General features: G+C 39.9%; 7 protein-coding genes across 9 annotated transcripts; 3 read left to right on the top strand and 4 right to left on the bottom strand.

Moving 5' to 3' along the window:
* The first annotated feature begins 1,708 nt into the window (after positions 1-1,708).
* Positions 1,709-9,531, top strand: hopx (HOP homeobox). The gene is made up of 2 exons (XM_030396802.1): positions 1,709-2,057; positions 9,259-9,531. The coding sequence occupies exons 1-2, from the start codon at positions 1,908-1,910 to the stop codon at positions 9,334-9,336; spliced, it is 228 nt and encodes a 75-aa protein (XP_030252662.1). The 5' UTR covers positions 1,709-1,907; the 3' UTR covers positions 9,337-9,531.
* spmap2l (sperm microtubule associated protein 2 like) lies at positions 3,059-25,850 on the bottom strand. Of its 2 annotated transcripts, none has more exons than XM_030396799.1 (8): positions 25,522-25,850; positions 25,400-25,430; positions 23,859-23,915; positions 23,257-23,391; positions 21,239-21,364; positions 18,976-19,117; positions 18,427-18,561; positions 3,059-3,626 (listed from the first exon to the last, which is right to left on the bottom strand). In XM_030396799.1, the coding sequence occupies exons 1-8, from the start codon at positions 25,538-25,540 to the stop codon at positions 3,471-3,473; spliced, it is 801 nt and encodes a 266-aa protein (XP_030252659.1). In that variant the 5' UTR covers positions 25,541-25,850; the 3' UTR covers positions 3,059-3,470. The 2 variants fall into 2 exon arrangements, with proteins under 2 accessions (XP_030252659.1, XP_030252660.1); XM_030396800.1 differs by lacking the exon at positions 3,059-3,626 and adding an exon at positions 17,190-18,042.
* A 134-nt stretch (positions 25,851-25,984) lies between these two features.
* arl9 (ADP-ribosylation factor-like 9) lies at positions 25,985-31,726 on the bottom strand. The gene is made up of 4 exons (XM_030396801.1): positions 31,284-31,726; positions 28,814-28,991; positions 28,546-28,721; positions 25,985-27,610 (listed from the first exon to the last, which is right to left on the bottom strand). Exons 1-4 carry the CDS (start codon positions 31,521-31,523, stop codon positions 27,434-27,436), a joined length of 771 nt encoding a protein of 256 aa, XP_030252661.1. The 5' UTR covers positions 31,524-31,726; the 3' UTR covers positions 25,985-27,433.
* A 1,199-nt stretch (positions 31,727-32,925) lies between these two features.
* On the bottom strand, positions 32,926-35,394 carry LOC115568474 (snRNA-activating protein complex subunit 1-like). The gene has a single exon (XM_030395781.1). The coding sequence runs from the start codon at positions 34,535-34,537 to the stop codon at positions 33,455-33,457; it is 1,083 nt and encodes a 360-aa protein (XP_030251641.1). The 5' UTR covers positions 34,538-35,394; the 3' UTR covers positions 32,926-33,454.
* A 141-nt stretch (positions 35,395-35,535) lies between these two features.
* On the bottom strand, positions 35,536-46,151 carry srp72 (signal recognition particle 72). The gene is made up of 19 exons (XM_030395780.1): positions 46,021-46,151; positions 45,392-45,512; positions 44,538-44,658; positions 44,221-44,364; positions 43,859-43,970; positions 43,734-43,765; positions 43,044-43,168; positions 42,800-42,857; positions 42,521-42,652; positions 42,282-42,410; positions 41,867-41,939; positions 41,410-41,474; positions 41,154-41,249; positions 40,647-40,750; positions 39,865-39,942; positions 39,192-39,329; positions 39,013-39,050; positions 38,106-38,265; positions 35,536-36,648 (listed from the first exon to the last, which is right to left on the bottom strand). The coding sequence occupies exons 1-19, from the start codon at positions 46,118-46,120 to the stop codon at positions 36,468-36,470; spliced, it is 2,007 nt and encodes a 668-aa protein (XP_030251640.1). The 5' UTR covers positions 46,121-46,151; the 3' UTR covers positions 35,536-36,467.
* Positions 46,152-47,006: 855 nt separating this feature from the next.
* Positions 47,007-56,419, top strand: leprotl1 (leptin receptor overlapping transcript like 1). The gene is made up of 4 exons (XM_030395785.1): positions 47,007-47,136; positions 47,819-47,894; positions 51,265-51,451; positions 53,061-56,419. The coding sequence occupies exons 1-4, from the start codon at positions 47,121-47,123 to the stop codon at positions 53,175-53,177; spliced, it is 396 nt and encodes a 131-aa protein (XP_030251645.1). The 5' UTR covers positions 47,007-47,120; the 3' UTR covers positions 53,178-56,419.
* Positions 56,420-56,553: 134 nt separating this feature from the next.
* Positions 56,554-72,434, top strand: LOC115568475 (centrosomal protein of 55 kDa). Of its 2 annotated transcripts, none has more exons than XM_030395783.1 (8): positions 56,554-59,046; positions 61,084-61,241; positions 63,364-63,620; positions 64,646-64,733; positions 65,904-66,016; positions 66,636-66,788; positions 67,001-67,091; positions 72,152-72,434. In XM_030395783.1, exons 1-8 carry the CDS (start codon positions 58,956-58,958, stop codon positions 72,188-72,190), a joined length of 990 nt encoding a protein of 329 aa, XP_030251643.1. In that variant the 5' UTR covers positions 56,554-58,955; the 3' UTR covers positions 72,191-72,434. The 2 variants fall into 2 exon arrangements, with proteins under 2 accessions (XP_030251643.1, XP_030251644.1); XM_030395784.1 differs by having other exon boundaries at positions 67,004-67,091.
* Positions 72,435-144,179: the final 71,745 nt, after the last annotated feature.

Genomic DNA, 144,179 nt, shown 5'->3' on the forward strand with positions numbered 1-144,179 from the left:
AATCAAACTTCAGGATAAAAACCCACCAGAATGTGAAGAAATGGTTCCAAACGCACCTGAAAAGACTGAGCACGCACGGTAAAGCTTACATCCTAAACAATAGTGCAAATACGACTGCATTAAAGGATATTAATCAATCTGAAAAAGCTTGTCCAAGCGTGCAGTCTGTGTCACTGGTGGGATTTCTGTGAGGGTTTGTGTGGGCAAGATCTTATTTGCCACCAAAATCCAGGCGGTAGGAATCACCCAGCAAGCTTTGCAGTCGATTAAGTCAAGCTTTCAGTGAGAGTACCACATAATTATGGGTCTAATCAAATCCAAAGATAGCATCAAAAGGAACTTTGAGCGTGTGTTGAGGCTGTGGGAGCGTTATCAGACCAGTATTTACTGTTTCCACCCTGTGAAATTCAACATGCTTGTTCAGGATCTGTCCTTTGCAGCGGACTCCCCGCGGCAGTCGGCATCTCTCCGATCAAAGTGAGTCCAGTGAGGGTTGTAAACAATCCACTTATTATTGTGTAGACAGCATAATACCATTCACCAGAGAGAAGAACATTTCAAGGGTGCGTGTATATACCAGATTGAGGAGGGTTATGATTTAAGTAATCGTGCTTGAATAGGTGCCTCACAAATTACCGAGCTCTCTTGGAGTCAGTCGACATGTTCAGCGAGTGGATAAAGTTTATAAACATAAACTCTCCCTGCTGCGTAAGAGCATCAGCCTAATAAGACAACTTTTAGTTGTATATAGCACAAAGCACACAACCCCTGAGCTGAGGACAGACCTGTGGCAGCAGCCTTCTTCAGAGGCTAACATTAGCACGAAGCACACAGCCCATGAGCCAAACTGAATCAGACCCGACAACCAACTGCCTTGGTCCAGAATATTATGCAGTGTTGCTTCAAATTTAGTTGAATCCAATCTCAAAAATATGGAAGCTCATTTCTGCCAGTTAAAGAACAACAACAAAAAAAAAAACGATCAAAAATGACTTATGATAGAAAAAAAAAAATCCTATTGTATGTGTCGTCATAATTATGAGCCAAAAATTCTAAATGATGAGAAGAATCTTTTTTTAAAAGCTCATAATTAAAAAAATGTTTTCCTGAATTTTGACTTTTTCTCTCATAAATATGACTTTTTTTAATGTGTACTGTTTTTATAGCACAACTGGAACTTTTATCTCTCATGGCATTTATTTTCATAATTATGACTTTTTTTTGTCATTATGACTTTTTTTTATATATATCTCAGCAACTACGTCTTCCTTGTCATGACTTACCATATACTTTTTTTTTCTTAATTATATGTTGCTTTTTATTCCAGGTTTTTTTTTAACTGGTGGAAAAAGTATTACTCTACAGCTTGAACAGTTCCAGTTATAACCCTGAGACAGATCATATTAATTACAATTTGAAAGACTTCATAAAAACTCCTACAGTTTTGCTGTTTTGCTTTACTTCCTCGTATGGAATGTAATGTATTTGTTTAAGTAGTTGGCCTACATCACTTTATCAACTGATTTGATTTATTCCTGATCATTTTCCAGTGACTGTCAGTAGTTTGATGTTTGTGATCATCCTCCAGAATGTTCCTTTAATGCTCCGGTGTTCGGAGCTGTGTTTGGGGGAGGGCCCGGCTGGTGGGAACGGCCTAATGACGTACCTCTGTTGACAGTAGTAAAACCTCCACACACACACACACACACACACACCCGCGCACACACACACCGCACACACACAGGCTCTCCGAGTTGCCAGTGAGCCGCAGCCGCTCCACGCGTTTCCATCCCCGCGTCCTCTGCGCACCGCTGTGCCTCTCCGCTCTGTGCGTCCAGCTGTGCGCACATCACCGGACCTGAAACTGAACTGTTAAAAACCCCGGACTGACTCAAGAAAACGGGAATATGGCTACTAAAGCGCTGGAGTGTCTGAATCTGTCGGAGGAGCAGACTAAAATTCTGGAGGAGAGTTTCTGTAAATGCAGCAGGCATCCGGACGGGACGACGCTCATGCTGATCGCTGCGGAGTGCGGACTGTCAGAGCAGGAAACACTAGTGAGTACAAACCCGATGCCATTATAATTAAAAGTGAGACAGCGTTTTGATTTATTGTTATTCCCTTTGGAACCACTTTAAACTTTAAGATGATTTAACGTATTGTCATGTATTTTCATTGGGAATTCAGGTCATGCCAGTGATGGGAGTGTTGTAAAATGAAAAGGTACTTTATACCTTTACGTCCACTACATGTATTGGATCACTTTAGTTACAAGATACTGATTTCTTTGATTTGCAATCCGACTTTTAAACAGAATCAGAAAAATGCTGAATGATGCATCTGATAATCAGTCGAGCCATAGTGCACAGTACAGCCCAGAGGTGGAGGAAGTCCTCACATCTGTACTGAGGCTGAAATATGCCTCTCCGCAGTATGAGTCATTTTACTTTGGGTACTTTATTTTGATGCTGATACTTTTGTGCTTTTGCTTAAGTTTAAGTCTAAATGCATAACTTTGACTTGAAACAGAGTATTTAATGTGTTGATCTCTTTTGATATCGAAGTTGGTAAAGATGGTTCAACATCTGATCTGGGATCAGAAAAGTTGTATCTTTGCTATTACTTAATGGTGTAGTAGTTAATGCAATTGTGGGATACTAAACCAAATCTACAAAGTTACTAGTAACTTAAGTCGGACAAGAAAAGTAGTGGAGTAAGAAGTACAATATTAGAAATAATCAAGTATCTTGAAATTGTAATTAGGAACAGTACTCGAGTAAATACACTCAGTTACTTTTCCTCACTGTCCCCTACATATACATATGTATTTTGTCTACAATTTACTTTTACTTGTACTTGGTATTTCACTATATTTATTGCCAGAGAAACACTTTTGATACTGTACTTAGTACATTTAACTTCAGATACTTTCAGACTTTTTCACCCAGGTACTATTTCTATTGGACGACTTTCACTCCGAGGGAAACTCATGTTTTAAGATGAAAACCTAACTTGCAATGGAACATATTTTATTTGTGAAGCTGCGAGCAGAGGAGTAAAAAGTAGTGTTTTGCTCTGAAATAAAGCGATGTACAAGTTTAATGTCCAAGAGTACTCGAGTAAACTACTTACAAGCTTTTGTGAACTACAGTAAATGTAATCAGTCACTTCTGTCCATCTCAATTTTTGAACGAGTTCACCAGCACTGACAAAAACAATGTCAGTGCAGTTTTTTTTATTTTTTTTTTACCACTGATACCTCCCAGAAATAACCATACACTTATAAGAAGAAAAAACAAAAGTATATCTGTTTATCTAAAGGTAAAAAAAAGAGTGATGTGAAACTGCTGCTGCACTGACAGAGAATCCAGGTTGTTTTTCCTGATGAAGTCACAGTCGAGTTTCCTGATGGACGTCCGTTCAGCACTGATTCATCTGCGCAGGGAGACTTAAAGTGTATAGAGGGGACCTTAGGGGAAGATCATCAGTCGGTCAAACAGTGAGGGTGTGACTGTGACGTCACTCGTGCTGTTGAAGTTTGTGTAGCTGGTGATGAGGTCGCCGTCCCTGCTCATTGTTTCTGCTGCTGTCATATTTGGTCGGATGTGGGAAACGTTTTTACTGAGCTGTGAGGAGAAAAGACAAAGGCAAAATGTTGGAGCTTGGGAACAGCCCTTTCACAAAATAATCTTAACTCTGAGTCCGCTAGTGAGCTTTTTTCCAGAGATTTCAACCGCATATTCGTCAGCAAGAGTTTGCTCTGACTCCAAAACTTAAAAATGTCTTTTGCCAAAGTTTGAAAGTGAGAAAAAATCAGGAGCCATTTGCATTCAAAGGCCCAATTTATAAAACTTCCCCACTCAGCAAATACTGACGCTTAGGGACGGCAATCAGCCCAACCTACAGTCCTAAAGTGTTAATATCTGAAACTCAAATTTGTTTGTCTGTTTGTTGGTTGGTTGGTTCGTCAGCAGGATTTCTCAAAAACTACAAAACTACAACAAATTTGCACAAAACTTGGATGGATCATGGGTCTCCAGATGGGTCTCAACATAGACCCCATTGACTTTTAGTGTAGATCCAGATAAAGGGACGGATCCGTGAATTTCTTCTCACTTTCTTTAACATTGCGAGACAGTTCAATTCACAACATTTTGGTTAATTTTCAGGGAATCATGCATGAATCTTGATGGAAATGATCAGGTTTAAGGACCGTTCTAGTTCTCTCGATTAACCAATTCATCATTTTGTTTATGAAATAGTGCAAAAAGTCCATCTCAGTATCTCAAAATCCAAGGTGATGTCTTTTAAATGTCTTGCTTATGAGTCCAAAACCAAAAGATATTCAATTTGATATGATATAAAACTGAGAAAACAATGAATTCTCACTATTTTAGAGGCTAAAAAGCAGCTGCAGCCTTTTATTTGCCATTTTTGCATGAAAAATGACTCTTCACGATTAATTTATCCGTTATTTTTCTGTTGATAAGTTGACACGTTGTTGCAGCTCTACAAGGAAAAGCAGCAACTTTCCCCAAATGAGAAACAGGTTGATCATCGCAGCTCCAGAGCTAATCAATAAACACGTTACTATTAAAATCAAACCAGGAACACATCTGCTCCGGCAGCAAAAAGAGCCACTACAGAGCGATTTGTAAAGTTAGTCGTTACAGTCATGAAGTGAGTTGAAACAAATGCCAATTATACAAAACATCCCATTATCACTTCTATGTAAGGTATGTAATCCCTCCCACGTGTAAACACTCCCACCTCCTCCTCTATCTGAGGAATGTCTTGGACCTACTGTAAAGTCTGTCCAACTGTCACATCAGGAGCCAGATGTGAAGCTTCAGAGGGCAGATAACCACCAGCATGTTGAGAGGGAACTGAAGTTACACAGATGCCTCCAGCGGCATTCCTATGAGTGTCTCATCATTGTGAAAACACTCTGAGAATTTCAATTTGTCGTGCTTTAAATTAAAAAAAATGGTGTTTGTCACTCAGGTGGTTTTCCTCTTCAAGACTATTTGTTTAGCTGTACTCCGCAGGAGGTAAAACCCTACATGCAAATTCTGTCCTTTGGGTTGATGCAGCCCTGGGCTCGTTTTCGTTGGCAAATTTCTGCTCGTGCTTTCGTTCGTGAGGCTGACAGACGGGTTAACAGAGCGATCACATGGTCGAGAACGTGTCTTTTTCATGAGCTCATTCAAGTACATTTAATCAATAGATAACTCACTGTCACACTCAGGCTTGTCACTGGTTTTTCCACTTTGACCGCACCAACCAGTTTCTCCAGATTTCCCAGGGCACTGAAACAGTGTGCAGTTCCTCTGATCACATGTCAACGGGTACATCAGCTGAAGTGTTTTGTAGCAGTGCAGGTGTCACCTATGAACACTGGCTGTTTAGCAAAATCACAGAACTCAGAGGCAGAAGCCTAAAAATATGCTGTTGCCGATTTACAGCTTCTTCAGATGTGAGGCTGCTGACGATCATTTAAACTCATTTGCGGGTTATTTTCTATAGTCTATAAAAGTCTATAAAAACATCAGAAAAAGTCGAAAAAATGTTTATGTTTATCAAATTGTGTCTTTTGTCCAACCAACCAACAAAACCCTAACACTCTTCATTCACCCGCATAAATAACAAAGTAAAGCAGCAAAACGTCACATTTAAGAAGCTGGAACCAGTAACGGTTCAAGTTTTACCTCATGCAGCAAAAACTACAGGATGTTAAAGCTCACCGTCTTGTGTAATATTGCTGAATCATTCTGATATTCACTTATCTGAGTATCATATTAGTAAAGATTGAAAGTGTTATTGGTGTAAGCACTACTGTCGCCCCCCCCCCCCCGCTAACATGACAAGATCCAGCCCGTGAAAATTCTGCTAGCCGAAGCTAACTAGCTAACAAGGCTTTAGCAGCTAGAGTTAGCTAAACTGAGTGCAGCAGCACACCTGTATTAAACACAGGTGGAAACACAAGGAGGTGGTCGTATAAGAAAGGATTGTGACTTTGATAGACACCCGCTTTATTGAATAACTACTATTTCAGCCAAGCTCCGTCGTTAGCCTGTCATTGCTACAACAGCAGACGCGCTTAATGATCTGACCGGCTCCACTGAGTTTCATAAATCAGCCTTTTCTGCCTCCAGAGAGGCCGTGATAGCTGCACGCTGCTGCTTCCTAATTCCTCCCCCAGTGTTAGTGACTGTTTCCATTCAGAGTGTACAAAGGTGGGAGAAGCCGGGCCGACCTGACAGGGGAAGCCTGGTCCAGGGTGAGGTGAAGGTCTGGCCCCTCATCAAAAGACCTGACTTCATTTCCAGCTGATGTGTGGCTTTTCTTTTCTCCCCCCGGCGATTGTTAACAAAGCTCTCATTGGAGAAGGTTTAGCTGAAGAAACACGCCCCGGCTGCCACTCCCCGTTTCACATTAACACCATTTACAACGTGTTCCAGTCTCTGTGCGGCATCTTTGAGCTCCTTTCACGGACCGTTTTATTTGTTTTTCTGTCAATGACTCTAAAGGTAGAGCCTAGTTTGAAAGATCTCATTATGTAACCCAGAACTAGTCAAGAGGGGGAAAAAAACGACACAAGCGGCATTGTATGGGTCAGCAGGATAATAAATTTCACCATTAATGTCCTGAAGTGGCATGTGCACTTTTGTAAGACACTCATGGTCTTTTGCACTTTGAAAACAGAGCAGAAACAAGACAAAGTTCAAAAACAACTGCCTTTACAGACTGGCTCCTCTTAGAAATATCTGACGATGAGCTAAGCATGAACAGCCAATTCTTGAATTGATTTAGTCTCAAACCCAGATGGCTGCAAATGAGAATCTCATGTGTTCTCGGTACAAAATGTGGAAACCTTCCCTCCTGCCAGGCATGTCTCACACGGCCAGCCAGGGTCTCGTGTCTTAAGGCCGCTGATCTGAATCCCTCCCTTTCCCCTCTGCGTTATCGAGATGATGTAAGCATTGTTGTGAATCCCCTGACAACACATACCGCAAAACAGCAATGCGCCGGGTCATGGGTGTGTGTCGAGGCACTCGGCACAGTCATCATCTGGTCAGAGGCTCAGTGATGCAGTGTTTGGTGTGGCCATCAGAGATCAGTCGTCTTTCGCAGGGAACTGGATCAGACCCAGTCAGTCCAACATTCTCTTATTTAATAAAATGGAAACATTCCTCTTTTGCGGTTTCTCTGATAGGACTTAGCCTCAGGGTCACTGCTGTGTCGGAATGAGTCAGCGACCACATTTACATGCACCAAGAAATGTGACTGTGTCCTCGTGGAGGTAATGAGAGGAACATAGCTACATTTAATGACCCTTTTAATCATAGATTTTATATTTGGGATTTTTGTGTGTTGATGAATGACTGCACTGCAAACACAGAAATAACAAACAAAAACAGAAAAACTAAAAACAGCTGGTGTGAAGATCGATGATGCTAACAGACCATCAACTCAGACTGGAAAAAACCTCAAACCTTCTCATTATCTAACCTGAACAAAACTTAATTCTAGGTAAAGTCAGTAGTTTAGATGCCTAAACAGAGGTTTCAGCTATCCAGTAAATGTTTTTCTAACATCTCTTAAGCATCCTTTGTATGATATCCTACAAATAGCTTATTGTTACATGCTAAGCATTAGCATGCTAATGTGTCCACTGTAGTCACACTAATTTTAACTACACATTAGTAGCTACATTTTAGGCTACTGATTGTATTGTAAAAATGTTAACTAGCTAATGGCAGCATGCATATTTGCTAAAGGTTACAAGCTAAAATGTTACATTCAATAGCTGCTTGCATGTTGTAGTTAACATGCTTACATTGGAATGTAAAAGTACTCAATGTTACATGCTAAATGTCAGCGAATGTCAAATTTAAATGTTACATTTCTCTGTAGCCTACTGATGCACAGACATTAACATGCTAACATGCAAAATGTATGTTAGATGTTAGCATATTTAAAATGAAATCACGTTAGCATCTGTTAAATGAAGTAGCTTGTTTCAAGGCTAAAATGTTACATGCTCAACCTTACCATATTTAAAGTAAAATAGCTTGTTTCCATGCTAACATGTCACATGCTAAGTTTTTGTATATTATGATGAAATAGCTTGTTTCCATGCTAACATGTCACATGCTGAATCCTAGCATATGCTAACTTCAGTAGCTGTGTGTGGATGTTAACGTGCTAATGTTGGAATGCAAAAGATATGTTAAATGCTAAATGTTAGTAAATTTTAAATTCAGTAGTCACTTGTTTCATGGATGTCAACATGTTAATGTTAGATCGATGTTATCATGCTAATGCTGGAATGCTAAATGTTACATGCAAAATGTCAACATATTAAATTCAATAGCAATTAACATGGATTTTTGATGCACTAATGTACTCAAGCTAAACCACAACATAGCTTATATGGTTGTTAACATCTAATGCTAGATTTGCAAGCTGGAAAACATAGTAGGCTTCATCGTAAATGTCTAATTTAATAGCTGCTCGCATGCTAACTTTAGCCATGTTAACATACTCGCGGTATAGAAGGCCTACGTTATTTAGTGACTAACACACTGTTCGTGACATTGTTAGTTTGCTAACACACTAAGGCCAAGTAGCCTCTTAGCGGCTGGAAGTGTGCAGGTTCTCTGTTAATGTTATGAAAATTTTGGGCTATTTTTGGGCTTTGGGGATTTTGGCTATCATGTTCTGACTACAGCATCGTATTGCAGAGATATTAGACTGATATAGTTCCTCTACTTCCTAAACTATTCCTTTCTCCAAGCATGTCATGGCAGCTCCATATAGGCATTGATGTAACATCAAGGCTGGTGGCCACAATGGTCAAGTGACCTCAAAACAAACTATCACAGACGGTTGAAACATTTCACAGGTCTTCAAGTTCCACATGAGCAGTACTGCAGTTGTTGTAGTGTATCATGTGTCAAGCTTAAATACTCTCAATAACAGCGCATGTAAACAAAAATATTAGGTTGCCTTCAAATAATTGCTCCGTATGTAAATATAACTTGTCGCCTGAGGATGAGGAAAGTATAACAATTAATCTGGAGAGCCCGGTATTTTGTTCAAATCATTCAACTCCACCTGTGTAACTTCTCAGGAGTATTCATGTCCGCCGGACCAGTTACCTCATTGCTCTCGTGTTTCAGGCGACCAAAAAAAAAACTGCTGTTCACTGTTTTTTCACACCTCCCTCCACTCTGTCTTTCTTGTTTTCTCCAGGAATGGTTCAAGCATCGCAACGAACAGTGGAGGAAGGCGGAGGGTCTTCCAGCTAAACACGGATCAGTGTTGGACTGAAGACTCTGCTGGAAGCCTGAAGCTCTGAGCTGACCCTGTTTCTCCTGGACAAACTGAACCCACCACCCGTCGATCTCTCTTTTTGTATCTATGAAGCTATTTGAACTTTCTGTACGTTATGTGAAGGTGTTTGTGTTGCTGCCAATATAACCGCCATGTTTACAGAAATAAACATATTGTTATTATGAGTTGAAACGACTCGAGTGTGCTTTGAGGCCGCCGTACTGTACGCCTGCGGTTCGAAATTCACTGAGGAAGCGGGGTTATACAATGGTGGGATGGAGTTCAGAGAGGGTGGGGGGGTTTTGGGGACAGTGTGCTTTTGTTTTCAGGCTTTGTTTACATCTGTGTCTGTCAGCAGGGAGCGGGGCTGGACGCCGGGTATATAAAAGTTGTAAGGAAACGCTGCGATCACAATAGACGCTGCTGGAATCAGCGGCGACTGTCCAGGAACTTTCAGGGACAAATCTGGAAGAAGTCCAGTAGCACAGGAGGGAGGGAGGGAGGGAGGGAGGGAGGGAGGGAGGGAGGGAGAGGGTGGACTTGTGAGCCGGCTGAGCATCACGGGCTAAACAAATGACAGGTGATGTCACTTCATTGTCCTCTTTTTCTCCGTGACCGCTCTCATTTAAAAAAAGGATGTGATCTCAGCTGCCAGTGGGAGAGAGCTCAACGCCTGTAACAGATTTTCTGTGGGTTTTTTTTTGTTGTTTTTTTTTTAACAGCAGAGAAATTTGACGTCAAAAATAAAAAATAATAATAAAAAATAAGATAAAAATAAGATTTTAAACGAAAAGAAAGTTGTTTACCGTGTTCATACTAACAGTACACTGAAAAATCCAAGTGTTTTTTATTTTTGATATTCTTTTACTTCATCTTTTGGCTGAGATCCACTTATGAAAGGTATGATTTAATAGATTAAAAAGTGAAATACACATACATAACAAGTAGCCTAACAGTGTAGCAGTACTAGTATAAAAACTAGTAGTGTACTCAAAGTTTGCCACTCTTCTGAGTTTACTTTCATTAACTAAAAAGCGATGCTGATCAGGATCTGGCATTTACTTAAGAAACGTTGGTAAAATGTAGAGAATGTGATGTCATTTAGATATATATTTGGTTGATATAAAAAAGGTCAGGTTTTGCTGTCAGCCCTTTGGAAAAAAAAACAGATGAGGGCTTCTTTCTTAAGCTGCCAGAAATGAGTCAAATAAAGGAATGAGAGGTCAGTTTGGAGACTACCAGGAGCACGACAGAGGTGAGAGACATGTTTAGTTTAGTGAATTATGTAACATGAAGGAAGTTGGTATTTACAACAGAAACAAGTGAGGTAAGTTTGCAGGCAATTGGGAAGAAAAGTCTGAAGCAGTTTGACCAAATACTGTGAGAATGAACCAGTAATAGATGTTTATTGGACGATTAAGTTAGGTCAAATTTGTCCTGGAATAAGAACACCCAGGTTGAAGCGAGTGACGCGGGAGGGTTTACAGCTGCTCATCTCACAGGACAGAAAATAAATCCTGACCTGTGCATGTGTGTGTGTTTGTGTGTGAGAGGAGACTGAAGAAGGTGGGAGGGAGAGAGAGAGAGAGAGAGAGAGAGGATGATGTGTCCTGCCAAAGAGCCTGGAGTGAAAACACTCTGTGGGGCTGTGGGAACCCATCTGCACGGCCAGTTTGACAGAAACCAACACAGAGCCAACAGGTAGTTCAACTGCTCATAAAACACACACACTCTGCCTTTTAACGGGGGTGTTTACACTGGCAGCTCATGCACTCACACACTCACACACACACACACACACACACACACACACACACACACACAGTGGTGTCTGTTTCCTGAGCCGGTGGCTGTTTTCCTCTGTTCATCTGAAAAACAAGCATATTTGTTTGCAGTGTGTGCACACACAGTTGCTCAAGCTCAAAACACATTTGATGCCACACCCTGCCCCTCTACTTGCTCATACATCATCATTTTTGATTTCTTAACACTGTACATAGGTTAACTGTGACATCAATATATGGCAGGTTGTTAGGGCCTCCTATAGTGTTAGCATGATCGTGATGTTGTGCGTCTTCCTGCAGCTCATTAGGCAGATTATGGTTCAGTACACATGACTGAACAGTTTCTCCCCCAGCTGGTGTTTGGCCCTGCACTGTTTTGAAACAAAAATTAACAAAGTAGAGATGAACGACTGACATTTTTTATTTGATATCTGATGTGCTGATATACTCAAACTCATTTTATTTTGATAACCCTATATGCACAAATGTATTTCCACCTAGATGATGAGAACGTTCAGACTCTCTTGTCGTGAACAGTCTTATCATGGAGGCCCAACAGCACATGCAGACACAAGATTATTTTTGAAATGTACACATTTGAAGGGCAAAATACGAAAAAATACAAATGTTGGGTGGACATTATCGTGTGTCTTCTTATCAGCAGAAATATTAATTTCATTGCTGATGTCAATATTTTATTTCAAAGACTTTATTGGTCACTCACTACAGATGGCAAGTTGATAGTGTTGTGGAACTTCAGTAAAAGTTTCTGAAAATCTTCAGACATTTGATTTTTGTACTCCAGATCTGTATAGACCTCCGCCTTCAACTCAAATCAATCAACACATTCTCAGCTTGTCACACACGGCAGCTTTGGTCAAGTTACCAATAATAAACGTGTAACGTCCAGTTAGACTTTCACAATAGATCTTGAGGTTATGAAGACAAAAGTTCCTGCTTTCCTGATCTGATCACATATGACAGAAAATGTTCCTCAGCTCTCTCCGTCTTCGATTCACTCTTGTTAAAGGATGAATTGAGTGTCTGATGTTTTGCCATAAGAGCTGATGAGAGTGTGCGCAGACTTTGAATGGAGTCTGGTTTTGTGTGTTGCTAAGAGCACTCTGCAAGAGCTGCGAGGAATCTGCCATTTAGAAACTGCCAGGCTCAGTCTGCATCACTTTGTGCAACCTGACTGTTTGTTCCACTTAATGTGACACTGAACTGATCATTTCATCATTATTTCCTGATTTCTCGCTGAGCCTTCCCCTATGGTTGGCTGACTTTTTATTGCACTGTCTTTCAACAGTTTTTATTTGTCTTTACAGTAAAAAAAAGTTTCCTTTTTCCCCCCAAGTGTGAAATAGAGAGAAAAGAAGTGTTTTCAGGGGAAAAAAATTGCAGAACATAAGAAACATTTCTGTCAGGATAAGATTTTTCTCACGTGTGAAACAGAATGAAAGAAAAGTTGGTCTTTTGTTGATTTTCAGAGAAAAAAAAAATCTGAGCAAAATAAAAAAAAATCAGAGAAAAATATTTTTTTATGGAGAAAAATTCATTTTAAGAAAATAAAAAAACATTTTTTTTGTAAAGAAAACAGAGAAATTCAGACTTTGTGTGAAACTCAGAAAAAAAACCTATTAGCAGATTAGGGTCCATTATAACCAATTCCTTGCCAAAAGAAAGACATTATGTTACATAACCTGCCAACACACAAGCGATGTATCTTGTTAAGTGGGCTTGTGGAAATTAAAACTCCCCTAGACAAAAACATGAATGACTTCAGTCCTATTTAGAACCTCTTGTGGTCAAAATGTGTATTACAATAACACTTCACTCGATTTCACACATGACCGCCCCCCCACATTTTTCACAGATGGGAAAATAATGAAGTAACTTATAAAGATTATTTTGGCAAAACTTTTCTTCTCCCACCAGCTCTCAAGTCATAAACAAAAGAGAGAAAACTATTTAGATAAGACTAAATAGGGGGCTCGGGCTTCGACAAACATCTGCTATTAATGACATAAAATACCTCAAACAGTACCCTCCTTGATTTTGTTTTAGCATCACGCACTACTCCCATAAAAAAATCCCTGGTGATGTTTTGAAAGTCAACACAGTTCAAAGTTGACTTTGGAAACATCAACACTGAGAGGATATGTGAGGGCCTGGGAAGTGCTACACTGACTCTGTAAATTAAAATACAACCAGAACAGATCCATCCACACCTACATGTACATAGTAAGTTTTGATTTTTGAAAAGTCCTCTTCATGAACATACTGAACCCTGATCTGCTCGCAACTTCTTCAGAATCTGTTCCCAAAGCCTCGAATGTCTTGTTTTGTCCACAACCCAAAGATATTCAGTTAGGGTTAGGCCTCTAGGCCATAGAGGAGGAGAGAAACCAGAAAATATTCACATTTAAGAAGCTGGAATCATAAAATATTGACTACCACGTACTCAAATAAATCAATGGAGTATCAAAATAGTCTGCATCTCATTTATTAGTCAACAACTCAGTGCTTTCAAACTGAAATTCGACCTCCCTGGAAGCCTTTCAGACAACCCTCTGCATAAACTCCGACATGCTTGCCGTCCCTTTAATTACATTTCTTTCCTCCTGAAAAGTCGACACGTTGTAGATTCTCATTTTTCACTCGTCTGTTCATCCAGTCTTGGGTCATTTCCTCAAACGAATAAACCAAAGTAAAACCATATGTCTGTTCTGGTTAAACCTCATCTCACACAGCAAAAATGGCGGTTAATTAAGTAAATACTGAGTTTGGAGAGTGAAGTCCAGCAGATGCACCGGTTCTAGTTCCAAACCACAGCAGCATCGAGCACAGCGCTGCTTCAGCTTCCAGGTCCTCTCAGCTCAGGAAATGTTTAGCAAAAGGGGTTTGTGTGTTTGGAGAGAGTTCCTGCAGCTCCACCCTGACCCGGCTGTTTGCAGAGTTCCACCATGCAAACAAAAAATTCAACCAGAGATAATTCTGTTGAATATTTTTTTTTTATATCACTCAGGTGTAAAGCGGGAAGGTATCAAAACTAGAACAGCCTTTAAAAACACCTGTACGTCATGCTGAATATCATAAACTAAGGCTAAGTGACTGTATTTATCTGACAGAGCAGGAGGATGATGAGAACTGGGTTTTTTTTTTTTACCACTTCCTGTGTTTAACAGAAGGTGTGGACTGACTGCACAACATCCTGTGCGAAGCCGCTGGCACAGAACGCGTTTGTCACATGTTCTGTGCCAGCACGAGTGTGAAGAAAACACGGACTGTAAGACAGTGAACTAACAGTGCTGAGTGCAAAGAAGGAGGTGAAACTGAGCCGCTGATTATCTGTACTGCAACTAGTAACAGTCATTTGCATATACAGTATGTGGGTGTGGACGGAGTGAAAGAAACATCCTGATACCAAAATGCAAATCAGCATTCTTAACAATACCAATTTGTCCCAAGGCGATATTCATATTGGCAGATGTTCAATGTACAGCACTATAAAGGAGAGAAAAGCAGAAATGACATTCCAGATGTTATAACTAGAGAGTGTTTGACATTTACTGTCGAGTAGTTATTTTGAAGGCAGCACAGTGGTGCAGTGGTTGGCGCTGTTGCCCCAATGCAAGAAGGTTGTGGGTTTGAAACCTAGCTCGCGCAGGGCCTTTCTGCGCAGGGTTTACATGTTCTCTCTCCCTGTCTTAGTGTTGCTTCCTCCCACAATTCAAAGACATGCAAAAGAAAAAATGTTAGGTTAGGTACAATGGTTACTCCAAATTGTCCATGAGCATCAGTGGTGTACTGGTGTACCCTGCTGTCAGCTCCAGCCCCTCGTGACACTGAAAAGGATTAGCAGTTTCAGATGATGGATTGATAGTTATTTGAATTATTATCAAAATGTTGTGGACTCATGCTCAGTTGATTGACTTAAAGCGAAACTCTCGCCAAAAAGCAACCGAGGCTTTATTTGGGATTGAATATGAGTCAAACCTTAGTGTAAAAGCATAATTACGATGAAAGAGGCACTTTAAAGATTTACCGTAGTTTGGTTTTGGGCACGTCAATTTTGAACGGGAGAGCTAGGGGCATGATACGCTAGCATCAAAATCGCTATTTTTAGAACACCAAGAAGGCTCGACACAACATGAAACTTTGCTTGTAGCATCACTAGGGTCTCTACTCATGAACAAGAGCATTGAGAACATTGTTTGTGTACACAGAGTTTATGAAAAAGAAGGTTTTTGAACTACTCACGTTAGCTGCTGCACCTCCTGCGCGTCGCCGTCATGGCAGGCAAAAAGTGTCGATCCCCGAGTGCGACCTGACAGGCAGGAGAGTAATGGTGAACCGCTCCTCAAGCGTGCCTGTCAGGTCGCACTTGGGGATCGACCCTGGTGATGCTACGAGCAAAGTTTCATGTTGTGTCGAGCCTTCTTAGTGTTCTAAAAATAGCGATTTTGATGCTAGCGTATCATGCCCCTAGCACTCCCGTTCAAAATTAACGTGCCCAAAACCGAAACTACGGTAAATCTTAAAAGTGCCTCTTTCGTCGTAATTATGCTTTTACACGAAGGTTGGACTCATATTCAATCCCAAATAAAGCCTCGGTTGCTTTTTGGTGAGAGTTTCGCTTTAAAGAAAACGATTATTATTCAAAACTATACAAACTATTGTTCAAACTACTTTATATGTTATTATTCATAGATACTTCTCACCTACTTAATTCTGTAAACCAACATCCCTGCAATAAATCTTGATTTCATAAAGCTGAAGCATTTTATCAAAGGTTTAAGCACGAGGACTGATGATTGTTTAAGGTGAGAGTAAGAATACCAGATTAAACCCATCATAGGTAGGGCAGGACATGCCATCCTAGGAAATAAGAATCACTTCCCTCACATAAATAGGTGGACAAAAACAGCACATAAGAACAGCTTGTGTGACTCTTTCTCACCACAGAAATGATGCGTCTATGTTTTGGAAAAGACAAAACTGCACTTTAAAGCAACATTATTTAGAAATTGTGCAACAGCACTGTCGTGAATAGAAAATGCTAGGTGTGTAACAGTTTGTCAGATGTACTGTGTGGAAACAAGTGATGGGGGGGCGGAGTGGCTACTTAGGTTAAAAAGTTACATAATATTGATTAAATATAGCCAACCGCTAGTCGTGCTATAGAGCAATGTGTTGATGATTGGGTCCTGATTTAATTTGTATCTCGCAGCTGTTTGATGACAAGGGAACAGTGGACCAAAAAACCCTTTTTCACTGGCCCAAAAAAATTGAAAATAAACAACACCAACCCACATCTGGCTTGTGTCTTAAATGGGAAAGGGTACAATCAAGACTCATTCCCAGGTAAAATGGCTCTACAGTAATCACGGGTGTTTATCGACTCCATCTTTGGTCTGAAATGGTAAATGATAATAAAGATTCTTTTGTCTCTGTCATTTGACAGTAAGTCACACTCAGCCAAATCTCTGCCTTTAAGAAATGTTTGTTTGTCCTGTTTGACTCAGCTTTCTCCCCTCCACCTCCTCCTCACTTCCTTGCAGTCCGGACCCAGGACACTATCGGAGCAGGCTAATCCCAGATTACCCTCCCAGCAGGACGTGGGTTCAATCTCCTTTCACGTCTAGCCGGACCGGGTCGGGCCACAAACCTGCACTGGTCTAAAGCGAACACTGGCTGCCACTGACTAATCAAATCACAGTACAGAGCCTCACTTACAGGCAGCAGCAGTGTAAATGGGATTACAGTGGATTTCCAAACTGAGGCCCCGACACCCTTTGTGAACTAAACTGTGGCCAGATTGTAATTATTATTTTTTTTTTTAACCAATCGTGACCTCTAACAGGAGAAGGTTGAGCTTCTGAAAGGCTTTGGTTCATTATCTCACACTCTCCCTGCACATGTATGCACACTGTATGGTGGTAAATCTGTATGGTGAGAAAACGCTCAGGGCACAAACTCACATCTGTCCTCAAACCAGAAACTGGTTGGATTGCTTCAGAGAGACACAGTGAAACTGACAAAGAAGAAGACATGTCGCCGCAATGGAGAAGTAACTCGTTTAATACGTTCAACCCACTGAACAAAAACCTGTGAATTGACGCCGTCTTGTGTGTAAGGATCTGCAAAGTAAAAACCCTGTCGATCATCACATCATAACTCAGACAGCGGCTCCGGATCTGAAACGTTATTCCTGACATTATTCATTGGTATTTATATCAGCCAACAACCAGAATGACAGAACTGCTAAGAAACAGATGGAACAATTGGAGTTACTCACATTTCTCCCCCAGATGTCTCAAATGGACTTTTATAGTCTTTTAGCGTTGTTTTCTAAAAATGTAGGAATTCTTATCATTCTTACAATTTACAATGATCTGTTTTTAGTTTATTTCCATGCTGTCATTTAGATCCTGTCACCAAATTCTGCTGTCTTTGCTTATCTGGATTTGTCTTTCGTTGGTTTGGCGTTTGCAGCTAGATGAAGGTCTTTCCCCGTTTCCCGTGTTTTATTTCATTGCTGAAACTCGACAAACTACTCTACCATCTTTTTTCCTCAGCAAACAAAAGCTTTATCGTGACCGTCACCTCAAAAGAACTTTAAACATTGTGCGTTTACATGTGTTGTAGTTTCCTGGTTACGAGTCAGAATGTAAACATCATATCCCAGTTTAGAGAAACCTGGACATAGTGCGGCGAGCACTCCGACAGAAACCGCGAAACTGGCATGTAAACAAACAGCGGTTGAGACGTTGACGGATGCAGTTCAGATGGACTGGACGTTTCCTCGGCTCCACTCTGGCTCTTTGGGAGGGATGTAGTCCTTGGAGAGCTGTTTGGGTGTCGCCAGCGTTTCAATACGAGCGCTTGTCGTGGCTCTCGCCGCTGCCCTCGGAACCTGATTTCACAGATTCAGATATTTGGGATATATTTATAGAACCGACACAGCCAAACTCTTGAAAGATCTTAATCATTTTGCTGCCATTCAAGCAAATGATCTTTCGTCAACATACTTGTTTCCGTCTGTTTGTGTTTGATCCATCAAACGACTATAAATCCATTGAGTAGCTATTTCGACTACAGAGATCGCAAAATTCCTCTGATAATTGAAAGAACTATTTGACATGTGAAAAGTCTGTGATGTTAGTGCACAGCCAGATGTTTGTTTCATCAAAGAAAGTTCTCCACAAGTAGAATTCAGGAATTCTGAGTCCTTATTTCATTCGTTCAAACTAAATTGGAGCAATAAATAATAAAGTGAGCTACTTGTAGGTGCACTTACGGTCCAGATGGTTTCCTCTGGGCGTCCGAGGTCGCTGCAGATGTTGCTCTGCTTCAGTCTGGGCAGTGACAGCTGGACCAGTTGCTGAGAGATCTGAGCTGACTTATGAGCAAAGGAGGCGATGGATTCAACACTCTGTGGAGCACAAACAGACGGAAGGAAATCCAGACTCTGAATGCGTTCCTTGAAACATGAGGACATGAAGTTAATGTTATTTATAGAGATCAATATCAAAAATCACAATCTGTACAGCAGAGCTCGTCACTCTGCAGATTGCAAGCTGCATCAGAGCCAAAGCAGCACATTTTGCTAAATGGTCAGTTTTTTTTCTTGCGGCTGGGTTGAAACTGTGGAGGATTTTGACATCGCAATCACATTAAAGAAGCTGAAAGCTTCTTTTAACAATGACACAAACTGACAAGGTCAACAATCCACTCTATTTAGGTCCATTCCAAATCCTGTTTAATCAGTGGAACAACACTGATGCGTGCCATCAGCTGACATTACCGATTAGCATGGCCAGCTGGTTTTCTCTCTCTAGGATGGTACCTGTCTGTTGCTCTGGAAGTCTGGGTGGTTTAGTTTGGGGTTGGAGAGCTGCAGCAGTCGCAGTGTGACCACAGCAGTTTTCAGTTTGGGGTCAACGTGCCAGATGGGACAGTTCCTCTCACACTGAGTTGTGTGAGGAGGCCTGTGGGAGCCAAAGAAAGACCTTTAAATGTACTGCTGGAAATAAACGTGTAAAGATTCAAGTGGTTTGTGTGTGATTGAGCTGTCTTTGTCTTCGCAAATGACTTTTCTTGTAAAGTTACGTGTTTACTCCGAAGAGATCCTCAAAACCTCCACTGACATCACTCTGTGGTACAGCTCCATGCAACATTTTGTGTCTAGACACTGTGATGGAAGTACATTTGAATCACATCTGCAGTGAATATACTTGACAGAAGGCCACTTATCCTTCGAAAACAGTCAAACGTACATTAGTGGGCTTGAGGTTTAGAATATGTACCAGAGATGGGAAGTCCTTGTGTCACTGTGGTTAAGATGGACACCATGAAAATGCAATACTCCAGCTACCCAATAAAGGAAAAAAGGCCAAGAAAGTAACAAGAGTTTAACAGCCTAGAACAAGATGAGTCCAAACTATAAGCCTCTCTTCGAAGATTTCTCAACATGGCAAGTTTTTCCTCACTTGAATCGAGTGCCTAAGGACAGAGGATGGCGTTCACTGAACAGTCTGTAAAGCCCACTAAGGAAATGTGATTGTGATTTTTGGCGATATAAATAAAACTGATTTGATGTGATTTATTAAAAAAAGACAAAAAAACCCCAAAAAACCCACAGTGTTGTGACAAGAGAGAAATAGAAATAAACCTAAAGAAACATTCAGTTTCAATTGATCTGTGATTTTGTGGAAATGTTGGGCTGTTAACGGAGTCATTGACTGGTTCATAGTTGAACTACAACACAATTGGCTGTTGCTTCAGTATTTGAGTATATTATTTTACTTCCCTTTACAGCAAATGTCTCATTTTGCAAGGACGCGTTTTATAGATAAAGAGATTTGCAACACGAAAGGGTAAAAGGGTAAAAAACAAAACCTTCATTTTGTCAAGGTAGACACTTCTATTCCCCTGTGAGGGCCCATGTGTCTAATTTGAGAAGAAAAAGAATTTGCCTTTCGTCTGCCACATGGCTCATGCCGTCTTGTCTTTTGTCTGCTTCATTTATTTATTTTGCTTTTTTGTGTTGTTTTTCGGAGCGACTTGATGGGAGGATTAAGTTTCGACTGCTGATGACTGTTAGTTTTTGTGCGTGGTATTAAAACAGCAATCGTGCAGTGACTTCTATTCAAATCCCCAAAACAAATATTCATTTTGTGTATTGACTTCAGTAAAGCCTGTATAAATCTGTCTCTGTGCCCAACATGTTCTGCTGCTGCGTTCAGGATTTATAAAAAGACTTCCGCGGCTGTCTGTGAGCGTCCCAGGGGTCCTGAACTTTGGACAATAAGCTCTATTGTCTCGACTCCTCGCTCTCCCACAGTCTGACACTGAAATAACAGATGTCCAAACGTTGGCTTCCTCATGCAGCGGGGAGACATTAGCGTTGGACCGCAGCCTTCTCATATTTAACTCTATGATATGCTACATTCTGCTGTGATTAAATTCTAGACTTTGGTTTGTGCAGGGACTCACTGAGGGAGAATAAAAAGCGTTGGAGTTTGAGTCACAAATCTGTCAAGATCTACTGACATGGAGGTCTACTGGAGGGTAATCTCTAAAACAGAAACTTCACTCGTGACGCTGGTGGAGATACTGTGCACATGTCTTATGTTTAAAGCAACACTTGTAATGATTTGTAATTATGTTTCTAAAAAAAAAAGATGTTTGATGACTCGAACTATATGCTGGGACCCTATTTGTACTGTTGCTGAAGTTTGGTGCTGTTCTGAGCATTACTTGTGGCTATGAGTGGCTTTTTGATGGCGGTTTCTTGCTGGAGGCATAGCTAAATGTAAACTTTACTAAGTAGAGCCAGTGTTTATCACTTGAAGATGAGGAAATATTTACAGTAATTCAGTAATTGTCTTTTCAATTTAACCTATCAACTGATTTGACGTGTCAAATTAAACAACTTATGTAACGATGTTGAGTATTTACACCAGCACCAGAAAAAGCTCTTACACCGGTTTCAGCTTACTGAGACTCCAAACTTCTGCTCACATAGTGGACATCCAAACACCCATTTAACCTGTGTTTGCGTGGTTCTCACTTTATTTTCTGTGTTTGATGTCTAATGAGGCTTTTACCCTGCTTCCTGGGAGCTGCGGCTCCTGGTTCTGGGCGTTGAAAGGCGGACAATGTGCTCGTACTGGGACGCCCTGGAGGAAGGACGCTGGGTCTTCCTGAAGAAGCTCGCCGCCTCCTCCTCCATCCTGCAGGAAAATGGAAGCTATTACCACGTCCATTATATGTTGTGTTGTGTGACGAGGACAAAAGAATGTCTTCAGCCAGACTGGGAGAAGGAGGAGGAGGGGGTGCAGAACAATGGATACGTTTTGTGCGTGGCTGATGACGGAGGTATGAGAGGAAAATCCTCTGGAATCACAAAACATTTCAATTTGTTAAACGTTCAGTTGAGACATAGAGAGGACACGCAGCAAAAAGGTCAAATGCTCCCTGCTGACAAAGTCATTTGTGACTCATTGTTTTGATCTTTAATAGTCAAAATGAGGAAAATGCTTGAGGAATGTCGCATCTCTGCAAAATCCTTCCTGAGTGATTCAAGTTCCGAGACTGGTGATAATCTATATTTGGCTTATTGTCAACAAATCTGAGACCAAATCAACTATGAAAGTAAGGGCTAACGAGCATTGTTGTCGCGTTCAGTTTTGGCTCACTCTTGCTGAAAATACCTCCATTGTCTGTCTGGAGATGCACATAAAACCACAGTGTGCAACAGTTTGAGATAAAGGTTCAGCTTTTTTTTTTTTTAAATTGAAAGTTTATTTTTGAGATCTATTCAAGATTTACACTGTCAGTAAGAAGCAAAAGGCTTCGGGCTGATAACTGATATGTTCACATTTCACAACAAAAATGTTCCTAACCTGTAGTTTATAAGGTTTTGATGAGTGAAGATGGATGATTGTTAAAACACGTAGACCTTTTCCTCTATGTACTATGAAGTAATTTACTCAAGTTCGTATAGACCATCTGTAAAAACAGGATGTGCATTCTTGTTTTATTTCCTATTTTTTGTTTTTGTTTACAACAGTTATTGTGTACGTTAAGATATGCAGAATAGTATATGACTGATAAAGCTTTAGCTCTTGGTGTTAAAAGATTTAAATAAAAACACTGTGTAAAATGTAATAATTATACTGAACTATTTATATAGCTTTGCACGGTTCTGAGTACATTTACCGTGCACATTTTGCTGCTACATCTTGAAGAGCTTTAGTCTGTGTGTGTGTGAATGTAAATGTGTTCTCAAGGCATTTATCCTTCAAATAAATGTCTCAAATAACAAGCCCCCACCTAGCATACCCTCTTTTTATCCACACATATTCGCCACTGAGGCATAGCACCAGCCATATTGGGATATTTGTTTTCACGTTACGCTAGCGGAGCAGAACCAGACAGTCAGTAACGTAATCAGATTAGAAATTAACCCAATGGACAAGACCTCTTGACTGCAGGGTGATGTGATTAGATGTGGAACATAAGTGTAATCATCAGGCCTCAGACATACATTTACCACAAATTTAACTCAGTATTCAACCTTACCAATACAAAACAAGCCAACATACACATGCTGTATGTATTCAATAGCCTATATTGTGAATCTCTTATGAACCAAACCTGCAGGTGACAAGTGTCATCTTCGGTTACAGTAAATGACTGTCATTGGTTCTGGGAGGTGCACTTCCTGCGTGGGCTTCTGATTGAATTTCACTGCATGATACTGTGCTTTTAATCTGACAGCTGACGTGGGTAAACAACAAACACTCTCACAATGAAAGCCCCTGCAGCTGTAACTACCGTCACAGCCTCTCATGCACTAGCCTGACGGCTCTCAGGGGGCGATCGCCTCTAATCGGTATGCAACTGGCATCAGTCCTGAACATCACTTTGCAGTTTCCTGAATCAACTCCGTGCCAAAGAGCATCAAATCATTACCCCTCAGCTTTGCAAACATGTCCTCGAATATGTCGATGAAGCACAACATAAAAAGCTTGTGTACACAAACAGCCCCCCCCCCCCCCCCCCCATCTCTTTTGCAATGGAGTCATCAATAATGTTCGGGGTGCAGACAGGTTACAGTTACCTCCGGTGGTCCTCCCTTGCTGAGAAGTCTCTTTTGTGCCTGGATAGGTATTGGATTCTTGGGCTTGGAACAGCTCCGAGCGCTGAAGCAGAGACGGGCCATATTGGCTGCTGGTTGCCCCAGCTCAGCTTCACACTGATCAATGAAAAGATTCAAAGTTTCCAATAAGGAGACGTGATGAAAATGTTGGTGTAGAAGCACAATAAACATTTCCAACTTTTCAATATTTACCAAATGGAAGAAAGACACTTTTAATCAAAAGAGACCTCTGTTCATTCCTCCATTGTTTTGTCCTTTTGACCAAACAGCCAAAGCGTGCCAGACGTCTGTATTTAATTACGTAGTTTAGAAAATTGCACTCAGGGAAGGAAACACCGACCACAGAGGCTCCTGAATTCTTGAGGCAATTTCACACTAGATCAATGAACAAACATGCAATTTCATATGATGTAACATCTGGACTGTGAAAACTGAACATATAATGAGCCGAGGTCACTGCGATGCTTTGTGTGGTATCAGGAATGCTGTGTTTGTTTTACATATGCAAGAAAGAAAATCTGATTTTAATCAAAAAGAAAACTTTGTATGACTCAGCTACTCACCAAGGAGTTGTGGCCCAAACTGTTTTTGAAGTTTTGTGCTGCGCCAGCTCCAGGATTCTGCCAAATAACATTCCCGACCCCCAAAAAAAACAAAAAACTGAAATCAGCGTTACTGAGTGTAATTCAGAGACTGTAGGCCCAGGGGGAACATGCAATCACTCAGCGGGTTTCCTGTCTCTGTTGAGGAGTTTCTTCTTTGTTGGCAGCACTGTGACGTTCTAAAACTGGTCTTACTCGTCAGCTGAAATGTTGGCTTCAGATTCTAAACCTCACTGTGACCACCAATCAAATGTAAAGTCACAACTGTCAAAGTTTATCTGTGTGCTGGAGATTTTCATGAAATAGGGTTTTCATTTGGCAGAACTGTCCAAAAGAGAACATTTGAGATTTTTGCCTTGAGCTTTTAGACTTTTTTTTGTATTTTTCATTGTGGCCCATCAAGGAGATGCTAATAAAATACACTTCACACATCCTCTATTTATCATTAAGAGGCAACAGCCTGTATAAACATATCATGTTTTGTTCATTACACATTGTAATGCGTCAGCTAAGCAGCTAGCCTTTCAGCTGTTTGCTGGATGTTTCAACTGTCACTTTGAGCTATATCAAATGCTAATCAAATACTTTTAGCTAACTATTTCAACTGATAATTCATCACTCAGCTAACTAGCCTATTCTAATTGTTAATCCACCACTTTTAGCCATTTCCAATGTTAGCTAACTATTTCAACTGTCACTTTTAGCAATTTCAACTAATGATTAAATACTTTTAGTTAACTAGTTCAACTGTTAGCCAATATGATACTTTTAGCTAGCCATGTCAACTATTATGATACCTTTAACAAATTATTTCAATTATCTGACTATTTCAACTGTCACTTTAAGATATTTCAACTATTAGCAAATCTGTTACTTTAATCTATTTCAATTTTGAGGAAATTGTTTTTAGTGTCTCTTTTAGCTACTTCAACCGTTAATCTGATGCTTTCAACTATTTTAATTGATTATTCGTCACTTAGCAAATCAGCCTATTTCAACTGTTAATTCATCACTTTTAGCTATTCTGTTTCAGTTAAGCATTATAACTGTTCAGCTGATTTGTGAATTTTATTTATTCATTTATTTTTATTTATTATTATTATCATTATCAACCCTATTTTAGAATATGTACCTGTTTCAAAACATTTGTTACTTTGAGATCACCATTTCAAATATGCTGATGACTTTTAAATATCCGTTCCAACCATTTATCCATAACATCCGTTTCAAACTGTTTCTTTAAACTATTTAATTCTTTATCAAGGGACTAACAGTAACGTTTCTACTTTATCACCTTTAGCTAATCATAAATGTATAATGTGACACATAGTAGACAGTAAAAACATTACTATGAAATGTATACAAAGGACAAATAACATAAAGACATAAACAAGTACACTGGAAAATATTAAGTAGTGACTCAAAAGTAGCCATTATGATTTTATATCACTCATCTGGATTGGACTGTAAGAAATTCATGTAAATGATGTTAGATACTTCACCTGTTTGTTGGACCAAATCGGGGCTGAATCCCTGTAAGAATAAACAACTTAACAAATTAGACTGAATATAACAAATAGCACTCTTTTGAAGACTGTGTTGCACATTAAGGTTGCAGGTTTACCTTGTTTTCCAGACACCATCTCGGCAGTTGCAGCAGCAGCAGACTGGATGTGTCGCCTCGCTGCCTGTTGATGGCGTCACACTAATCTCCTGCTGTTGCTATGGAGCCAGGAGTCCTTGGCAACCAACTCCACACCTGAGGACTCCTTGAAACTGGAGTATGCACACTCAACCCTTCCATCTTGCTGTCTCGAGATTTCCGTTGCAGGATGTTAAAAGGAAAAGTGATACGTCGAGGTCAGTGTTGAGGGCGGCTGCTGCTGCATTATTGCTGGAGAGCTGCTGTGTGTTTGGATCAGATTACAGAAATAAACGCGCTTTGACGAGTAAATGTCAGGTGCTAAGTTAGGACACATCTTTTGTGTCAGTCAGTCCACCCATAAATTTGGCACCGCAGGGTGTCCTGAAGGGTTAAGCGACTACATGTGGACGGTCGTGTGCTCAATTCTCAAGACCACAATCAATTTAGAGAAAACAATTTATTCAATGTGAAACATCTGTATACAAGAGTGCATCCAACTGGGATGGATCTGTCCACACAATACTGTGTGTTTCACGCTGAAAATGTGTTGAAAACATGTGCTCTCTCAAAAATGGTAAACGTAAAGGCCTTGCACACGACAACATAGTTCACAGAGGTCACAGACAGTGAATTCAAATAATACAGTATAAAGACAAAATAACAAGTAGGTATGTGTGCAGACATCTCTCTGAGCAGCAAGAACACTTTTTTAAGATGAAGTAAATTCCCTTTTTAAGATTAAGACAATGCACTCGTCAAAGAAGACGGCAATTAACTTGTGTCATAAAAGCAACGATATGTTTAAAGCTTTAATCCAAAAATGACACACCCCTGCAGTAGGAAATTATTTGGTAGTGTTACCGTTTGGTGACAAGTTCTGATCATGTAACAACATAATGACAATATAACAGATAATTGTTAAAGCCAACCGCCCTCAATATCTACTCTGCCTGCCTCGCTCAACAACTGTTTTACTTAGAAGTTAAATAGTTGTGGTCTCCTGTTGTTATTTAACGGCACATGAGAAAGCTTGTCAACAGGTCTCACAAGTTTGATGTCTTCTTCTTCTTCTTAAAGCTGTGGCAGTTGGCGGCCCCAGATGGCAGAAAGAGGCACTGTTTAAAAGGTTTCATATTTTTAATATCCAGAAATCGTGTCAAGCACCTTCACTGACCTGAATGCAGCAGATACTACTTCAATTTTGTGTTTTAAATTTGAGATTGTGAGGCCAATGAGCTCTTTGTACTCTTATGTTGATATGTTGAATCTATTTTTTCACGAAGATCTTACCATGTTTAGCTCTGTCTGTTGAGGTATTAAATATCCTATTGATCCTGACACACAAAGAACACCGTAATGCAGTTTAAGTAACTCGAAAAAACCAACAGTTGTTTACATTTATGCTTGTGAAGGCAACAAAACTATGTAAATGATGATAACAAACTGTTGGACAGATGGGCCTACACAATCTAGAGCCTGAAATAAATCCACTGTGATTCTGTACCGTCTGACAATCAGCATTAAAACCTTAAAAAGAGAAACATTTCCAGTTCTATTGGTTGCTGAATTGAGCCGCTAAGATGGAAAGAATATAAATCTTTGGTTCTGAGTGTCCAGTAGGCAGCCAGCTTAAGTAGAGATCAAGATCTGGTCATTTGTTAACCGTGAAACAAGGAAATGTTTCTCAAAGTCAGTGGAGTTTTTTCATTGTCACATAACTATAACACACCACAACAAGAAGAGCGTTTTAATTTTCTCCAAAAATAAATAAAAAGACTTCCAGCCAACCTGGTGTAGTGGGAACAGTAACGTGAAAAGGTAAAGGGTAAATAAACAACCTATTAGAGGTTCTAAAGAAACCACAGGATTAAGTGATCCCCAACAGATCATTTTATCTGCCAACAGAAACCATCTGGGTAATCAGGTCTCGAGCGTCTTGAACACCTGAGCTGAGCTCAGCCTCTCCTTTCCTCATATATGTGCCAATGAGGAACAATTTGCGGTCTCCAACCTCGGACAGAGACAGACCGTCGTGGAGGTCAGTGATGCTGCAGGCTCCTGGAAGGTCCTGGAAACATGAGACAAACACAAGGAAACATCAGGGATCATGGTTCTCAAAGATGATCCCCTTACTTTATAACAAAAATATATCTGAAGATACTCAGTGTGGTATTAAACTTGCTGAGCTTCCTCTTGTCTTTTCTTTCAGACATTAGCTTCAAGGTATTGTAGGCATTCCCACAAACCAAAATCCAAGGATGTAAAAGACAGAATCATTTTCAATGTTAAATGTAATTCATGTTAAAAATCTGTAGCTATAAAACGTATGTTTTTGAGCAGATCATTTCCCACTGACACAGTTAAAGCTCTGATAGCACACAGGGCGTGCATGTTTTCTTACTAAATATTTGGTTTATTTTGATAGGTAACATCCTTTCCAATTTCCTGATGATATTAGAAAAATAAAACACATCAAGAATCTCAAATAATCACATTTTATGAACATTTTGTGCTAGAACAGCCTGTTCAAATATGAAGTCCTTAGCTTTTAGAAATACCCTGTCACTCTCCTGTGAATTCTTGTGCTCAATGCGAAACTTTATCCATTTTCAATCTGAGCAACTATTTTGATAACCAATGTAAGAACAAAATAAATGAAAATGTTCTTGCTACATCTTCTGCTCTGGCACCAAATGTGATTCCATGCTCGCTTTCTTCATCTTTTTTAATAACAAACTGAATAAATTTGGGTTATAGAATTTGAATGGAACAAAACAAGACATTTAAGAAACTCTGACGGGCACTTCTCAACATGTTTTGCACATTTTTTTGTATTCAAGCACTTAATTATTTAATCAAGAAATATTCTATACATTAATCAATATCAAAAATGTTAGTTACAGCCAATCTCAACATACTCTGACAGTGCAAGGCAATTTAAGGACAATAGGTCAGCAGGCTGTTGTTGGTAACAATCTGGAGTGTGTTTTCTGTCACACTCACCTGTTTGTTGGCCAGAACCATTAAAGGCAGGCAGGGGTCAGAGACCAGCAGCTCGTGTAAATGTCTCTTAGCGACGGGGAAAAGCTGTGGGTTGGAGGAGTCGACCACAAACACCAGCAGAAGAGCCTTGGACATGTACTTCTGCCAGTACGGCCGCAGCTCCTCTTTACCTCCAACTGACACACAGACAGACGGACAGATGACTGTGACACCTACTCACTACCACTTCTTTTGTTTCCTTCAGATGTGAATAAGTGGTCAGACTCACTCTCTAGGAACTCGATGTGCAGGTCGTCTCGGTTGATGGAGACAGCGTGGAAGCCCTGCGTCGGCTGCATGTCATCCTCCAGGCTGCCGGTGGCCAGACAGTTAAGCAGGCTGGTCTTGCCGGCTCCATCCAGACCCAGAACCAGAACCTGGGTCCCAGCTGACTGTACAGGCCCGGACTGCAGCACACACAGACCAGTGCACATTAGATTAGCTTTAGATACTTATAGTTTTTGATACATTATTTTTCGACACCGATACCACAGGGAATTATTTGATACCCACTGTTGATTAATGTAGGCATGTTTTTCTATGAAAGCTCCATTTTCTATTTAGCTAAAGAAGCCTGATTTTAAAGATGAAAAAAAAAAATATTTTGACAAAATGCAGTTGAACACACACACACACACACACACAAACAGACACGTACCCTAAAACATAGTCTATATTAAGGATGCACCGATACTGATATCGGGCCAATACTGTGCTCATATACTTGTGCTCGCAAAAGTTCACCGATACCTCTTTATTGCATTCGGCTGATGAGTGAGCCGGAGACAGAGATAAATTACTCTATGTGGCGTCTCTAAGAGCTAATGATTGTTCCCCAGAGTCACTTGGGTTTTTGGTCAATACAAAAAGCCATTTACTGATGGAGGGCCTGTCCAGCAGTGCATGAGTGCAGTAGCTGAAACCTTACTTAAGGAGAAACAGAAAGAGAAATTTTATTTTTCAAAAATTAAATATTCTATTTTCAGATGCAGAATTTTTTTAAAGCCATTTTATTCATTTTCACTATTTTACTTTTAAATGCCTTATTGTCCTTATAGAGAGAAGAAAATAATCTATATGTACAGTATTATGTATCTGTATAAATGTTAAGTGACAATAAATATCGTCGAAATGTTCTTTCTTTATTTGATTTGACAGTCAGCTCTTGATTACATGCAGACGTTGAAACAACTACTAGGCTAATTCAATATGTATAACACTGATTCAAATGTGGAGACTGTGCAATAGTTTAATTGAGATATTAAGTTGACTGTGTAATAAGTTTCACTGATACTTTGTCAAGTTTCATTTGGTCAAATGTAAGGACAGTGCCAATGTGGAGGCTTTTTGTTGACACAGGAAATTATTACATTTATATTTATTTTTATTTAATTTGATTTAATTATTATTTGTTGTAACAAGCAGAGAAGAAAATAAATCATGTCTTCCAATTCAGTGCATCTGTAACGTTATAGTTTATTTTTGTAGTAGAGATATCAGTATCAGTACTACTATCAGTATTGGCAACTACACATATGAAACTACTCGTAATTGTACTTGGTTTGAAAAAAATGGTATCGGTGCAACCCTAGTCCAAATGATCAAAATTACTAGTACATTCTTATAGCGGCAGCAGTTTTAACAATCGACTGCTTTAAAGGTCCAGTGTGTAAGATCTAGCGGTGTGGTTGCAGACAGCAATCCTCCTCAACCTCCCATGCAGTGGTTGCTAAAAAACCCAAAACATGTCAGAGGCTGTCGCTGGAGCCAGTGGTTGGTTTGTCCGTGCAGGGCTAATGTAGATGCACGACGGGAGATCAGGCCTTTTATATCTTCCTCTGTAGTCATAAAAGGCCCGAACAACAAAAACGCAATGATTCTTAATTTCAGGTGATCTACGCTAATGAAAACATAATTATGAATATCGTATTCATTTCTGCCTCTAAATCCTAGTCAGGATAAGTCAAGGATAACGCAAAAATGGTCCGATCTTCTCAAACGTGATATAATAGTTTTAGCCTATTTCACGGTGTCTTGTTGAATGTAACGTCTCACTACTATTTATGCTGTCATGATGCCTATGTCCGTTGTTTTTTTTATTCCTATTGTATCATTGATGAATAATAAATAAAGCTTTGAAAAAAAACCACCCTTCTCAAACATGATAATTCACATTCGACATTCAAAGACACTACCTTGGTCTCGACTGTACTGAATTTTAATGGGCACTTCTTTACTATTTTGGTTTATCTGATACATCAATACAATTAACTATTCATCAAGAAAAGTATGTGCAGAATATTCAGAAATTAAAATGGTCGGTATTGTATTGAAATGTATTGTAGTAAGTGATAAATCAGCATTTATAGCATTTTTAGCTTGACATCTAATATATTTCAGTCACTGAGCTCCTACATTTCCCTGCATGCCCCACGGGAACCTCCAGGGAACTCGCTTCGACTTGTTGCCGTTTTTAAACATACAAAAAGCAGGAGCATTTAGCTGCTTGTAGTAAATACTCTATACACTCTGGACGATGTCTATAATTAATTACAAGCTTAAAGCATTAAATATGTTCTGCTGAGTCGCTTTAATCTGGTCAAACATTTAAAATGCGTTTCTTCTTCAACGGTTATTTTAGATGCACACACTCCATCACGGTTTTCACGAAGGTGTGTCCGATAAACTTAATGTTTTACCTCTGATGCTTTCTGAGCTGCAGCAGCTACAACCGGCGCAGCAGCGACCACGACACTTTCTTCTTCTGCTGTCTCTCTTCTCTCCTCTCCGTCCTCTCTCGCACTTGTACCGTCTTGAGACGGCGGTACTTCGAGCTTCTTCTCCCCGGAGGAGGACGCGTAGTTCCAGATAAGGTATGCGACCCCCGCCGCCAGAGCGACGGAGGCACCGAGGACACCGGCTTCCCTCACACCGAACATGGCGCTCAGCCGTCGGGTTCTGTTGTTCTAACTGCGCTTGTTTTATCCGTCCGTTTCCGCCATTGCTCGAGTTTTTTGGTAAAGGTTCAAGTTTCCAACGTCTTCGTCGTTCTCCTCTGCTCATCAACAAGTGGATTAACTGACAGGAAGCTCAGGAGGAACTTCTTCAAACGATATTTCCGGGCTGCTCTCTGTTGATGCAGTGTTACAGACTCACCGCATGATGGCGTCCTTTCCCCAATATGAATTTAAATATCTTCAGAAGTCTCATCCTTATTATTATTATTATTGCAATACATAATTATTATAACAGTTCACTTACTACATAATACTGTATAGGAAAGGATATTAACTAACTATTAAATTAAATAAATTCCAAAAGACTCATATGTCTAAATACTTTTACAGGAAATAAATGAAAAGGTGTTGGCGTTAAGGATTTTCCCACTGAAAATAATAAAAACATTTTAAGATATTTAGGGAAAATAAACTCTCGGCTTCTCTGTGGTTCTTACTATATACACTTTATATGTATTCAAACATTATGTTCTTACAGTAAGTGAATAACAGTGGGGCTTAATTAGGTTTAAAATTACTTAATTTTCCCTTTTAGTTATGGTTATAATTAGGGCTGGGCGGTATGTTGATTCGTGTGTTTTGTAATAAGGGCATCATTGGAAAAGAGAGCTCGCTCTCAATCGACCTTCCCCGAATAAATAAAGGATTCCATCAATGTCCTTAAAAGAATATCTATTATTATATATCACGTTACACAAAATATATTTTGAAATGTCCTCAAAAGCACTTAATAAATGTCAGGATAGAGTAACAAAATCAATCATCACGATATTTGAAACAATATCTCAATATTGTAAGGACAACTACTTTCACAAAACATTAGCACAATGAGATTTATCATAAATAATCATCAGTAATGTTGACATAATGACTAGGTGGGTAAAGGTAAGTATTATAACATGTAGAAGAGTCTGGTAAGTTCAAAAAATGACATCACACTGATGCCATATCATGATAAAACGATATTCAAAATCTCAGACGATACAGTGTCTCATATCACGATAACGATTTATATCGTATATATGGGCCACCCTAGTCATAATATTCTCCCTGTTGGGATTTTTTAGATGAATTCTGGACTTAAAACTCACTCATGGTGCCTCTGGTAATATATTATTGAATCAATAGCTGCCGTTCTTTATTGTATACGTTTCCTCCAATCAATACTCAATGCAATACTCTTTATATTCCAACAGGGTCTTATACTTTTTTTTTTTGACATCCCACAAAAGGAAGAGGAACTAGATGTTAATTATTTCTAACTTTTTCTCCTTTTATGTTCTCTTTTCTTTATTTTGTGAAAGTAAAACATCATTGAGAGGAATTTGTTCAAACAAAAAGGCATTTATTAATTATGTCTTTCAAAAGAATAGTGCAACAACATCATGACTCCAAAAATATCTGCAAAACCTCTACTTTACATTACTCTTAATATTACAGTATATTCTAATTATATATATTACACATGTTTGAGCTGCACATGTGAAGCTTTGGACAGGTTTTCTAGTTTTGTTTTGGAAGGGTTTCACAATTTTCTGTTTCACTCAACTGGATTCTGAAATTGCACGCCATGAGTTTAAATAAGTCAAAATACTAATTTAAAAAAAAAGCACTTAAAGAATAAACCTGGTATTCATGGTGTAGCTAATTTTTGGAGTGGCATTTTGTTTTACTAATGTACAGGAGTGAAAACAGGTGGGATAATTATGAAATAATTGTATTAACAATTAAAAGGATTTTAATAACCAACTCAAATTTAACTGTTTCTCCAAAATGAACTTGCTTTAACCTGGAAGAGCAAAAACCAACGACAGAACTTCTCTGTGGAGCTGATGGTCCTCCCTCCTCACCTCCTATGCTGGTTTGAGAGGGGCGACCTGGTTCATCCTTTTTAGTAGAGACCTGTGTCCCTGCTCAGGAGCACTCAGGAGCCAGGACTGGAGCGTGCTCTCCTCCTTCATCCTCCCCAGACTCTCCCAGGTCCGAGCCCGCAGCGAGGGAGGCTTCTTCTTCTGTGGTGCTGCCTCCTGGACCTGCTCCGGCCCCGAGCTGGACGACTCCACCACCTGGGCCTGTCGGTGCCTTCTGGACTTGGAAGCCTCCGGGCAGCCTCTGTAGCTCTTCTGCTTGATGGAGGCCAGGAGCTGGGCCCTGCTGCTGGACTCTTTCTCAGCTCGCTCCTCCTCATCATCTTCATCACTGGAGTTCCTGCCTTTGTTCTCCTGTGAGAAAATCTTCTGCTGCCAGGTGATGAACTCTGACACGCACGTCTCCAGGCTGGTGGTTAAGTCTCGATGGGTCATGGTGACCTTGGAGCCGACCTCCACCGTAGCCTCCTTCATCTTCTCGTAGCAGCTCTGGATGTTACTCACCTCCTCCAGGGTGTCCGCAGTCAAGAGCTCTTGGACAGCTGTGGTCCTCCCAAGAAACTCTGCGCACACAGTCTCTCTCTTTGGTTTCCTCTGCTTCTGGAAGGTGAGGAAATGTGGCATGGCGGTGTAGTGTATGGCTTTGTTTGCGACAAGCTTCTGATATATGTAAACAACATCCTGATGTCCAGCATCCACAGAGTCCTTTAGAAACTTCTGAACCTGATCCCAGTCCCTCAGAGCGAGTCTGATATTCACAGGTGGAACAGTAGGTTGGATGTGGTAAAAACCAAACATCAGATACAAGCCTCCCACTCTGATCTGGTAGCTGTATGGAGGCAGGAAGTACTTTACAGCTGTGGCCAATGCTATTCTGACGAATCTCTTCATTTCAGCCACACGGATGATTCCTAAAAACACATCCGAGAGGCCCATCTCCCTCCAAATGGCGGAAAACTGCTCATACCTGACTGAGTCAGTCTGCTGGAAACGAGCCAGTAGCTCCTCCACATCTTCCGTCAGAGGACTGTAGAAGAATTCAGAGTAAACAGGCGCCAAACGAGGCATCTCCTCCACAAAATAAACACCTCAGATATCAGTGAAAGTGGCAGTTGTCTGAAGGAGCTATGAAAGCTTTCAAGGCAGGTGAAGCGCGTCATTGGCTGATTGGATAATAACCACGCCCCACAAAAGGTGGAAGGAGCAATTAACCGATCAAACTCTGCAGAGGTCAAAAGAAAAAACATTAAAATATGCAATTAAGATGAGTTCATTAATTGCACTAGAGCAGGAGTTGTATTACACATCAACTGTGTGTTCAAACAGCTGCTTTATGTGTACAGGTAAGAAGCAGACAAGCTGGTGCAGCCATGCTGGGATATAACTGACCATTTTTACAAGGAAAAAACTAATGTGTTGTATTTAATCCGAATTTACAATAAGGCACAAAAGATGTGTAATAGACAGCATTTTATAATGTTCATAAAGTACGTCCTAACTCAGCAACTCTCAAAATTGAGTGATTTGTAAGGGACTCTGGTGAATTTGTCCACGTCAGCAAACACACACAATACTTGCATTTAACAATTGTTGAATGAACAAGATTTATTGAAAATAGTGTTTGACAAGGTTGCTAAGTTTCTCTTAACTGAAAAACGTACAAAACTAAGCGATTTCTTAAGCGAGTCTGGGGATTTCACAGGCGACAAAGCAGTTGCCCATAGGCCTGTTTACTACATTTGATATTAATAAAATGTTGTCTTCATTCATGAATTGTGTGTCAATAGTGAAAGCAGTTTAAACGGTGTTTGAGCAGCTGCTAAATGTGTAAAGATAAGACACACTTTAGGCACAGAAGCAGACAGACTGGACAGCATTGCCAAGGAGGCCCATTTGGTTAAAATGTGTCATAGACAGCGTTTGGCAAAATTGTAATGTTTCTCCCTCAACTCCTAACTTAAAAAACTGAGTGATTTCTTAAGGGAGTCTGGGAATTTTCTCCACAAAAACAGAAGCTATTTTATCCATTTAGATTAAAATGTTATAGGAAACACAGGGGTCACATGTCGCTGTAAAGACTTTTTATTAAGACTTAACAAAATGGGACACCTGTTTGGTCTATCACTTCCTGAAACATGCAGCTGACACAACTTAATTCAAGAATAAAATCCTTTTGCTTGAATTTAAACCAAAACAGGGACTGAAAAATAAATAATTATCTAGCATTGCATCTTTGCAGCTGATTGAACGTAAAGGGACGTTTAGGATGTACGAATGACGTGCGACATCCTACTACGCAGACACAAGAAACATTAAGGACAGTTATCCAAAAATTCATCTTCAAGTTACTTTGCAAAAGCAGTGTGTTTTCTAAACTACTATCGTTAGACCTAATCTGTGGTTGTATCTAAATGAAAATGAAAGGTCTCACAAAATGGCTTTTATGTCAAGAGGGTCATGATTTCAAGGACTCAATTAAAACTTTATTGAACAGAAATGTCCTGAATCAAAAATCTATGATCGCATTTTATTACAGAACTGTACAGATGTAAACTTGGCATATAATGATAAAACCATACAGCCAATAACACCATGTAACAGTACAGAAAAGGCATATTTCCATTCTCTGGACCTTCCATTAAAAAACATTAAGTGGCCATATCTTCAGTTTTCTCCTTTTAACTGTGGTCTTAAAAGGTCGCAAGTCAAAATGAAGTAAAAAAACTATTGGAGATACCTTCTTTTGCAGAGCAACAAAAAGTTAATTTGAGCATATCTGTCCTTTAAATATTCTGTCCTCTGTACTTCAAAACACAAATTAATGACAGAGGACCAGAGGGGAACTTTTGGTTTCATGTTAAAATGAAAGGCCAGACCGAAAAATAGGTGAAACTAAACATAAAAATGTGAAAAGCTTATGATTTCTCGGCGACGTCTCAACCACAAAGACATCAGTGTATCCTCGTCCCCGCCGCTTGCGAGCCGCTTCCCCCCCTGACTACCAGCCTCCTTTCCCTCCTTTCTTCTTCTTCTGTGGCGCCTTCTTCCGCGTGGCCCCCGAGGCTGCAGGTTTCTGCTGTCGAGGCGGGACTACGTTGCTGGCGGTAGCTGTAGATGAGCCAGAGGCAGAGCCTGGTCTGGGGGAGGTAGGGGGGCTGCTGGCCGTCTTACTGGCATCACTGGAACAGAGGAAGAGCCAAAAATCAGACATGAGAGATCAACCACAAGGAAATGTCTCTTCATTCTAGAAACATTAAGCACTGTTATGCTTTTAAAAACAAGTTGAAATGCGAAGTTTGGAAAACTTGCATCATGTGTCTATCAGTGCCCTGCAAGTGATTAAAAAGGAATTAGGGCTGTAACTAATGATTATATTCATTGCCGACTAATCTGTTGATTATTTTCTCGATTAATTTATTAGTTGTTTGGTTCATAGAATGTCAGAAAAATGTGGATCAATGTTTCCCAAAGCACAAGAGGATGTCCTCTAATGTCTTGTTTTGTCCACAACCCAAAGACATTTAGTGTCATAGAGGAGAAGCGAAACCAGAAAATATTCACATTTAAGAAGCTGGAATCAGAATGTTGACTTCGTTTTCAGGAATGACTCATCAAACTGATTAGCAAAATACTTGACCAATAATTTAATTGTTTACAGCTAAGTGATTAATCATTGTAGCTCTAAAAGGAATAGTTTGACATTTAAAAAAAAATATGTTTATTTTTTTCACTTGTAGAGAGTTAGATGAGAGAAGCTAATTCCCCTTGATCCCACTATCCAACTCTGAGCAAAATAGCTAATTTTTTTTAATACTGTTCCCTTAATAATAATAATGCAAATCAATAAACATCAATTCATGGGGGGAAATACTGCATGTTTTGCATATACATACATTTCATTTTCATTTTGCAGGTAATATGTGTCGTATCAAAATGATAGAATCATCAGTACAGGCTAGGGGTGACATGATGTTTCCAGCACATATGGCTACGCAATTGTTGTATGATCACATCTGGATTTGTAAACATCAGATCAGATCATTGGTTTTATGCCCTGACAACTATCATTTACAAATACTTCATTAAAAAGAAAAGGGTCTTTCATAACAGCTTGAATTTGGTGGCCTTTTGCAAGCTAGAGTCAGACAAGTAAAAATAACTATTCACCAAAAATAAAGATTCCAGAGGTCAACAAAGATACCACCAGTATGCAACAGTGATGCAACAATAAAAGATAGAAGGCCAGTTTCTTAAAGCTGTCCCAAGTAAGCCCTCTTTTTTAAATCAATAAAGAAAAAAGTAAAAAGAAGATAAACCAAAAATCTCTGCCAACCCACATAAAGGCAATCCCTCTTTCCCAAATGCAGAAGCATTCAGATAGTCCTAACATGTGGGTTTAAACTTTGGCTGAGATTGAGCATTTTTTATTTTGGCCTAAATAACACAGAAGCTGTTTCTCCTGCACAGCAGCTGGACAGTTCCACTGAGGATTCACTGGCAGGGAAAACAAAAGGACAATCTACGGGTGCTTTTCCTCCATTAGTGGAGAAAATTACTATGGTTCAATTACAGGAAATTGCACCCAGACAGCTCTACTCGCAGGTGACGAGCATATGTGCCCCCAGAGTTTACTCACAGCTCGGCGGAAGCTCCTGCCGTCGCTCCCTGTGTGCCCTTTCCGATCTGCTCCTTCTTCTTGCCCTTCTTCTTGCCTCTGTAGTAGGAACGCTCCCTCATGGGCAGCCACCGCTCAGGGTCAGGGGTCGCTTTGGGGTCACAGTTTTTGGGCAGTTTGCCTGAAAAGGAGATCAAAAGGCAACATGAAGAGACTACTCAACTCAGCAAAGTAAGCTTATTGCTTAAATAAAGACATGCGGTGAATCTGTGGTCAGAACTTCAGTATCTACAGAGCCTATACAGATATTAACCCCCTTAGATGTTTTCCCCCTTTATTACTTTTTCATAATTTGTTTTTTTGACAAGAGATCAAGTGAAAACAGATTTCTACAAAGTAATGTTAATTAAGAATATATTATATAAAATAATTGACTGCATAAGTATTCACTCCCTTCAAGTCGGTATTTAGTAGATGCATCTCTGGCCACAATCACAGCACACACTGAGGCTCTTTCTCGCAAAACTGCCCAAGTCAGGTTGCACGATAAGCATGGCAGCTCTTTTCAAGTCCGGCAACAAATTCTGTTTTAGATCGTGGTCTGGGCTTTGACTCTGCCACTACAGAACATTCACCTTGTTATCCTTAAAACATTTACGTGCAGCTCTCGCCATTTGCTTCGGCTCATTGTCTTGCTGCAAAAGAAATCGTCTCCCAAGTCGTAGTTCTCTTGCAGACTGAAGCAGATTGTCCTCCGGGAGTTCACTATATTTTGCTGCATTATTTACCCTCTACCTTTAAAAGCCCGCCAGGGCCTAATGCAGAGCAGCATCCCCACATCATGATGCTGCCAGCACCATGCTTCATGGTGGGGATGTGCAGTGTTTGGTGTCTGCCAACAAACAAGATTTTATCGTGAATGGCTTACCTTTCTTCTTCTTCCTCTTCTTTTTGATCTCGCCTTGGCTGTGAAGACACATTTTTGCATTAATAAGGTGATGATGTACCCTACCATATTATACTCTCAAAATAAAATCCACGTTGTTACATTAAGAAAAAGTTGTGATCATCATAAAGCTGATATGGAAGACAGTGCTGAGGGTTTACCCTTGTTCTTTGGGAAGGTTTTCTCCTGTGACCTTTGCAGCTTTTTTCCTGACATAGGTCGCTCCGTGAGAGTTCTCCAGCTCGTCCACGTCCACGTTGAAGGCCATTGTGTCTGCAGACGGTAGGTGTTTGCTGAGGCTGGAGAGGAACGCTAAGGAAGTAGCGCATTTAAAATGTGCACCTTCATAAAATCATCAAGAGTCCTAGCCTCGCCCTTCTGCCTGTACGTTTTTCGTTCATTGCAGCCTGAATATTTTTTGTTACATTCGTCTTAAAGTCAGTATGGATAATCCAAGCATACAGATATATTTGTATGTATGACAGAGGATATATTTGGTCATATCTGTGGAATCCGCAGGTTTCACTCGCTACCCTGTGCCTGATCACTGGTTAGTCAGGTTAGTCAACGAGGGGCATATAACTCTAGAAGTGCATGTACAAAGTGGCCTTGATAGACTATATTAGTCAGAACACTTCACATCCTAATTAAGTTGTCACTATATTTCCATACTCATCCATCAATCAGGAAAAAAAAACATGTTCATATATCACATAAAAAGGAGAGAAAATTCTCCGTTTTAGCTTTCATTTTTAGTTTTGCCTAAAAACGGTAAACTGAGTATCAAAATACTAATAATTTCTGCTCTATTCAATTCAATATATGAAAGGATACGATTTGGCTTTATCCGTGTCCACCAGAGAGTAAGCAGAGATAAGTTGTGCCAGTGTGTGGATGTCGTTGGTGTTTTGCCTGTTTAAAGAAAAGAATAAAACAGTAATTGTTGTGAAAGGAGGAAGGTTAAAGGTTGAGCATGCACTTATAGATGCGCTGTATAAACAGGGTTCGTACACATTTTTCAAGGTCAAATTCAAGCACTTTTCAAGCACTTTTAAGGGTCATTTTCAAGATTTTCCAGCACCTTATTGCTGGGGTAAAATACGTATCGACAGGAATATATATATACTCGTGATTTTTTTTCTTCACTTTTTATCACAATTATGTACATTGTATTATGCTGTAAACATCTAAAATTAAGTTTCATAATAGCAAAAACTTCAGAAATTAATTATCCAGTCTGATCCCAATTTTGTGAAAGACACAAATTATAATGTCAAGCACTTTCAAGCACTTAAACTAAAATCCAAGCACTTTTCAGACCTTGAAAACACAACATTGAAATTCAAGCACTTTCAAGGATTTCAAGCACCCGTACGAACCCTGTATAAGTGAGTTGCCTTCAAAATGATTTTTCTCCTTCTACTCTATAAGTCCCTCGTTATGATGTCTATCAAGCTTTTTAAGAACTTGAAAAACATTTGAGCAACTTGACTTCATGCAGATGAGAAAACAGAAACAGCAGCTGTTAGAAAAACCTCTATGGAGCACACTGTGTGTTTTTATGCTCAGACTCTCCACACGCTAAACCTGAGCGTGGTTTCAGGGCTGTAACTCACTTCCACAGCTGCTCCAGGTCACTAATGGCTTCTTTTTTCCGTCCGTACTTCAGTTTGTAATTGGCTGCTTCTCGTACGAGTGCCAAGTGTGCAGCAGATCCGGGCTGAGAAGAAGGACAGACTGATTACACATTTAGATATCACTAACTACTCCATGTGTTGGCTTGTCCTGTCAGATGAAAGTGTAACCGGCGATTAACTCGACTGCATCTTTTTTTTTCTTTTTTAAAAGCAGTCAAAGCTGTAATGCTTCTGTATTGCACTTCCTGCAGATTAACAACCAATTGGAGAGTGTTGTAGTTACAGAGTGAGTGCTCTGTTGGTACATTTGAATGTCTGTAGGTGTCTATAGCTGGCTGTTAGCTACCAAGCTCTTTTTCAGTTTTTTTTTTTTGCATCACCAGAGTATTTCCCATTAAAAAGGGACATAAAATGTTAGAAAGCTTTCATTGATTAAACATGGGAAGAAGCAGATGTTCGTGAGACCAAAACTAAATAGACACAAACCTGTTCAGACTGATAGTGCTCAATAGCTTGTTTGAAAATGTCGATAGCGCTGTCAATGTCTTCTTCATGGGAGTACATCGTGACCAGAGCTGAAATCTGAGGAGGCAGTGACACACTTCAGATGAATCGTTTGACAGAACTAAGAGTTCACACAGTTCTCCAACAATTATTGAAATAATCAACTTTAGAAAACAGTTCAGTTCAGTATCAGTTGTGGAAAACTCCAAGCACAACACTGATTTCATTTCAGACTCACCATCCCTGATTTGTGCCTGAACTCTTCAATGGACCTCAGGACATCACAAGCTTTTGTCACGTGACCTGAAAAAAAAGAAAAGAAAAGAAAAAGCTCTTTATCATTCAAGCCCCTCAAAAGTAAGTATTATGACACAGATACAGCACATGTGTGACCCTGCAAAAATGCATTCTGTTATTTTTATCAGTTAAAATTTCCAGGAATTAATATTTGACGTATCAAAATGTCATTCTTTCACTGCAAGTTGTACTTTATATTTTAAAAAGGTTTAAGCTCTTCAAAGATTACATTTTAAAAAATGACAAAAACTGAAGAAACTACTGAGACAGTCAAAATGATTTAATTTGACATAATCATGTGCTTACTACACGAAACATTTTTAACCGATAATACACAAATGTGCCTGTTCCTTGTAAATGAACCCTGTACCTTGCATTATGTAAAAACAGACCAGTACCTTGCACTAAATAGAGTTGTGCCATTGTTAATTTGATGCTGGATGCACTCTCTGGATGTTGGTCTGAGAATTGCTGGAAAACAAAAGAAAATGCACATCACACACTACTATAATACACCATCAGTTTTCACTATAGAAGAACAATATCATTTTGTAGAGTTACACTTAACAGATCAAATAAGCTGAAATACGTCTTAGATTTCATCCTTCTTTTTAAGAGGTACAGACAGTCAGCACAGCGGTAAAATCAGCTCTAATTCATGAATAGAGTGAACAATTAAAATATGTGAAATGAGTCTTTGTTCCTGAGCAAAGTTGTGACTTTAACACAATCAGAAAGAAGCAGAGAGACATTTTGTCTGTTTTTTGGATATGAGTCAGATTGAAAACAAGCAGCAGTGTCGGTGATGTCTACCTGCAGCAGCTCTATGGCCCTGCTGTGCTGCTTCTCCCGGCACAACTGAGCAACCTGGATGAGGACCGGCCGCGGGTGGCCCGGATTCTGGGACTGAAGACTGGATGACAGTTTCCTGCACTGGTCAGCCTGTTAGCAGCAAACAATAATGTATCAATAAATCATGATTAGTAATGAAGTCAGCAGCCATGACGGGATGTTTTTCATCATTCATAACAGCTTTTTAGCTAACACTTTACCTGGTTAGTGTACATGGCCAGCAAGGCTTTGTTAAGGTCAATGGCCTGCAGCTGCTTCTTCGCCAGCTTGTATTCAACACCTTCAGCGTTTGTCAATTTCACCTTTTTCTTCGAGTCAAACACATTTTGGTCCTGTGAACACAGATAGAGCATTAATGAAAACATCTGATGCAGTTGGACTTTTGAATTTGACATCTTTTAGGCAGTATTTTGGACATGATGGGGCTCAGTTAGAAGCACAATGATTTTGACTTTTATGATGAGATTTCAAATGCCTACCCTGTTTATTGTGATGATATTGTTGGCAGTCACAGCAAGCAGGCCCACATCTGATGGCCTGAATTAGGAGCACATTATGGAATATATATTTAACAATGCTGTTGGCACAATAAAACGGTACAATTTCTATAAAGCCTTTGGATTGCCTGAAAGACTGTTACAAAGTAAACTCACAACAGAATACAAAAACATCATCTCAAGCTGCTTTCGGGAGTGACTATAATGTGATGAACCCTGCACTCACTTGAGCTTGATGACCTGGTTGTAGAGTTGCAGCGCCTCGTCGGTCCGGCCTTGTAATTGCATGATGTACGCCATCTGAGAATGGATGACTGCCAGCTCTGACTCGATGTCCTCTTCAGTGACATCCTGAAAAGGGATAAACCAGCAATTATAGTGATTATACTAGGAAAATGGAAATGCAACAGCTGGGGGACACAGGGGAGTTAAAGTAAAAAAAGAAGAACTTTTGCATATTTACTCAAATTAAAAACACCGTAATAATGGCTACTAGGTGAATCTGTAGTTTCTTCTAATGTTAATATTTTTCATTTTTCACCTACTGATCAAATTTAAAACCTCTACCTTTGTGACTATTTCTAGGAATTTAAACTTTTGAATGCTGTTCATTAAGATTTACCAACAAAACTTTGACTTAAACACAGTCCAGACAATATTGACAACAAGATTAATGCTTTCCATAATTGTAACCAAACAAATTAAGTTGTTAAATTGGCAAATTGTCAAAAGCCATACTCTTTCATTGTTTCAGAATCTATAAAGATCGATTGACATTAATATAATGTTCAACAAAGTGCATCGAATCATCACAGAAGCATCGTGCACTGTCTTGAGGATAAAAATGGTCCTTAAAGATATATGACACTTGATCAAAGATGCTTAAATGTTATAGCAAAAACAAAGTAACACTTACAGAATCATCAGCCAAAGAGACTCTGCAGAGCTCTGTGAAAGAAAACAACCAGTTAGTGTCATATAAGGAATGAATATAGTGTGAATAAACATTTTGATAGAAGGGTAGAACAGAACAGAACTGACCCTCTGCTTGTCGTAGTTTATTGAGGGCCTCTGTAAACTGCCCTTGGCCAATCAGAGCGCAGGCAGCATTGTAACACAGCTCATACGTGGACTCGGGAAGACCGAGATCTTCCTGCAAAAGAAAATACAATACAACACAACACCTTAAGAAACAGAAAACAGAAGTACAGCAATTGGCCTTGTGACAATCCCTGGGTATAATAAGACAAACATATCCAGCATGAGCGTGGCTTCTTTCCAAATCATACTAGTTAAAAACATACAAAAAAGTAGGTAAACATAAAAAGCATAAAGGACAAATTACAGTCAACATTAGAGGCATCAAAAAACCTAACATGTTAATGTTGTAGAGGAGTGCTTACCAATGGAGCGTTCTCCCACTGACTCATAGAAGCCACCACAGCAGCAAGGTTGGTTTTCCTCTCCTCTTCGTACTCATCCTGGGAGTTCCTGATCAGATCTGTGTAGACGGACTTGCAGTCATCGTAGCGCTCCAGCCTGTACAACTAGATGATGCAAAGACAAGACGGCTCCAATCAGCAGAAGAATAACGTCAAACATTGCAATATCACAGATGTTATGGACAAAGTGTGTTTTTGTGAGACGCTCTTGAAAACATCTTCACAAATCAAAATCATGCAGTAATAATACAATTTCCCTCATGGTCAGACGGCCTTACCACTTGGCCGTAGAGCTCCTTCAGCTTGTCTGTCTGTTCAGTGGCACCTTCAATGGTCTTCAGGGCACTTTCCACTCTGTTCAGCCGGTACTCGCAGTACGCCTTCTCAAACACAACCTCACTGAGAAATCAAAATAATTTAATTATTTTAGCGGCAACTGCGAGATGACTAAAAGTTATTTGTTACTTGCGTATGTAGAGCATGAAACTAACTAAAAATAACTATTTTAATAGTTATATCAGCATCATACATATGCCATTATTTCATATAAAACAATCATGGAACTACTGTTTATTCTCATTGACAATGTTGATTGATAACCGTTCCAATTTGATAATATCAGATAAAACTTCACTGCTTATCCTCCTATGGTAACAGACTATCAGCTGATTTGAAGTTCACACACTTTGTTGTTTCAAAATAAAATTCAAGCCATTTTTGTTTTGTTTATTTTGAGTTTGCATCCAAGTATCCATACCATCTACTTGTATCTTTGTGTGGCTTATGTTATCTAGTGCTTCACACTATAAAGCACTTTGAAATGCTTTTGTAGAAGACTGTGCTCTAAAAATAAACTTGCATTTCAGTAATCAATAAAACATTTAGTCTGCAGCATAAATTGTCAAGATAGGCTGATGTTTTGTTTTGTCCGCCCAGCAGTCCAAACACAGATAGTAAACTGATATTTGAGAGGCATTTTTCTATTAATTGATTATTCAAAACCTTTGCCAGTTAGATTCCAGTATACCTACTGGTTATTCAGATGATTGTTCCAGAACGCACATTTGCAATCACTGATCAACACATTTAAGAGTTATAAACAAGAAAATAACCAAGACAAGTAGCTGATTACCTGCCGAGCACTTTCGAGTGGGTGTTCATGACATTCAGCGCCTCTTTGAAGGTGCCATTCTGAATAAGGCAAACAATTTTACAGTGAAGGGCCGTCACATCATCCCTGTTTTCGTGCAAAACTGCAACAGAAGAGGAGACGCACACATACTTATTAGTAACGCAGATTACAGTCGAACACAGTATTGATTGGAAAAAGAGGATTATTATCAGGTGAATGAAGCGTTTTCAGACGAGGTGACAGCTGACTGAAAGCTTATTAGCTGCCCACCATGATAAGTTAGCTGTAATGCTAGGGACACGTCACTCATCAGGGCGCATTTTTGGGGGAATGATAATATTTTAACTCTCTCCATAAAACTTACATAAACCAGCTAGCTTTGTAGCTGCATCACTTCAGTATACTTTTTTGAGCGAATGTTTGGTGAACGAAGCTAAGTCGATGTTTGTGAGACCTGAGAGGTAGGCTTTAACTGCGGTTAGCATAGCCACATGCTAACAGCTGGTCATGCAGCTGGCCCTAGCTTAGCTAGTGAACTCCGCTAACTGGAGACACGAGAAACGGGCCGGTCTGTCTACTGTCTGACCGGTTCCATCTGAGGGTAACGGATGGAAGATATGAATTCCTACTTTTAGTCAATGCTTTCAGCGCTCTTGTGAAGTCTCCATTCTGTCCGCAACGGTTCACTTCGGTCCATAGCGAAGGCACCGAGACCCCCGCATTCGCCATCTTCGCTGAATGGGCTCTGACGGGACCGCGGAAGCAGAATGTGAACACATCCGGGTTAACAAAATATTTATTGATTTATTTATTTTAAAATTAAATAAATACACAAAATGACGATCAGCGATACGCTACGATGTGTTTTCAGTGTTAAATTAAAAAAAGGTATCAAAGATAAACGCTAACTTTAGGATTTCTTACTTTGCAGTGACGCAGCAAATGATGCCTTCAGGGCCGAAAAGCAGTCGTAAAAGGCACAACTATTGAGCTGCAGCAGTCAGTGTTGTTACTAGGGAAGTTTTCTACACATAAATGCAAATCCCTCAAGACCAAATCCAATTTCAGACATTTGAAAAACATTTGAGAACCCTTGACTACGTCACTGAAACTTGATAATGATATGTTCATGAATATTTTAATTTTTTTTATTTATTTAAGGTCAGTAAAATCATATCTATTTCATTACAAGTATTTATTTTATTATTTCTGTTATTCCTGTAAATCGTTGTGTTCTTACTCGACATTAAGGAAGAAGATTTTTATTGGTATGATATGAAGACGTGTAATGCATGTTTGTATTTGACAAATGACAGTGACATTGCAAACACTTTCCTCCACTACATTTTGTTAATTACGATCTTACAAATTATAGACAAAGGTTTGAAATGTGCGCTTTAATAATAAATACAATAAACTACCAAAGAGTATGGAAAGTAGAGGAAATTATTTCAACCCAGATTATCTACAAATTGAAAATTCTATGCACTATTATCGATAACGCAATAATAGTATACTACTGTGCATAATACCTGATAGCTGATCATATTTCTATATTTATAGTAAGCTACGATTTCTTTGTGTAATCAGGTTGTAATTCTAATATTTCCGATAGCCCATGAAGGCAGCTGTACAAGCAGGGTTGGAGGTTCGGTCGGACTCGACGGCCGAGGAGGGGGGCAGTGTTGTCATTCGTTAGGGCTGTGTGTCGAGCTTTTGTCCAGGAGAAATGGCTGGGATTAAAGGTAAGACATTTACACTTTGTATTTAATTTATAAGGCCTCTGAAATCCGGCTCATTTCATATAACTGTGTATGAATATCCTGAAGAGAGATGGATGCGTTTGTGATGTCCAGCTAGCTAACGGTAAAGTGAGAGTAGCTAGCCGCAGGGCCAGTATACTCGTTAGCATGTAGCTGAGTAGCCTGCATTCACTGGGCTAGAAGGAGGCGCTACTTAGTCAACACAGTTAAGCGCACATTTGCTTCAGCTAAATTGAGACTAGAGCCCTGCTATCTTGCCTTATAATACATTATTTATTGCAATTCCCTTTAAGTAGTATAACAACGTAGTAGTTAACGTTGTAATGCTAATGCTAGCCGCACCTGACTTCAGTAATTACTCAGCCGCTGACTGTGATGCTGTGCTTGTTCCAGTGAGCTGCCGGGATTAATTGCTGTTAACAAGCACTCACATTGAATGAATTACAACCAGAGTACAAACATGAGCTCCTGGTGGCATGGCTTAGCTCGCTAATGTAGCTGTTACACGTGAAATCAGCTGATTCATCACATGATAGCTTCAGTAGCCAGGGGCCCTGCTGATGCTAAAATGTGATTGAGGGTCTCTGGATAGACACGCACGGATTGAGAAAGAAGCGATGTGACTTTATCCATGCTGAAATCCTCCCTTCTGTCTGTGTTGTAGCTCTCATCAGCCTGTCCTTTGGAGGGGCCATTGGGCTCATGTTCCTCATGCTAGGATGTGCCCTCCCTGTGTACGAGTAAGTACCACCAGAACACCATGTGAGCCCGCTAATGTGTATGGTTGAAGGACACTGTTCATACTTGGCACTCAAACACACCTTGGGTGATCCCAGATCAGGTTAACAGCTTTAAATGCATGGCTGGATTATCCTGCACGGGGGCTCCAGGTCAAACATTAACTGCTGGGTCCTTAATATATACTGCCACATGAGAGGGAGATTGTTTTCCATCTTTGTGAACAATAGGCCCAGTTCCTTCCTGTTCCTGTTGTTTAGTACTTGTGTTGTGGAGTATGATGTGGTCCCCAGCTTGATTGTGTGATTGTGTGCTTGATAGTTGGTGATGGATTTTCAGTGTGATAGGCTGCATAGGTGGTTGTTAAAGAAGCACTTCACTGATGGAAAGATGGCTCCCTCATAACACGAGTTCTTCTAAGCAGCAGAAAAGCCTGACTATTTTTGAGATAGGTGCTACATCACCAGATAAAACAGAGAAAAAGGTTGGTTGATTTCCCTCTGGCTCAAAAGGCAGAAAGTGTACAGCAACTACAATGCACTGGAACACTCCTGCGGTTGGGTGAAGTTCTATTTGGTTTTTGCTAAGAGTTCTCTCTAAAGCCATGTCCACGCGTAACAAAACGATCTTTTTTCCCCCGTCTTCCTTGGCATCGGTTCAAGAATATTTGCGTCCAAATGAATCCATTGTAAACGACTCAACGACTTCAAATTCGCCAAAAACGGAGAAGAAGTGACAGAGCTTGCGCATAAAGCTTGTGCGCTGTATACAAGCAGACAGTAGAAGGAGAAACCGAACACAACAAGAGGAAGATGAAAATGGCTAGTGCAATGGCTTTTTTGCTCAGCGTAATGGCAGAGGAGCATAATATTTTGCCCTGCTAACCCTAATAGGCTCAATATCTTCTGCAGCACGAACACGAGCATGTAGTCCGCCATTGTTGTTGTTGTTTTTATGAGATGTCGCGGGGTTAAGAGGTCGAAGGCTAGAGGTCGAGGGGTGGGGCGATGGTGTCATCGATATGCAAAGTATGCAGATTCGCTGTCCACACAAGAACGCAAGGGTGGCGTTTTCAAATGTTTCCACCCTGAGATCAGGTTTCAAAGAAATGCATAGAAATGCATTTACAGGATCCATTTGGACGATCGGCCAAAACGATGCAAAACATGTGCATTTACACAAAAAAGCGTTTCCATGTGGATGGCCCCAAGAGCAAGGCAGTAACAAACAACATCGTATTGCATCCAAACAGTCACCTAAAATATGTTTTTAAAGGTGAGCTGTAGGCAATGAAAAAGACCATGGCTATTTTTTGGTCCCCAGAGTCATCAGAGTTCTTTTCAGCCTCCATTCACAGTACATAAAATGTATGGTGTCCATTTCCAGTTCATGGTCTTTTGCTAAAATGTGTTTCTGAAAACATTTTGGGGATTTCTATAAACCAAGAAATAAATGAATCTTGGTTTATAGTTTATCAGCATTGTCTAGTTTTGAAAGGTTGCTCAGAGCTTGGTGAGACACCCCTCACTGGATTCAAAGCCCTTTTCACACAGAGTCGCCACATTATCTCACACAGAACCAGGCAGCTCCGGCGTAAAGCCGCACCAGTGGGTAATTCACACAGCAAGCCGGCACTGCGGATCCAAAAGAGTCATGGCGGTACAGGACGCTGTCTGACTTGTCTGGGGAGGGATGCTGTTTTCTGGGGGAAAGTTCACTAAGTCTCGGCTGAGAGGGCTGACCGTCACAGTGATTTTTTTTCAAGACAGTAACTACAACAACAAAATAGTGGAAGGAGACAAACACTTGGTTCTTTGCTGGGGGCAGATGCTGTTTTGCTGTGCAGAAATGTGACGCATAGTCAGTGGGACAGATAGGATGACAGACTTTTTTCCTCATATAAGTTGCCAAAGACACTACCAGTTACTACTTTACTGTTGTTTGGTCATTTAATGTTGCTTTGTGGGACATTTCTCTTTATTTTGTTGAGTGAAGGATCTGTGTAGTTATCAGATTGTAAACACCATCAGATCGACACGCCCCCTCTCCGCGCCGCTGGCTTTTCCATTCACATGCGGACGGTTTGCCAATGCTGCACCTTTTGATACTACCTCCAGAGGCGCATCAGAGCCACAGTGAAATTTCACCCCTCGCCACCTCTGAAACTTTCCCTCAAAGGGCAGTGTGAATGGAGCTCAAGAGAGAGAAGTTGGAGTGGCTCTTGATCTTGACATCCTACAGGAGCACAGTTTTTGATTATAAAGCAGGGTGCCCACCTTCGTCAAGTTTTGTGGACCCTCATTTGCATCATATTCCTTTAACACTCTTAAGTTTCTATAACTTCCAAAGACCAGATGACAATACAACAGATGATACATTGAACAAGCTAGCAAGTTACTCTGTTGTATAGATAGACAGATAGATAGATAGACAGATAGATTCGAGTACAAATGCAATCAAATATAAATATATCAATAGGAAACAATAAAGTACTAAATACAATACACAAAAAGCAATAAAGTACTATATGCAATAAAAGGCCTCAATTGTTATAAATGTCTCAAACATGTAGTGTATGAAATTACCACCAACCTATAGTCAAACAGAAAAACTTGGGCATTTACGTCAGTGGTGACTTTGTATGTGCATGAATGTCCAAAAACATCAAGGATCAATTCAGGTTGGAATATAAGTATATCTCTGAGATCATGTCAGATAAGAGCCACAACTCTCCACTGCAGTTGGGTACAGTTGGTTTTGCCTATTCAAAACAAGTCTGACCAGGTTTTTACAGTCACTGCATGAGATGCATGGAGATGCTGCCTCAGAGCAGGCTGTTGTAATCCAGGCTCATTTCCATTTCAGCCATTGTCATTATCCGAAATGACAGCCTCATCTCTCCAGAATGTATGAGAAGAGGGTAGCTAGAACATCTATTAGTGGTAATTATTAGCAGAACTTGACTGATATTATTAGCTTATTTTATCTTATCACTGGTAAATCACAATTTGTATAACTGCCAGCCAATTAACAAAAGAAATGAAGACTGAAGCAAATGTAATTATAGGTTTAATGTTGTTTTATATCCTGTTGCTGTTAGCTGTAAAATGTCTCCTATCCTGGCCACTACTCCATGATAACCAATTGTAAGATATAAAATAATAATATTGGTGGATATCTGGTCAGATTTTTATTGGTTTGCCAGTGTTGGTAAGGCTGCATCAAAAGATAGTTCATAGGTTGTAGAAATGTGGCTCCTTCCTCTTTAAACACACCAGGGAAGTTAGATAAAGTGCTGAGTGCTGAACAGTCTTGGATCCTTTGTTCTTCATTTCACTTGACTACATTTTACTCTCTTTTCTCTCTCTGCAGCAAATACTGGCCTTTGTTCCTCCTCTTCTTCTACATCCTCTCTCCCATTCCTTACTGCATCTCGCGGAGGGTGGTCGACGACACAGACTCGGCCAGTAACGCCTGCAAAGAGCTGGCCATCTTCCTCACGACGGGCATCGTCATTTCAGCCTTCGGCCTGCCCATTGTCTTCGCAAGAGCAGAAGTGGTGAGTAACCTTCATATTACTTTCACTTCCTGGAAAACTGTTAATAGAAAGCATATATAGAGTGAACCACAACACATTTTGAAATAGTCTAATAACAATAATAATAATAATAATAGTCTATCTATAATCTCCCATCTTTAACCTCAAACATTACCTCTTAATCTGTCAGTGTTTGTAAAACACTGTGACCCTGTTCAGACATAGTCTTATTATCTGTCCTAAGTGATCTGATCACAAGTAGATAGACCCCAAGAAGCATTGAGGATGCATTTGAGCTCCGACGAGTCAGACCACATTCGAAGTCTGGGCTATGTGACCATATTCTTTAAGCAGTGTGTGGACACGTGTCCTAGCCACACTGAAGGATGTCCTATGCAGCTGCATCCTCAGTGAAACAAGAAGGAACAGGAAGGATTACACACTGTCTGATTTTGTTTGGGCTAGGGTTAGGGTTAGGGTTTGGGAACACATTGTTACAACTGATCCCACCATTTAACTAGAAACTGCAATATCTCTAGATTCCCTTGAAAAATAGCGCAATTTAAAAGTTGACTGGGAAGAAACAAACAAAAAACTTTTATGAAATGGCCATGGCAAATTATGAATCCATTGTGCCATCTTGTAAATTCGACATTAAATGCAATACATTACGCTGTTTGTTTTAATGTAAAAAGTGTCAGTTTGTCTTCACTGGACCATCCTGTCTACTTTTATTGCATTTTACCTGCGAACATGTGGCAGCTGTTAACTGATTTACACTATATTCATGAAAGAAGACAACATTTTATGGATGGTAAACATGTCAGATTTTACAGATACAGTAAGAAGTAACCTATGTAGTTGGCGTCTTTGTTGACCATAGAGAAACACCCAAGTCTTCCTTAAAAAATGTGTAATTTTGTGAGTTTTTGAGGTAGGATGAACCTTATAGACTTTTCTAAATACCTCTTTGACAAATTCTGAACTTGGCAAAGGTTATATATCAAGAAATGTCTTTCTCTGTGTGAAAAACATCGTGTCTGTTTGTCCTAGTGATGTAGATGTTTATTTGCATATAGAGTGGGCAATGAATCAAATCACTCAGGATGGCTGTTAATACCAGGTCTGAACAGGCTCTCTGTTTATTCTGGTTTCAGTAGCATAGCATTGGACAAAAACTATAGTGACCAGATGCTATTTGGTCTTTTTAAAAATGATATATTTCTCACCTTTGTTAGTATAAATGTCTTCATTAGGATCCTGTGGGTGTCAGCCTTAAAGACGTGGACAGGGAAGAGATTTGTGTTACCAAAAGATTTTCAGTATTTCTGTTTTTAAGGTTTATCTCTGCCTCTCCACCAGGTTTGGTTTTGGCAGCTGATATAGAAGCAGACATACTAATTTGACAAGGAAGAATATTAAAATAAATAAGTTGGCATTTAGCTCCTGGCTGCTGTAAACGTCCCTTTTTGCTGTGTGTCTGAATAAACAACTGAGGAGCAACGTGTGGAAATGATTCTGTAAACTGTTGCTGTTGACACCCTCTTGATTTTGGCCTAAATATGCTGTGCAGTCTGGCAGCATGCAGGCAGCATTTGTTAACCTGAATTATTGATGCGTTGGTTTACAGATCGCCTGGGGGGCGTGTGCACTTGTGCTAACGGGTAACGTAGTCATCTTCGGGACCATCCTGGGCTTCTTCCTGGTCTTTGGATCCAATGACGACTTCAGTTGGCAGCAGTGGTAAAACAGCAGAGAGGGGGACCTTAGTCTGAACTGTTTTTATTAGCGTTACAACTTATTATTATTATGGTATTACTGTTTGGTTCTTGTTGTTGTTATTTATATGATGACCACCCATCCATAGACTCACACCAAACCAGTGCAATACTTTCTTTTTTTTTTACCGCCTACATCATATTGAACTGACACAAGTGGGATGGAAAATGCTGACTTTGAGTAGGATTTTTTTTCTCATTTTAGTTTCGCACTCTCGACTCTCTTTGAGAGAAACTTTGTCAGTTTTCTCCATTTGTGTGTAGAGCATTGTAAGCCGTCGAGCGCTGGTGAACAAATATGTGAAAAAGAATCCATTTGAATGTCGAATAAGACCTAATCTGACCAAACAGGCAGGGTCACACTTTGTCTGGGCTCCATTCTCTATTTAGTAGACACACTGGAAGAAGCTTTCTTGCTAGACTGTAAATCAGCAGAAAACTGATGGAAAATCTATACAGCGCAAGCTCAGATTTCACCACTTGTGATGACAAAAAGCTCCATTTCCAGTCAGCACGGGTGTTATTGATTGAAACTGTGGCCATTTTTTTTTTTTGTCACAATGAAAGGTGAAAATTCAGCTGAGAGAATGCAGATTTATTATTAGTTTTCTGCTAATGTTGCTAAGCTGTGAAAGCAAACATATAGAAGCGTATAGAAGATCAGTGTCATCCTTCAAACCCTGTTACATCTGTAGATGTGATTTAAATCCAGCTGTATGTTCTTTTTTTCTGTTTGAAGGTTTCTTTTTTTTGTTTAGACTCCATAAAAATAATTTGTCATCACACTAAATAAGGAGACAAGGCTCAGGAGCAGCGAGATGAGAGGATTCATTCAAACGACCTCACCATCACCATCACCATCACCATCACTGCAGAGATCAAATTAAACTGACTCAGTGATTTCCCAGGTGCCAACTGGATGCAGGCTGCTTATTCACCCTGTTTTTTTGCACATGATAGCTCGTACCCCCTCTCAGTATGGGTAAGCCTCGCCTCGTCAGGTCAAGACAGCATGAAAAGCTGTAAAGTAGCCGCCAGCTAGCGTAGGATTAGCTCGAGGACAGCAGACCTGTTGGACACTCAAGCCAAGCTAAGAATATAAAGGCCTGGTTGGTCACTAACAGCTCTTAATCTTTTCAATGCGACTCCTTCAAAATAAAAGAATCCAGCGTCTATGCTCCGTATTAATGTCGTCTTTCTCTGTAGAAGCACACGCCGTCGCATTTCCTTACACCAGCATTTTCATGATACAAACACTGTTATGTTTTATGATTCGTTTTAAAGAGTTTGTATGATCTCTGGCCTGTGTGAAGGAAAGTTTGTACACTGGTTTGCTTAATCTGTTTGCAGCTTTGGGATCAGCACAGCCTGCAGTCAGTCATGTGCTGCCCTCCTGTCGGCTGTTTAACTGCATTAGTTGAGGCTAAACTAAAGGAACTTAGCAGCTGCTGCCTCGTTGAAGCATTGGTGTCTTGACTGTCTACCATTTCCTGTTCAGATGTTGATTTTGTTTTTTGTTTGATGGCTCAGTTTGAATATGTGCTCTCTGGAAGATAAATGAAGTGATACTGAAGTTTTATAATTTGTTTTAAATGTGACTAATAATTTCAAGAAAGCCCAGATGATTCTCTCCAGTTGGCACAGATTTTTAAAACTAGGTAGCTTTATGGCCTTTCGACAAAGCTCATAAAGTAACATACATTTGAGTAAATATAGCTAACAAAAGACAAAAAAAGCAATTCGATACAGTCCGTGTAGCTGTATTGAACAAATACAGCACAGTGCAACACTAACAGTTGATCTGAAGCACAAATTACTATTGAATGATGAAGTAAGGACTTAATTAGATGATGATGGTGAGAGGTTAATTGTTATGTTGTTTGGTTGTACTGACTTTTAATGTTAAAGAATCATCTACTGAGGGCGAACATACATGTATGTGGATTTCCATGCAGTGCAGATTTCCAATGAAAGTTTATAACACTCACACCACGTTTTTCCCACGGTGTAATTTCTTCTTTCAGAACATCATTTTCTGACTTAAAACCACAAATACAGCAAATAAAACTTTTAAAAGAGAAGTACAACATTTGAGTACATTTTCTATCAAGAGTTAGATGAGAAGATTGCTGATCTGTAGTTTATTTTGCGTTGTGCAATTATACATTTTACATGCGCTTCAGTCAGCGCTATCTAAACAATAGAATACAAACATTAATTTACTCTGTCTGTTAGTCTGACTCTTGGTATAAGCCTGATATGGGGTGCCTATTTCATGGGACTTTCCCTTCTTCCTTCCGCTATCTGCGCGTTACTGTTTTCAAAATCCCTGCTGATACAGGAGACAACACCAACAACCGTCTCCGAGTTAACAACCTACATGCTGAAAATGGCAATGTACCTGCAAAACAAGCTAGCAGCTTTTAACTTCTCATTTGCGGGGATTTAGCCATTTAATGCCAAGGCTTGCCTCCAAACATGCAAAACAAGTTCCCCCCTCGACACTGTCTTCTCATCCACCTCTCACCTAACAGTTGGCTCTTTCAGCCAGAATCATACTAACAGCTGCACTTTTTGAAGAAGAACAAAAAGTTCCCACATTAATTTAAAACTGGGAAGAGGAAAAACACAAAGCACTGGAAATCTGCCTCAGGAGCCAGTCTGTAAAAGCACTAAACGACATCTAACACCACACATCTGCATTAACACTTCACACTCAGCTGTAATATTTTTGTACTTTCTCGTCTGTCACATGACTCTTCCAGAGATCACAAACTCAGTGAAGGCAGCGATTGTATTCAAATGTATTTACCTTAGTAACTGAATTTTGAAAACTACTGACACGATTTGTGCATATTATAATGTGAAACCACTCTGAATCTAATTGAACAAGCAGTAGATTTACCCACTGGTGGTGGTCTGTAAACCAGTCTGTGTTTGGAAAAGCAGGGTAACTCCATTTTGTTTTCCTGTATGACGCTATGTTTTCTGTTTTCTCCCTTATGTGAAGAATCTGGTCTGAAGACAGGTTTTTTTCTCTGTTTCTGTTTTAAGAGAGATGTTACGCTGTTTTTTCTCATACGTTTGGGGGGGAGGATATTTTATTTATTTATTTCATGTACAACGCCATTTTCTATCTACAACTTTTGTGTTCAAGAGGCAGAAGTCAGCATGGTGGTTTTCTTTTTTTTGAATAAACGGCATTTTTGAACATCCTCTCCTTTGAATGACTACAAATGCATTTGCTCTGCTGCTGAGATGGATCCGATCAGACACAGGTTCCCTGTGAAGGGAAATAAGCTTCACTGATATCATCGGCATGGCCTAGTTAGTTTGTCCTGCTGGTTTAGCAGCACTCAGGAGAATCAGCACATTTCTAGACAGAAAGAACAGAGTCAAAACATCTCAACATGTCAGGTGGAATGGAGGTGAAGATTTTTGAATATTAAAGGGAAGTCAACTTGGTTTTCACCAATTTACTCATCATGGAATTTTGACTCCATTACTTTAATAATAACAGTACTTACATTTAGGCATGGCCAGGTTATATAGGAGGCCAAGTCTACTTACACACAGGTGGCACATTTTTAAACATGAAACTCATGAGACATGACCCATTTGTGCTTTCCTTTTATCCGATACCCCTCTTTAGATAGCATAGCATATTAACATCTGATATAATGGGATGATGTACAATACTCATTTTGAGTACAGTATAAATATGTAAGTTATCACATCTGTAAGGTGCCTGAAAAGCTTAAAAATACCCCTCGAAAAGTGCTTAAATTTGGTGGAAGAGGGTGTACGAACAGTTTCAGAAATTACTACGTGGTTGTGGCTCTAGCAGGGAAATTTGACCCCCAACATGTCTTAATTAGGATGTAATTTGGGTGGAGAACTACCTTCATGTAAACAGCAACTAAATGTACTTCACACAGAAATAACCCAGTAAAACATATTTATAGATACAGTATACAAAGTTATATAACAAGGTTTTTTTTGACAGGAGACTGAGAGGAGCAGCTGTGTTTTGTCTCCCTCTGCTGGCATAAATATAACAGTCAAGGAAACAGCAGCATGCAAAGTTAAACACTGTCGACACCTCTATGAAAAGAGCGAGGAAAAAGATCCAAGTGAGAAAATGTCTCATTTATAGACATATCTGGCACCAACAAGACCCATCTTCACTCTAATGAGAACATTAAAAACTGAAAACTGCGTATGCTTGTATCACCCAAACCTTTGACTGGTTTAAAATCACTTAACATTTTCTGTTGTGCTGCATAGGCTTAGTACAAGTACACCTCATACTGTACTTAAAAAAAAATTGTGATGTGTTTCAAGTGTATCAAGCTGAGAAAACAAAAAGTCCCTGGGATGCTACTGTGCACCATCCCAATACTGAATACATAGTTAAACTCAAATAGTGATAAAGAAAAGTCTGGGATGTATTTTGATCTTTAAAGGAATACGTTATTAATGAAATTCCCAAAATGCATAGAGTATCTCCACTTAAGGCTGCACAATTTTCTGCAACACACAGACAGACTGCAATGGAGGTAGTATTCAGCTAATTACAGTGTGATTAAAAGAATGCAATTAATGTATTAAAAATTATTAAAATTATTAAATTCCTGTGACCGTTTAACTAGCATGTGTTAGATTAGTCGATCATTATGGCTCATACATAAGCAAGATTTTACCGCTGGTTGTCATGGAGCTCAGTTTGAATATGACTGTGACTAATTCTTATTTTTTTTCCTCTTCTGGATTAATCTGCTGATTATTTCCTCCATTAATTGATTGTTTATGCAACCTTTAAATTCTGCAAGTGGTGAGAAATGCCATCACAATTACCCAGAGTCCAAAATGACACCATCACACAGTTTTTTTTTTTTGTCCAACCAACAGTTCAAAACTCAAAATAATGGGGTGCAGTTTAGCTCCTTGGGTACAGCAGGTGTCCCATGTACAGAGGCTTTGTCCTCGCTGCCGCTCCTACTCTCTCTAAGCCTGTTTCCTGTCATGTCTTTAGCTATCCTGTCAAAAAAGCCAAAAGGCCTAAAAAATATACTTTATACTTTAAAAACTCAAAATAATAAAATAATTGAAATAAAAAAACAGCAGATCCTGGCATTCGAGAAGCACGTGTTTACATGAAAATACTCTGCACGTTCATATTACTGGTACACAATACTGACACAAACAATACAAGCTGTTATTAAATGTCAGTGGTACTTTTCCTCTATAAAACATGTCGTGCTGATCTATACTATAACAGAACTAACCTGAGGCTACTGCTTTTTGAGATGCTTCACCTGCCTGACACAACATGCCCGACTCTGCAGCCCTCTCCTGCAGGATCCACAGCCTCTGGGCATCAAAACTATATTTGCATATAACACAAGATCAAACCTTCAATTTGTGCATAAAAACAAGTGACAGTGTTCCTATTTGTTCAAGCAGCGAGCCAAACAAAACACATCAGGCCTGAACACACACACACACACACACACACACACACACAGATCAGCAGACCTCCATGTTATGACGACAAACGCTCAGATTAATGCTTAAACTTGCCCTCTGATGGCGTGTCTTCTTTAAGACACACACACACACTTCATGCGCGGGTGAGTTAAACACCGTTCCATCTGACCGTATGGGACACACCTGCCTAGCCCCGAGGATCATGGGAAGGTGGAAGAAGCTTTAGATTGAAGAGAGAAGTTCAGACTCAGACGAGCATGAGGAGGTTTTTCAGAGCTCACCGGGACGAGGACTACAGTCAGATCCAGTATCTGACGGCCAAGTGCACCCGGCTGGCTCATGATAAAGGTAAGACGAGTCGGTCGGGACTCTGAACTCGGAGGGGAGAGTTACACATTTACATTGTGCTGGAGGTCACTGGTTCAGACTGGTGTGACCTGCCATTATGCCTCTCATGTCGTTTCTGTCTCTAATTCACAATTATATTTTATGAATGTTGATTTAAGAAAAAAGTTACAACATCCCAGATTATACGATACAATGTACAAGAGTATTGTAATCTAATAATCCAGGACATACAGTACTGTAGAATCTTGAAGTTCCCATTTCCTGCTTTTTGTATGTGTTTATACTTAATGTAGTAGGATAAGCATGTCTTTATTATCTGTGAATCTTTAGCATGTTGTTGTTTAAGTGGATGATAAATATTCACTTGGTTCAAACGTGAGTTGAAAGTGAAATTGTGCCGTGTAGCAGTGGCGGTTCTAGACCAGTTTTAATAGGGGGGCCAGGTTGGGGCCGGCTTTTTTGTTAGGGGGCACATACAACCCGAGAAAAAAGGACAAATCCCTCATTCAGACAAAGCAGTGTTTACAATTTCAGCAATTTTGATTGGGTAGTAAACTGCTGAGACACTTTATTTCTGCCTTTCCCTTCAGAACAAAATCATTGCAAGAAATCTGTCATTGTGTTATTAATGCAGACTCCCTGTCAGAGGGGCCGCAGGGGGGTCCAGACTCAGAGTTACGGGGGCACTGGCCCCTGTTGGCCCCCCCCCCTAGAACCGCCCCTGCCATGTAGACTGTAGACACATGCGCCTCTGGTTGTATTTATTGTCTTAATGGTGTCGGGTTAATGGGGAAGAAACAACATTTAACAGAGTTATCTGATGAAAACTGTTTGAATACACCACAGTGAAACCACCAACTATATCCTAGCTTCAAAGTAGAGAGTGATATATGACAAGGAAATTATTATGGAGAACTACAAGGGAAATAAAACACTTTTACTTTCTTTGTTTTGTGTTTTTGAGAGTTGTATTCACATAAAAAGAAATTTTAAACAACTTTCCTGTTTTCTTTGCCTTTTTTTTACCACTTTATTTTACATTTCTTTAATATTGTGTGTATCAGGGGTAGAGCTATCATCAGCCCTGGCTGATATTCAGCATTTTCCAGATTATTGTTATCAGTGATTTCCGATAAAGTGAACTAATTTAAACTTGTGCTACTTCGGCTCTGGTGCAACATCCTCTCACACAACGTCCCACCAAGAACACAATCTGATTTGGTAACATGTCACAATTAATAACCCATAAACACTGAATCATTTGAATCTGCAAAGTAACTCGTAATGAGATGCATCAAAAAAATGTAGTGGAGAGGAAGAATAAGGTGGCAAAAATGTAGGGTACCTCAAAATTGTACTTGAGTAAAATACATAAAGGGACAGTCCGCCCTAAAATCAAAAAATATACAGTGCTATTTCTCAGTCCAGATTAATGTGCTGTGAGCTGCTGGATTTTGGAGACATCTCTCTTGCCAATATCACCAAAACAATAAATCTATATGGATAAATAGCACCAGCAGGTAAAGGAAAAATATGTTACTGTCCCTTTAAATAACCACACTCTTATTATGGACTACACTAACAATATACATATTTGTAATTTAAACTGTCAATTCTTATTGCCAAAAGTTTTTTTTTAAGGAATAAACTGTAGTTAAAATAAGAGCACAAAGAGACGAGTACACAGGAAGAGACAATATGCAAACTTGAAGAAATCGGACCTTTAACAACCTCTGCTGATGATATGAAGGAGATCCAAGAGAAATGTGTGTAAAAACTATAAAAGAGACACTAAACTCCGTCATGACAGCAGTGTTGAAGTGACGTGGTATGAATGAGAGGAACGTTTTTCGCCAGAAGTGTCAGCGGCTGATATACAACCCCACACTTAAAGTGTTATGGTTTCAAACATTATTTTAAACTGTGGGTAGTAAAAACACACTGCTTCATGTCCAAGTGGCACACAGTCAGCAGATCTTCTGTTTTAATGAAAATCTGTGCAACCCTGACTCTGGTTCTGTTCTCTGTGGGCTGCAGCAGTGCTCGACGGGGAGTTCCTGGTGTCCAGAGACCGGGAGAGGAAGCTGCAGCATGATCTGGAGGCTGCGACCGCTCGGCTCCGTCACCATGAGCAGCTGAACATGGAGCTCAGGATGAAGCAGGACGAGCTCATCAGCAGGATCCACCAGCAACAGGTGAACTGAGTTAGTAGATGCCTGTCAGGGGTTTGAGCTGATCTGTAGGCAGGAAGAGTGGGTCGAGGTTATGTATCTAGATATGTTACAACTCTTAAGCAGCTATTCATAACTTTTTTATTTATTTATTTTTTTATTTTTACCAGTTAGTATCTAACTTTGTCTGCCATCTGGTGCAAGCAATGTGAAAAAGGCTGCGTGCTTCTGCTGAAAATGAGATTGCTGAGATTGAACCGGACAGTAAATGTGCCATAAAGCCCAAAACTATTAGTTTAAAACGGCCTTAAAAAGCTCCATAGAGCTGCAGATTTAGCTGATAGCTTTCACCAAAACAACACTCGGCCCTATTTTAGCCTCAAGCGCTGGTGTGGCAATTAGAGTCTTGTTTGGAAACACTTACATTGAAGGAGTGATTTTTTAAATTTGTGTCAATTCATCTTGTAGTGTTTAACCTCATTACAATCCCATCATTTAAATCCATGTAGCCGTGACCATACCAGAGGGCCACCTATGCTGCAATTACTGAAATTACACTGGAATTAGGCTACCAGTAAGTGCCAGTGTTAACATACTGTAAATAGGGAGGTTTTGGCAGTGGTTACCAACTTTAAGGGTTTTTGGCTCCTCGACACAGATTGGAGTTTGATTGAAGAGAGATTTTATTCTTTTCTCACACTGCATGATTCTGATACAATAAGAGGAAAGATCCAGTCATTCATAGGATACAATATGTAACGTTTCTGCATTAAAATGAGTCGAAATTTTGAGTTGGGCGCTTACATTATCCTGAATGTTTCCAACAGTGTCCAAGCTTTCAAACCAGAGAAATCCACAAGTTAAATAAAGGTTACGGTGCGTTTCATGCGGCCGCCTGACACCATGACGTCCTGGATAACATCACGCCACAAGTCAGCGAACATGACAAAACCTTACTCGACCTCATCTGTGAACAGTTCTGCGTTAATCATGTGGATTTTCGGCCAACGCATTCTACTACATAAACGACTGACCAGGTCGAGTGCCAGTGAGATCTCGAACGACTTATCACAGTTCCCAAAACAACATGACCGTCGCGGTGTACCATTAACAGGCGAGCTGGGCCTGCATCACACCGTTGACGTTTGATTCGGTTTAGGAAAGAAAACTACTTGCTAATGTTTAAGAAAGATTGGATGTTTGGTTAAAATAAGTACCATCAGTTAAGAATGTACCTTTTATTTTCGTTGACAAAAACGTAACGACAAAGACGTAACGACATCAAGTAACGTAAAACTTGACTTCATTAAGTTTAAACATCCCACTGTTGACTTTTGGTTACACCCTGGACATAAGGACGGTCTCCTGCTGCTCCTGATTACTTCCTTTGCCGCTGTCATGATTACTACGGCCACTAGAGGTCGCTGTTTGACAAGAAATGTAAATATTGGTCATAATAAGTTGTGTGACCTATGTGGTCATTTTCCAGATGAGGATATGCTGTTATAATACTGGCAGTGGTGCTTGTCTAATATCTTCAATGATCTCACGCTACCTACGCCATTTGTTTTGTTTTGAATGAGACACCCCTAGTGGCAGAAATGAGTTTTTTGTTTTACTTTAATTTTGTGTGGCAGAAATACATGTCATTTACATTGTTGTTTTTGGCCACCTTTTTGGATTAAATTTAATCAAATTTAAAGGCGTGTGTATTGGGTATTTAAAAATCTGATCTTTCACTGAACATACCTGCTGCAGAGAAACACATGAGCAGCTCGTTCCGGTGGTATTTAGTTAGAGATTTGGAGAGTGTGACTCACTCACTTTAGCCACAAAGACTTGATGAAGCATCAGGTTAGGGCTTGTCACAAACTCTTTGACCTTCTGTATAGGTGTGTTTTAATGTCAAGTGTGTAGTCTGCACATGATAATAATACTAGGATCAGGACAGCTGCAGGGAGCTCTTAAAGGTCAGGAACTATAGAGTAATATAAGGTTAAACAGTTAATATGTGCCTTTATGGAATCATCTGTATAAGAAAAAAATTAAGCATAGAAAAGAACAACAAAAGCCAGGAATTAGAATTTTGTGTGTAAAAGCATTCTTCTGAAAAGACATTCAGTATCTGCATGCTTCTTCCGTGCAGGACCTGGTGGAGCTGCTGCAGCAGCGTGTGGTCCTCCTGGTGCAGGAGAGTGCCCGGGATGGGGAGCTGCTGCGGCAGGTCGGCTCAGAGCTGCTGTGTCTGCAGAGCTCCGAGGTGAAGCTGGAGGGCCTTATGCAGGAGCTGCATGCCGAGGCCCATCACAGAGCTGTGGTGGCAGAGAGGCTTCGGGCAGAGCTGCACGCTGAAGCCCAGTGTAGAGCGGAGCTGACAAAGAGCCTGCATGCAGAGCTCCACAGGTAGGAGAGAGAATGACAGACAACAGAGGGGTTGTAATCTCACTATGTGTTATGCATCTTTACCTCCAGGCCACCAAAGTCGCAAAGGAGGTTATATTTGATAGTTGCAGTCAAACAAAATCTCTAAATGTAATTCATTGTATAGATACATTCTCATAAAAACGAATGAGATCTTCTGGAAAAATCATGTTTCACAACTTTTAATTTAAGTTGTTGCACAAACCTCGACAGTGCGTCAGACGAGGACCTGTTACAGCTCAGATTTTTGGAGGAAATACTCTTGTTTTTCTTAACCATGTTGAAATGTTTATTGACATGTTGAACAAAAAGTAAAAATGAACATTAACACAGATAAGGCTGCAGACAAAGAACAGAAACATTCAAATTGATTAAAATACCTGTTAAAGTTTGATTTCTACCTCCGGCAAACTGAAGCCAAGTGAAGCCGTCACCGTGGAGAAGAACTTTGTCTCAAAATGTTTTGTTTCAGTCTCAAGACTGAATAAATACATCGAGTTCAGAGTTGTGATTTGGAGTCAGCAGAAATGTCCTCCCTGCGAGCAGCACCGTGCCTCGATCTGCTGACTTTACATCTCTGTGGAGAGTCGGCTTCGTGTCAGAAGTTTTCACATCATGATTCCAGACTCACAAACCGGGAGATGAAATCTTAATATCAACAGAGAGCTACATATAAAAATTCTTATTGACTCAAATATTCAATGTAATCAAAATGAATCTAATGTGCTTGTGTGTGACTGATAAATACATAGATCTGTGGAAGAAACAACTGTAAAAATACACCAAAAACTGGACATTATTGGAGTAAAGAAAGATCGAAACCACAAAGTGTTGCACTTTGACTCAGAGAATACTTTATATTAAGGTTCTTGTAATTACTGTTACTTAACAGATTAGAAAGCACTTATAGCTTTTATATAAGTGTTAATGATATTGAAGTAAAAATAGACTGACTGCAAGCAAAGTGATAAAATCGGTCAAACCTTTTTTGTGTTTGTCACCAACAGTAAGACGGATGAGCTGCAGAAGCTGCGAGACAAAAACAAGATGTTGACGGAGGAGCTGAAGGAGATACGCAGCGCTCATCAGAAGGAGGTGAGAGAGCAAACAAATGCAGCTCGAGGATAACATCATAATAATCTTACAATGTATCATATTAACATATTAGAATAAATGGCAGTAACTTGGTTAGAAAATGTTGGATGTTGACAAAAATGTATATGGAAGTCAATCTTTTTCTCTGTCTGGGTTTGCAGTAAAAACACTACATTTTGACTGGTGTTTTTTTTTTTTTTTTTAAGAAATCTGGTAAATTCATCCAAAATGTGTATATAAAAACATACTTTCACTGAGCAAGACTCAAACTTCAGGTTCTCCTTAAACAAATGACGTATGAAACTTGACACTGACTGCTTTCAGCACAGTTCTCGTAAAATCTGCTGCTCAGTGGTTGTAGTTCCACTTCTGTCCAGCAGATGTCAGGATTGGACTCGTTCTGCTCTGATCTCTGTGGATGAGGATAAATCAATAAATAATGGTCTTCTAATGTTTTTCATAATGAATGTGAAGCGTTTCTCTTTGTCAAACATGCGGGCCAAGAAACGGAGCAGCACAACATCCTCCTGCCGCCAGCTCGTCCAATCAGGGGTAATGGATTAACACCGCTCATGCTTTTCTCAGGCTAGTTTAGGTCACTGTGTCAGCGAGCCAGTTAAAGACGGCGAATAACAAGTCTGATGTTCCATTTCAAGCAATTAATTTCATGAAACATTAAACCTCAAGGTTCAAATTTATGTGCGCAAGCCAAATTTTGATGAACTACAACCACCCCAGAGAACACAGTAACTCAGATTTTACTGGCACCCTTTCGGTATTAATGTGTGTTGATTCTGGGCATTAGTGAGACATTCCTACACACTGTCAGGATTTCTTCTTTTAATTTACACTTGGCCTCAAAGACTCACTCCCTCTCTGGCCTCTGTTTCAACCAGTCCATCAAACTACAAACTAAAAATCGTGGTCTACAACTATCTCTCCAAGACAAGAAAGCAGGAGGCAAGCGGTCAGCGAGGAACTTCATGAGAACATTTATTTGAGCATTTTGTGAATCGAGTCGGTGAATTATCATGAAATCCGGGGGGTCGGAGATTAAGTCCAACCCTTTTGGATTCCCCTCGTCTTTCCAGATAAAGACACTCAATTTAAGTCAGTGCCAACAGTCACACGTGTCCTCATTATTTCCTATGATGTTGCCTTGTGTTTGAGGTGAGGGAGCTGCAGCAGGAGAACGAGGGGAGTCTGGGGAAACTCCAGGAGACGGCGGAGCAGTTCGAGTGGCTGTGTCAACAGCAACGCTACTGGATGTGTTGTGTCAAGAGGTCGGTACTTCCTCCGTGAACTTTTGACCTGATTGAACTGAGTTTTACAATCACACACAGCTTCTGATGATTCCTGATTGTTCCACATGTATTTGTGTTCTGCCAGTGCTCTTCTCACTTGCGTCAGTTGGACAGGCCTATGCTGAAAACATGTGGAAATCGTACATATTTTCAGTGTAAAGGAAAAGATCAACATTTGTTTTTATTAACTAAACTCCTGCAACCTCAACTTAATAATGGAGAAAATAACTGTGATTTACACCCTGCTGGAAAAAACAGGAACCACTGGTTTTGGTGCTGGTCTATGCTGGTTTTTCCAGCAGGGCAGTTGGATGATGGATGGACAGCTTTACTTGTTGTTAAAGTAGTTGCTGTTAGTTAGCTCAGTTAGCCGTGCAGCTCCTGGTCCTATCGAGTGCTAAAGCTCGGACTCAGAGCTTGGAGCACCAGGGGAGAGTATGAGTGTTAACACCTATAGCAAAGGAGTTTCAGAGTAGATTTTTAGGCCTGGGGTGGGTGATCAGTTTATAGGACCGCTTACTGCATAGCTAACTGAGCTTAGCAGAAAACAGCTGCTGCTATCACTAGTCATTGTGCATGAATACTTCTTTTTCTCCAGATTCAAGCACTGCCTGGTGGAGGAAAGAGAAGCTCTGCTGCGGCAGGTCAGCATGTTGGAAAAGGAGGCTGAGAAACTGAAGAAGAGGTTAAACAATGACAGTCCCTCACAGAGCGTCCTCTGCCCGCTGCAGGAGACCAACTGCTGTGACAGGTAAGAAGAGAAAACAACGCATCACCGTGAGAAAGCTTCCTGTGTTGTGCCAGACATCAGCTCTGGAGTGTTTTAAAAACCTCCCACTGGGCGTTAAATAAAGAAAACAAAATTCTTCTTCATCTCACATCATTGTTATATGTATCCCACTTTGGCACACCCCTACATGCTTTTAGGTCAACATGAATTTACAGCCTGCCTTTCTTTTCAAGTAGATTAACATCATGGGACGCAGATGCAGAGGCTGACCTCAAGTCTCAGGTGGAGAAGTCGAACACGCTGTATGAGGCGCTCTTTAACGAGGTACCACTATAATTTTTCTCCAAATATGCTTCACAAAGTCTTCTTGCAGTCTAAATGTTCAGTGTTTTGAAATCTGTGGGCGGGAGACGCACAAACCTCAGGGGTGAAGTATTTGAGATTTATAAGGGAGGGCTAATATTCATCTGAGAATCGCTGCCAAGTCTCAGAGGAGTTACTGCGCTGTCAGTTCTTCCAGAAATTAGAGGTGCCTCTTGAACCTGGGCGGCTGAGTGTGTTTTTCTGTCTTCTGTAGATTGTTTAAAGTAAAGAGGCTTTGAGGTAACTGCAGGGGTCACTGAGAGCTCTTTGGCAATCAAACACGAAGCCAAAACAGTTCTTCTGACTTCCACAAACCTCTGCAACTAACGATTATTTTTATTTACAAATAATCTACCTGTTATTTTCTACTTTATTTGATTTATTATTTTGTATATGAAAAGTCAAATAAGACAGATACAGTAGATATCTGGTTTTCTTACCATTCATGACAAAGACGAGCATCAAATCTTCGCATTTCAAAAGTTGGAACCAGGAAAAAAAAAAAAATGGAAAAAAGGTTTTGAAATAATTTTCTTTCCATCAACTCATTCAAAAATCATGCTGCTCTTATGTGAGAAAACATTTGGTGACTCTTGGTTTTAAGAGTGACCGTGTCTATATTAAAACATTTCTGGATGAAAGACAAGGACAGATCTGAAGGCTGAAATAGAAGAAGTCCAAAAACACAGGGCTAATACTCATCTGGGCGCCAGTGGCTTACAGGGGTTGTCATACAGCCAGTACTGTGAAACTTAATGGGTACTGAAAGTCTCGTCTTTGTTTTTGTCTTTAAAAAGTTACTTGAAAGTTTTTAATCGAATCACTGGATAACCGCTGAACGTTCCTTAAAAAAGACCCACGTGAAAGAACATCTCCTTCGTAAGAGTTTGTGGAGCCAGATGAACATCCAAACCGCCAGAATAAATGTTGGCAACTTTACATTCCTTTATGTTGTGACAATGTTGTGCTTATGATCGGGTTAGGTTTAGGCAGTGAAACACTTAGTTAGGTTTTTGTGTTTTGCCACAAACACAACTAGAAAACATTCCAATGTCCTGCAAAAAACATTTGATCCTGTCACCTTAGCTTCATACTAACAAACGTCGTCTTGAACAGTGGTTTCTGGCTTCGTAGCTGTCTCACTCTGCTGTTACACCAGTGCCATTATCTCAACCTCCCAACACGAACCTCAGCTCATAAACACCTAATGTGAACATGATGTGACCCGTATTTGTCAACATTTTTTTCTGGCGACTGAGCTGCCAACACTTCCACCAAGTGGAGGAGACCAAAAACAAAGCTAAAAAAAAAAAAGAATGCTAAAAGTTATCGGGTGGTCAGACTCCAATTGCTCCAAATGTATGATCATGATCTGTAACTGCTGTATTGTTCACCATAACAACTTAAAACAAAAGGATATGCCAGTATTGTGTTCACAACTTGTTTCCACGGCTCCCATGTGGCCAAATGAATAGTAACTGCAGGTTTAAAAAGAGCTGTTTTCAACTGTGTGAACCGATGCTGCCCTTTTCCTGGAGAGGACAGCCGCCTCCTTCAGGCCTATTTTGTTTCACCTATTGACAACAGTTCATTCAAAATTTCAGAAAGGAACAATATCTTTAGAATGATCAGTTCAGTGTTTTGAAATCTCTGGATTGAAAGAGACGAGTTCAGATCTCTGGGGTGAAACATGAGTATTCCAAAAACACAGAGCCAATATTCATCCAGACACAGCTGCCAGTCTGCAGTGGGCTTGTTGTAGTGCCAGGATTTTCCCAAAAAAAAAACCCTTCAAGGGCATTAAAGTCTCATCAGTGTTTTTATTTTGTCTGTCTGCATTGAATTTGAAGGAGAGCTTCACACAGCGTTCACCCGCACTGCAGAGATGACACTGTTGTATCACTTTACAGCCAGAAGGGGGCACATTAGTCAACCATTATTCAAATTTGATATTTTACAGCATGGAAACTTATTTTATTATTCAATATATATAAATATATATATATATATATATATATATATATATATATATATATATATATATATATATATATATATATATATATATATATATATATATTTTTAGGAATTAAAAAAGGTGCAAATTCTGGGAAGTTACTTGGCAGCCTCTTTTCCTCAAAAAACAACCACTTAGGTCGACTGTGCAAGCAGCTTATTGTGACCCATATCTTAATTTGTTGTTCGGCGGCGACCTCCAGTGGCCATTTTAATTATTACTACAGCAAAAGAGGAAGTCACGTGTATAAAGAGTGACAAAGTCTTCTCAGGGAGAAGGATGGGGTTAATTTACATTAGTAACAAAGTTAACTTTCATAATGTCATTCCTAACTAAGTTTTGTTGCCTAACATCAACCAAACTGTGACCATTTAACAAAGGTCTGGTCGCTACAAAGGTCACGTTGTTTGGGATGAGGTATGCAGATGTGTTGACGGGAGAGGGCACAATCAGCCGCCTGTTTTCTTTTTATCCTATTTTTTCTCTTAAGTTTGAATCACTCAAATATCTTACAACCTTTCCTTGTTGCATTAGGTCTGTGCTTTATCAACCCTACTGTAAACTGGGAGGATCAGCGTCCTTTAGAGGAAACGCACATTTTTAGGTACAACAAGCAGCTTAATCTGATCTGCCCCTTTTCAAAAATCTACAATTGTTCAATAAAAATGGTTACTTTTGAAAAGTGTTCCAGTATATTACATTTTGAGTTGAGAAGTTTTGGCCGATTCTGTCCATCAAAAATAACACAGACACACAAACTTAACTGTGGGAATATGGAATGCGGCACTTATCAAAACTTTGAAATGCTCTTTTTGGCATTTTATTGCAGTGATGTCACCGTGTTCACAGATTACAGCAATTGCTTGAGACAGTTAAATGTTATCATGACTTAAATTATGGCCAAAGTGGCAAGATTAAAATGCCAGATGAAGATGCTTGTAATCTGAAAAGAAGCTTTGAGGGGGTCATTTGTCTTTATTTAATAACAGGAGGACCTCATCACAGAGAAATCACACTGTACCTCTGATATGAAGGTTTAGTCATGAATCTTTAAGGGCTGAAGTGCATAAAGTCTTTGGATTTTCAGAAAATGTCTCCCTTTCAGACCGGTTCATTGAAAAAAAAAATACAAATTTGGATCGGAGACGAGTGCAAATCTCAGGGGAGAAATAGAAATTCAAAACACAGATATTCATCTGAAGAGGACTGCCAGTCCCCCATGGACTTGTAGGGCTGCCAGGACATTCATAACACTGATACTTCATGGGCACAGGAGTTTGATCAATGTTTTTGTTTTTTCTGTCCGTCTGCTATAAAAAGTCGGACGCCTTTGAGGAACTTCTGATTGTCCTCAATTTCCCACAAAGCTGCTCCTTTCAGGAAGTGTTCACAAATCCTGACAGGATCTCAGCACTCAACGCTTCATCCTCCTGGAGGATTTTTTAAGAACCCAAAAGGTGCTTGCTCTGGGATTTTTAAAAGCTCTCGCATCTTCGGAGTGACAAGTTCAGTGTGGATAAGAGGAAGTCTGACAGACAGAACATAAGGTTGATGCTCGTGTGCTGCCAGTCCCCAGAGGAGCTGCAGCGCTGCCAAAAGCCTTGAGAGATCGCTGATACTTTCTGGGCACTGGAGTCACGACAGGCCTTTTCTCTGTCTGTCTGTCGGCTGCACATGGCTTCCTCCCAAGCCGCCCGGGTCCTCTTCCAAAACAGCAGAGGGATGACTAATAATGACTGGAGGGAGGTGATTGCCTCTGTGCTTCATTCCCCTCACCTCTCACGGGCTCTGCAGTGCATTTCTCAAGATAATTATTCTGATTGAGTGCAGATGATGCAGGGTGATGTTTTTTTTTCAGCCCCTGCAGAGACAGGGAGAAAACTTAGCTGGAGGAGCGGGGATCGCCTGAGACAGAGAGGAAATAACCGTGATAAAACACATTACCAGCTTTGTCATGATTTAGATAAACTGCAGACATGGATGTCTGTCTGAGTTGCTAAAGAGATAAAATGGATACCGACGTCCAGATAGACAATAACAGAGATGTGGGAGTGAGTAAGTGGCAAGGTTTTGGTTATCTGCGAGACATCCATGCATCTGGCCTAAAAAATCTTGAACATTTGTTTGTGTTACTAAAATGTGTTCATTAAAATCTCTTTAAACTCTACCTAACACCTCCATTAAGTGACACGAGTTTGCTGGGATTCCAGTTCGACTGCCTTCAAAATAGATTTCACTTTACTCTGGCCTGTGCACAAACATTTGGGTGCCAGGGTTTCAAAGCCCCCAGGAAGAGCACAGGGCTTACCGCAAGCGTACATTGTGAAAGAAGTGGTTGTAAAAACGTGGATACATTTTTATGAGCGCCACAACCCCTGTGAAGAAGGACTTACACTACCATAACTTGGCGTTTTAGATCCGATAACATTTGGAAAAGCTGGAAGAGCTGAATCATTTTGTGGAAAATTCTTTATGCCCTAACGTCTCCAGAGCTGCACCGTGTGTGATAGTGTTCATCTGGGTGTCACGTCTCCGTCATTGCTATTCGGAGCCGATAACCATCCATGATTACTGTAGTATCATTTGACCTGGGAGGGAATCTCGATTGTACCTGTTCCCACTGAAGACAGAAGCCAGATGTGTTCATGGGCTTTTTTGTCAAGAGTTTGCTCCATTTGTGATCTCAGCGTTCTGTACGTTACTTTGTCACATAATGCATCCAAAAAGTTGAAACATCATTTTAATACCTGCTATATCTAGCAGCATGATCCATCTTCAAAGTTATAACAAAGCTAGCGACAAGACTGTATGTGGATCAGCAGTTTTTAGGAAAACATTGGAAATAAATGTGTTTGCTTTTCATCACCCAGCTGCTTTTACCTCGATATCTCGAAATCTTTTGACCTGCCATTACTGTGTTTATTCTCCGATTCCCTTTCCTGCAAATACTGAATGTTTATTGTCTTTGTTCATCTTCACTTACCGTTTATTTTTCTGTCCTCAGGCAGGGAGCCCTATCATCAGATACCAAAAACCTCCTTGAGGACAGAAACCTGGAGCCAGGACTCATCTTCTTTTTCTCTTCCCACCTTCTGCAAACCAGAGGATAACTAGATGTTTGTGTGTGTGGTTAGCTTCCAGTCTTTGTCTAAAAAAAACCCAGCAAAAACTTTGAAAAACATACCTGTGAAAGCCAAACATTCAACGTTTTTTGTTTTTCCACTGTTGTTTGTATGAAAAGAATCTGCTTTCATGATATACGACTGAATTAAACTCTATACAGTTTGCTTCTGTTCTCCTTTCTGCTGTGACACATGCACATCACATGTTCCTCAGGTCATGTCTTCCTGTAATTGTCCATTATAAAGACCTTTTAATCAACACCACTAACTAGAGCTGAAGCATCTGAGAATGTTCTCTGTTGTTGTTGTGCCAATGGGTTCTCACGGCAGCAGCTGGTACACAGGGAAAACAACAAACGTGTTGTTTAGACCAAAATGAGGCCGCTCTGGTTGACGGTCTGGCACATCTCAGATTTCCTCACCTATTGCTTTGCTCTCACTTATCAGCAAAAAAAAAAAAAAAAAAAAAAAAAAGGATGTGAGGTGGCTCAGATTAATGACGCCAACTCAGAGGACTCATCATACAGTGTGTGAACCATATGATGCACCCGCGGGGTAAAGGCAACAACAGCTGATGGACAAAGCAAATGTTTGGTCATGTTATAATCTCTGGTAGTATAGAATTTGTCAGCTCTTTCCTCCAATGCCAAATCACCCCTTGCCCCTACCACTTTGCTGCCCCCCCCCTCCCTTTTGCGCCTTCACGTCTCGGGGTATAGGGTGAAGTATTAAGGCATGAAAACCATCTGTTGTCAATGTATTATGGTCCTTTTTTGGACAATGAGCAGAAAACAATCTCTACCAGGTGCAGACATCTCAGTAGCTCATTTTAATTTATTTTCAAATTGCACAACCCCCCTTTGATAGCATATGAAGCCCAAAAAGCACAGGTTGTTAATGTGAGCCTATGTTCAACGCCAATGTTAGCATCTAGTAACAAAGCAGTGTTCTTTTTTATTTGACGATTTGATTCATAGTCTGACTTGAGAGAAACTCAAATGTCCAGTTGTGACATTTACGCCATCAACTTCAGCTGAAGACATGATAGTCTTGGGGGCTTGTTCACGGGAAAACGAGGGGAAGGGGTCAAATTTGGGAATTAAAGATTGGAATGGGATTTCTCTGTGAGTTATGCTTCATCAACAACAATAAAGAGAGAAAAGTTTTTATTTTTTTAACCTCATCTTTTATTGTCAATGATGTTGTATGTTGATATAGACGTGTTGCCATCTTGTGTTCCTCTTGTCATAGTCTTCGTTACCAAATTCAGCACTAGTCGCATGCTTCAGGTTTTGCTCACCTCCGTTGTCTTCCCCTTTGAGGCATCTTATTTATATTCATTAAATTATACTAGATAACAAGAAGAAGGATCTTTATTTGTCAGACATGAAACACACCTGACGTTTGTCCTCTGCATTTAACCCATCACTAGCTGCACATTCTAAGTATACACATACATACACACACAAGCTAGGAGCAGTGGGCTGCTATGCCTTGCTCAAGGGCACCTCGGCAGTAACCTAGGTCCAGTCCACTTCCATATTGTGGTCTGTAGCTGGACTTAAACCGGCCACCCTCCAGTCCCCAGTCTACTGACTGAGCTACTGCCGCTACTGATTGATCTTTCAAGGTATACATTTTAAGTCATGGTGATTTAAAACATTGCAGGAGCATTTTGGATTTAAATGTCCAAGATGGCAGACATATTAAAGGGGACATATTATGCTGATTTTGAGGTTCATGATTTAATTTAGTGTTACTACTAGAATAAGTATACATGCTTAAATCCTGAAAAAAAATACGTCTCTGTCTCCTCTGATTGGTCAACTCACACATGCCTGACCCAGCAACGCAAACAATAACAGAGCAGCTGTGCTAAATCAATGCTGAACTAGCTGCTATGCATAAATGATGCAAATGTGTGACATGGTGATGTAGCGTGATGTCACAAAGTCACAGCATTAAAGGCGGGTCTACTGACAAGGCGTTTCAGGTGCAGTGCTTTCTGCGGGAGAGAGGAGCCTCTGTTGGTGCAGACTTTGACCGTTTCAATTTACAAGATCTTCAAGAACACAAAAAACCCTGAAGCAGAGGACAAAAAAGGAACATTACTGGTAACAATTACAATAAAGTTCTTGCACACAAGACTTACTGACTGGTGCATTGGATCAAAACAAAATTCTGCACACTGTCAATCACACCACATGGTTGATACAGCACAAGTGGCTGACAGTGTGTTCAGGATGTTATTTGTTCTTTTCACATGAACGAAACAAACTGTCCAAAGTGAAAGTAGAGGCAGAACATTCACTGTCAACACATTTAATTTGTTTTCCTTCAGTATTAACCAAAACTGGATACTCCTGGATCTAAAACAGCTCTGGTAATGTTTTACGGTCTTTTTTTCGGTGCTTCAAGGTCAGGAAGAGATTGTGGTTTTCATAAAATACTTCGATACTCACCAAGGACTTCAAGAAGCATGAAAAACAGGATGCACTGACTTAATAAATATTCGAGAAAACCACAACGTTTTTCCTAACCTCAATCAAAACTTTTAATAGCTCGAACCAGGGGGCATACAGGATGCAAATTCCGCTCTTAGGTGTCCTGTATGCTGTGTTTGTAATCCAGTGTCTCTACCTTTATAATAAATTATGTTAAACTGCAATATACACAGCTTTAAAGTGGCAATCAATACAGTGAGAAACGAATTAATTTGTTTTATGATTCAGCAAAGCCTTTAAAAAGTTTTTCAAATACTTTCCACTTGCTCTCATAACGTTTTCTGCCGGAGGGTTAGTCCCGACATGTTGTCTACCAAAACAATGAATTCCATTAAGCCTCCATGTGCGATAATGAGGGCAAGCACCTAAATGAATCCTAGATTAAGGTGGGTGTGTACTCGCAATAAAGCTGCCTTTGCATGAAATAGAATCACGCTCCCATGTTTTGTTCATTTACACTTTGGGTCACACACCTATTAAACACAAACCTTTGGGGGAATTCAAGGATTTAGAAATGGTTCGCTGGGTCATGAAGGTGCAAATATCGTCTAACAACAATACCTGCTCGTTTGAAAGAAATGAACATGAATAAAGACGATGAATGAGGAAAGGAAATGAAGGTGCTTCCCATTAACTCTTTTGGACAGCAGATTAGGCTTTTGGGAAAGAGGAACGTTACGTATGTGATGCAAATTAAATACATTCCTTCTTTTAACTTACGGACATGTTACAACGTAGGTTATTTTAATGTTCTGGTTTTAAAATGTGACACAAATAACATTCTCCTGGGTATAAGTCCTGCGTTTGTTTGACACATCCATTAACGCTTATATGCGGTCATGTTAGCTAGGAAGTGGTTGAATGCTGACTTTAGCAGATGGGTTATCAATTTTTTTTGTTTTACCCTGAAATATGATCCCATTTCCCTCAAGATTTTCTCTATCCATGTTCATCCATGTAACCCTTTTTCAGATTTCCTCCGTTTACACAATTAAAAAAAATGGGTCAGGGGTACAACACTTCAGCTTCTCACCTCTCAACTTTTTCTGTGACTTGACATTTTATATGTTTGGTATTTGGATAGAACTTAATGGTAAGGATTAGCCTATGTGCTGCTTGCAATTCAAAAGTTTAAATCCCTGTTATCTGTATACAGATTGAAGTGAATGGGCTGCTGTGTCAGACCAAACCACTTTTTTAAATGTAGTATATATATATATATATATATATATATATATATATATATATATATATATATATATATATATATATATACATATATATGAAGATTGTATATATATATATATATACATATATATGAAGATTGTCCTTGAGGGTCTCAGGTCAGATTCAAGGTCACAATAACACTTTTTACCTTTAACATCAGTGTGTTTTCCATGAAACCAGAGCCTCTTTCATAGCTCCTTTTTGAATCTCATTCCCAACCTGTTGAATACTGCCACTTTGGGCTCGTGAACTGGGTCGATCGCCATCTAAAAGCGTCAGCATTTGACGAGTTGAAAATGAGAACCAAAAATCATCTTACAAACGCACGCTCAAAATCAGAAACTCCACAATACCCACAATGTTAGGTCTTTTGGAACTGTACTGACATAATCGTACTACAAGCCGGGGCACCTCTAGACATGAAAACTGTGGAAAATTGTGAATCTAATCTCGATTTCTAAGTGATACCAATTAAGTGGGTGTTTTTTGTGTGAGTATGTGCGAACGAGTTGGCCTGACATGCATCACTCGTAACTTAAAAAGGATGAAACAGGTCCTAAGAAGGAGACTGTGCTTCCACATTTCACCCCACTTCACACAAGAGCTTTCCCTTTTACAATGTAAATTTGAGATGTTGTGATTTGACCACTTTTTTCTGTATTTTACTGTCAACTATGAATTAAATTAGTTTAATTAAAAGTCAAATCTCCTCCTTTTGTTACAGCCTAATGTTGGCAGTTATGCGAAAAAATGGAAGAAGTCCCTCTTGAGTTAGACACTTGTAATAAACTATCAGATCAACTACTGATATTGTAAAAAAAAAAAAAAAAGGGACTGCACCTCAACTGACTACTTCAAGAAAATTGAGAAATAGATTTAGTGGTAAGCCAACTCTCAAAAATAGATGAAATGAAGCAAAAATAAAACTGATATCAGACGGAGGTTTAGAAATTTGGTATTTCCTAGGCTCAGGTCTGAGTTCATGACCTATCAGGTGGTCCACACACCTCTGCCCCTGAAAGAGCACGAACAACACACGAAAGGAATGTGTGCATGTATCTGAGGGTTGTGATACGCTTTCAAGCGTTGGATTGACATTGAGGGTTCAGAGGTAATCGAAGCGAGGTGATGCTGTAGGACTCACCGCTACGTCTTGTCAGAAAGGTTTGGCCCCAGCTTTGCGGTGGCGCCCCCGATCACGAGGGACACCAGTGGCAGCGGCAGCAGCAGCTTGCCCTCTGACTGCCAAGCGCCAAAACAGTCTGACCTAAATGGGCTGTGAATGGCAGAGGTGTAGCCAGAGATTAACAACGTGTGGCAGCTGGAAACAGATCGCGTTTGCACACAATAAATACTGTTGCACCCGACCATGCAGAACGAGACTCAGACATTATAGGTGTTATTAATAGAACAATTATAGGCAGAGCAAGAATAGCATGTTTATGTCCAGTGGTCGTCACAGCCAGGGAAAACACATTACAGATATTTAACACCAGGATATACCCATTAAAAAAGTGAGACTTGTTAAAATAGAGACCAGGAGGCTTGTGTCTCCGCGTGTGACTTTTGTCTGTGCACTTGCTTGTACAAACACAGATTATGTGGTGCAAGTATGTACAGTACGCAGCTTAAATGGATTATAAATAGCACCACATGGGTTTGGAAAAGGTTCAGTTATTGTGAATAGAACGCGTTCATTAAACATTTATGGGAGCTGGAGCCCATTTTCGAGAAAAATCCCTCTGTCTCTGCTCACAAAACAAACCCCGAGATGTTGTTTGGTGGTTCGGGGCTTAAACCAAAAGACAAAATGTTAGTGAAACATGGAGTCATGTCTTATTCGCTCCTCCTGGACGTGAGACTTCAATCCAGCTGAGTTAAAAGTTGTTTACTCCTGTGTCCTCGGTGTATACTGCTGTTTGGTTTCATCAGATTGATTACTATGGATGTTTCGGGACTCTTTCTCCCTCTCGAAGGAAGAGGCGAACTGCTTTGCTGCATGCTAATGTAAAACAGAGCGGCATGATGCGGTTTTCCCTTTGACACTGTTTGGATGGGTATGTAAATGTTTAACAGTGGCGTGAATAAACACACAAGAGGGTTAGGTGTCAGGATTTTGAGAGGACCTTGTTTGGCGGCAGACGACCTGAGCCGCCAACGCCCACACGATGCGTCAGCACAGCGCTGTATGTAAACACAAAACTATTCTTACCTTAGAGAAACATTGAGATCACATTTAAAGGAATCCTCACTGTAAACAAAATGAATAAGCTGGCTGTTTTGCTACTTTGTACTCTGGCAGCAATAAAGCAAACACAGCAGATATTTGTAATTTGTGATGTGCGGGCTTTCTCTTCTGTCACTTAATTTACGTAAACACATACATTACATGTGTAACGTACGTTAAAGGTCCAATGTGCAAGAATTAGTTGCATCCAGCGGTGAGGTTGGAGATTACAACCAACAGCATACCCATCACCTCACCCTCTGTTGGCTATTAAAAATGTTGTTTGGTTTGTCCATTGTGGGCTCCTGTAGAGACATGGTGGTGCCACATGGCAGACTGGACTGAACCTTTAACCCTCTGAGGTCGATTGACGCACTGGCGCGTCAAAATCACGTGACCAATTTAAGATGACGTAGCAGCGAGACAGAGCCTCAGTGAGTCTCGGTTCTGACTTATGTGTTGGAGCGGCCATGAAACTATATACCAGTTTTTAAATTGTGTTGATAGGCCAAGTAAAACCAGACTTCCGATAAATAATGTACGCCACGCTTTTGCGCGTTTGCGGCGCGTTTGGTGCAGGAAGAAACTAAATAAACAGGCTTCTCTCATGAAAGTGTCCGCAAGCAGGAAGCTTGCGGACACCCTGTGACACCCCATTCCTATTGGTGGAAAAAGGCACCACACCAACCAATCACAAAATTATATGGCAAACCATGTGATTTGGTTGCTAAGGGACAGGGGGATTTTGTGGAAGGGACGGCGGCGAAAGAGTGACAGCGACATTGACGGTGAGAGAGACAGCGATGGAGATAGTGAGTTTTGAGAGTTGAGAGATTTGTGACTTTTAGCGTGTTTGGAGTGTATAGTTACATTTGTAGTGTTTGGTGTGTAGTTTAGTCGTTTTTTTGTTTAATGAGTCAAAACGATGAGGAGACTGCTGAATGTGAACCAGGCAGTGCAGCTCTTCATTGAGTTGGATTTTATGTTTTTTTTGTGATTTTAGGTCCATTGTGTTAATACAGTATGTCCAAATCAAAAAACAACTGTACAGTCACACACGTGAGGTTGTGCTGAAAATAATGACACCAAACAAGACAAGGTAAATAGTTTTAAAGGAGAAATATAATGGCAAAATCGAAAATAGTCAAAAAACGGATTATTAACAAATTATACCCTGGACCCCACAGGGTTAACAATAAAAGTTTGCTTGACTTTTGGTTTTACACTGGACACAAACAGCAGTCTCCTGGCTGACCGTCCTGTGGTTGATTTTCCCCAATGTGAACTCCTCACTCCTTATTACTTCACCTGACTTCCTCATTTGCTGCTGTAGTAATTGCTACAGCCAGTAGAGATCACTGCTGAACAAGAAAGGCAGATATGGGTCTTCATATGCTACTTGCACCACAACCTACATGTTTTTTGGGGGGATTTTGATGAGGCTGAGCTTTACAGCATGCACGTTGTTTTCATCTACGGTCCTGGCTTCACTCATCCTCTTCTGATCTGATTGTTACTGTGTTTTGATATTAATAGGTAGATATTTGATACTATCAGGAGAACGTAAGACTCATCCAAACACCAAAGTCTGTCTCTTTTAAGAGTTTAAAAAGATTGGACAATGCCGAGCTTATAGGTCCTATTCTTTTTTGCTTATACATCAATGATTTGCCTACCATTTGTACAGACACTGAATGTCAGATGTATGCTGATGACACAGTGGTTTATGTTTCAGCAAAGAATCCCTGTCAAGCTGCAGAGATCTTAAGCAGACAGATGGTTACTGTTTCAGAATGGCTACAAAGGAATCTATTAACACTTAATCACAAAAAAAACGTATCAATGTGCTTCTAAATAAGAAAGAAAGCCCTAGAGAAATTTTACATAACTATTGATAGTAAAGAAATTGAGGTGGTAAATGAGTTTAAATATTTAGGTATAACTCTAGATCCTCAACTTAAGTTTGACGCACATATAAAGAAGCTATCTAAAACTGTAAAAACTAGTCTGAACTGCTTTAGACTTATCAGGTCATGTCTCTCTTTTAAGGCATCTCATCTATATCTGCATGCCATGGTTCTTTCACATTTGTCCTATTGCATTACTGCCTGGGGCCAGGCCACTGACTCAGCTACTAGACCTCTATTCTCACTCTACAAACAAGCTTTAAAAATTTTAGACCAGAAGCCACAAAAATGGCACCATTGCAAAATTATTGAGAAATATAATTTGTTGACTTTTTCCAATTATATAAAATTCTCTTTTCTGAAAGTTGTTTTTAAGTGCGTAAATGGACTGGCCCCACAAGTGGTGTCTCAGATTTTTAAAAAGACAGACAACTGTAAGACAATGACAAGGAGCATAACTAAGCAAAACTGTAAAGTTCGAAGATGCAGGACAACATTTGGCCAATCATCTTTCTCAGTGCAAGGTATACAGCTATGGAATTCTTTACCATCAGAAATTAAATCCCAAACAGAATTAATGATGTTTAGTGTGAAAGTTAAACTATGGTTCAAACAGCAGCAGAAATGTGAACACTAACTTCTCTCAATTCATTGTCCATACAGTACTTTATTCTATGTTTAATGCTAAATTCAACTTGTGTTTTAATCTGAAATTTATAACTGCAGCTGTGTTTATTTGTACCTATTCACTGTATTATCCACTGCTTTTGTATAATTGCATTTATTGTATTCAGAATATTTTACTCTATTCTAAAACCTGACCAGGGACAAAGACTTCAAATTAGCTGAAGCTAGACGTCTTATATGCATCACATTTTCCCATTTTCTGCGGCAATGTTGTGTGTATCGTCCCTGTTAAATAAACATTAAAATAAAATACATTTAAGTATTTCTTTCACTAAAAAGCAGTCACTATGTCACTGTGTGTATGCTAACCAATCCGCTGCTTCCTGTGGCATGTAGCCTCCTCTTTTGTATGGATTGAATAGGCTCTCTTCACACAGTGACTGATGTAAGCACCATCTGAGTGTGAGTCTTGATTCTCCAGTGAGGATGATTTGGCTGCTCTTTGCTTCTTTAAGGAGCGTTTATGGGTTCAGACTTAGGTTTAGTTTAAGGTGAAAGTTGTGGTTCAGCATGTGGAGCTAGAGAAAAACGGTTTGAGGTTTAGGGGAATGACAATAAAGGCCCTCCAAGCTGTAGTAACACAAACCTATGAGCATGTGTGTTTTCTTGCCTGACAGTTGTAAGATGTTGACACACCATTGAACCCTGGTTGGCATGTGGCAACAGCTTATTTTACAGTCCGCGGGGTGACTGAAGGGTGAGTGTGTGTGTGGCGGCAGCCTCAGCCATCTGCACCATCGAGTGCACAGGTGAAGCACAACGACAAGGTCGTTCCAGCGTTGGCCGGCTGGGAGGTAAAGCCTCCCTTTACTGTCGTATGAAGCCTGATATCAATGGTCTGGAGGACAGATGTGCTTTATGTAGAGAAATATACTTTCCACTCTGTGGAGTGTTTACACTGGCAGAGCTGCATGACCGATATTATGATGGCTGTTTCTCATTGTTATTAGATTGTCCATATTGCCAGTGTTCTCTGCTAAATTTTGATAAATTGCTCTAAAGGAGATTTCCAGAATGACCAGATTGATGGAGGTGAAAGCTGTAACCTTAACTTGAGGTTTTCTATAAACCCAGAGACACATAAATTGTGCAAAGGAAGGTGAAAGTTAAACTATTCAGTTTACATCATGGCCTGTATGATTCTTACGTAAGTTTAGACATTTTTTACACATTGGCAAGAAATTACTAAATAAATCAATCCAAAAGCACCAGTACATAATCAAATGCTGTACTGTGGTGCACGTCATATAAACATGTATATGTGACAAACTGACATAATTTATATGTAACGGATTGATCTGCAACTGTACAGACAGTTTATTCGGGAGGGACATCAAACCATATTTCAAGGTAAAACCACAAGTTTGATAATTGATTAGCTTCCATTAAGCAACAGCTAACTTTAGTGTTCAACAACATTCTAGCCATAATTGCTGTTTGATATGATACTATTTTGATGCCATAAGAGTAAGACATTTTTAACTTGATTCAGAAATATCAACACACGTCAGAGACATTCGTCTAAACCTCAGAGTGAGATGAACAGGATGTAATCAAACGATAATCTTAGCTAGGAAGCTGTTTTATCAGGTAACAAGCAATTGAATATGTTGTTTAACCTTGAAATATTACCGGATGGGCCTCCAGATTTTTTACCATCCATCATTAGCTATGGTCTTATCTCGATTATCCACGTTTATACTACTTGAAACCTGGAACAGAGCAGCGTGACATTATCCTAGCACACAGGGAGCGTAGCCGCCATCTGAATATGGTTTTACGCCCTGCCTTCTCTGGATATCAACACAGATGATTTTGGTGACTGAACAAATACAGGGAATGGTGTACTTGCTCCACACTTTGGACAGAACCAGGCTAGTTGTTTACAGTTTGAGCTAAGCTAAGCTAACCAGCTGCTGCCTTCACCTTCATATTTACTATGTACCGATACGAGAGGCAGACAAGTCAACAAACATAGTTTCAAAAAACCTGAATCTTGATGTTAGACTTTGCCTTCAGACATCATTTTTGACAGCATTATTGCTTAATGTTTGTGTGTGGAGTTTTTTTAACTGTTGATCTTCTCCCTAGATGTTTCACCAAGATACGAGGCCGACCTGCTGGCACCAATTTGGCGTACAAGGTGCACCAGATTGTAAACATTTCCTCTTCAGGTTTTGGCAGCAACATCTGCAGCCCATTTTCTCTCAGACCTGACGTGCTTTTTGTGTGCCAGGGCAGGATTGTTTCTCTATTTCTTTTCTTTTCTTTTCTTTTTTTGTGTCTACTCTTCACCTCAGACATTCAGCTTGTCCTCTGGCACCTCAGCAAATGAGAAGAGAGAGCGAGAGCTATGAAGGATCCTGAAGGGAATGTCAGAGGGTTTTGTTTTGTCAGATATCTGCACTGAAGGAGGGATGTCTTTCTTTGCCTTTTTCTCTGTTTGGCTGTAAAAACATCCGTCTAGCTGCTGCTGCCCGGCTCCTGGTGGGCGTATATCACGTTGTGTGTGGAAGAAAGTCTTGTCAATACTCTTAAAATCAGGATGCTCTCCCACAGCATGTGAAGCCACGATGAAAGCTCGGGAAAAGCCAGGCTTTTAAAAGCTCAGTCAGATGTCTCTCAGCCTCACATTTCTAAACGTGTCATGAATCAGAGGAAAGATTTTGTGCAGAAACAGATGCTATCAGTAAATTATCTTAAAAAAAAAACCCAACCACGTTTATTTTATGATGTCTAATTCATTTTCTTATTTTACATTCAGGATGATCTTTTTTTCTAAAATATGAATCTGTATTAGTATTTTTTTTAAACCTGTTTTCTTTAGTTAAAAGGTCAGCGGTAGGGATGTGTATGAGTTATCGATTTTATTTGACATGTTAACAAAATCAGATGTTCTTTCTGAATGGAGAGCGTACTGGTGTAGTCTAACACTTGCTCCCACAGTGAGTGTTGCATTATTGGTTGTTTGTAGTCTTCATGTATCCATGTTTACAGTGTGTCTGTTAGAAGTTAATCATCCCTGAAAGTGTTTCATTAGGGGCGTTTAACCTGTGGGGGTTTCTGACGGATCGTGAAGCACTGTTTTGCTGCCACGGAGGAAATAAATTCCTGATGACTGAAACAAAAATATGATGTGATCACTAGACCTGAAAGTATATCACGTGGCTATTTGAGCTGTGAGAATCAGCATCTTGAGTTTATTGAACGAACGTGTAGCCTTTTGACCTCTCCCGTAACATGGTTTATTTCTGTTATCTCTTCTCTTCTGCTATGCTGTTGTTTACGGTATCTGCGCAAATTAACCTGCCCTGCTCTTTTTTTTCACCATATGTTGACTGTAAATGCCACTTATTATGACTCACTTCTTGTTAGGCGGTGACCTCTAGAGACTGTTATAATTATTACAGCTGCAAAGGAGGACTTCAGGGAGAAGGAATATAAATAATGAGAAAGTCCATACACAGAGGAGGTTGGGGTGGGTTGGGTTAAACAAGCACATGGTTTTCATTCAGGAGACTGCCACTCGTGTGCGGTGTGAAACTAAATCTCAACCATCACTTATTTTAACTTTGTGATGTAGTTAAGTTATAGCATGAACATAACTTAACTTAAGTTACATACGTAATAAAGGCACATAAAAATTTGGTATGTTTTCCTAAATCTAACCAAATTGCAAGTGCATGCTGAAGGAGTACTCAATATACAAAAATGAACTGTAAACTAGAAACACCATGTACAAAGTGAACTGTGAAAAGTGAAGTATTCTTGGTGGAGTGCAAGTGGAGAATCAACAGATTCCGTCGTTTAGGTATAAGGACGTTGCTGACAATACGGAGAAGTCGATTCCTGTCTAATTTGATGCTTTTATTTCAAGTTCCTCTGTAAAATGTTGCTTGTGGAACATTAGACGGATCCCCTTTTCACCAGTATTATCGCAATGGTGTAGCCATTAATCCTTTCATTGAAATACAAGGACTCACATATGCTTCACTTTCTAATCCACATGTCAAAGTCTAATAAACGGTCAATGAACTTTAACCATCCTGAAATATATTTACACTTCTATAATTAAAGTCAGAGCAGCTGAGGAGGTAGGTATATGTCTGTGTTTAAACTCCACTCAAGTGTTTGCTGTATTTCACACAGTCAGCAGTGCATGGCTTCATGACTCATCTGGCCACTGGGGGTCAATCTTGCACCAGGATTCCCAGTTCAGTGAAAGCCCATTTGGCACACAGCGAGACATCTCTCAAATGTGTCTTCAATTAGCCGGCTGCAGTCAACACCATCCTCTGACTTGGAATGTCAGCTGAGCTTGGAGATAACCTTCCTGGTTTTCTTTTATCTCACCATAAAAACCCCAGCGAGGGACAGCTCTGTTATGGATGTCCTGCACACACATTTGTGAAGCAGATTCAGGGTTCCAGATAACAAAAAGCCACTTCTGAGGAATACCTCTCACTTTACACTTCACTTTCAATGTGACTCATGTTGGTATGATTGAGTTACTGTTTCTGCATGTGGTGTCTTCAGTGTGCAGCCGCAGGACCGTTAATGCTGTAGTAACCGGCTGGCAGCCCCATAATGAAAGGGTAAGATGAGAAGATGAACTGTGTCGGGGCACAGGTGAAGATTCTTCAGCAACAGGGTGCGTGGATGAAACACATGCACGCGTTACGCTTTGACCAGCAGCGGCTTTGAAAGTTGTTATGGCTCTAATGTCCCGATATTCAATATCCATACATGAGACAAACTGAATGCACAACACAATTACAGGAATTCAGTTCATCCCCAGGAATTTTATTCAAATCGCTGTGGGAAAGTCTCACAACTTTAAGACCCTTACAAGACACTAAAAACACAGTTATTTTAGGTTTTTTTTAGAGCAGGAAAACCCACCGCGAGTTAAGACGGGGAAATGAAGTTCATAACTGTTAATTAATTAAAAGTTGAACTGAAATTCTCCCTAAGTGTGTGTCAGGAAATATAAAATAATGTAACAGAAACAGTACATTTGGTTACTGTAAACAACTGTCATACATGTACTGATAGAACAGGCAATTGATATCAGTATTGATTGATGGAAAACACAATAATACATTTGGAAATCTTTAAGGAAAGAAACCATTGAAATGCAATCCTCTCACAAATTAATTAGAATTTATTTATTTAGTTATTTTTGGGCCAACCTACTGCTACACTCCAGTCCAGTAGGTGGCAGTAATGCGCCTACAAGCTGGTCTGGCAACCGTCATTAAAACTCAAAAGAAACGCCTCGCGTACTCACATTAAGCTGTAGTTCTCAAAGGCCCAGGAGGTGAGCCAGGCTTTAAGGCCAACTTTTGAAGAGGCCAAACGAGCAGCCTTCATAAGAACAAAAGAGGCTGTTTGTGTGTTTGACCTGTTAAATCCATGCAGTTCCCTTTGTAATGCAGTCGTTTATGCTCCTCTGTTCTGAAACTCTCAGTCTGGATGTGTGTTTAGCTCCGTTAGCTGTTAGCTCTGTTCTCCAAACACACCCAAGCTCTCTTCCTGCCACCTTCCAAATGTATGTTTTGATGACTTGTAACATGACTTGACAGAAATGACTCCAGGCTTGACATGGACGTGAAAGACTCTGAACTTGACTTGAGACACAATACTCAGATGACTTGTCTGTGTTTATCTGATGTATTAATAAAAACAAAAAATAGTCTCGCTCTCAGTTTTTGACTGTTTAAAGAGTGATGGGGAGGGTAAAATATTTTATCAAAGACATTAAGTAATAGATACGCTTTAATAGAATAATTGGTTCTTTGTTTGCTTACATTTATTTCACTGATTATCAGTTATAATCTTTGGGCAGTGAAAGGACTTGACATGCCCATGAAAAAATGACTTAGGGCTTACTTGATACTTGGACCAGATGACTTAAATCACATATCTAATGAATACACACGCATATAGAGCATGAACAGATATGCCTTCTTCATCTCACACCCTTCCCTGAACTCCCGTGTATTATTATTGTAAGGTTTCCCACCTGTCTGCAGCTGTCAGCGGGGTGTTCTTGCCATAGATACCTCCCACCTACTGCGTCTGCAATGCTAACACAAACACACATACACACAGTAGTCTCCTCCCCAACAGGCGAGGGGCCTTGACAAGTGCGGTGACCGAGTCGTCCACCGCAGGAATGCAGCTGGCCCTCCTACCGAAATGAGGTATGACAACAAACCTTAAAACATTCAGCAAACAATTATTGAACAGATCTGTCCTCCTCCAACCGTAACACGGCCCATTTAATGAAAACAAACTGAAGTCAAAAATCAAAGAACATCAGTTCAACCAAAACTCTTTCTCTTCAAAGTAACTTTGGTGTTTTTCCAAAAATGTCCTCCCAAGCAGTCACATCACTTCCAGAAGTGTGTTTTGAATAAAGTGCAAATGTGGTGCGAGGCACAGTCACCGTTGATTTAATGTGAAAAATATGCTTCTAATTAGGTAAACATTAATAGGTTTCAGGGATGTGTTCATGACTCACTGCGGAGTTGTGTTGGAAGCAGGAGGTTATTGCTTTTAGGGGCACTGAGAGAGTGATAAGGCAAATAGTTTATTGAGAGAACATTAATTGGCAACTACTTTCAGAACCATTTAAGTCATTTATTATGCAAAAAATGCCAAACATCGGCCTGCTCCAGTTCCTGGAAAAATGTGATGGATATTTTGTATTTCTACGTATTTATTTTTGTTATGATTCAGTCCATCCATTAATCAAGCCCTAGCGTGAACCCATATTCAAGTATTTTTTTTGCTGCTGCCTTTTAATTGAGGTTGAAAAATTAATCAATCATTTTTATAATAAAATTTGCAATTTGATTAACAGCAGCCGAAACGTACTACAAGGAGCTTTTAACTCATTATGAAACAGTCTTAATTTAATACTGATGCCTCTTTATGACCTCCATAAGCAAATGAGATCATCAGCGAGAACATTGGCGATTTCTGTGAGATTACTATAGTGATTCTTAAGGCCTGTCACCTGGACTGATTATAACTTATCCAGGTACGATAAGCCATTAAAAAAAAAAAGAAAGGCAAAGTATAATCTTACATAACCACAAATAGATCCATTGCCTCAACACTAGGCATAATGCAAATGCTATGCCATGATTTAAAAGCAAAAGTAGTATAAAGAAACATTTATTCTGTCTTTCAGATTATGATCTTTACAACAGGAGGCGCCAGAATGAGATTTAAGTTATTAGTAGCTGCTTTAAATCACACAAACGACAATTTTAATGACAACCGGCAGAAAATTTACCAGCCTGCTGAAAGTGACCATTTTAAGTTGGGGGCGTCCTGATTGTGTACATGTTAGGTTGTGTTCTGTAACTTTTAACTATGACAAGCAGTGATGTAATGTAACGAAGTATCTATACTTAAGTGTTTTACTTAAGCACCTTTACTTTTACTGGAATCTTTCCATTTTCTGCTACATTATACTTCCAATCTGAATTTTTCAGGCACATGTAAGTTTTTACTCCACTAAATTTATTTGGTAACTTTATTTACTAAAAACCAGTTAACACCTTGATTCTTTATTCAATTTATCTGTAATCTGATGAAAATAACAATGATTGCAATAATTAAAAAGATACTGAACATTTGATCTGATAATTGATCATACATGTAAACATATGTATAATTTACTCTCACTTTTGATACTAGAGTACATTTATAACCACAAAATATTTTTTTAATACTAAACAGGGGATACTTACAAAGAAGTACCATCTGTATGATTGACCCTCACCTTTCCTAATGTAAAATCTTTTACTCAAGTATGACTTTCGGACACACTGCTGAAAGAATACAATTGTGGGTTTGTGTACACTCTGTTCACATTCATACCTTTCTATTTCTGTGCATGTATTTGCGTTCCTTATTTGAGTGTGTTGAACTGAAGCTTATTCTACGGCCTCACTCTGCGTTAGTGTCTGCGGACGAGAGCGTCGAGTAAAAGCCTCCAATGTAAATGGAAAAAAATGTGTGTGAAAGCTCCCCACACGTACATGCGTGACTGTGTATGCACTGGATCCTATTTGTGTGTGCATCTGTATGTGTATGTATATATATGTTCAGTGTGTGTGAGTAAATCCTCCTCCACTTGCTCCCTGACATCTCTGCCAAGCAGACGGGGTGACATGAGAATTGAACCATCTGCGTCTCCCCCCGCTGGCCCGATGGCCAAACAGCCAGTAACTCTCTCCAGCTGTCTGGGAATGGAAAAGATGATCCCGAGGCGTTCCAAACGAACGGCAACCACGATACAAAAGGATGAAGGATGGAGAAAAAATTAGAGCGATACGAGAAGGGGCAGATGCAAGATGGTACTTTTTTCAGAGGCTACTCGTCTTAACTTCTTCTCACTGACTGACTCAGCTGTACTAGCCTCCTCAAATCACAGACCAGACAGGCTGGCAGATTTAACCTGCGTTTGTATTATGCCTCCCTGTCAGGGCTGTCAGAAACACAGCAGGAAATCGCTGGGAAACATGACGAGTTTGACGAGTTCAAGGGCTTAATATTGAAGATACACATGTCTCTGTCACTGCAGATGAGTTTTATATCACTGTAATGCTTCACTGGAAACTAACGACCCGGAAAATTGAACATTATTTTCCCTTTCTATTGAATACAAGTGATTTTCAATATCATAACACCAAAAATATAATACATTTTATGACCCTGAGTTACTGCGATGGAAAAAAGCATCCCATGACTTTTATATTTGGCACACAGTACGGACACTTTTCCATCTACAAGGAGTAAGAAATTTGGCAACTGAAACAAGCAGACTGTTGATTTTGGTTGTTCTCACCCCATTACAACTAAGTTATAACTTGCTGTTAAGTAACACATTTGCAATCAATGTCACCATGAATTTTACATCGATTTTGTTCACATTTCCTGGCTGCCATTGATTCTCATTCATTGAGCACAGAATAATAATCAGCAGACTCTGTTGATTTACAACATTCAACCATTAGTAGCGCATCTTATTTGTACGATGCATTGCTAGGACGAACTTCATGAGGACATAAACTGCCAAAATAACAAATAAATAATGAAATTAATAAATGGCTTGAGAGATAATCTAATTATTATATGTACGACATGTAGTAATACACAAAAATACATTAGTTGATTAGTAAAATGTGTCAAGAGTGAACGCTGCTCTGCCAAACATGGATGTAAACATGAACAACACTTGTAAGATTTTAAAGTATGTTTAAAAAGTGGCTTTGAAGTCAAGGAAATTAATGCATTTGTCACAATTCTAAGACCGCAAACATACCCACAACGCAAAACGCTAAATATTTAAATTAACAAGATTACTCGACAGGGCACCTCTTGCAGGTTAAGAGAAGCTTTGAGTTGGTGTTTGAGACAGAGCCAGACCCGCTCACCAACCCAAAGCATTGGTATTTGAAGACCTGGAAATTACACTCGACAATTGAATTGCTTTTTGTATCTCAAAGTGATGAGCCTATCTGTCCAGAGACTGAATTCCTGATCTTCACTGGCTGCCGATACCAAGGATATCATTTAAAAAAATCATCCTCCACACCAACTACATCGACAATAACAGTAAGGAAAAATATAATTGGGGTTATTTTCAGAGCGATTTGAACACTAGAGAAACTGACAGCAAGTTGAAATCCATCAAGATTTACAGGACAGCACATTCGCAGCATTTTAAAAACGCTTACGTAACGTTTGTTATAATGTCTGAAAGTCACCAGGAGACCTGATGATGACGCTCATGAAAGAATGAAAAAAGTTTGTCTTCACTGTTGAAAGACAACCCTCTTAACTGAGTGCTGGATTCTCCTAACTCCTCTCATCTTTGAAGAACTTCAAGAACCACATAACCTTCTGCTTTTGTAATCTGTTCTCTGTGCAACATACAGACATAACACGTCATTAAAATCATTTTTTCTGAACTGCCAGCACATCTGGAGCATGCAGCAAGTGCTTGGCACCACTTTTTACAGAGCATTACCATTTGTCAGTGTAGGTCCTCACATTGTTATCATTATAGTTCTCTGTGTGGACAACCCTTCACTCTCATCTCTTCCTTGAGTTCAGTACGAGCATGCCATTTGTACTTTTATTAATAGGAGCCGCCCAACATGTGCAAAGCTGATCAATGTAGAATGAAAAAAACAATAAAGCTATTGGCGCCAGTGCAGTTTGATAAGCAGTTGATCCTCCCGCAGACAGAAAATGGAAAAAGAGCTGGATGGTTGAAAAGTTTAGCTCAGCTGAGCCTCTGTCAAAACAGTTGACGCAATGCTGTCAAAACAATCAGCTGTGAGTAAACCCTTGATTACAGAGAGGGAGATGTGTATCTGCAATATTGTCATGGAAACAAAGACCACGTTTAACCCCTTTGGTTTAAAAAAAAGGCAAAGTGCTGCATCTATCGTGTCAGGCGCAAAGAAATCTAAAGTGCATGTTTAGATTTTGTTTACCTACCATCCAAAAATAAGTGGTTTGGATGAGGATCCACATGTATCACGTCTGCGCGTTTCAATTTTCTGCTTAGCTTATTAATTCGATCCATGAGCTGAATCTTTGGGGTGGTAATGCAAAACTTAGTCGCTGCAAAAGAACAACATTTTCTGCATCAGGCAAGAAAACTGAGCCACAGGACCATAAATCAGCTCCGATGTTTCCTGGCTACAAAATGCTTTTCAGTGATCGAAAGAGGCAAGTGCTCAGATGCCGTGGCCAAAAGAAATCTGCTCCGTGTGTCACTGTAGAAGGCAGGTTTTACACCACTGATGCACACTGTGCACTCGCCTCAAGCCTCAATTTGGTATCAAAACACAAGGAACTCATTTTAATACTATTTTCTGCACAGTGCAGCTTCTGTACATCCATTAAACCGAGCTGAGGTCCAAAGCACCTCAAGACCAGAAAGAAAAACAACGCAGTCGAGAAGAAGAAAGAATACCTATTCATCTGTAGGTATTTTCTTTGCGGCATGTCCGTGATTTTTTTTTTTTAAATAATCGTATGGCCAGGTTTAAATTTTTTGTTCATAAATGGCTGTTTTCCCTCCAGGTATTTTCATTGTCAGTTAACCCATATGGATTGGTGTCAAGGGGTGGCGGTTGACTCTGGGACCCCAGACAGGTCGGAGAATGTCTGGCTGTAAAAGAGAGGAAGAGGCGTCTGGGTGTGGAGCTTGGAGTCGTGGGTTTTGGAGTCTGGGGGTAAATGTGTATGATCCACAGTGCTGGTGTTCACAGCTTCTGCAAAGCCTAGAAACAAAAAATAAAAAAGGGTTTCTCATGTACTTTTTGGAGGATTTAAAAAAATAAATGACCATGTAGACCAGAGGTTATTACTCAATGAACCACATCTGATTGTTATCCAAGGTCAGGGGTCTGGTACAACTGGCAATAACAAAATAAGATGTAATTTTGACTACTCTACATCTCAAGTCTTTAGTAATTAATCATTCAAAGATGCTGGGTGTAGAATACTATTATTTTAACATGCAATTATTTAAAGCAGTAATGAAAGAACAAGAAAGTTATAACAGAAAAAGAAAAAAAAAATTAAACAACCTTCATAGCAATTTGAGAATAGATTTCTGAGTTTATGAGGTGCACTTGAACGCACCATGACTTCCCTTTCGGCACACCTTTGCCATATGAAGTGCTGTGGATTTCAGAGTTTAAGTGAATGTAACCTGAATGTACCGTGAGGTCCCTCTGAGTGTGTCAGATTCGGACAGTAGAGGAGAGCCACATAGATGCATTCATGGAGATGAACCACACCAAAATGCCAAAGGGAAATTGCGCCCACATTTGGAGCATGGCAGACTGTCTCTGACCCAGACATGCTCTTACAACTACGTTATGGTAGAAACTGTGTACAAGAGAAAACAAAGCACATTATGTTTCTGCAATTTAGGGGTTGACAGCAAATTATCCAGTGTATCACTCATGAACTGGGCAACAACAACACACACTCTCTCCAGCAGTTAACTTGCCACAGTGTCATCGATGAGGATCTAAGCCTTTGAGAAGCCCTGATGTAGACTTTTCTTTTCGCTGAGCAAAACATCAAATTGAAAATGACGGTTCCACTCCATTTTTACAAGCTGTATTTGTTCCTGAGTTCCTGTGAGAACTGCACACATTGATACTGTTAATATTCTCCTCCCAGTAATGAACTCCACTTGTACAGTACTTGGACGTTGTCCAAAGCTCTCCAAGGAACACTTTTGCTGAAAAATAAATAAATAAATAGATAAAATCTGATTACGAATCCTTAAGCATGGAGGGTAATTTCCACAATCTGATCTCCAGTCTGTAATCTGCAGTTGCACATCTATCAGAGAGTTCTGCGTTGTTTAGTTTAGCACACCATACATGGTTTGCACAGTTACCAAAGAAACAACTGTTTTCAAACAACAGAGGAGGTAATTAGCGGCAGTTTGAATATGTGCATATATGCATGTTGTACACTTTCGGGGGATGGATTGGAGAGGACTGAAGGGTGGCTGCATTCCCAACATACGATTTGACCTCTATAAAGTTGAGTCAGAGCCTGTCTTCAATCTGCTCTGGGATCAGCGTGGGTCACAAGCCTGATGGTTGTAGCTACTGAAGCCAAAAATTATCTCTTTCATCAATTTTTCTCCGTCAACTTCAGTTTAAGCATGAAGTAAATGTAAACAAGGGGGTTTGTCGTGTGTCCTTCTAGTTGGAAGGTCACAGGTTCAAATGTACAGATCCGCTGGGAAACTTAATTATCTCCAGCAACTCATGCTCTGCCCTAATTCAAGTTTATTGATGAGCATCCTCAAACAGTCAATTAGTGAAAATGCAGTTGATGGTGGAAGCATTGATGAATGATAAGACCTGCACAGTGTTGGAGGTAGAGCCCCGTCCATTCCTATAAAAGCTGCTCAGAGGTGCTTAAAGCCACATAAGCTTGACTTCCTGGTTATGAAAATACCTGGATCTTCCGTGTTGTGTGGCTCATATAGTATGCGCACTAGAAATTTCAGCCAACCGACTTTCCAAATTCTATCAAACCAAATGGATCAAATTATGATAGTGAAATGAGTCATTTTGCAGTTGTTGAACACCCTCACAATGTAAGCTTACGGGAAAAAGTGCTTTTGCCTGGCGCTCTTCGTGGGGTTTGAGTGGAAAGACTTGTTGAGCTCAACCAGTGCTGAACTTGAAGACCCAATGGAGTTGGAAACAGCTTACAGATTGAGAAAGAGACCTTTTGTGAAGTCTCTCAGGAGCACAAAGGAGTTCTGATTAACGGAGAACTTCGGTCAATTTAAACATGCAGCTTCATTGCTCAAGCTACCCTTGACTTGCCAGTACCGAAGATCCGAACACATTTGGTCCAACCATTACAGAGCTCCGTGAACGGAGATTTAGCATTGACAGCTAACAGCATGGGGTCAGAACTTTACACTGTGCTTTAAGCGTCTTAACATGCTCCACATCTCACACCAAAAGTTATGCAACATCAGCAGACACCTTACAACACAGCACTGTAGCGTGTATGACTCAAAATAAATAAAAAAGTAGTTAAAACAGTGTGTTTGCGCAAGCAGCCACATATCTGTTTGTTGACATCCGTGTGTTCCGGTAGCTAGACCAAACTAGTATATCCATCGAGTGTGCACTTAACAAGCTATTGTAAGGCTCATGGCTCATGACAGGCTGTCACATGGACATGTACATTATGAACAGAAAAACGAAAATGCTGGAATACGTTTCCATCTCCGCCAGTGAGGGAGTAAGCGCACGCTCGACGGATCGACGAGTTTGGTCTAGCTACCGGAAGACGCCGATGTCAACAAACAGATATGTGGCTGCTTGCACAAACACACTGTTTTTACTACTTTTTTATTCATTCTGAGTCATACACGCTACAGTGCTGTTTTGTAAGGTGACTGCTGATGTTGCATAACTTTTGGTGTGAGATGTGGAGCATATTAAGACGCTTAAAACACAGTGTAAATTTCTGACCCCATGCTGTTAGCTGTCAATGCAAAATCTCCGTTCACGGAGCTCTGTAATGGTTGGACCAAATGTGTTCGCGTCTTTGGTACTGGCAAGTCAAGGGTAGCTTGAGCAATGAAGCTGCATGTTTAAATCGACCGAAGTTCTCCTTTAAAGCCGATGGTCACTGACAGACATACAGTTGTCTGTAAGTTCTAGGGGGAACTAAGACCTGAGAATATGAATGACTGGGTGTGTAACATCTGGTGTTTAGTTGATCTTAAAATAAGAGCATTAGTTGAAAACTTAACTTAACTGCAATTTAATTCTCTTTCGGTCCAGTAGTGTGGATGAAAGGAAACAACTACATCCAGAGCAGGACCACCCACTGGGAACAATTTTCGGGCTGGATGGACGGGACTTGACTGGGTTGGTCTGAGATGGAAGGACCTTCTTCTCTCTCAAATCCCAGATGTTCTCCTCATCCACTGAGGTGCCAACAATCCTGCAAACATCAAATGTGTGTAGCTCGTCACAACGATGAAGCAGGACTCACTGCACCTCCACGACAACTTCACAGAAATGAGATGGGTGAAGAGAGTGATGAAGACAGTGTACAGCATCTTTTGCATGAAGAATGTCCTGGCATTTTTCTGAGAGATCCTTTCATCAATTTGAGAAAAAATATTTTTCAAATATGATCACACACTCCCAATCCAAAGTGGGTAAAGCAACTTTTCTTTGTATGAATTTGGTCCCAGTTGCACCTTTTTTGAATTTAACCTGAATAGCATCTGCTTTTTCACCAAACTTGTAAATAGCAGTTTTCTTCATCTTTCTTCATGTCATCATTGCTTGTTGCCATTTCCTGTCACTATATGTTATGGATGATATTCATTTGATTACGTTATATGTTGGTCACAGAAAGAGGCTCTTGGGTTCCGGGGGGTTGGGGGGGGTGGACTTACTGGGCCTCTTTCAGGAAACATGAACTGTACTTATCAACATTCCTGCGAACGGAGAGGATGGGGGAATGATAATGGAACACAGCACTGCAGATAATTTGCACTGGAGTATAGCGTAAAAATCGCATGTGAATTGCCGCTCTACATTTTTGTATCGTGGGAAATGGCTTTAAGACACCCATATCTCTGTCAGGGACCATCGGCTTCAATCAGAACTCCTTTGCGCTCCTGAAAGACTTCACAAAAGGTCTCTTTCTCAAGAATACTGATCAACACAGGTCATGTTAGAGGATCAATAAGTGAATATTTGTGGCTGAACCGTATCTGAAAGGATATCTGGAAATCAACAGATCTGCATTTTGCTGCTCTCTATCACTGATTGCTACAAAACAATGACGCTGTTCCAAACACACACTGTTTGATTGGTCTCTCTCAGGACAAACATATTGGCTGACAGTCAGCTTAGATTTACTGATCCAGTCTGTTTGAACTGAACAGATCTGTGAAGGTAATTGTGGCTGAGGGAGAAAGAGAACAGCGCCACCTTCAGAAACTTTTCTTTAACAAATGACCGCTAGCATTTGACTGCAGGTGATCTCTTGGAAGCAGAGTGCAGTGTTGGAGTAAGATGGAAAAGTAGAACGAAACTTGCAGACTATGATTTGAGGCAGGTTGTATGCTCTCAAGTTCAATAAATCTTGAGATTGAATTTTAATACTCACACCATGTTCCGGCTCCCTGACAAAGGTTTTTCCAATTCAAATGCCAATTCAAAGAGCAGTTGATGTGAAAAACAGCAAACCTGAGATAAACACTAGATTTGCTTGTATGGCAATGAATGGAGAGAGACAAATCATCTTTTGATCCCGCTTGAATTGTGCTATGAATCACACATAGGATGTTCCTCAGTTTAAAAGATAATTTTCCAAGTCAATAAAGTCTCAAGTCACTTTTGAGAGTGAAAATTCATAACTTTAAAGACTACACAGCCAACAGTATTGTAAGCGAGGTCACCTTGTTGGACGCTCACCAAAACCTGTAACTTAAACATTGTAGAGCTATTAGCGGCTCACCGGAATGAATAACTACCCTTTTAAACACGACCAATTTTCATTTCTGTGCTGAGGTGGCGGCCATCTTGGTGGTGGTGACACGTTGAGCGAGACGATGTGGTTCACTGAGCAGTTTATTTTTTTGATTTATTTTTTTTCCTAAGACACCTTTATTTGACAGTGGATAGACAGGAAAGGGAAGAGAGATGGGGGTGTGACATGCAGCACAGGTCCTCCGGCTGGATTCGAACCAGGGTCCACTGCGTACGTGGCATGCGCTGTGACCACTCAACTACCAGCGCCCCATTCACTGAGCAGCTCAAAACAACACTAGATATCATACTTGATTCAAAACTGGATCAAAAAATTATTCATCTGTTTCCATTCACTACAATACAAAGTTTTTCCGGAATAAGGTTGCACGGTCGGCGTGACTTCGGCCCTATATTCGTGGGTTCAACAGGGTCAATCTGCTGTTGCCCGCCGTACACGTACGTTGAATAAAAAGTGACAGTATGTTCATTGGTCAGTTGAACATGCAGACATTCAGTTGTTTTTTTTTTCAAAAATCTATTAGAGCATTGCCAGGCCTGACACATTTTAAATGTGGGCATGATTTCAGAGATTTTAAAGGAACATTGTTGGCTGACAAATATACTTTTTAAAACATCACTATAAATCACCTGAGGCTCCCCGTTCTGCTCCATGCCTGTTTCATGGAATGACACCCCAAAAGAGGTGACTTCCACAAAATCTTCGACACATTTCATCTGCCAGACATTTCTGAATAAGTCTGTAATTTAAAAGATGATGATGTAACTGCAAACCAGTTATATAGAAGCCTCCCTGGACAAAAGGCAGGATTCCTGAAACAATGAAATGAACAGAGCCAACAGGCCTTAATGAGAAAAGCAGTTTTTTACCTTATCCAAAGACTAATTCAGCTACGTTGTAAACCTGGTGGTGGGTATAATTGCTGTGATGGTGAACATGCCTCCTCTGATTACTGGGCAGAGTGTGTAGACTCGCGTGCCCGATAGAGCGAGCTGAGGTGTACATTAAAGGAAAAAAGAGAGAGAGGAGTGGAAAAAAAGGAACAAGAGTGAGAATTCGTCCAGGGTGGCCTTTTTCTTCGCTCTTAAACCTTTTTTCCATCAGAGACAATGTGTGAAACCAGTAGAAAACTGTCCAAATCTTTTATAACTGTTGGAACGGAGCAGGAGAACAGACAAATTTCACCGTTATTATCAAATAAATTGCAGTCTGGAAAGTTCCAAACATAAAGATCTCATGCGGTGCTCTCCGTAACAAAAAAAAGTCCAACAATACCTCATCTTTCAGCAGGTCTGATATGAAAAATAGGAACAGAACATTTTGAAGCTGGACCAGATGACAGTTTATGGATTTCCCATCCCTTTTTCCCCTTGAATGCAAATGACTGTACTTCACTACAACACTTGATGGATGTTGCAAATCACCTTTCGGTTTGTGGGTTTTCTGGCACGCTGAAACATATGTGGTGTCCTTGCAACATCCACAAAGTGCAACGTGGGGTGATGCTTCGAAGTGAGAACAAAAAGTTTCAATTTATTATAAATCTGAGGAAGGTAATTTGTTAATAATATTGCAGATATGATGCAGCTTGTTCTACCCTTGCTGTTCTTTTATTAGAAAACCATATACAGAACGGCCTCAGAATTGAGCTTCATATCAATGTTTTTGATCACAAGAGTAAAAAAACTATTAAGAAAACAAGTTATAAGCTTGAATGAACAAACTTCAAAGTCTCAACGTGGAGATTCTATTTCTCGTGGAGTTTCAATACTCACACATTGTACTCAGATGATACTCGTACCCGTAACAAGTACATCTGTACTGGATACTCGTTTTGGGCCCTAGGGGTCAATTTTCTTTTTTGTGAACTATTTAAAATGTGGTGTGTGATGTTGTTGTGTATTTCCGGCACCACGGCAGGGTGGTATGTGGGACTGCCTCAAAATTGATCATGTTAATGAAAGAATGCTGTACAACAGTGTGGCTCATTGATAGGTTGTCAATAGTTCTGGATGGCGATGGTGCTCTGTGGCATAGAGGAAGATATGTAAGGCTTTGGCTAAACAAGTAAGTCAATGTTAGAAGTATACGTTGTTAAATTTTAGTCATTTAGGTGGGGGTAAACAAGAACTGGAAAAATACAGACTACAGACAGCATTCACTGTGTGACAATGAAAGTGAAAGTTCATCATACTTAGATGGGTATACTAGATGCGTAAACATTAGTGGTTCATATGCCATTTAACAAAATATATTTTACATAACTGGTTCACCACAGGATCATTATTCCTGTCCATAGAATCATCCATACACATATAAAAACAGAGAAAATTTACTTACTTTTTCATGCCAGCAGTGGCTTTTCAATCCAAAATTTATAGTAATGTGTTTAACACTTAAGTACGCGGACTACGTGGAAACAAGACTTTATCTTTTTTACAAAACTAAGGGAGGATACAGTTTGATGTATTTTAAGGGAACTTTCCCTGCTGTGTTTGAGCAGCCATGTGTGGCCAAGGTAACGGAGCTGTTGTGTGTGTTGTACAGTGAGCAATGTTGTCCGACTTGCAACCTGCATATCACTGATGCAAAAAAGAAATGCAGACTGCAAATATAGATCAACAGCTGCTTCTCCCCTTACTGTAAAATAACATTACATATTGTTCTCTGTTGCTTGTAAGGCATATAAGAAACTGCACGTTAATACATGGCAGGGCAGCCAATAGTATGGAGACAGTGGAAGAAAATAGACTTACTTAAATACTTAAATAGTCATGTGCTTTACAGAGCCATGTTTTTCTAAGAAATAAGTGCAAAGTTATTCTAATAGAAACCAGATTAGATAGAGTTTTGGGGGGAAATCTTTTTACAGATAGTTTTCCTCTTGATGCAGATCCAACAGAGGAAATTCACTGATTTGGTAACAGTTCCGTCAACTTTCACACTCCACTTTCTATACCATTTGTCTATTCATCATGAAAAAAAAACATGTACAGTAGTTCGTGACGAGACAGCAAATCCATCACGGAAGGAGAATGAAGTCTTAATGAAGGAAAATATGAGCTGTTACTCTCATTACATACAGAGGGCCACTTCAGTGTCCAAACAGTCACTTCAAATGAAGCAGAACATTCATAAAACTGGTAATACTGGCCATTATTTTAAAAATGCTATGCAATTCTCATGTTCTGAGGTTTTATTAGTGCTTGCCAATATATACCAATTTATCGTAAAATGTCAAGATCTCGTGGACTATTTTTACTCTGCCTCTCTGGGAGTGGAGACCTCCAGACCAACATAATTGAGCAATTTTTTCTGTTGAGGAAATTATTCACCAGCACTTTCTTCTCTCTCTTAAGAATTGGCCTATTTTTTGCATTTATTTAGTTAAACTGACCCCTGTGGTTGTGAATCAAGGTTCTGTGATCCCTCCAATTCTATCTGAACTTCCTGCAAAAATACACAGCATGGAGGGTCTTCCTGTAGTTCCCCTTCACTTTGCCGAGGAAAAGTAAAACAGAAAGAAGCCGGAGTCACCGCAGCGTTGACCCGAATGCATTCACAGAATTCTCTGAAACTACACCGTGGGACAGGTTTGACGGCTGTGTGGTCTAGGAGTGTTTCCTCGCGCTTCTCGCTGGCCCTTGGACCAGTGACGTTTGTGTATTCTGGGCCACAGTGCAGTCCCGAGTCCAGCCGGTGTCAAGGCATGGCCAGACAAAGCAGACAAAACCAGGTCAGCCTCCAAAGGAGAGGCACGACCAAGATCAACAAACAGACCTAAATATGAAGGAGGAAGGCAAAATAAGCATGACACGGACGGCATTCGCAGCCTGTTGCAGGAGGGTTGGATCAGCCTTGGAGGTAATCCCGGGCTGCTGCCTCGGAAATTGATTGGCTAAGAAAAACAGGTCCACAGTGGGTAAAGCATTTAGGTGGTAGTTTATCTAAGAAGTGGCTATAAGCCGACATTATGATAATTACATCAGCATGTTTTTGATTATTACTATGAAATAGGACACCTTGTATGAGGGCCCCATAGGCAAGTGACAGCAACACCAGGACTGGAGACACGCAAAGCACTCAATCCTTTAAACCCACAGGTTCCCCTTTCAGTCAAAGACTGTTTTCCCTTTGCACACTATAATGATGATGGTTTTTAGGCATCTCAGTGGGGGTGACACAATTCTCCAAATCCATTATTTGATTCGATTTTGGATGTTTTTATTTTCTGGGAGAATAATCAAGCCTGCTTTTCATCACAGTCATCACATTTTAAACCTTGTTTCAATCGATTTTAATTTCAGAATCAAAATTGTGACACCACTAGCCCTGCAGCAGTTCACTGGACCTCAGACATGTGTAAAAAATGAATATTATTGAGCAGCAGAAATGCTTTAAGCAACTCTAGCACCGTGACCAAGCCCCTGGGTTTAACGCCAACTTTCATAGTGGCCAAACCTGTGTAATTACAACATCATGTGATGCACTGTGGACCAAAAAGACTTGTTATTCCACTTGCATTGTGGAAGAAGTGGCTGTAAAACCGTTTATTATTTCTGTGGAATGTCACATCCCACACGAAACGACTAGTTTGACTGTCATAGGTTAAGCCATTCAATCCAAAACAAAAATGTCACATGATTAAATCGTTTATATTTCCATTCAAGTTGGTGCTAAACCAGAAGTTAGCTGGCTCTGTTGGTGGAAGTCTCTAGTGTGCATGCTCTATGAGCCGCACAATGCCTTGTAGTTTTTTTTCACATTACTTTTGTGTACTCATTAATTTATGTTGCATCTCGACTTGCCCGAGACAGTGTGCTGGTGCTTGGGAAGGTGGGGGGACGTTGGATCTGCAGTTGTAAAGACGCTCATGGTTGTCGTTTGTGTTCAATGCTAATTAGCAAACATTAGTATTCTAATCTAATCTAAAATGGTAAAAATACAGCAACTCTGTACCTAAATACAGCCCCACAAATCTCTTATTTCTCATTTTCTCCTATATTTTGAATAATTTCACAAACCTTCAGATTTATCTTGTGACCCTTGGGGAGTTCTGACCCACAGATTGACCAACCTTCTTCTAAACTAAAACAGTACAAAGAATGCCTGCTTTAAATATATTGCTTTAAATGGCACTTGTGAGTCAGTAGTAAAAATAGAGGCGCACTCATTCTGTATCCTTCCCCAGTGTGTAATTTTGAAGGTATATCATTCAGAGAGAAAAAGAGATGGCCTGAGGATTTAGATTCGGAAACCCTTTTCGGATGTGCCTTTCAGTTCTGTAAATAGTTTATAGTGTCTGTGGTTTCATGATCTTTACAATACAGCAGGCCACCTTGGTTAACCTATGTAAAAGACAGCAAACATGAGCTAGAAGGGGCTTCTCCGGATTGTAAAGAAATCATGCTTTGTGGTTTTGTAAGACATGCAGTGGAGCGGTAGATCATTACTTTGAATGCTACCATGACATTTTATCTGAAACCAGCCAAAAAAATGAGGTCATAATACGATTAAATTTGTGGTGTTTTGTACCGCAGACTATTCATCTGATTCTTTTCTCTCGCTCTCTTCATGGTCATGAAAAGAAACTCCTCAGCTTCTGCAGCTTTCCAGCCTCCTCTTTTCCTCTCGACTGTTGTGCGGTCGCTACAGCAACAGTGACCTCTGACCCCTCCAGGAAAAGCAGCACGGCTGAGCTATGGCTCTAGTAACTAAGTAGGTCCATTTCAGCGCAGTTCAACCCTAAACAAATAACTCAGAGCCTGTATTCTTTGAACCTCACAGCTCCCCAGGTTTCCAAGGTTAACACCACTCCTGCTTTGGAGAGCGATCTAAATTTTCATGCTTTGTCGTTTTTATCGAGCCCTTTGACCCTGCGGTCACACAGGGTCATTTCAGTCCACCACATGAACTTCAGCGCTAATAACAGCGTAATTTCCCTGGCTACACACACTTAATAAAAAAGATACTCAAATGTCTTTTTGGCTGGAGACCTGGTGTAAGAATCGAGTCAAACTGGAGGTCATGGTCTGGATTTCTTGAAACTGAGCTGAAGAAATTTAGCCATCACAAATGTAGAAGGAATGGGAGTCATAGGGGCAGCTGTGATACGTTTCATAACTCTTGGAAACGTCACCGTCAATCAACATCAATCAGCAGGACTTTGCTTTATGGTAAATGATGATGATTTTGAAGTAGTGTCAGCGTTGCCAATCTAAAGAGCCTCCATATGTTGCATATGCTGAAATGTAATTTGGACTCCTTTGAGTTCTGGCAGGAAATATCCTCACAAGAGCCATTAATGTGTAGATGACTTGTGAAGACAGAATACCTGCACAGTCTGCTCCGTTGCCTCATGTTCCCAAGGTCATTTATAATTTTTATTGGCTACTTCAGTACTCTACTTTACAAATGAAGGGCTTCATTCCAAAATACAGTTCATCCACTTTGGAAAATATTTCCGCAAGTGTGTTATAACATATCCTGTGAATGGAAAGATAGCATGTATGAACCAAGAACTTGAGTTAGAGGCTGTCTCTTGACAGGCTACAATCCTCCTAATTGGTTTTATATTTGCGCCAACAATGACTGTATTGGAAAAGGGTGTCAGTTATTTGAAACAATGGATGATTTATTTTAAAACAAAATATCACTAGTCTTTGGCATGTCAAGCCAATGAGCAGTCAGCACAGTTATACCTTTGTCTTGGCAGTAATGATAGTCAACAAGTCTTTTTTTGTCATCGTTTGCAGTTTTGTAGCCTGGCTTCAGACATCTAAATTGCTGCCCATGTCTCAAATTTGTTCGGTAATTGAAAAAGGCCTGGTGTCACGCCCACTGATGGCTGTTTTGCTCCGGTTGTAGAAACAGTTTGTGGCTCTCTAATGTTATTATAGTCTAGAATATTATTACAGAGCCACAAACACAACATTTGACTTTGTTCGTTTCCTGCTGGCAATAAATATTGGTTTCATTTAACTATGACCACAGTCGTTCTGTAATGGTAAGGTAAGAATTTTTTAACACAACACAATTGATTCCAAGCTTTGTTGGCAGGTTTGAATGGGGATGTCATTTTCAGGGGAAAATAGTGCAGACAAATGTCGACAAGTGTGGATAAAGCAGACAATTAAGTTATACAGAAATAACTTTTAAACTGAAAGATTTGCTGGTTTATCTATAAATTACTTTTTATTTATAAGTTGAAGGTGCACAAAGTATACTGTTAAGTGTCTTTCGTTGCTGAGTTGTTACAGTGCTAGTGCAGGTCGCAATCCATTTTGCTCTGGTTTTGTATGGTTCAATATCTATCTGGCTCTTCATCCAGCGACATCGTATAAAGGGGAAGAATACTCAAAAAACATTCTGTTACTCTCATTGGCCTCAACTTTTTTTTGATCACTTGTGTCATTTTTTACTTTTGACTGATTAGATATTTAAACACCACTATAACTAACAAAACTTAAAATAATGATGTGAGGCAATGTCACCAGGCAGTTATTTCAGGTTATCAAGACAAGGCGCTCAAAAAGTTTTGTAACTTTGCCCCAAAATGAGGGTTTAAAACGCTTGTTTTTCTCCACAGGTTATTTTGACAGCTCAATCCAGATTAGTGTGACACAACAAATCTTGGTTTGATGTCTAATGTTTGAATCATCTCACCTTTCTTGTTTTCAAAGCCCGTCTGAAGCCGCACCATAGTGATTGAAAGTGATGTTAAACTGACAGACAATCAACCGTTAAAATGTAATAACGTATAATCATATGAAAGAAGACATACGTAAAACCACTCATCATTACATTTTTTGCTTACAGGCCATAAAGGGAGTTTAAGTCGAGTAATCTGAGCACCACACTAAGTCACCATTTCTAATATTTCTGGCAGGTTTCTTAAAGTCATTAGGTGCTATGCAACAGAAACAAATATTTCTTGGACTTTAATATCCAAGGAGGGAAGATAACATTCACATTATATGAATGAATCAGGACATTATCTGTTATCTGCTCATCTCCTCCATGTTGTACAGGAACATCCTTGATATGTGTGGGAGAGCAGTAGCCTAGTCTATTGAAATGTGTGAGCCTTCAATTCGTAATAATAAACATTTCCAAACCGCAGTGATACTTAGGTGTCAGCTAATAAATATAAACGAGCAGGCCCCGTCTGAGATTGGTGGAGTCCCTGCTTTACTGCTCTCTATCAGCACTAACGTGCTACACTTGGATTGGATTACAATGAGGCTAATGTGTTCTGGCTCTTCTCTTAGGATGTGATACAAGAATGGGAGTGATTTCTCTGGGAAGAAAGTCTGGGATATAATAAATAGCACTCAACTTCTAAGCTTATCAAAAATTGGAGCAGCTGTGGTTAGAGGACAGGGAAGTTGTGCATTGGACCCGCTGATGGTCACTCAATCTTGCCAACGGTGGTTACGAGGATGAAACGCAGCTGCTTCCTTTACAGTTCGAGACGGTGAAGACTTACTGGATGGACATGTACTTGCTTGTGTGAGGTCCTGAGGGGGGAAAGAGACCCAAACCACAGCTGCAGGGCAACAAGCTATACAAGACCCACATCTCTTCACTTCCTCGCTTATATCTACGCCCATTTCCTGTCTGAGCGAGGATATTTTGCAGCTGATAATGACACGTAAAATAATAGCCACGGAGATGATGAAAACACTTGACCTCTGACCTCAGGGGGATTTACATCCGACCTCAGTAGTGCGGAGAGAGGGAATCTGCTGCTGAATCAGTGCCTTCCCGTCTTGTTGTGTGGCCTCAGGAAAGCGTGAAAGGGAGGCTGATTTCTGCAGCCTTGATTCAGGATGAGAGAGAGGAGCTGTGGTCACAACTCAATCTGTCCCATATGGGGAAGATATGAAGCTCTGGGGATGAGTGAAGTGAGGGAAGCTGTTTTTGAGGGTGTGTCTCACCAGACAGGGACACTGTGGCAGCTCAGTCATGCTACAGTCGAATGGACTGTAATTTGATAGATTGAGGCAAAATGAACAGAGCTCAGTTTATCTAGTTTGACTTAACATTTTTTGTCGTTTTGTTTTGTATTTATGAACATTTAATTTTTTGTCCAACAAGCCTGATGAGTAAGAGTCTGTGTAGATCCTCAGCTCTTGATCAAGAAAGGTTAGATGTGCTTTTTGTGTTGTGTACATGTTGATTACCTTTGCTAAACACACTCATGTTACCACTTACACTGTCTACCTGACAGATATGGGTCGGCAAATGATAACACAACTAGAATGGCACTCAGTAGAGCGTATACCTCTGCCATAGTCCCCTTTAATTCAGTGTCTAATCTAATGTCAAACTTGATAGAGCTGGACAACACTACATTTTAAACCACCCATAATTGCTTAACCATAATTTAAATTTTCCAGATTTAAGGTCAACACCAAATTGTACTCACTCATAGAAAAACACCACCTTGACATGCCTCAATTTTGTCATCAGCATTCATGAATTACTTCCTGAAATTAAGAAAAATTTCACCCAATTTAGCAATGGTAAAGAAAAAACTGTATCCCTTGGATCCATCCCTTTATCCAGATCCACACCAAAAGTTAACAAGGTTTATTGTTGCCGGGGACCGATCCTCCATCCTTGGTGGAAGTAATGTTAATTTTGTTGTAGCTTCAGCACATCTAATTTTCCAATATAAAGTATCGAGCACAATAAGAAAGCACCACAACATACCATTCAAATGTCAAAATGTTCACATAAAAACTTTCAAAATAATATATAGTAAGGCTAAAAGGTCAAGTGTGTGGGATTCAGCTGGACCTATTAGTAGAAATGGAGAATGATGTTAATGATGTTTTCAATAGTGAATGTGGAGCTCATTCTGCAGGTGGAAATAGCAAGCATGACTTTGCTCACAACTCTCTGCTGAGAAAATCACAAATAGCTGATTATACATCAATATCTGCTTTCAATTATAAACAAGACATAATGGGTTAATTAAGTGAACTTTAGTTAAATTTCTCACTTTTGGGCAAAGCAGGGCTTGTTGAAAGACTGAAAGCTGATCCCAGCTTTCAGTCTTTCAGACTTCCGCTTAATACTTACCACACAGATGTGAGTATCCATTAACTGTTGGAAAGAAAGTGAATCAGATGAGGAATATTTCTCAATATGTTTAATATTTTCTTTGACAGCATTGATGACCTTTGTTTAGTATGAGCTGTCTGTTGTTCCAGGCTATGATTTCACATGTCAACGACGGCCTTCCAAAAATTTGTACCAGATTTTATCACACAAATCTTATGTGGTTGCTTTAACCATGTTCACCACAGTTTACAGTAAACACAACCAGCTTAAAATATGCTTCTTATATCAGAAAAAGAAGGGGAAAAAAATAAAATATGAAGACGCAAAAACCCCCCCAAAAAAGTGACCTAAAAGTATGAACTCTAAGATAGAAGAAGTACTTTTATCAATCTTTGTGGGACATTGGGAAATGCCTCTGTAGTGTTACTTGTTTAGGCAGTAGCTATAGTTTCAGTCCCAACCACAGTCAATCCATCAGCTGACATGTTGAAGTGCAAGGCTTTTAGTGAGACAATGAAGCTCTCCATGCTGATGTCGACACTGGAACACAACCCAAACGCCTAAACTTCAGTTTATAAAATGTAAACTAAGAAGGCTGAGAAATGTGTGTACAGTTAAACTTTAGAGGATGACGTTTTTCTTCTGGAAAGATACAGACCTTTCAGATTACATGAATAATACAGGATGTCGTCCGGGCTGTATTGCTCTATGATTGAGGCCCTGCTAAAAGATATCCTCATCATCAAACTCCTCAGGGGAAATACAAAAAAATAAGGGGCTGATATGTTGCAGCTGGGATGATCCTCTCTTATTTTACCAATTACTGCACACTATCTTTTTCTGCCCGTTTAGTGGGATGACGTTTGAGTTTGAAAAAGGTGTAGGAATGGTTTACTCCAACAGCTGAGTTGACTGGAAATGGTTTGTAATGAGAGTCAAATGAGCCGTAGAGCATTATCATCGTGAATGACTGTGTAATTACCTCATTCACACATGGTCACCATAACATTTTGAGAAAGGCCAGTGACTGTCTGTGGATGTGTGTGAGTGTGTGCATGTGCATGTAATGCAAATATGACTCACTGCCTCTGAACCCAAACACTCACTAATGAGTACTCCAGAATACATAATGCATGTGTGTCTGTATCTGTGTTTGCAGCTGTGTGTCAAGCGCTCCAGATATTAAAAAAGAAATCTAGCACTTCGTCAAGTGAAGTTGGTTTGAGATGACGCTAAGGGACCAGGAGAGAGACTTATTCTATACAGATGATCATCCACCGGGTCAATACTTACTTCCCAGACTCTAAGAATGCCGTTCGTCAGATTGCTGACACTTCGGAGAAAGGTTTGGATGTTGTTGTGAGTCTGGATGGACACTGACTGCCAGGAGGATGCTACTCCAGTTGTTGTGCAGTAAAATAATCAAGGCTCTCTCGTATCAAGTCAAGGCCACAGAGGAGAAATCCTTGGACCATGTTAATCATCGGTCAGTCCACCATTTTGGTCCAGATTGAAATGTCTCATTGCATCATGTGAGAATACTGATGTTAGCATTTAGCTCAATGCATAAATTTGCCAAACTGTCATTTGCTGTCAGATTTCTGGAAAAATATTTTCCAACAGGGAAAATTCACATGACGAAAGTAAACAGTGGGTTGATGGTAATAAACTTTTTGTCATGTTGTTCTAATGCTCTCAACGATAAAAGTCAGAAAAAAGACTTTCCAACACGAGTACTTTTTTTTTCTGCATTTTTTTTATGCTGATGTCTCTGTTTAGTACAAGCTAACAAATAAGAGGTTAGCCTTGGCTAGTGGTGCACCATAAAAAATCATACACATCATTCAATTTATAGGAAATCAATGGTAAATGTTAAATGGACTTTTACTCAGTAATGCACCTCAAGTCCACTTATATCTGAAGGAGGAAAATCATTCCTTTGAGGACAACAATGTAAAAATGTTCGCTGGATAAGACAGATGGTTTGAAAGAGGAGTGAAGAGTCCATCTATGTCAAACTGGAACAACTGCCTTTGAACAGAGGAGTTGACCTATGACACTACCTATCACCCACCTACAATGCAGTACTGAGTTATCTCCCGAGACATGTAATGACCATTCATACCTGGGCTCACCTAGCCCTTGCAACCCACATGAAGGCCGGTCGAGGCAACGACCCACAAGTGGCCTTAACGACTCTGAATCTCAGAGCTCACCTGTGTTTTTAAAGGCTCTGCAAGGACACTCCCACACAGAGTTTAAAAGCCTGCAACTCCCCTCCAGTTATTGAGAACTGAAGAAGCCTCTTGGATGAGAGGTGAACTTGTAAATTAGTGTGATTGGAATGGCAAGGAAGGTGGAAGGGTGCAGCCCAGCAGACATCTTGACTTCCCACTGGTGAAATTGTATTTCTCCACTACACATGTAACTTACACAAATTCGAAAACAAAACAAAAAACAAGTTGGAAAATAACTCACACATGTTAAAGGTCCCATATTATGAAAAACAATTTTTTTCTGGTCTCTACATATATAAACTGGTCCTACCTGAGCCTGCCAACTCCCAGAATGAGGAAAGAAAACGAGTCCTGCATGGTCTCTACAGCCCACCCACTGGTAAAACGGCGCTCCTACAGGCTGTTCAGATTCAGCTCCTGTCATTGCGTAACAACAGGAGAGATGTTCATAGGCTGGCGTCCTCTGCATGGTGATAGGAAATATCCAAGAGGGGGACGTTCATCCCCGAGGTGAAGTTCGATGTGTCCAGTGTAAAGATAGCAGTGTTTCACCATGTCGTCGCTCAGAGTTGGACACGCAAATTGCTCTGTTGTTGGTTGTATAAATCAACATCAGTGCCTATATTCTGTACCAGCTACAGAACAACAGAAGAGACAGTGGTTGCGTTTCATTTTCAACGACAACGTGCCTGCTACGCTTCCTGTTAGTTTGTATGTGTGTGCTAACCAGTTCACATCGGACTGCTTCAGTAATGAGGGTCAGTACAAAGCTGCCTTTGCCTCGACACTGACCCTCGTAAAAGGATCAGTCCCAACCATACCGGACCCAGCAACTGCACCTGAGTCACAGATAAGTGTCGCCACGTTTTGATAGTATTTACAGTTGCCTACGAGTATGGTGAAGTCACCTTGAAATTGGCTAACTAGTTAGCTCCGCTTCGGTCCGCTACGCAATGGCGTTTGAAGCGAGTTAAATGTTAATAATATTACGAGGGAGCTTTGTTGTCACAGTAAAAGTCTGGAAACATGTTCAGACTGGAGACAGAGACGATGCAAACAGTGTCCAAGAGATTGGAGACTTATGTTGGAGACAAACACAGCTTTCGCTAGCTGTTAGCCATTAGCTACATGGTAGTAAATGTAACAACACATATGAATAAACTAAGTAACATATTCAGACACACTAATCATTCTGAAAAATCCTGCTGCAGCCGTATAGTCTGTAGTTCTTCAGGAGCCTCTCCTTCTGGGTCCAATTCTGGGTCAAACTGGCATGGTTGAACAACAGCATCTTGGCGAGCCATAGTGATACATCCACTGTAAACATTATAATGGCAGCAAGGCCTCACGTCTAGGTCTCCTAACCCCATAATCAGTCTGCTTTTATAGGGTGTTCAATTAACACCTAGACTGCTTCAGTTCCTGCCATGATTCCTGAGGGAGGACATATCAAACCCTATATTTCAGGATAATATCCTATCATGTTTTTAACCAATTTCTAGCTCATTAAATTACAAATTAGCTGTAAAAATAATAACATATTTGTTATCTCTCACCCACTTTGTCACAGAAACATCTTCAAGAAACTGAAACAAGTCCAGTTGCCTATGATGTAGCACTTGGAATCATCAAATATGTTGTTTAACCTTGAAATACGTCCCAGGTCTCACTGAAATGTCACTAATAATTGTCTTTTCGGTTGCTGATCAATTATGTATCGGTGAAATAACGATTTGTAAGTTTCTCTGTTCATGACTTCTAATATGGAACACTGAAACGGGACATTTGAGCTTCCCAACCTGAGCATGACATCAGGGGAAAATGGCCTCCATGGTCTATTTGGCCTCCGTGTCAGGAGTCAACATCCAGACGATGTACTGGTTGATTTTGCAGATTCATTTAATGAATCAAATTCAACTTTAATTCAGCCTCTCAGCAAATCCTCTGATTGTAATGGCTATCTGTGTGATTGGACTCTGATGAATAACAACTTTGGACAGGGTAACTTCTTTAAAAAACAAGGATTACGTCTGTCCATTTGCTCTTACTGGAAAAACTATATTTTCTGTGAAAAGATCAGCTAGAAAGTGAAGCATACCACTCAACAGCCATCATGAGATGTTTCATATTCCCTCAGAACCTCAAAGTTCCAATTTTAAGAGGACAATTCAAAATTGATTTAATGATGTCTTATTTTTTAGTGAAAGGGCTAACACCTAGCTTGAGGCAGAAATCATCTTTCCCAGGAATAGCTGGAGAAGCTTTAAGAATGAAGGTGAAACCCCTGATCTTCTGAAGACAAGCATGGTCCAACTCTGCCTGGACTTTAATAGGCAACCTCCAGCAAAGGCTGGGCATTATTATATCATTACACCCTGAAGAAACTCCTTCACTTTGCATCTATGGAACAAAACATGTTCATAATAATGTCCCCTTTCAATGATGGATGTCTCACTGAGGTTGGAGCACTGGCAAAGTGTCTGTTTGATTTGGACAGCAGCTCTAAGCATCTCTCCAGGTTTCGTTATTCTCTACGTCCCGTCTGCTCATTTTACCTCTTTGTATGTTAGTTCAGTTCTCGTTCTCTCTCTGTGCCGTTGATATTTAAATTCATGGCCACAGTCCTAGCTGAAATAATAAAACCATGTGGGGTTTAGGTGCTAAAACCTGACAAATAGAGCTGGAAGGAGCTTAATCACCAAGTTAGTGAACGAATGGAGTGAACAATATTTTTATGATTTTCAGGCTCAACTTTTGAAACACCATAAAAATGGAAAGGGCAACACGTAAGGACTCGTGGTTAAAATTCACCAAATCTTATTAGATTTCCTTTTAAATTTTTTTATTTAGCGGTGGTAACGATGCACACCCAATCTGAGCCATTATGGTTTAATATTGATTTTGGATGGAATGGAATTTTGTCTGCAAAGTAAAAATCGCTGCCACCACAAATCAAAACATACAAGGAAGCACCGTCTGGTTTCAGTCATCTTTTGCCTACAGGTAAACCTTAGTTTGCAGCCAACACACACATGCACAAAGAAAATATGTTTTATGGTATCAACACTGAGAGTAAACCTTCCGTTAACATAAATAAAAAACTTCTTGGAAGAGGCATATCTCTAAGGCAGTCTGAATCCTGCACACAGATTGCTGTAAGCCCTCCGTGGCCGCCATTACAAGGAGCCCCAAAGCAACAACTTGAGCCATCAAATACAAACTCCAGAATCCTTGAGATCAGGAATGGAAACAGATATCTTTCTTCAACAGCCCAGAGACGCCAGTAAATCTCAAAATTGACAGGCCACATTCAGTATTTTATCAGTTTTTAGGATAAAATAGTGTTTTCAATGATTGTGGTTTACCTGCCAGAGTTATTACATCGGAAAAGATTTAACAGTATTGGCTTTGGTTGTTGTCAATGTAGGATAACTTTTATTTAATCTTAAACTGCATGCAAATACCTGACATTAATTTTTGAAATACAGAGGTGATGGACGGTGTCAAACCAGGACTGTCTGGAAAGGGGTCAAAGGAACTTTTCTAGGGGGGTGGGGGCAGGTCACTGATTCTATTCACAGAGAACAATATTTTAAAAACTGTATCAGCAAAGCACCGCAAAATAATAACATAATTCTATTACATTTTACATTAGACATAACTTATTTAGTTTTCAGTTGAAATACGGAAATTCTAATATTCTAAAATTATGAGCAAATCATAGTTTAAAAATAAGATGAAAGGGTAAGTATATCTGATTTTGATTATTTACATGAAATCAATTACAAAGAAGTTTATCCTTATTTAGAAAAATCAGACTTATTTACTTTTGCTCACATTCTACAATGGAGGGGATGGAAAAGAGTTGAATAAAATATTTTACCAAAGTAAAAGAACTTGTGCTAGAATGTTTTCAGATAAAAGTAAAAAAGTAGGTGAGTTAAACTGTATTTTGGTTGTTCCAACACTGATACCAGTGTCCGAGAAATCCTCTTATAATGTCTCATGTTGGAATTGATATCGGCGAGTGTCCGAAACTATGCACCGATCTGATACCACATCATTTATTTGTTAGAAAAACAGGACCCCGCTACTTTATCCAGCAGGATCTTGTACAGCAACAGTAACCCATATCCATAAACAGCAAGTGACTTGTGTAACAGAAAGTAACAACCATACAGAGTTAGTGGTTTACAGCTGGTAATAATAAACGAGACATACACACATTTTTTAATGCAAAGGGTTTTAGATCCGTGGCCTGTTTCGGCAGATACTAAAAGGTCGGGTGTCAGAATCGTAACGGGTAGAAAAAAATGATCTCTCTAAAAATTAACTCAAAGTCCGTACTCGGTATCAGACAATACACACATTTTCAGAGTCAGAGAAACAGACAGCCTCCCTGGATACGAAGCTCACCACCAAGTCCTTATGTCCAGACCAACAACAAACTTCTTTTTTATGTATGGACATTTGCAGGCTGTGCTTACATAATGGGTAGGTAACATAATGCAAATTTAAAAAGGCATTAAAAAAGAAGAGGCTGAATATCAATATTTTGCCCACTTACCATCCATGAAAAATGTACTTACATTTACACTGCCTTTTCTGAAAATGTTACGAACATGTCACAACTCACAAACTAGGAGCTTTCAGAAATTTTCCACTTAGGAGGTTGCGAGTACCACAAAAGGGGGTCGTTCATATGGACTCCTCTTGTGAATGCTGTACCTCAGTATACATAACTTTGCAGCTAAAATTGAATCTTTACAGCAAAAGTATACTAACCTTAGCTAATGTTATAGTTTCACAAGCTCCCATGGTAAGCTGCTGCTTAGTCCTCAATCTTTCAGAGAGCCTAATTAAGGGGATTAAACTGTGGATGTGATGTGTTTAAAATGTTAAATACAAAGTTTAAACTATTGTTTACTCTCTGTTAGCATCAGGACATGAATCGACTGCCATTTAGCGAGTATACAGTAAATGGTAAATGGTAAATAACTTCCACATCTCTCTCTAAAAATACTTTCTAAATATCAAGAGTGCTGAACTTTTATTAACAAACCATTTTTGGCTGCAATTTAAAAACCTACAAAGATAAATGCTTTGACCAAAATCATTAATGCTGCAAATCAGCACACTTTTCACTACATGAATCCCTCTCAGGATTTTTCCCTTTCTCAAACACTGTTGCACTTGGTTTTCACGTGCAAATTCTGAGACAGGAGACAGATCATCACTCATCCAAAATGCTGTGTGCAAAAGAAACAGTAGTACAAATCAGCTCATGAGTATTAGACATCTCAAATCCACATGTGAGGTGTGGGGATATGCTGTCCTTGGAAAAAAAGCAGCTTTCCGGCACTTCTGCGAGCCAACATGCCCTTTATTTAGCCGCCAAAGCTAATCACACTTGCAGCCAGATTCAGCAGGGTGTGCTCTGGCATTTATTTACAGTCGAGTCCACAGCCAGGACGTATCATGGATGATTCAGTAATTCAAATGGCCTGGTCTCCAGTGCAGTCCCTCTACTGCCACATTCATTGCTCCAATTATCTTGTTACTTGGGATGGAGCTAAACATGAGATCACTGTGAAACAAGCCACCTTCAGTATCTTGTTATTGTGTGGACTGGCTTGAGGTGCCACTGTGAAATGACCTTGTAAAAGTCACTTGCAGGCGCTAATTTTACTGACACTTGGGGGATATTGCTTATTGCTCCACCAGATGACCAGTTCAAACATTTTAATTTGATACCCTTGCTAATAAATGAATTTGGTCTTGCTGAAAGTGGAAAAACACTGAAAATCCCCAATTGCTAGCTTTCAGCACATATCAGATCTGGAGCAAATTATACATTTCAAGTAATGTCTTTAGCCTTCTTTAAAATCTTATTAAAACCACAGATGTGTGAAAGTTACTGTATCAAGACAATTCAGACAGTGATGATGTCAATAAGCCTATTCGCATAAATTCAGGAGGTTCATCAGAAGAGCGAAATCTCGAAAGATGATAACATGGATTACATGCATGGCAGCATGCGGTAAGGAACATTTTTCTATCTTTCAACAGGCTCACCAGTTATTGTTATATTAAAAATATCCATATCTAACCGTTGTGCTGCTCCAACAAGGGCTCCGGTGCGATCGGTCCGGGGGATAATGTCAGTAATTTCGAGTAAAAACACAGACTACGCTTATCCCGTGCGAATGCGCCGCACGAAACACAGACATGGTGGGGTAATTTCTAAATCACTTGAGGTCCCCAGGTAATACTAGTCCCGTGCAAATAGGGCTTTAGACTACAACTGTACAGTCACATTCATGTATTGGATTTAGGCGTGAAGCAAGTCATAGTGAATGAAAATGCAACTTAATATGCTTGGAGAGGTGGAAAAACAAATTGGGATATTCACATTGATATGGCTTCCCAGTTGCAGGTAGAATGGGCTCAGCTCACAAGTGGCCAAAGGCTTCCAAGTACATAAATGTAAGTCCTGGAGCAACACCAAACTTCATGGTCTCAGAGCTCCATGTTTTGCAGCATTGGCAAGTTTTGATTCCAAAAAGGAAACTTTGCCATTACAAGGCAAGTGGGCAATGAAAATTAAATTAGGGTCCCAAACCTATGGTGCTACACGGCAGTCCAGCTCTCCATTGCAGGACCTTTGTTTTCAGAAACCCGACTCTGGTTACCATTTGAATGGAAAGCACAATATTCCATATCCAATTATCTGAACACATCAACACAAAGCTAAAATTATAGATTTCATCTTGTGGTTTGCTAGAATGTGGTTCCATGTGGTCTCATGTGAAATATGTCCTGTTAATGGTTTGTTATCGAGATGATAATAAATAAAGAAAACCACTGTTGAGCTAGTTGGCTTGTCGAAGTTGACAAATTAGCTATTGTTGAAAGATGTCTTTTTAAAAATAAGACACTAAACGTTTGGTTTCGAGGAATATTACCTCTTTTTAAAATAATGATATGGCTTTTTTAGACGCTCTGTACTGAATAATCACAACCTCTGTCACTGAGGTGAAGGAGACATTTAAATTCTCTCCTCTGGCAGAATTACAATCCAATTGTTCAATTTAAATGTGCCTCTAAATTTTCTGTATAAGCTGTGCAAGAAAGGAACACATGGTGTTTCCACTGGACATTTTTGTTCCATATGCTAAACATTTCATTCTGTTAGATGCAGATGAGATCTAAATTATACAGTATTTAATCCTTTGTTTTCTTTACTTTTGTAGCATTGCCTTACAGTAGTGGAGACAGGAGTAATTTCTCAGACAAAACAAAAGAAGCATCATGTATTATGTGGGAATTATTACCTGCTGAAATTGCATCAAGACTAATTACTCACATTTATTTTTTTTAATGATAAATTAAGCCATTTAAAAATATATACAAGATTCTCTGTCCTTACAGTGGACCTTTTATTAATTAACTGCGAAATATGGATTACCTGTTTTCCCCCAGTATTTAAATGCTTCTTATTGTTATGCTGTATCAACTAAAGCCATCCACCACCAACATGGAATTTAATTTCTGTGACAGTTATTTTTCAACTGCACTGAGACACCAATCAATGTCTTTTAATTGCGTTATCCTGAGCACAAATTATTTCCTTTGTTTCCATCGGGAGACTTCTTTTTTTGATGCTGCAATCGTTGAAGTAAAAGGACCATTTATTTGCTGTTGTTCAAAAACAAAGTAATTCCTCCAAAGGCCCGTTATACAGTCTAGTATCACCAACTTTCCTATCAACTGTCAACTAACTGGTAAAACCAACTCAACCATGACATTTCCCTGAACCAAACCAAGTAGTTTGGATGCCTTAGGCCCCGTCCAGACGACAACGTTTTTTTTCGAAAACGCACATGTATTGCATCGTCTTGGACGACCGTCCATACGGATCCTGAAAACACAGCGCCTGAAAACGCACTTTTTTGAAAACGGGTCTCAGGGTGGAGAAATCCGAAAACACAGCCCTCCCGTTTTCATGTGGACAGCGAATCCGCATACTTTCCAAAATGATGACGCGATTTCCCCACCCCGCGACGTCCCATAACAACAACAACAATGGCGGACTACATGCTCGTTTTCGTGCCGCAGAAGATATTGAGCCTTTCTTGCAACTTACTTGCCTTGTAGTTGAGTGTGAGTCGCAGCAGCAGTTCGACCTCATTAACGGTCCACACAAACGATTCCGGTTTCCTTGCACTAGCCATTTTCATCTTCTTGTTGTTGTGTTTGGTTTCTCCGTCAACTGTTTGTTTACAGCGCGCAAGCTTAATGCGCATGCTCCGTGTCTTCTTCTCCGTTTTTGGTGAATGTCAAGCGCCACCTAGAGGCCTGGAATATGAACTACAGCGTTTTCGGTCGTTTTCAGTGGATCCGTATGGACGCAAATATTCTTAAAACGATGACGAGGAAGACAGAGAAAAAAAAGATCGTTTTTCGCCCATGTGGACGGCCCCTCAATGTAACCAAATGTGACCGTTTTACATAATCATAATGTTAAAGGGCAAAAACTCCACAGAGAGTGTGTATTTTTGGAATAACTTCAGTTTTCCTTTCTGTCAAATGAGACGTTTTTCAGACTATTGGGGTTTCAGGAGTAACAACCTGTCATCGAGGATTCCCCCTTTATAGCAGAGTTCAGCTCATTTTCAGAGCTCATATAATTAATTTAATAAACCCCACAAATTTAACACAGTTAAAATGTATCAGACACCATACCAAAGACAGAGGAAATTAGTCTAATACGTGTCGATTTTGACACTTAAGGTTAAATATTTGACATAGTCATGTTCTGTGCAGCAGATAGAGTCGGTTAAACACTTTTACCTTTCACCTATTACGTAATACATGACTTACTAAACACTGTTAAGAATCACCATCGGTTTGCAGCCCCCGCTGACTCCCCACAGTACCCCCCAAGCGTTACCGCTTTCTGTAACCAATTAAGAATAATTTATTCTCTGACTTGATTCAAGCCATATTGATATTTCCTCTCCCTCTCCTTTGGATGAATGCAATGAGGAAAAACATGGGCTTAAAGGTTGTAAACATGAATAGGATCTGGTTGAGAGATAAATACAGCAATTTACATGATTCATTCTTAGCAAAGCACGGCGATAACGTCCATGAACCCTGCAACAAGATGACGATGCCGAGGGATGCAAAGGAACGCTGAGGTTTTAATGAATTACAGTCACTACAGTGAGAAGTAAATAAGACTGAACCCTGAATAAAGGGGCAGCAGCAACCCTGTACCTCTCTAAACAGCCTCCACCAGAAGCTATGACCTCACTTTTTTAATCCCAAACAGCACTTTGAAGCTCTAATCTCCAGAGTGCCATTTGGTCTCAAACTACTGCTGCAGATTGGGTTCATGCAGTTTCTGTGATGCTGGCTGAGCTCTGAGATACAAACCATCCAATGAAGCAGAGTCTCAGCACTCATGATCATCCAGTATCTGTCTGCAGTTTATCACATGTAGGTTTTAGTAAACTTTTAATATGTTCTCTGCCAATCCTGACCTGTGCGTTATTTCTGCTACTAGAACTCCTAGTTCACCATTAATGTTACTGTTATTTCAAAACTAGGGCTGCAACTCTGCAATTATAGAAACATGGCTGCTGCAAACTAATACTGCCACTAGTATTGCTACTTTGCCATTGATGTGGCATGGTGATGAGAGGTAGAGAATGTGAATGTGTATATGGATATACACATATATGCATGTATATGTATGTATATGTGTATGTGTATATGTGTGTGCATATGTATGTATGTATGTGTATATATGTGTGTATGTATATATATGCATGTATATGTGGGTGTGTATATGTATGTAGATATATATATTAATTTCATTTAGACAAAAGGGTGAGAGCTAAAGAGCTATGCTTCTTCTCACTCCTTTTCGAATATGTCATTTATTTATTTATTTATTTATTTTTCTTTCCGCGGTTCATTATTATTTTGCTTCCTCAAAATTTTCATTTCTATATTATGTTGTGCAAATAGTTCGTTAAATAGCAATCAGGAAGCTGTGTTCTATTTGCATATTCGGAATAAAATAATAATAAAAAACAAAACAAAACAAAAACTACTGCCCAGTACTGCAACTACTGCTACCATTACTGAGATTTACTGTATATGGCATTTGCTACTAATATAACTACTACTATTACCACAGCTACAACTGCCTTTACTACAATTACCACCACCACTACTACTGTTACCACAGCCTTTAGGATACTGCTAAAGGATACTAGTAGTCGTGGTAGTAGTAGTAATAGTAGTAAAGGCTGTTGTTGTATTGGTAGTAGTAGTAGCAGGACTAACAGTACTAGTAATCGTAATATTCATATATATTCATATTAAACTTAAAGGTTGGGATCGGAGCATTAACTTAGCTTCTGGTTTGTTCATATTCCTTAATACACAGGTATATCACTATCATCATTATCGTCTGCATCTGATACTATCATTCTGAACTTTACGATGTGTGACCCTCCTGGAGAAACAGCTGTGGCCAATGGAAGTCAACCTAAATGGCCATGCCATATAAACTACGAGGCAAAAGCGGTGGATAGTGGACATTGTTTTTAAGTCTAATCTTAATGTTGTTCCATTTGATCTGGAGTGTTTTTATGTAATCATTTTACAGTCTTACTTATGGTTTTAACATTTTCTGACGACACAAAGCCTGGTGGTGAACACATCACACAAGAGTATGAAAAAAAACAAATGTCTGACAGATGCAACTAGAAGACAGATGATAAACATACTTGCTGCTAAGATGACAGAAACAAATGGGTAAGAATCATACATGTAGGCCATAAAGAAACATTGTTAGTATTGGATTATTTTTGATTGTGATGTCCAATGCCAACTGAGTGACGGTCATCATTGAATTTATACATTATGACATCTTCCCCTAAAAGTGTAAGATTGATGTATGCACAGGGGAAAGTTGCTCTGTTTCTATATCTGGAATACCCATATTCACAACATGGATATGTAAGTAAATGAGTTCTTGCAATATTAAACACATAATTTATCTCAGAAATGTTGATGGCATAGTCAGTCTGCATGTATTTAGTTACACAGGAACAATCCAGAGAGTAGTTCGGGATACCTTGCATGGCGATTGAGGACCATTCAAAGAAAAACTGCACAGGAAAGAAGTGTCTCAGTTAGGAAATGTCCCAAAGGTAAGTTTACTTATCATTTACAGATTAAATTAATGGAATTTGTGGGCAGGTGTCAATAAAATTGCTAATGAAGACACTATCTGTGAGAAAATGAAAGCTACCTTCATTTATCGCCATTCAATGGTCAACGATGAAAAAGAAAGCAGCAGATGTCTTCTCACTCTTCCTGCGGTTTCTGGACACACCAAGACTGGTAAGTCATCTTCACTGAAATATTACATGCCGCATGCAGTGTCATTCATCACTCCTTTTTATGTACTGTATTTTTCATTGCATATAGAACACGATTTTAGACTCCTGTTTGGTGAGGTCACTGCCAACAGATTCTTGGAGAGGTGGCCTACCAATCTCAAAGCAAAAGTTGTAAAGGAAAGCCATGGACTGGTACTCACCACGGAGCTCTTGGAGTTAATGTACAATACTGAGTCAGCTGCTGAAGTTGAGAATGGTATGACTGTGCCTGTTTTTGATCGCCATTGTTGGTTATTACACTAATTGTGCCAACTGAATGTATCTATGGCATAATGTTTATCTGATGTTTGCTGGTCTGTAGGCTGGGGCAGTGACATGTCTGCTATCTTGCTGCTGCTCGACTGCTACCACCATCTGCACAAGAACAAAACCTGTCAGTAACCTCATCAAATTTCTAAAGGTATCTTCAAAAGTTGTTTAAAATATACTTTCCATCACATCCATTTCATGCACAGTGAGCCGATCTAATCTTCTGTCAGAGATTGGTCACTGAAAGCTGCAGCTGAATGTGTTGTTGTAGACTGGTACCAGTGCACAGCAGCATCTAGACAACATCACCCAAAGCAGTCAAAATGTTATCTGACACTGAGTTAAATTCAACTCTCTAAGAATTAATTGACACTGTTTTTTGTGTGTCGTTGTAGTAGTAAAGGCAGTAGTAGAAGTAGTAGTAGTAGTAGTAAAGGCAGTAGTAATAGTAGTAGTAGCAGTAGTAGTAGTAGTAGTAGTAAAGGCTGTAGTAGTGGTAGTAGTAGTGGTAGTAAAGTCTGTAGTAGTGGTAGTGGTAATAGTAGTAGTAGTAGTAGTAGTAGTAATTGCCAGTACAACTATTGCCATTACCTAGAGTACTGTTACCACTGGAGCAACATTTTCTGTTCATACTAAGTGCTGCTGATGCTATTAATACAAACAATAGAACAATAAAAAACACTTTAGAATATTACACAGAGATTTACAGACAGTAAAACGAAAAGACGATAAAACAGAACATAAACCTTAGATTAACCAAAAACATGGTCAAACAGGAACAAAACAGGCACTGACAACTGCAATGAAAAGATGACAAAAAGACACTAAAATCCATTGAACACTTCAAATGTGTGTTGAGAAGTCATTTACAAGATGACACTAGAGCCTTTTCTCATTATGTAGCCCTGTGTTTCGCCGTCCAGACCCCGAGGCTCCTCCTCCTCCTCTGAGCTGGGTCTGATTCCAGCTATGACGGCTTTGTTCTTCCAAGGCCTCTTTGGGGCCTGCTAATGCAATCAGTGCGAAAAAGCTCGGACATAAAATATAATAGGGGGGAAAGGAGCAGGAAGAGTTATGGGGCTGGGATGAATAGTTTCCCCTTTGAGTTGGTTCCGTTTTCGTTCAATTTATTGCTCTCAGCTAGCTCCTGACCAGAGAGCTCTCTCTGTTTCAGCTCCACGCCGGAGGGGTCTAGTGAGTCTGCAGCACACTGACCTCATCTGTGTGAGCCAAACACATGTTCTGTTTTGCAGGTTCTCCAGTCTGTCCCCCCTACACTGCCGCAGAACTTAGTTTAATCCATGTCAGCGCCAACACAACTGTGTGTTGGCATAGAGCGGCCGAACTGGAGATGCGAGTGGCTTTTGAAAGAAGCAGCCATCCAGAATCTAGAATCATTACGGTGGAGCACAGCTCTGTTTAAAATGAGGATGGAAGCGAAGTGTGACAGGTCATGGACTTCAACCTCCTTATAAAAGTGCAGGTGTGGAATGAGTAGGACAGATCACGATAGCATCTAAACTGGCAGAACTTTGTGTATAAAAGAAGAGGACTAAATTTATGCCTCTGACCATCAGCAAACCATCTTGACAGATACCGCATGTTTTTAAAGGTGTAGAATCATTTGCTCTTATTTACCTTCTCTGTGAAAATACCAACTGATCCACGAAATAAAAAATGTGTGCAGACAGAATATCAGACAAGTTAATTGTATCTCTTTTTTTAAACTGTGAATAACTTTTTTTTTTCTGGTCTCCAACCTAGCTAACAAGCTTGTATTGACTACTTAGCAAGTTTGCCAACTAAGAGATCCCTTTTTGCTCTTCCAAACATGTTTTTGAATAAAATAATATACAATACTGAAAATAAAATCCATGGCAAGAGTGGGCATCCAAGTAAAAAGATAATGATACAAGAATATTGTTACTTTTGAATTAATACATAAGAAGACAGATGTGCAGTTTATTCAAAATGTACAGACAAAGACAAAAGAAATTTAGTCAACATGGCAACTAGTCTAGTAAGGCCGACATTACCAAAAACAATTTCCAGTTACCTTAAATGGTCTATGCTATAGATCTATGCTTTTTTCCATTTTTTTTCAAAATTTTACAGAGGGTTGGGACATAAGATTCTCTTGTAATTTGACCATTTTTCTTTAGCAACATCCCCTGTACCATTTGGAGTATTTTACCACTTTGCTTCTATCAACCACCAAAAGCCATTTATCTGAAAATAAGAAACAAGTGCGCACATCCTTGTTCAGCATAGAGCAAATTGACTTTTTTTCAATGATTTTTAGAGAGTTCAACTTAGAAAAGTAGACTTTTAGTTTCACAGTTAGCCTATAAACAGTTAATCACTGACGCCTAAGTGATGGAAAACCAATGATTCCCTCCATTGCCACGTTTTCCCCTCAGGAAATAGACATGAAGCCCGGCTGGAAATATGTTGATAAAAAGCAAAACTAGCTGCAAGTGTTGCGTTTTTGAGATGTGTGTAGGTGTGAAAACTTCTAAATGTTCCAAAAGCTGAAAAGCATCACTTCTAGACACCTGAGTCCACTTCTGCTCTTATATCCTCACCAATGATGGGTTTGGATGGAGTTGGCATCGATGGTGAATGACATCAACATGGACTTTTGGATATGAGACTCTGGTTCCAATCTGAGCAAGGACATTTATTTTTTTTCTATACAATCATGCCGACTGTTAGGAGATCTGAAATGGAACCACACGCATGGTTGGCTTTACTGATGATTTACCTTTACTGCTAACAGTTTGAGTTCCCTGGCTCTGCTTCCATTGATTTCTCTCCAGCTGGCACCATGCTGTGAGGTGCTGTATTGATCACAACAATCTGTGTCATTTTGTGGAGAACACTGCTTTAAAGAAATACTGCCAAAAGGCTCAGAAGGCACTTTTTGTGACAGTACATGGTACATTTGCCATTATGATTTCTTTTTTTTTCTTTTTTTTTCAATTAGGGGACCAATGGTTCAAAATAAGCATTCATTCTACTGGATAAGTGAGTAACAGAACCCACCTAATTATAAATCAACGGGGTGTTTTGCTCTGCCTCAACATGGCATACAGAACAGGGTTTATTGTTCCACTTCGGATTCACAGGTTTTTTCTTTCATTGGACAATAGCCATGTTGCCTGGGGTCCGTTTCACAAAGCAGGTTCAACAAACTCTGAGTCTAACCCTGAACTCTGGATTGATCTACTCTGAGATAGAAAACTCTGAGTTTTCAGTTCCAGAACAGCTGATTTGAGTTAGTTTGGTCAACTCGGAGTAGTTTAAATGGAGTTAAGCATGTGCACCACAAGTATAAAAAGACAGCATCAATGGAGCCCCGATTCGACGAGTCACCATGGCAACGGGGAAGAGGAAGGTTACGTTTTTCAACCCACTGATATTGGAAATATTAATGCGCTCATACGGTGAGTTTGCGCACGTTTTTAGAAGGAAGTGTAACACCGCTGCAGCAGCAAAAGAGAGGCAGACGGCGTAGGAGAACATTGGTGCTCGGGTCAATGCGTAATTTTAAATGTATTACTTTGCAATCACAATAATAATAATATTAGGGGGGAAACTTGAGTGGTAGTTTATTAATTTATTTAATTTAGGTGCAATCCCGCTGGGGAGAAGCGCACTTGGCAGCAGTTTAAGATGAAACATAAAAACATTAGACCTCAGCATAATCTCATGGGGGTACCTCATTTTGATCATGTTTTACATTGTAAAGTAAATATTAAGTGCCTGTTTGACTGTGCAGTTTATCCCCAACATAATGCTGTTTTCACACACATAAATGTCTTCTCATCTATATCATGTTCTGTTAAATAATTAAGCCTATTAAAACTAACACAGACTCAGCCAACTGAAAGAAATCAGATGCCCGTTAAACGGGTGGTGGCCCAGCACCACCACCTCTAACGGAGGCAGAGGAGCTGAAAATGATAAAGATGGGTAGTAGCCGTTTCAGGGCGAGGCATACTTTTATGATCGCTTTGCATACAGTTGCCTTGCTCAAGTGCTCTGCATCTCCGCCGTTGTATAAAAAACTCCCATTTGCAAAAAAAAAAAAAAAAACGCAGCGCAACACAATATCTGCTGGGATGTGAGGGCATGACTTCGGTTGGTAATGCTGGAAATGTAAGGACGGATTAGGTTGTGTATGTAAATGATGGACTGTGACGTGAAACGGTACCGCTCAAAAAGAAAATTGTCTGGAAATGCAAGAACATCTATGTGCGGTCTGATAATCATCTCCCGACGAATATTTAATTCTCTGCGCAGTAATGCTGCACCTTCATCCACGGGATCATTATCAAAAGGACATGTCATGGTAGTGAAAATAGTCGCCACCTAATATAACTTATAATGTAGGCCTACTGATTAATTTTTGCATTGATCAATGAGAACTATACTACGCCGAAACTCGCCTGCTGACTGAATGAATGAGGAAATCAAATACCGTGTGTGGCTGAAAGAGGGCGGAGACAGAGAGAAACTCAAGGTTTGTTAAGAGAAACCTGGTCCCGACCAGGTTAGGTTCAGAGAGTATGTTACCATGGTAACTGACCGAGAGCTTAAGTTACCTCTCTCTGTGAAACAGGCTAGAGTTACCCCTCTTTCTCTGGTTTGAGTTACCTCCCTTTGTGAAACGGAAAACTCAGAGTTTCTCTCATTTCAGGGTTAACAGACTCAGAGTTTTCACTAAACCTGCTTTGTGAAACGGACCTCAGGAAAGGAAGTCGTGACCAAAAGAAACAAATATCAGTGTATGTATATACATTAGCGATCCGGATGTGTTTGCAACAGCAACGCAACAACAGAGTTTGGAAAAGTTGTCAGATTCCAATTTAAAACTTCACTGTGTCGTTTCTACTTGACACAGATGCCACAGCTGTTTGTAACCTGTGTTGAACTGGATCAACAACAAGGGGTGAATGTAAACGTCTCCACCAGTCTTGGTGGATTGATGACTTCTGAGTATGATGTCTCAAAACCATTTAACTTGGCATCGCATAACCCTTCTAACTATCTTCCCTTACCACTACACAGTTAATATTATGCTAAATTACATACAGGTGAATTAGCTATTAAATCAAGTTAAGATTCTGTGTACATGAAGATTCAGCAAATTCAGAACCAACCATTATTCGGTATTTTTGTTGCATGTCTTGATATAAAATTTCAAGACTTGTCACATGACTAGCACTCAAACAACTGTCAATTTATTGTTGATTTTGAATTAAAATATGATTTCGCAAAAGTCAAAACACGAACGGACGTGTAGTGTAAAGGCCCCCACACACCACCCAGACTCAAACCAACAGCCAACTGCCTTTATCCGACCACTCTGTTGCCTCTTGTCTGACCTGTTTGGCAGAAAAGTTGCATTGAACACACCGCTTCGACGGGCTGCCAGCTCAACAGTAGCGTGTACGTTCTGCACTTGCGCAAGAAGCAATAAACGGGTGGCTCTACATGAAAACAGGAATGACGAACGGAGTGCATCGCAAAACAAAGCGCACACAGTATATCGCCCCTCCCATACACCGTGCTGATTCGCTAGCACACCGCCAATCAGAATGGTCATACAGCTGGCACACAACCAATCAGAGAAACCAATGGCTCAGATGGCCGACAGCCAACCTTCTCAGACTTTGCATGTTGAATCGGAGCAGACAACGTCCACGCGGCCCCGAAAGCTTCCAACGCAGCTGAACACACCAAACATATTTGTTCCCGACCTCGTCCCAGACTCCCCAAACACTTCAGACGTCCAACGGTTGGGCCAGTGTGTTTGTTGCCCCCCTGGTCTGGTGGGTACCAGGGAGAGGTGTGTTCGGAACCCTGCGGCTCTGTATGTTGGAACAAAGAGGCAAAAAACTTTTTTTATTCTTCTTTTAACTCTTGTATTATGTTCGTTTCTCCCCCCTTACTTTGGTGTTCCCGGTCAAATTTGACCGGTCAGGTTTAACTGCTCTTAACCCTTTAGGCGCCAGAGTCGCAAATTTGCGACACACCGCGGTACTGAACAAAACAGCTGTTTTCTCCCAATAGAGTGTTACATGTCGTTCATACTCCCCACCACTAGTTGGCAGACATCCTATACTTAGACCTTAGCTCATAAAAACGTCTTGCTTCAATGCAAAATGTTCGAGGAAGTCCCATGCAAACTGTGGGGTGAAAGAGCGGAGCCAGTGCGCCAGGAAGCCATTTTGCTGAAGGGGTATTGCTGGATTCAGACGTTATTGAGACGAAATAAACGACAATGGCATGCTAAAAGTTGACACTTAGGGAAGTGATTGAGCTCCTATTCGGTGATTCTGATTCTGAAGTGGAAAATCTAGCTTTGGGAGATGACGGTCGGTTGGTTGCCATAGCAATGGCGGTGCCGCGCAGAGCGAGGAAAACACATAAGCACTAACACACGATCCTTTGCCCAATAAGTGGGAATGGAAATGATACACGAACTCGTAGTATCAGTAGGGAAGCGAATGGATGTGGTAGAAGTAGCGGTGGTGGTGAGAATACCGCTGGGTGTCAGCGTTAGTGTTCACTCTTTCCACCGCGACGGTCACGTAGCCTCCATCCGCGGCAGCGGTGCAGCTATGCGCCGCAGCAGTGTTCACGAAGCACAAAGCACACACGAGTCCAGCTCTTCTCACAACACTAGAGGAGATAGCAGGGGGAGACGTGGGCAAAGTGTTCGTAGAAAGGCTGATGGGTGTCATAGGGGCAACAGGGGAAGGCAGAACAGGGCTGGAAATGATGATGATGATAATGGTAATGGTGGCTGGGCTTACTTGAGAGATGAAGTATATGGATAAAGCCCTTTGATGAGCAAATTGGATATCGTGGTGACAGAAAGCTAAGCAATGATTCAAGGTCTATAGTTTTTTTGTCCCTCTTTCTGACTGATGATTTCTGGTATCTTATAACAATGGAGACAATGCTCATCAGTATTTAGGCTGACATGAACTAATTCCAAGTTCACGGTTTCATGAATGGTAATGTATGTATGTATCAATGTAAATATATATATATATATATATATATATATATATATATATATATATATATATATATATATATATATATAGTTCTTATTGTCTCTATGCCTTGCAATGAGAGGCTCCACACTCTACAAATATTACAAACTTTTATCTGGATAGATGGGCACAGATAAGGCCTCTGCAGCTAAAAGACGCCTACTGTTATTATTATCATATAATAACAATATTAATAATTATAATAATAATTATAATAATAATAAAGAAGAAGAGAAGAGAAAACAAGAAAAAGGGAAGAAAAAAGTGTCCTCCGATGGGGGGGGGATGGTGGGTAAAAAAAACGCATACTGTTTACATGAGTTTTGTGGTGTACTAATAGTTCTAATTTACGACTGTTGGCTTACAATTTACTTTTTCCCTGTTCATTTGATGTGTGGACAACATAACAAATGGATGGAGGGGATGAATCTGATGAAATAAGTTCAACTCTCTTTCAAAATACCAGGTATTTCATGGAAATTACATAATCCAATATGGCCGCCACCATATGACGTCATAATATGCAAATTCGATGGGAAAAATTACTCCCTTCATAAACTTTAGGTCATTCTCAATATTTGTCTCATTTACACTTTGTCTCTATCTCAAACTACATTCAAGCCAGAGCCTTCTGAAATTTAGATGTCAAAATCTAGTATTTTTTTAAATAAAACCCGGCGCCTAAAGGGTTAAATTACCACAAAAAACATAATTAGAACATAATCATTTACCAAATGTTATTTAACACCCTTTAATGCTGTGAACAATGTTTCCAACTAGTTGTGAACATGCATAACTGCAGTGAATATACAAAGAATAGACACTGAAAATTATAATAATAATCAAAACGGAGACCAAATTCTCAGAACATCAGAAAATCAACATGAATAGTCATCTGTGTGTGTGTGTGTGTGTGTGTGTGTGTGTGTGGGTGTGTGTGTGTGTGTGTGTGCGCCTCTGTCTCAACCTTAAATGTATGCTTCTGGGTGCATTTTGATAACATTTCCGTATTCTTTTGTAAATCCATCAATAGCTGTTTTTCTCAGTGTGAAATACCCCCACCCATTGTCTAGCCCTCGAAATTGAAAACATAAACTGGAGGAACGCTCACCAGCCTTGGAATAGGACACAGGAGTGGCATTGTACAATCAGGTTGGAGTGTGCCTTGCAAACATAGGCATCACATTTGTAGCTAACTTGTTTTATTTATACTCTCTTGGAGGTCTACCTGGTCCAACTCTCTCCATGTGTCCCCAAACACACACTTCCCCCCCAGGTTTGTCATGTCCAGTACAATTCCCTCCATGGATTCTGGTAAAAAGAGTTGGAAGCTGGACTTGTTGTCATCCACACGAGATATTACGTATCGTGTTGGCCATGGCGTCATCCTTACAATGTTTTCCACTCTTGCTCTGCCTCCTCTGTCCTGGGAGGAAGAATACCAGAGCAAGTTGCCACCCTTGGACTGGAATGTCACCTCAGGTACCTCTTCTTCTCGTGCCTCTTCTCCATGTGCCTCTTCCTCTGGAGCCTCTTCATCTGTTGACTGGTCAGTCTCATAAAGGTCTGGATCAAAATCAGGATGGATGTTGTCTTCCATTACTGACACATCTTCCTCTATCTCCAGTTAAACTTCCATCTCGTCTTCCTCTGATTCAAAAAATCGGTCCAGAGCCTCTATTACAGTAAATTTCCTACTCATAGTGGTCACAGAGTCAAATGACAGAAAGGCACAAATAAAGTTTTATATAGGTTGTCTATGAGAAGATAGTCTATTCTGTAAAGTGTGGTTCACGTGTAGGGATGGGCACATAAGCATGGGAAAGAGATCATTTCCTATAACAAACACCTAATTGTTGAGTTTGAAATGTGTAAATTGGTATATATTGGGCCTTTGAACAGGTATGATACATTGTTAAGTCTGGAGAGTGTGTGTGGCTCCCAGGTGGGCATATAAGCGCGAGAAAGAGACAGTTTCCCATAAATGACATCTAATTCTTCAGTCTGGAATGTGTGGTACGCGTGGGGGAATATATACTGTATGTGTGTGTGTGTGTGTGTGTGTGTGTGTGTGTGTGGGTGTGTGTGTGTGTGTGTGTGTGTGAGGGTGGGATGATGTTTGTGGTTGTGGATGTAGATGTGTGGGTGTACATGGGGATGTTTTCCATCTAAGGAATGAACATAATCTAGTATTACCCATTCATTTCATATGCCGGTCAATTTTGACCGGGAACACCATGGGTGTTACAAAATTGATTAGATGACTCAAAATTCGTTGAAAGTGCTGATCAGAAATTTTATATGTTCAAATGCCTAGTGTGGAGGATATCATAAAGCCTCGAGACAATCAGAAGAAAAATAAAATGTTTAGAATCTTATGAAGTTGTAAATCGGTCAGATTTGACCGGAACATCATAGGAGGGTTAACCCTTTACATGTTCCTGCCCTAACGTAACTGAAGAACAGTGATGTTGCATCTGGGATGCTCCTCACCCCGATGAAAAGTCTAGCTTGTCAGAATTTTTTTGTATCTTCCTGCCTAGTTTGATCTCCTACAACGTGTTCCTTGTTGTTGGCCAATAGGATGACAGAGTGCTCTGACATGTATATGTAAACATGGTGAAGAGGAAGAGGGATGCTGCTGTCAGGTGGAATATTGAAGTGGAGGAACCACTCGTTGAGCTGTGGCAGCAATACCCTTGCCTTTTTGATGTTTCCTTGTAGGACTACCAGTCAAAAAAGAAAAATGTTGGCGTGAAATAGCGGAAGCACTTCAGCAACCCGGTGAGTAACTTGCTTGTTAGCTAAGTTAGGTTTGGTAGCCATGACTGACATTTACCTGTCCCACCTCCCCGATAACCTGTGAACTCGTGGAGGGTCATGTACATGATTGGTCGAGGTCATACTCATAGTGTTGCTAGTCTCCCGACCAAGAAACAGCAAGAATGTATGCCACTTTGGTTGCTTAATCTGACATCGCATACAAAATTAATATCGTGTAGTGTGATACCAGCATTAACAGAACCTTCTTTTAACACAGAAACACTTGGGTGTCTAGACTCATTGCATCTGTTTAAACTGAAATCATTTTACTCTAAATTGATGTTCTTCTTTAGATGTATTTTGGATGAAGTACATTTTTATGCTGTTGTGACTGAATTAAAAACATCAGCTCTGTGTCATATGAGGACACATTTATTGGTTTTCATGTGCAGTGAAACTGCAAAGTGCAAATTTAAGAAAGTGCTATCAAAATAATTCTTTTTGGGGACTCAACTCTTCATCACGTCATCATGACATGTGTGCTACAAGCTCTTATGTGAAATTACATCACTGCATTTTGTACTCAAGCATAAATCAGGCTCAATCCGACTCTTTACTGTCTGATCTGATGACTTTTTAAATCTGTATTTGCCACACTGAGTCCTCTGCTGAAACACTGTCACCCCATGAGGCCATTGTTATACAACGATTTATAGGACCAAACTCTTCACACTAAAATTTATAGTATACTCTGTTGACAGAAAAAAAGCTCCAAAAACTTTATTCTCCATTAGTCTGGAACTCTGCTCAAGGAAACATTCAAACTTGGAGTGGGGATTGAATTCCTGATTGTATCAGTAACAGTTTGGTTTCAGGCATCGCTGCATGTGTAAAGTGAAGTCAGTTCAGTTTGGGCTGTAAAACTTCCCCTTTCTCTTTCTTCACTTCGGTGTACTGTAATCACGTAATATGTTTTAGTCACTGTGTCTGTTTCACCTCACTAAACCATTCAGGAACCGTTTCACTGTCTGGCTTACATCACAGAGTTCTGTCACTACTGCTCGACTGCTGCACTTTGTTTAATCATCCTCACGGCGAGTCGCGCATCACTGCTCTTGGATCATGTTGCCCCGCCTGCAGACTTCTTGTACTCAAGGATTTCACCGTGAGGGCTTTAAAGTTCTGACAGTTCCCCGATCACGCTCAGGTGCCACATGCTAAATTCTGACACATTCACTTATAATGATGATTGATGTTGTGTTTCCAAAAGTCAGATAGGTAAAACTAAGCATTATTATTTAAAAACAAAGATTTTTGACATGTTAATATAAATACATTTTGATTTTGTCAAATTCTTGTCCCGATCGATTTAACACAACAGTGATTCAACCTCACATCTGTGATCCACTTGGTGTTTTGAACACTTTCATGAGAAAATTCTTCTGGCTCACAGGAAGTAAAGCTTAAATTTTACGATTCCAGCTATTCTGCAATAAACAGAAGAATCTCCTAATAGAGATGTTCAATCCATGAATAAAAAAAATTAGGATATTTGGGAATATAACAGTATATGAGGCAAAAAACAAATGTGCCACCCATCATAGATTACCCCTTTCGAGTTTATAATGTGTTATCAATCCCTTCAAAATCTGTGGGTGCGTTAGCAGGGGATGATCATGGTCTTATTTCTTGAGGCTTCAACCTGAGAATCAGGTGAGTGCTGAACTGCTGTGTGCCGCTGCTCTAACATTAGTTTACAGCTAATGCACAGTAGTTATGAGACTGTAATTAGGCTGTTGGGGGCGCAAAACACTGTGTGAGTAGAACAAGAAATGCTGCTCATGCCAATATTACAGTGGAAACAGTTGCCGTTTTGTTGTAAACAAAGTCAAATATCATCTAGTTTTGTATTAAACGGCACAGTGAACTGCATCGCCTCGCTCAACACACGTCACCTACACCAACATGCTCACCAGCTCGCTGCAAAGAAGCTACTAAAATGAATGAAAATCACAATAATCTGGTCATGTTGACAACTGCAGTTGTACTGGATCACTAGTCAGCCTCCATTTTCCCAGCATCTACCCGCCGGTAGATGTGATAGCATTGTAAAAGCAACGTTTAGAGGGCATCAATCTAAAAGCAGGTGCGTCATTATTCTATAGCCCGTACACCGTGCAATCAACAATTACTTCATAATGATAAGTCAAAGCAGAAGAAAATGCTTGTTTATTGCCAGTCTAACAATCTAAAGTCATATGAAATAATGAATCAGTCACAAAGGACATTTTTCTGCTGAATAAGTGGTTTTACTTTTTATATGTAAAGTACTTCTATAATTTTGTACTTTTAGTCATGTAAGATTTTAAGTGCAGGGCTTTTACTTGTTACTTGAGCCTGTTTAAATTTTTACATTTACTCGTACTTGAGGAAAGAATCAGAATACTTCAATGCCAACAGCAGGAAATCTCCAGTCTTGAAAATGGCACTTGATGTGAGGCAAATGATTAATAGCACAAAATCTAAATATTTTGGTACCTTCTAAAAGGATAATCAGCAACTTAAGCTCTTGCTTGACAAAACAAGAACACTTCATTTCACAAGTTGGAAGATGAATTACAAGTGACTCCACATGTTTCCAAAATAGATTTTAGTATTTTGGAAATGAACACTTAAATTAAAATTCCCTCACTAATGTCTGACATTTGACATCTTTTAATTAGGAGAGGCGCAGCGGGGTTCTGAAACCCCACCAACGCCTCTCTGCCTTCATCAAACTCTTGACTTTGGCCTGCTGAGTCATGATGAAACACTGCTCGATTCACTGTGAGGGGTAACCATCTGTTTTGACCTCATTCAGACGCTGAAAAATAAAAGGGTGCATGAATAACCTCTTATTGTTCACTCTTGAACCTTCTGGGGTTCCTTGCCACTGCCACTGCCGAGGAACCCCTAAGAAAGGTTCTTCAAGGAACCACTGTGTGAAGTTTGAGCTTGCTAAATTTATCAAATAATAGTTATTGTTGTTGACATTTCACAAATGTTTTCTCAGAGACATATTTTTAACCCAATATATGGTCATTTATGATGCATGCAACACATTAAAACAAGTTTATTTACAGAATATTCCAAAAACAAATCAGCAATCACTTTACATTTTAAATAAGTATGATATACAGTGTAATACAATCTAAGTATTTAGAAATGTGTGAAAATATTTGAATTGGTAGAAGTAAGATAAATATATAGAACCCATATATAATGAATATATATATATATATATATATATATATATATATATATGTATATATATATGTATATATATATATATATATATATATATATATATATATATATATATATATATATATATATATATATATGTATATATATATGTATATATATATATATATACGTATATATATATATATATATATTTATATTAGAGGTGGGAAAAAAATCAATATTGCAATATACTGTTGTGCTCTCTGTCGCAATAAATAATCGATATACTCACGGCAAATATCGATATTTTGTTAAAACACACATTATGGATTTACCCCGTTGTCACTGTCAGTACTTATTTGCTCCTGTCCTGTTTGTGGGGGCGCTAATCCCGTAAATGAGGGTAAAGTAGGCGTAAGCAGCGGCCGGTGAAGAAGACGAGTTAACAACAGAAGCAAGAATGGTGGAAAATACGAACAACGAAAAACAAATCAAAGACCCACCCGCAAGTTTCCACTCTAAAATGTGGACCCACTGGCTTTTATGAGACAGATGACGGGAGAACACTGGTGCGGTCGTTATCGCCGTCAGCGCGCGCGGGGGGGGGGGGGGGGGGGGGGGGCGAACGGACGCTTGTCACCGTCAGCCAGGAGGCACTTTTTTTAAGAGAAGACCGCGCCAGCCCACTAACACCCGCTATAAAGCAGCTAACATAGAAAATGAGTATAGCGGCACAGCAGCTGTTCCACCGTCTGAAGAGAACCCCGAGCTGCCTGGACACATTAAAGTGCATGAACATAACATGTCTTATGTAAACCAGGACAGTGCTTTCTGATACTGAAAAGTCAGTAGCAACTTGTTTTATGTAAACTTGGGCCCGTTTTAGTTAACAATAGCTAAACAAGATAAGAATAACATAAAAATTACATGAAATATTGGGCACATTTCAGTATGCAACCAATTATGTGCAGAGTTATGTTCACCCATCCAGTACCTGGGAAGTGGGAACATAAAAGTGCTTTGGGTCAACCTGGACACATCAAGGCATATTAAATGTATAGAAAATAAAATAAAATAAATGCAATAGATGCATAAGACATTTTTCTTTTTCAGTCACATATCGTGATATATCGTTGATGAAATTTCTTGCAATATATCGAATATTGCAGATATCGTGTATCGTGATATTATCATTATCGTGGGCCAAATATCGTCACAGTATCGAATCGTGAGTTACCCATATCGTCCCACCCCTGATATATATATATATATATATATATATATATATATATATATATATATATATATATATATATATATATATATACTAATATAAATGTGTAGAGCAAAAATACACAATGTCGTGAATATCACATGAAAATAGACGATTCATTATGGTGATTTTATTATGGTGGGGGAGATAAAAGTCAGTTTGTTTTTGACCTTCTTGTGGTCCTTGATATTAAAAACTAAATATACAGACATAAGGCTTCCAAGCCCCAGGGTGATATCATTTCCAATTTTGGTAAAAAACCCCTGGTTGTAATCCAGGTGGACACCAAAACTTGCTTCTAGGAAGAGGTTTCCTTGGATCATTAGTACAGGTGTTGGGACCTCTGGATTGTAAATCCAATGTAATTGCAATAAACAAAAAATAGATTTTAAATGTTATATCACATTGCTGAGAACTATCCAGACAGAGGTCTGGCCAACTGACAATAAACCCATGTGTCACTGTAAAAACGTGTAATTTAAAACATGTCAGTATATTGGAAAAAACTTACCACTTACAGGTTGTAAATGTACTCTTAAATCAATGGTCTTAAATGTCTTATACATTATTTATGAGTTTGTTTTTTTTCAAATATTTAAACTTTTTGAAGGGTTAGGGTTAGAAATAAGCACTTACAGGGGCACGTTTCCCAACGTGAATATGTGCGCTAATCATGTAATCGATCTATCTAACGTTAGCATAAAACATGACAGGTTTAATTTTTATATGTTCCATCTTTACAGTGATGTTAGAGAGTGAGAGTTTTAACCCATGTTTACTGTTAATGAGTTAGTTAGGAGTATGGAGAGAGACAGCTACCTCAACAAAGCACTGAGAGCAGAACTGCTGGCTCAAGTTGTTAATGGTTGAATTTGATGGAAAAAAAGATCCTCCAGGGTATTAAAGGCTCTTCAATAAACTCTCCTCTAAATTTTGCTATAAAAGATTCTTCCAGGAACCCCCCAAGTGAGCAAGACCCCTTTAATATCCTCAGGGTTCTTTGATGCTTTCCTAATTCTAAGAGTGGACCTCATCTAGACAACCAAAAAACAGCATGTGAAAGCCACAGACATGCTGCACAGAAAACGGTTTTAAGAGCAGAGAAATGAGAGCGACAAAAGGTTGAGATGTGAGGGTCGTGACTGGTAGAGTTTGAGGTTTTGGGAGGAGTTGAAGGAGGTTGGTTGGTGTCTTGCACCTCCCGGGGTTGAATAACTGAGGCAACAGTCACACTGTTGGGGCATTGGGTTCAATTCTAAATCTGTTTTTTGTGTTTTGTTTTACTCACTTGTTTTGAGCTGTTTGGTTTAAAGAATGTGCAGTTATGTTGTTTTGGGGCTTTTTGCTGTTGTGGTTGGAAACGTAATGTTTTGGTCACAGTACAGTGATGACATATGTGGCTTATGTGGATGCCTTCATTTACACTTGACCAATTTGTGGCCCCATTGCCTCTTGGATACTCCCCACAGGCGGCCTCAGACATGAAATTTAAATCACTTCATTAATGTGTCCTAGTTGCGTTCATATTTGGCCTTATACCAACGGTGATCCAATCATTTCAAGAAAGTCAATCAAGGGATTTACATTTCTTTCTACTGTTGAGACTCCGTGTTGTCCTCAGTTCATGCAATTTATGGTCTAACAGTGAGTTAAATTCTTGGCAACCAACGACATGATGCAGTGACTTCATAGAGTCTTGTTGTCAGTGAGGTTTGCTGTTGAAACTGTACAGACACTTACACATATGTCTATACTAACCAATCATATCTGACAACCCACTTTAGCTGGAGACGCTGCACGGCAGTAGATAAACTTGTTAACAGTAGTTACAGCATCAAAATTCCCCTGAAACCACATAATGCTGTTTTTACATTCCTGTTTGTATGGTGGTTAAAACAAGAGAACTTGTAAATCAGTGAACTTCAGAGGTGTTAGTAGGTATTTCCCAAAACAGTGAAAAAATTTTTTTTTCCCAATGTGAAAAGAGAATGGTCTCATTAGTGCGTCAGAGTAGTAAAAGTTATTGTATATAGTCCAGTTACACTTTTAACATATAGGCACCAAAGATTCTTGATTTGGTTTAGGGAAAGATCATGTTTTGGCATAAAATTGCTACATCCTTAAATAATCACCATTGACAATCAATCATTATCCAATGGGTGATTAAGTTACAGGACTCAGGTTAAAAGGTCTGTGCCATGGACATATAATCAATTCTGGATATAGCATTGAAGACGGAGAGTGTTGCACTCACACTATCCACCAGTGGATCAGCAGGTCTTTGACTTGCTTAGGTGTGAGTGTTAAGGCTGGGGTTTGGACCAAAAATGCAGGAGACCATAGGCGAGAGCAAGTTAAAATTTTAATTCTTTAAGCAAAAAACCCCACAAAAATCCTACTCAAAAAACTAAGGGATAGAGGCAGGAGGCAGGCTGGCCACGGTGTTGAGAGCGGGTGAAAAAACAGGCAAGGCACACACAGGACGGGAATGAAATCATCTGGCAAGATGATGCAGTCATGACCAGGTTTAAGTGGAGGTAGGGTGATTGCTTGTGATGCTAGACAGGTGTGTCTCATCTGAGTCTGGGAGACCAGCCATGCCTCCTGCCACAGCCTGAAACAGAGAAAACAAAGGGGAGGGGGAAAGCAGAGAAGCAACAAAAACCTAGACCATCACAGTGAGACTGGGATGGACCCAAACATTTTAAATCTTGAGGAAATTATTTTGGATTTATGAAAAATGTATATCATTAATGTATGAATACGAATCACATTTCCTAAATGCAGTGCGCCTCACACTAGTTTGTGTCTTGTTTTGCCTCACTGTACCCACTCAGAGTATAATAATCATCTGTGTATACATCATAATCAGCAAGTCATAACTTCTTTTCACTGAAATCTCTTTCTTTTTTATATAAGTACAACTTACTGTACTGTAAACTGCAACGGTCTAACAATTTCATGTAAAACAAATAAAATATAATGGGCCTTACACACAACACTCTTTCTTTGGTTCATCCTGGACAATTATTATTAATTTTTTATATATAAAGATCTTTTCAGTTTCAAGCTACAGTGTGAACAAAGCTAGCAGTGAATGAGTTCCCATCCTCTTGCAAGAGGCAAGCCAAGCAGGGAGGAAGGGTGGGAGAGAGAGAGAGAGAGAAAGAGAGAGAGAGAGAGTTAAAGACAGATAAAAACAGTGACTGTGTGTCAGTGAGAGTGAGTTTGTGTTATTGTGGATGCATTCCAACGAGGCCACAACTGCCGCAGCAGATCTGTAGCTGGAGCCACGATGCAGCCGATCCGAGGGAGAAGCACGCAGCTGATCTGATGCCAAATCACTAAACGACAAGAGGCCGAGTGGGTGCAGACAACTGACCCCTCTTATGTTTGAAAACAGCTCAATTTAACCTAAAATGATCCCTTTTGTTGAAACATTATGTAAAATATGAATTATGAATGCTTCAGTTGAGTCTCGCTACAAAACGTTTTGTTTTTTTTCAGTTCTTGGCGTCTCGACTGCTTCAAAGACAGAAGTTGGTAGAGATGATGTCAAAACACCATGACGCTGCTGATTCATAAAACTTAAGATATGTTTGCCATTATTACAAGACTTGTATTGAAATTGCTCTTCCAGACAATGACTGCAGTCTTTAGAGAAGAGTAAGTGATTATTCTGGTGGTCGTGGCCCTGCAAGCCAGGGGCAGCCTCAGCGGTTACTAAATTATACGAGGTACGAGCTAAACCAGAGGCTGTGGACACACAGCTGCGGACAGGATCTGACACCGTCTCGCCTGGCCGGGGCAGAAATTGAAGAAAAAAAAAAACCCTAAAAGGAAGTGAAAATCCCTTGAAGTCTGTATTTTCTGGAAGAAGTCGAGGATCTGACTCCTTCTCTGGCAGCCGGAGTCTGATTGACTGCAGATTTCAGTTCCTGACGGTCTATATAAGTGTTTACAATTCCAGAGCATCACATGTCCTCGGAGTCTGCTGTAAAGATCTGAGTAAGGACGTCTCCTCGTGACAGCGTTACAAGATCCTCGTGGGCCAGATGCTGTCGCCTGAGATGACATTCTTGCTCTGATTCTGCATGTTGTTGAGGCTTTCGTGTTGACCAAACAATCCCTGTGAAACTGATGGAAAACAGATCAAGAAGAGGCCCAGTGCTTGTATACTCTCAGATTATATTACACTGACCTTGAGACTGTTTAATGAGCCTTGCACGGATATATAGATATGTCCACTGCTGCTCTGCTATTATTTTCGACCAGCTTCACCCTAATTGTCTTTATGGCTAATTGAGTTATCCAGCAATTGTCATGATAGCATTTTTTGTGGTGAGCAGACCCCCTTGACTTATGCAAGAAAACGAATTTTCCGGTTCACTTGTGCACTTTTTCAAGTATTCTGTGAAAGAGAAAAACAGGCTGAAATTATAAAATGTTTTCTAACCCTTCCTGATTTTTGTGTCTCCGCTCAGGCCACAAATCACTTTGCCTTGCTGACGCTACGGACCACCCGACTTCTCCACACTTAAAAGGAAGCATTCTTTATCAGATCCACACCAGTGACTCTCAATAGATAACACTACAGTCTGGATCAGCTGCTAATGATGTGAAGAAAACGCTTTTTCTCATGTCTTGAACTCAACTGTAAAGCCTCGAATGTGACTGAATGTGAAGCAGATAAATGGTTAAAAATGCCATCCAGAAAGACCAAATTGTTTCACTCATGTTTGATCTCGTAGGTGAAGAGTTGAGTTGTGAAGCAGACCCTCGCCCTGAACTGCCACGAGCCTCTGCACACATGTAACAGAGATTCAGAGGGATGCTGATTATGGCCAAGCAATTTCATGGTGGCAGCAAATCAGCGATGGGAGCCAAAAAGCAACAGAAAAGTGATGTAAACGCTGCATTTCACCCACACTTACAAAAAGAAAGAGCAGAACCCACACAAACGACTCACTGTGAAGAAAAAAAAAGCAATCAAAAAAGACTGTATTTAGTCTGGGTTGAGATCCATATCCAGGGCTTGAATACACATCATTTTCTAACACAACAGATGAATAGAAATATTTACTCTGAACAAGCCAAAGACAACAACTGTGCTCCGAAGAAACTAACAACGGCATGAGGGCAGTAAACTTCTGAAACTCCCTTTGAAATATTTGCTTTTCCCATCATGACCAGGGTCGCGGTTGGCACACGTCAGAGTGAAGTAACGTGGGATATTAGACCAATGGAAAAACAGCCTGTTCTTGGTTTTACTCAGCAAAATTCTCCAGATCTGACTCACTGAAGCCTCTTGAAACATCACTCTGATCTACTTACATAACTAACAGTTTTTCTGTTTTCTGCTTCATGTGTTTCAAAAGTGATCAGGTGAAGAATTTAATTTTCCAGCCAAGACTGAAAAACGAAACAAACAATCTTCCGACTCCTTGGTTCTCATTTCATATTTAATATTTATACAGATTTTACTTGCAACTAGTGCCTATGTGCTTAAAGCTTGTACAACTATCTGCTAGGGAATCCCCTGTCTGTGACAATGAAAATCAACAAAATATACTGCATGGCTGACACCCCGACTGACACCTGTTCCTGCTCCTTCGTCAGTGGCCCAGCCGACACCTGCTGGTGGCTCCCAGTCAGCGACCCAACTGAAATCAGTTCCAGCCCCCCCTACAGTTTAGTTCTTGCCAGTGGTTCTTCAGCTATTGGTTCTCAGGCCCACCCCTGCCAGTGTCCCTCCGTCGGCTCCTTCGCCCCTGCTGCCGGCATCCAGAGGGTCTCAGCCTACGCCTTTGTGGCTGGTCTCCAGTAGAGATGCACCGATCGATCGGCAACTGATCGCAATCGGCCGATAATGCCCCTATCGGTTTTGATTGGAGTTCTCAAAATAGATCACATCAGGCCGATCAGATGACGTTTAAGTGTAAAGACAGTGCATTAACTGCATGCAGGGAGGGAATTTCATGGCCGCCGTTGCCCCGCACTTCGGCCTTGATGCCCCAAAGTGCGGGGCAATATATATATATGTATATATATATATATATATATATATATATATATATATATATATATATACGCAGTAACTGAAGTATATATTCATATACATGAAAAAAGAGGGAATTATATATATATATATATATATATATATAATTTCCTCTTTTTTGATCTACTTGAGTGTGATTGCCAGTTGTCTGAAGAAAAACAAAAACATCACGCTATTTAATAGTTTGTTCCTAATTAACTGCTTTAATATTGCTATATATTTATTATATGTTCAGTATTTATATTTTATTTGACCTTGTGGCCCCAGTGTGCAATGCTCAGAAATAGATATATGTGGCAAAGATGTCAGTGCTGAAAATCTTTTAAAAATAAAACGCTGAATTGACCTTTAAATCAAGTTAAATCAAATTGTTGATTTGGAGAATCATGACATCACTTTAAATAGATAGGAGTGATACTTTGTTCTAACCCAGACAATTATGTATATTGCTGTAAAGTATAGACCTCAGAATGTGTTTCCGTGTTCTCTACTTGGCTCCCTATTTATGTTTCTACAACGTGTTTCCTTTTTTGATGCTGTTCAATGTGTATCTGTTCTCACACAGATAAAACCTAAATGCATTAACTGAAGTATCTGGTTTTTACATTGACATGGTAAATATAATTGTGAGGGGTTTTTTTTTTTTGGTCCCTTCCCATCGCACTTCATCCTCACTGTAAATAAACACTTGTTGCCTTGATGTCTTCACTCTACAAAATACAAGCCGATTGTTCCAGACTCATGGCAGAAGATAATTTGTTTCTGGACCGCATCGACTTTGGTCAGCAGCTGACGTCAGTTGTTGGTTCTGGTGAGACGCTGAGTGGCTCTAATATGACATGATGACAATTATGAAGTCGTTTTGGCAAGTCCAAAAATGTCCTGCATGTGAGAACGTCCCAACGAAACCAGCATAATGAGAGGGGCGTAGGATGGAATGGTTCCTCACTTCCCATCAGTCACTGGTAGTTTGTAAACAACGCTCAGATCTGGAATAAATGTTTGTGCTGAGTGTTCATGTCATGGGTGTGGATACAGGCATGGAAACAGCACTTTCACATGGGGAGAATCAAAAGATCTACTGTGCTTCAATCTCAGCAATTATACTTAAACATGCTGGGTTACACACAACCCACGCTGGCTGGAAAACGGAGTCCCTGCCCTCTGCTTCGACAATGGAGACTCTGAAAGACCGTGTGTGAATCAGCATTTTATCCCTGCCGACCAAGCTGAAAGAGCAGTCTGAAATTACCGCTCGGGAGTCACGTTTTCCAAAGAGAGAAAAGTGTTTTCACCATTTGGCATGAAAGGTGTTGAACCATCGCTCACTTCTAAGAACCTGAGACACCGCACGCACAGGTACACAAGCACAGACACAATGAATGTAAATCGCATAAGTTTGTCCTCTGACGCCCGAACCACAGAAACACACAGAGCTGGGATGTTGTCCATCCTGCTGTCTGCAGCCTCAGCCCTGGGCTCTGTAATTAAGCATCATTAAAGACGCCGTGACAGACTGACATAAAAGTTTTGTAAGAGTGTTTGTGCTTGAAAGAGTCTTGCTGTCAGGGCTGTCAGCAGCTCGTCTGCTTCTTCATTTCCTTTAACCACTACCAGCACGAAACCCTACAGTTTCATTTCCTCTCAGTGCAGGTAAATCCCTTTTCCCGTAATGTGCACGTTAATACGGAACTTGACTTAAAATGCTTAATGCTTGCCCATCAGATACGGTGGGTTTTTAGTTTTATGTCATTGCTATTACTTCTGTGTGTTTTTGATCGACATGACAGAGACCAACGTGAGAGCTGTACTGTAGCTTCTGACGCGACCTGATCTGACCTGCCTTTCCGTCACACTCCTGTCATCAGTCACAGCTGTGTTAACAAATAGATTTCAATAGATTGTCAGAAGAACAAAACTGTGTTTACGTCATTGAGCCCATGGTATAGTGGCACTGGTTTCAGTGATGCTCCTCCTCACATTTATAATAACATCGGGTAACAGTACGTATCAAAGTAAAAATAAACAATCTTATGGTTTCTAACAAGTAGAATTATTGTGAAACTGCTTTCACACAGTTTGGTCAGGTTTCGACTTGCTCACTGTGCTCTGGAACCCATTATTTCAAATGGCTTGCACCATGCCATAGTGGTCTTCGCGGTGCTGAGAGCACCACCCAGGGCACCACTTGGCACGCTTTCCTGGTTGAACTTTAGGTGCAGCGCTGAGTTGAATCCTCCATCAAGTGCAGCGCAAACCGCATTCTGTCTGACGGAGCTACTAGGCATCAGAACTACTTTTTAGGAAAAGATCATGGTTTAGGTTAAAATTAGTACGTTAGTTACATCAGTTAAGTTATGCACGTAAGTTGGAGATATCAGAGTGCGTATAGCAGTACTTGACCTTTGAAGCAGTGATTTTCATTTGTTTATTATTTGTGGCTTTTTGGTGGCGGTTTATATTTGGACCCATTTACTGCAATGTATTGTTGTTGTGCGGCCGTTTCTGAGGTTGATAAAACTCTGTAAATTAGCGGTCTGCTAACTTGATCCCTCGAGAGGGAGTCTAACACAGTTTCACGGTGATTTAGACCATGGATTAAATTTACACTTTAATATCCCTTTAAATCATAGCACTCATGAACTTAAGGTATCCTTGATAAATAGCAGCTACTATGCTCAGACAAGGGCTTGAAAATTGTTTCTATTTTTCAGTGCATTTTCTATCGACGGTGATATGTTGTGGTTCCTTTCTTGTGACAAATCACTTTGGACAAAGTGTCTGCTAAATGCCCTAAATGTAAACGTAAATAATCACTTACC

The sequence above is a fragment of the Sparus aurata genome, chromosome 18, assembly GCF_900880675.1.
Source record: "Sparus aurata chromosome 18, fSpaAur1.1, whole genome shotgun sequence".
Classification (NCBI taxonomy): Eukaryota; Metazoa; Chordata; class Actinopteri; order Spariformes; family Sparidae; genus Sparus; species Sparus aurata.

Coding starts and splice junctions, on each gene's coding strand:
- arl9 (XM_030396801.1), bottom strand. CDS start 31,523: ATGTTCGGTGTGAGGGAAGCCGGTGTCCTCGGTGCCTCCGTCGCTCTG. Junction 28,722..28,813: donor GCACATCGAGTTCCTAGAGA/GTGAGTCTGACC, acceptor TCTGTGTGTCAG/TTGGAGGTAAAGAGGAGCTG. Junction 27,611..28,545: donor TGGTTCTGGCCAACAAACAG/GTGAGTGTGACA, acceptor TCATGTTTCCAG/GACCTTCCAGGAGCCTGCAG.
- hopx (XM_030396802.1), top strand. CDS start 1,908: ATGGCTACTAAAGCGCTGGAGTGTCTGAATCTGTCGGAGGAGCAGACT. Junction 2,058..9,258: donor TGTCAGAGCAGGAAACACTA/GTGAGTACAAAC, acceptor TGTTTTCTCCAG/GAATGGTTCAAGCATCGCAA.
- leprotl1 (XM_030395785.1), top strand. Junction 47,895..51,264: donor TGTGCCCTCCCTGTGTACGA/GTAAGTACCACC, acceptor CTCTCTCTGCAG/CAAATACTGGCCTTTGTTCC. Junction 51,452..53,060: donor TCTTCGCAAGAGCAGAAGTG/GTGAGTAACCTT, acceptor GTTGGTTTACAG/ATCGCCTGGGGGGCGTGTGC.
- LOC115568474 (XM_030395781.1), bottom strand. CDS start 34,537: ATGCCTCGTTTGGCGCCTGTTTACTCTGAATTCTTCTACAGTCCTCTG.
- spmap2l (XM_030396799.1), bottom strand. Junction 21,365..23,256: donor GCAAGGGAGGACCACCGGAG/GTAACTGTAACC, acceptor ATTTTCCTGCAG/GATGGAGGAGGAGGCGGCGA. Junction 3,627..18,426: donor CAGAGGAAACCATCTGGACC/GTAAGTGCACCT, acceptor TTCTCCTCACAG/CTCAGTAAAAACGTTTCCCA.
- srp72 (XM_030395780.1), bottom strand. CDS start 46,120: ATGGCGAATGCGGGGGTCTCGGTGCCTTCGCTATGGACCGAAGTGAAC. Junction 43,766..43,858: donor TAAACTACGACAAGCAGAGG/GTCAGTTCTGTT, acceptor TTTCTTTCACAG/AGCTCTGCAGAGTCTCTTTG. Junction 36,649..38,105: donor GCAGGAGCTTCCGCCGAGCT/GTGAGTAAACTC, acceptor CCTCTGTTCCAG/TGATGCCAGTAAGACGGCCA.
- LOC115568475 (XM_030395783.1), top strand. CDS start 58,956: ATGAGGAGGTTTTTCAGAGCTCACCGGGACGAGGACTACAGTCAGATC. Junction 61,242..63,363: donor GCAGGATCCACCAGCAACAG/GTGAACTGAGTT, acceptor TCTTCCGTGCAG/GACCTGGTGGAGCTGCTGCA. Junction 66,017..66,635: donor TGGATGTGTTGTGTCAAGAG/GTCGGTACTTCC, acceptor CTTTTTCTCCAG/ATTCAAGCACTGCCTGGTGG.